Raw genomic sequence first — 121,896 nt, 5'->3', positions numbered from 1 at the left:
AAGTGGGTCCCACCAATGGTATGTACATATGGGGCCCACATTGAAAGAATATTTATGGACTCCATAATGAAGGATATAAATTGCATGTGGGGCCCACATTAATGCATTATGCATATGTCAGATGTACATGGGACCCACCTTGAAAAATATTTATAGGTTTCAAAATGAATGACATGCATAAGTGGACTTACATGTGGGGCCCACATTAATGCCTTATGCATATGTTGAAATGTATGTGGGGACCCCATTGAAAAAATATTTATAAACTCCATAACGAAGGGTATACATAGCTGGAATTGCATGTGGGGCCCACAATATGTATTATTTATATGCTGAAATGTTTGTGGAGTCCACATTATGTATTATATATATGTTGAAATGTATGTGGGGCCCACTTTGAAAAAATATTTGCGGACCCTATAGTGATGGATATGCATACGTGGACTTAATGTGGAGCCCATTTATGGTAAGTGCACGAGGGGCCCACAACTATGAAATGAATGTTGACCTATATGTGGGTCCCACATGTATTAAATGAATGGTTTGTTGGCCCACACATGAGACATTCATATATACATAACACATATTTTCATGGAGTTACCAAATGGTCTTCCAGCTTTTATGGTCTTTCTAAAAATCTATTAAAAATGTTTCAACCAAACAGTCTTTAGTCTTCCAAGATCTACTTGCAAAAGCTCACCTAGTCTTTTAAACATCAAATCTTGCAACAGATCTTCTGAAAAAGACTTGCCAAACAGGCACCAAATTTATCCTTAACCAACTTCATTTAGATGTACTATAATACTTCAAAAAGAATAAATTCACCTCCCTTTATATTTCAACCTTTTTTTTACCTTGAAGCATGGTTTTCAAAACCGGACCGGATCGGATCGGATGGTCAAACCGTAAAAACCGGGAACCAATCACCTAACCGGTTTCGTTTTCCCCCAAAACCGTTGATTTTGGTCAGCAAACCGCTGAACCGATTGGTTAATCGTTCGAACAGTTTTGACCATTTTTTTTATTTTTTTATTTTTTTGTCAGAATGGATTGGCCGTTCAAGTCGAACAATCAGACCGTTCAAACCGATAATCTGACCCCTAACCAGTTCGATCACTGGTTCGGTTTTAAAAACCATGCCTTAAATTATTCAAGAAGAATAGAAGAAATTATTCTTCTGAAAATTGTCAGGCATAATAAATTAATATAGGGTGAAGTTGGCATTTTAAATTGTGTATGACAATGCCTTAGGCTATGTTTGATTTGAAGAAAAAGGTAGGGAAAGGCGGGCAAGGTTTAAACAATTGAAACTCTGATCCGTGACTCAACGAATTGAAACAATCGTGCATGACAATGCCTTATAGGTTTTTAATGAAATCAATGAAACTCTGATCCGGACTCAACGAATTTAAACAATTTTGAATAAATTGTGATAGTAATTAACCTTCCGATGATTCACACTACGTATACAACAGAAGCCAAATAAGTTGGAAGTTGATCCTCTTTCTACGTGGTATTAAAGACAAAAGTATCACTTTCGAAAAAGATGGGACAAGTTCAGTAAAAGTTGGTAAGTGGGAATGATTCCTTTGTACTTGATACCGGGTAAAACCTTATCTCTAAACAATTAAAGAGTTTAATTAAACCTTATTCAACAAAAAGAAACTAGGGTAAGCATGTCACTTTTTTTTTTTTTTTTGTCTAATAATTTCACAAATTTTTATATTTACGAAAGTATTTAAGTTTAAAGCGACAAAAACCCCATTCAAATTTCTCCCCATTTGTTGAAGTAGGAGTTAATTTCATTCATCCATTAAATGCCTGGTGGTCGCCAGTTAGAGTTTGACCCATACATTCAGAGAATCCACCGACCAAGTACATGGAGAGTTGGCCATGAGAGAATCGTGCTACGTTATGAGGAGCTTTATTGGCTTCACTGCCCACGTAAACAAAAAGACAATAAAACTCCATCTAAGAGTTGATAAGAGTGCATATGTCAATAAGAGAGAGAGAGAGTTTGATTGATCAACAATTGATGCTGAACCCCCAACTCCAATCCAAACCTAAAACCTTAGGTGGGTTGGACTAGGATTGTTAAACCCCCAATCTTTTGACTCTAAGGGTTTGCGACATGGGTATCATGTTTCAGAAAAAAAAATTTGCCTTTAAACTTAAAGTTTTAATATATAATATACATAGATATATAAATAATTATATACATAAATATTGTCAGTCAATAAATAAATAAATATACACAATTATTTACATGCATAAAAGTTGATCTTGCCAAGGCTTATGATCGTATTGAATGGCCTTTCCTTTTTCATTTTATGGAATTATTGTACTTCTCTAATGATTTTGTAAAATTATTCATTGTTGTCTTTCCTCTTCTATGAAAATTCTTATAAATGGAACTCTAAGCAGTTCTTTTAGGCCTCATTCGCTTTTTAATAAGTTATTTATCCGAGTAAATGTAGTTACCTAGGTAAGTTTTTCCCGGGAAACACTTATCCAGGTAAGGGCATTTACTCATGTTCTTTTATTTCTCATGTAAATAACGAAATGACCATTTTAGCCATAAAAATCCATTATCAAAAAGGGCATTTTTGTCCCATTCAACTATTGGCAATTTTCCCTCTTAGATGGGAAAGTTATTTACCCACCTAGGAGATCGGTATCACCTACCCGGGTAAGTGATACCTAGGAAAATAAAATTTCCCTGATCTCCACATAAATCTTAAAAAAGAACATGGGACTCTTGGTCAATGGGAACCAAAATCCCATTGACCAACTTTCCCCCCTTTCAAAATCCGAAAAAAGAACGCCCCCTTAAGACTAATAGCGATCTTAGACAGGGATGCCCACTCTCGCCCTATTTATTTATTATTTAATAGGAGCTACTTTCCAGAATGCTCACTAAGGCTACCAATATTGGAGATTTCAAAGGCTTTTGATTTGGGAGATCTCATATATGTCTCAACCACTTGCTTTTGGGTCCAAATGTAGTAGGCGTGTTAGGTAAGCACAATGAGTGAGCACGTAATAGCTATGTGGCACATTTCCCAGATAATGTGCCTTTCATCCAAACGTTTTTGTTACGCTAGATAGAAATTATCCATTATTTTATTATCTTTATCAAAATAATTAAAAATAAAAAATAATAAAAAAGCAAAACCTAAATGTGTTGGAAGTGGGGGCTCATTTACATTTTTTTTTCATTGTCTTTAATTTTTAATTATTTTGACAAAGATAATAAAATAATGGATAACTTATGTCTAATGGAATAAAAATGTTTGGATGAAAGGCACATTTACTAGGAAATGTGCCATACGGTTATTACGTATTCACTCATTGTGCTTACCTAACGTGCTTACTACATCCGGACCCCTTGCTTTTTGTAGATGACTTCCTCTTATTTGGTAAGGCAAATATGTTGGAGAAGAACAAAATTTGAAAGGAATTCTAGATTTATTTTGTTCATGATCGGGACAACAAGTGAACTTCAACAAATCTTCAATTCACTTCAGTGTGAAAGAAATGCTTCCAACTGATGTTTACTTGGGTGGTAGATTGTTAAATATATGTCTCAAGAAAGGAATCTTCATGGACATTTATCATTGATAAAGTCAAAATGAAACTGAAGGGTTGGAAGTCGGCAATACTGTCACATGCAGGGAAAGCAACTCTCATTAAGTCCACACTAACAGCTCTACCCCTTTATCATATGGCCTCATTCAAAATTCCATCCAAAATTACTAAAGAATTATCTGCAATTTGTAGGGATTTTCTGTGGGGTAAATCTAATTGGAGAAAGGGGATTTATTTTAAGAGCTGGAATTCCTTTCATCACCCTTCAGAGAAGGGGGGACTTGGCTTCCGTAAACCAAACTCGGTAAATAAGGCTATTGTTGCTGCCTTGGATGGGCCGATGGTAATAAGGTAATTATGCTTCCGAGGCGATGGCTGGCTGATAAGTCCGAGGCCTACTGTTGCCGAGGGCCTTAGGTCAGCCCTACAGAGGAAGAGAAAACGTCAGAAGCCCCGGGTGCTAACCCAAGGTGGAGACTTCGACAGTCAAATTAGCAAGTGTGTGATGGGGGGGGGGGGGGGGTGGACGAGGCCTGAGTTGGGATAGCTCAGACAATGTCACAATGGAACTAATTAAACTCCAACTAGCAGTGTGTCTAGATCCCTCACTTTAGGGGGGTCACCCCCTATTTATACTTGAAACCGTCTGGAAGTAGGTGCATGCAGACGGGCAGAATGCAGTTTGGCCTTGCATGCGCAACCACCCGAGGTCGCCGCATGCAGCCGTGCCATTGGACCCGTGTCGCATGCCGACTTCTGCTCCATGCGACGTCCCTGTTGGGTCCACGTTGTACACCGCCCTTTGCCGCATGCGGGCATTCTACTGGTCAGCCACGTTGTACACGTTGTAATCTTGGTGATCTAGTTGAATGAATTTGCCTTTGGGCTTCAAATATATGAAATCAGGTTCGGCCATTAAGATTTGGTCAGATTGGTCAAGGCTTCAACCCATAGTTAAATTGGGTTTATACTTTTTAACCCTAATCTTAACTTGACCTTCAACCCAACCCTACTCTTTCAGGCTGGGTTCGGGCTGAACTAGCCCAAGTTGCAGGTCCAAGCATCATGCCCTCGTAAAAAGGCTCCCACTTCAGCCTCCTTGGGAGAGCAGCCCAAAATAGGAATCGAACGATTGCAAAGATTATTGGTCGTCGTGGTCTCAAACAACAATCACAAGCCCCGCTGAATTCTTGGATTTCTAATCTCTCTAGCAATCAAACTTTGAAACCTACTCAAAACCACAACCCATAAGTAGAGATTCAATCCCTAAAAGCAAAGAAGAACCTTTCTAACAATAACTATAGCTTCAAGCCTTCAATCAATCTCATAAAAGAGAAGGATTTATATAATACTACTTTTCAAATAAGGTTTTTAAAATTGAACCTGACAACGAACCAGTCAAGGGTCCAGTTCCTAGGTCGAACGGTTCAAACAGTTCAATCACCCAGATCAGCAGTTTGCTGACCAGATCAACAGTTTTTGGTGAAATAATGACTCGAATAAAATGGAAACTGGTTCCCAATTTTTCCAGTCTGACCATTCGGTCCAATTTGATTTTGAAAACCATGTTCCCAAAAGTCTTGGCAACTTAAATTAAGCTTTAAACTCTAACAAAGTTGAACAAATTGCATGGAAAAACTAGAAATGTAAGTTTTTCAAAGACAATGATAAGTTGAAATGATCACAACAGGAGCTACTGCTAGAAAAAAGCATGTTAACACGCTTAGCAGTTAGCACTGCATCCAGCCGCACATAGATGTTTTGGATGTAACGAATCATAAGTTTAGGTTTGACTATGATACCAAAAAAACTTGTAACCAATCAACCAATATCACATGATAACCAATCAAGTGGTTATTTATCAAATTCACATCGGCTTTTAATTTGATTGGTCGAATGTCTTGCCTTTCACATCTTTACAACAGTATAGGTTTTTCTTATAGACTTTTTATACTACTAGTAATTAAGCACATGCATTGCACGTGAGAAAAATTTTTTCATATTAATTACTTGAATTTTAGATATATCATAGTTAAGATAGAAATTGAACATTAACAAAAGTAATAATATGATTAAAAATAAAATTAAATATTTGTTATTCAATTATGACATCATGGGTTTCTTGGAAAAGTGGATCATTTACCCACCATCTAGATAAGAAAATAGCATTGCTTTTGGATTAGTTTTAAATTAGGAAAAATTATAATCAAAGTTGGCTATACATTTAAAATTAGGCTATAAGTTGTTCCATAAACCAACATAACTTTGACAACCGGTTCTACATTTCAAATTATAAAAACCATCACGGTGTCATCGGAGGCTTATGTGGTTGTTGCCAACATGTGACTCTTAATCTATGTTGAATACAACAAAAAACTTATACTGAAATTGCCATTTAATGTTGGGTGATTGGAAAATGAAAAAAATGGTTTTTACTCTCTCTCTCTCTCTCCCCATCTCACTCACAGTCATCTTTATCTGCTCAACGACTATGTGATTTGAAAATAAACAAAAAATGGTTTTTGGTTTCGGTATTTACGTTCTCTATATCAATTTCTCTCATTCTCTCTCTACCTATAGTTCTCCCTCAGTCTCTCTCATTCTCTTTCTTGGTCGATCTCTCCTTCTCCCTTAATTTCTATCATTCTCCTTCATTTTCTCTCCCGCTCCCTCTCTCATTTGTTTTATTTTCTTACACACTTATATGGTATTAATCATATCATATAAAAGAACATGAGACCAACTTGGTATGGTTCAAAAATTATTACAGAAACTTGATAAAAATTCTCAAGAAACTCTTGGCTATGAAATTTATACCAACAGGAGAATGATAGAGGTTGAGGGAGAAGGTGATATTGAACGAGAGGGAGAGTGGGGGAGAAGAATGAGAAAGATTGAGAGAGAACAATAGAGAGAGATGAAGAGAAAGAGAAAGAGATGTTTTGATTTGGCTACAGACCGAAGCTAAGAGAGTGGGAGATTGAGAGATGATTATGAGAGTGAGAGAGAAGGGAGGGAGATCGAGAGACAAAGGGAGTGGGAGAGAAATTGAAAACATACATTAGGTATAGGTTTTTTGTTGTGTCCAACATGGACTAAAAGTCCCATGTTGGCAACAGCCACATAAGCCTCTGATAACATGGTGAGGTTTTTATAATTTGAAATGTAGAGCAGGTTGTCAGAGTTTTGTTGGCTTCTGAACCAACCTGCAACCTAATTTTAAATGTACAATAGACTTTGACTATAATTTTCCCTTTAAATTATATATTTCATTTGCATTATATAAAATATTTTTTACTTTTTATACTTAATTTTTGTCTATTTATGGTATCATTTGACTCAAAACACTAACCCACCATCTAAAAATAAAAATTGTTGGATTTCTAGGTTAACATTAAATTTGGTACTACATTTGATAAAATTATTTCTTATGTATAAAACTTTTTTTTGTTTAATATAATGAATGCACAATATTAGAGATGTACCCAATATTTTATTTTATTTTTGTGATTTTTTATATTTTCTATTATTAAAAATTTTATTAATTGACTATGACATCATTTAATTTCTAGGTAGATTTTGAATTTGGCACTCAATTTTTACCATTAATAAAAATACTTCATACATTTCATAGTTATTTATTTTAATTTTTTTATTATTTAATTATGGCATTATTTATTAATCCATTTTACCCCAAATGGTCGAATTGCTTGCCCACCACCGGGAGGGAAGAAAATAGTTTTGTTTTCAAAATATTTATTTTTATACTATTAAAATTAATATCGTGGATTTAATTACAGGAATTTAATGATGAGAAAAAATATATCTTAAATATAGGATTTAATGAGAGAGAATAAGAAAATATTTTTATTTCCAATTGGTTTTAAATTTTATATCCATTTCCATCATTAATAAAAACATTCTTATTTATCATACTTAGTGTTGTTTAATATGTATGTTAAAAATGTTCCCAATTTTTTAAATTTCTATTATTTTACCTATTTTTTTAAATTTATTATCTAGCCATGGCAACAAGGATTAACCCATTTGACTCAAAATTATTTAAGTTACTGGAATTATTAATTTATTAAGTATGGATGTAAATAATAGAACTTAATGATGAGAAGAAACAAAAATGACTTAAATATATGATTCAATGAACATGAACGCAAGTTAATAACTTAAATGTTGGATTTAATGAGAGAGAATTGAATGAATTGAATATCTTTAAATTATCTCTTTTCAACTCATTTAATATCAAGAACCAATTACCCTATTTGCCCTCATTTTTTATTAATAAATTTAAATATAGAGGGGTAAATTTTGTCCTTAGAAAATTCCAAAAATATTCTTGGGGTCATTCGTGCTTTTTAAAGTAGTATAGATATAGATATAGATATAGATTAATATTATTGTCTATGAATTTAATTAGTAAAATTTAATGATAAGAAACAAAAGTACACCAAATGTAGGATTAAATGAGAAAGAATAAGAGCTAATACCTTAAATATAAGACTTAGTGAGAAGAACAGAATAAACTGAAAAAAGAAAAAAAAAGTACAGTTTAAAGTTAAAAAGCCTTAGGGAGCTATTCCCACTTTTTATAAATGCTAGGTAAGTTGTAATAATAATAACAATAATAAGATTTTAGAAATGTTGTGTAATTGTTTGACACATAAAAGAAGTCCATTTCTATTCGCTAAATCTCTAGCCAAGTAAATGGATTTTTGAGTAAAAGGGTAGGGGTGCAATTTGGGCAGGCCCAACCTAAGTCTGACCTGACCCAATCCAAGTTTTTGCACAAGTTGAGCTTGAATTAATGAGAGAGGTGGTCATGGCTAGGCTGAGTTGGGCCGAACTTTGTACTTGTGATAAGGGATGTAGCCTAGGCCAGCCTGGCTTAGGTTCTGGGCCTGCAACATAAGTCTAGGTATGATTCAAGGGCTATTACTTCTATATTTAAAATGTTGTCATATAATGTGTTTGAAATATGTTTTATACATTATATAATATAAAATAGAGTAAATTGCTGAAAACTCCCCCTAAAGTTTAGTAATTGCAATCATCTCCCCTGTGTTTTTTAACATAATTGCAAGGAGACCCCCTCTAGTAGAATCTTCTAAAAAGAGGCATGAAAATATCTAAATACCCATGCAGTCATTTTTCATAAATACCCATGAAAATATCTAAAGTTTCGTATTTGTCATTTATGTTAATCACTCAAAGGTAAAGGTACAATTTTAAATTCTCTTTTTTTGTTGTTAGTACTTTTATGGGTATTTTGGACAATTTCATGGCTATTGTTAGAATAAACTCGATATTACACGTACCATATCATAGCATACATACATACATACATACATACATACATACATACATAACTCAGTTAAACATAAAAAACTAAGACCAAGCCTCGAATTTTCTGGCCAAGCCAAACTGAAAATGATGAACTCTAGTTTTCAAGTTGCAAGTTGGGCGTGGACCAGGAAATTCAAGCATAACCTAAACTTGGGTTGAGGTTTTTAGGTAGCTCGAGCATGGCCAAATCCAACCCAAGCCCACCCAAAGAAATAAATAAATAGTCCTGTTTGTTTATATAAAAATATATTTTTACTAACTATATATACATGTCTGTATGTATATGAATATTTGTAAATAAAATTTGTATATATTTTTAGGAATAGCAATGGGGCGGGGTTGGGTTGGGTTTTGCCTGCCCCATATCCAACCCCGAATTCAAATTCCCCGCCCCGAACCCTGATGAAATCTTAACCCCATCCTTGTCCCCACAAGGAATGGGGATCCCCAACTTTGACCCACCTCACCCCACTCATTCTTACTTGTATATTATTATTATTATTATTTTTTAAACCTACCTAGAACAATTTTATATAGAACTATTAAAATATTAGCATATATTAATAACTATATATGTGTGTGTGTGTTTGTCTTATAATATAGTTGGGGTGGGTGGACAAATATCGTCCCCGACCCTAGAGTTTTGGGTTTTTCCCGAACTTGCCCCAATTGGAGCAGGATGGGGCGTGCCCCACCAAAATGGGTGAAATTGTCATCTCTATATATTTTCAATCAAATATACTCCTAGATTGGCCCATAATGACCAATGAAAAATGGCTACACAAAAATATATTCATAATTTTTTTTTAAACCCAACCAACTCGACTAAGCTGGCCCAACCCAGAAACCCAAGACCAATTTGAATTGTGTTGGGTTAAGCTCATGTTGGACCTGGGTTGATAAACTCGGGTAACTCGGGTTGGGCCAAGCCCAAACCCGAGGTTTGCACATGTAGGGTTGGGACTGTGGGTTGACCCTCAACCCAACCCAACCCGCCCGAGTTGCACCCTAAAAAGGAGGTTAGGGGTTAACTCAAACCGGTATGACTGGGTGACAGGTTGAACCGTCTGACATGACCAGATAAAGATGGTTTGAAAACAATGGTCCAAAGTCCAACCCCGTTCCAAATTTTGAACTGTGCATAAACGTTGGACATGGAGTATAAAATTATTAAAACACCCTCACTCTATGAAGTATCAATAACAAGAAAATAAAGACATTCTCGTCACGAGAAATTGTAATTATCTCCAAATGTAAGGGGCTTTTTGTAATTCTATGCAGATCTTTTGTCCATAAAAGATGATTTTAGTTAGCTGGAGAAATTAGAAACCTGAGCTGAGATGGATCAGCTGCACGCTTTTGCATCTGCCACCGTCACCTACCTCTCCCAACTCCCTCGCCCAGCTGCTCTCTCCCTCGCCGCCTTCTTCCTTCTCCTCCCTCTCATCCTCCGCCGCCGGACTTGGTACAACGCACCACCTGGCCCTATCGGATGGCCTATACTCGGTTACCTCCCTTACCTCTCCGATCGTCTCCACGAAGATTTCTTCCACCTAGCCAAGATCTATGGCCCACTCTTCAGCCTCCGCATGGGACAGAGGCCTGCCGTCGTTGTTTCCTCGCCGGAGATGGCGAGAGAGGTCCTCAAGCACAAGGAAGCGTCGTTCTCTAGCCGTACGATTACGGAGGCTGTACGATGCATCGCGTATGACGGCACGTCTCTTGTCTTTGTCCCCTACGGTTCCCGGTGGAGGCTTCTGCGTAAGATCATTACTTCCGAATTCTTCTCCTCTCGCGCCATTGAGCTCTTCCAACCAGTCCGGAGACAGCAGGTTTAGCCGGAAAACTTGAGCTTTTCCGTTTTGATCAGTTCACTGTTATTCTGAGTTAAAGAGCTTCAAAGCTTGTGAGTTTTTTATTTTTCATTCATTATTGCTTGCATAAAAGGCATCTACTGCAGATTCGGTATCTTTCTCCTTGGCATTTGATCATCAGCTTAATAAACATGGGCCCACTATGAGCTGCCAACTGACTAGTTGGTAACGTTTCCGGCTAATTGCAGCGGAGACTTTCGGATCGAATCGCGCCGGTGTCAGGGTTGGAGGTTATGGTTAAGGGCTCCATGGAGCCCAGAAAATAATAAACATGGGCCCACTATTGGTAAATCCAATGGGTCTAGCATTCTATTGATGAATCAACATGTAACAGTGGATGGGCCCTAATGTTGTTGAAAATTGGGCTTAAACTCACCATAGCCCAGCTTGACCAGGCCTCAAATTGACTGACAGCTTATTCTTGATCACAAAGTCTTAGCATGGCTTAAACGTCTTAGGCAGGAACATTTAGGAGTACATTTTTTGTAATCCAAATGGTGCAAAAATATGGGAATGGAAATGAATTGAATGCAAATTCTGGAGTATTTTTATTTCAATCTTTACTCTGGTTTATTTATAGTCCGGCCCAAAAATTTTTAGACTTGGACCTAGGTTTTGTGTCCTTGACCGGCCCACACATGTCATCTTATAAACATATTTTTAGGCTTAATTTTATGCAAATTTTTTTATGTATATGCCACTAGTAATTACTAGGGTGCAAGTCAGATTGCCCAACTTGAATTTTTTCAAGTCCATCAGGCTCGGGTTTGGTTTTGGGCTCATTGAGAATTTGACAAATCCCCAACCCAAGTTACACCCTTAGTAGTGATTTCATTCAAGGACATCTCCCCATTTGAAGAAATAGGGGTGCAATTTAGGTGGACTCAAGTCGGGCCTTTTGTCCAAATTTGAATGGGCCCAAGTACGAAGCAGTGCAAAATGTTTACTCAGGCCAAGTTAGGTTTCTTCAATCCAGAATATAAAATCCAATCTATACCACGGTTTTCCCATCTCAAGTTAAAACTTAAAACGGATCATTGCCTGAGAATCTCCGGCCTTTGGGCCTGTCCCATTCAAATATTGAAAAAGCCTAACCTGAGCCCACCCAAGTTGCATCCCTAACTGGTACAAATCCTTGTTGACAGCCCAGGCTGTCGAGTGTAGACAGCTAAAGTTTTCTCATTTTCATTCTTGTTTTTTGTTGATGTAACATTGCAAAATATTTTCTCAGGTCGAAGGCCTACTTAGAACTCTATACACAAGCTCGAAGTCCAAGACTCCGGTGAACGTTGCCGACTCCATGTTTGTGGTCTCGTCCAACCTCACAAGTAACATTGCATTTTCAAAGAGCCTATTCGACACCACAAAGAAGGAAGGAAGAGAGCTCAAAGACATGGTGTGGGAGGTCCTAGAGACTGTAGCTGTGCCCAATCTGGCTGACATGCTCCCTTTTTTAAAGGTGTTCGACCCACAAGGTTTGAAGAGAAGATTGTCTAAGGTGGGCATGAGGTTTGACAAGTTCCTTGAGCAATTGATCGATGAGAGATTGAAGGAGAGGGAGAAAGGATTCAAGAAGAATGGGAAGATGGACATGTTGGATGTGTTCTTAGACTACAGGAGTGAGAAAGAAGATGAGTTGAAGCAGTTCTCTAGGGTTGATATCAAAGGGATACTTTTGGTATGTATTAATCTTACTTTACTCCTAAAGTTTAGTGTGTGTTTGGCTAAGCTTTAGGGTTTGTGATTTCTAAGCCCAGTAGCACAAAGCCCCGACACCTAATTCTAGGCTTTGGGCTTTGGGGCTTAAAAGTGTTTAGATTTTGGATTACAATATTCTTAAAGGCAACTCTTACCAAACACTCAAAACACTTTTTGGTTCAACTTTATTTTTCACAATCCAAAGCCCGAAAGCAAAAGATTATCCAAACAAAGCTTCAAGTGTCTATTTGGATAAGCTATTTTTCTGAACTTTGCATTTTACAAAATAAAACTGAGCCCAAAGAAAAAACATATTAAGCATTTGGTAAGAGTTGCTTTAAAAACATTTTAGTCTAACGCCAGAATAGTTATAAAACGGGTCCCCACCTTGACAGCCCTAAAAACAATATTTAGTGAAAACCCCATAAAGACCAAATTTGGCTGCAGTTATTTCATTTAGTGAGCTGTTTTGGAGACCCACAAATGAAGCTTAGCTAGTTAAGCTGAACGGAATAGCTAAGTTTCTGCTTAGCTAGTTAAACTGCTGAGGCACTCTGGATAAGCTATATATTGAGGCTGAAGTGGACATCCTTTAAGGCTTAGTTTGGGAAGAGCTAATTGACAAGTGATTTGGGCTCTCCAGATTTTTTTCACCAAACATTTATAGGCTGTCTGTGCAGACCCATCTTGGAAAGTCAGAAGTTGATTTGCTTTGAAAAACTTCCAATAAGGTATTTAAATGGGGATTTATTGGGAATCTGCAGCCAAAATAGGCCTGGTTTCTTTAAATGTTTAGGTGGTCAAATTTATGTCAAAAACAATTATGTATTAAAATGTTTTATAACTATTACTATATATAACATTATATAATATATATATATATGCTATTATAAGTTTATTTTGTAGGTCTGCAAATAGATTGAATCAAACTGCATATAGGTAGATCCAAATTTGAGTTGTTTAAATACCAAAAAGAATTAAGTTGTTTATATTCAAATCTAATTTGAATTATAACCAGACATTGAATAATGTAAGTAAATAAACTGAAAAGTATTAAAATATTATACATTATTAATAAAAAAAGAACTAAAATGACTTTGATATTGTATTTGATGAAAATAAAAGAACTAAAAGTTATTTGTATGAGTTTTCAATCTATGACATGATTTGGCGTTGTAGGACATGTTCATGGCGGGTGGAGACACTACATCAAGCACAATCGAGTGGGGGATGACTGAGATCCTCAAGAAACAGGAAAGCCACAAGAAGATATTAGCAGAGCTTGATCAAGTGGTCGGAAAACATCGATTCGTGGAAGAATCCGACATCCCTAAGCTCACCTATTTCCAGGCCGCCGTGAAGGAAGTCTTCCGGCTCCACCCAGCAGTTCCCCTTCTCGTCCCTCGCCGGACCAACGAAGCATGCGAGGTCAGCGGTTACAGCGTGCCCAAACATGCAATTCTCTTTCTCAACGTCTGGGGAATGGGCAGAGACCCCAAGATATGGCCGGAGCCTTGTGAGTTCAAGCCGGAGAGGTTTCTGGGCTCCAGTGTTGATGTCAAGGGCCAAGACTTTGAGATTCTGCCTTTCGGAACTGGACGAAGATCATGCGTTGGCATGCCTCTTGGTCACCGGATGGTGCACTATTCTCTGGCCTCGTTGCTTCATGCTTTTGAGTGGGACTTCCCTTCAGATGTCTTAGAAGATACAACCGAGAAGGTTGGGATTACTCTGCAGAAGGCCAAGGTCTTGATAGGTGTTCCTAAACCTCGCTTGCAGGATTCTGTGTACCAACTGCAGTAATCAGTAATGACAACTCTCCGAAGAGATTCACGACTCTTTCTATGTGTCATTGAGAAATAAACTAGGCGTTTTTTTCCTTGGAAACTTGAATTGTAAACCAAAACTTACGTAATAACTCCTGTTCTGGTTTTGTTTCCTTCTTCTATCAATGGACTGAATATCGGTTCAGTCTAACCCAATTCCATATAAATCCATTACAGTTGAACTGGGTCCAATCTAATCTAATAGATACTTTAGACCATTAAGTCTATGCTGGTCCAATTCAATATCTATTATTGGCCCATCCAAATCGATCTTGATTTGGATGGGGTCCAACCCAAAACCAGTGTCCATTGGCAACCTTATTTAGGATCCATCCATTTGCTTATTTGCATTAGTGTGAATGTATACGAGTGTAAATGGTCAAAGTGTACGTCTTGTTTTATTTTTATTTTAGGGTCCATTTGGTTTGTGAGAATAGGGATCCAGAATAGGAATTGGAATGGACCATTTCAATTTTAACGGTTTGATTGGATGGAATTGAAATCCCATCCCCATTTCTCCCATTTGAGGGAATGGCCATTCCCTCCTCCTCCCCCGGGAATGAGAGTTCATTCATAGCCAATTTTGATTCCAATTCCAATTATAGTCTAAACCAAGCAGGTGAGGGGAATAGACCATTTTGATTCTTATTCAGAGGAATTCCAATTCCAACACTGATTGACTATGAATCAAAAATATACCCTTAGATTTGATTTTTTTAGCAAGTACAATGGGAATTAAGGTGATGTAGCCCCCTACTTATGTATAAGAAAATTAAGGCTGGCATAAGGTGCATAAGGTTATATGTTTGGGAGGAGAAAGGTAGCAAGCAAATTGATGTTGTCCCCACCTTATGTAGGCGAGAATTAAGAAGGAAATGGTGGAAATTTTGCATCAGTTTCTAGATGCAAAATCTGCACTGCCAGTTGACAATAGGTGCAAATTTTGCATCATGTATAAGTGTAGATTATAGTTAAAAAAAAAAAAATCTTTAAGAGCTTGGTGATTGTGAATCATTGACTTAGTATAACTAAATGCATCAGTTTTTTAGACTCAAAATCTGCACTGCCAATTGATAATAGGTGCAAATTTTGCATCATATAAAGTGTAGATTATAATTACACAAAAAAAAGGGATACTTTGGTGATTGTGAATCATTGACTTATATAGACACCTAAACCATGTAGTATAACTAAATGCATTTCTACTTCATATATGAATTTAAGTTTTATATAGACACCTAAACCAATGCAAATATCCACTCTTTATATAATATAGGTCTGAGGGATGAACAAATTGTACATTTATTTGAAAGGTAAGGGAAGGTTTCTGGAAAGGTCAAAGTTCATAAGGGATTAAAGCAGTTATCAAAAACTTTCCAATGCTTAAAAATTAATTAGTAAATTTTTTAAATTACCTGACTAAGTGTAATTAATTGACTAAGTGTACATTTAGTGTACATTTATTTGAAAGGTAAGGGAATGTTTAATTAAATGACTAAGTGTACATTTAGTGTTTAAAAATTGACTAATACTATCTGTTAATATAAAAGCAAAAAAAGACTATTTTACCCTTTATTCTTCTCAAATTAATAAAACAAAGAAAAGGAAAAGAGACACTGAACCGCCGCTGTGAGACTCCTGTTGTCCTTTTTCAAGTATTCCCTTCCAAGATTAGGTAAAATCCAATCGTCATTAGTTTTCTCCTGTTATTTTCTTTTTTTTCGTTTCTTTTTTATTTTTTCTTCCGATCATTTTGGTATGAGGTAATTGGTATTGAGTAGTCACCGGAACCGGTGATGAAGCTTTCATCGAGCCATTTTTGGTTGATATTCTTAAAGCCACCCCAAATCACCAAACTGTATTGTGAATTTGATTAAAATCTTGTTTTTTCGGTGATTTCTTCAGCACTTCTGATGACAAAATCATCGTCGCTGCTTCATTCTCGAAACGAAGGGCCGTTTGGCCCAAAGAATCGCCGGGAGGGCTGCCACCGCCACTGTTTTTCATTTGAAGGAAGTAGGGGATGAATGAGAGAGAATGACTGCGGCCACTGCTGTTTTGCCCGAAGACTGCTCGGCGAGGCGACGAGCCCTTCATTCTCTCTCCCTCTCGGCACAGCCATCGTAGGTGACGACAGCCACCGACGAAGGGCTCCCTCCTTCTCTTTCTCTCTTCATCCCTCCGTTCTCTCTCCCCCCATTCACCCTCGTCCCTGTTTCATCACCGGTAGCAGCGACGGACCCTTCCATGCACTCGGATACAGATACAGATGACGAGTGTTATTAGAGCTCTTCAGGCAATCCACCGGACAAGGAGGGAGGAGGGAAACTAAACTGATCCCATCTGCCACTGCAACAACTCGTTGCAGCGGCGGTGACCAGGCAAGGAAGTGGAAGCAGGAAGAAGAAAGAGGAGGAAAGAAAGAAGAAAGGGAGGAAGAGAGAGAGAGAGAGAGGCTTGGTCGGAAATCGATGACTTATTTGATGCTGAGTTCATTTGATGATGATTGATAATCTGCAAGCCCCTGTGAAGGCTGGCGGCTGCACACAGCGGCGAACCAGCAGCACCCCTCTTGGAATACTAAAGAGTGAACACATAGCTGCACACAGCGGTGAACCAGCGGCACCCCTTCTTGCTCCGACGGCGGTGATAAGCCCTCTTCGAACGAAAACAGAAGGGCGGAGAGGTTGAGAATGGAGAGAGACCAAAGAGAGACAGAGGCGGAGGGGGAGGTCAGAGAGTGGGGGCTCAGGATACGAGAGCAATATTGGGTTTTAAAAAAATCGTATAAGTCACGTGGGATCACATTTGCATAAATTGTGACAGAGCATTAGCAGATACTAACGATACGGATAGAGTTAGTCAATTGTTAAAAATAATAAGGACAGTATTAATCAATTTTAATACGTTTAATTAATTAGCTAAACCAATTTAAAAAAATTATCCAAAATTAATTTACTCTAAAAATATACGTTTTACAGTTTTAGCAACAACAACAACAGTGACAGTTTTGTAAAAATACACATTCCATCTTTGATTCTGTCTCCCCCATCCTTTTTTGGCGAGTCAACAACACCCAAAGTCGCCTTTTGCGTTTTGCCGGTGAAAATTAGGCATATTTCCAATTTTCCGTCGTTGAATTACACGAAGCAAATTATACGCCGTAAATCCCTCCGTCCGTTCCTTCTCGCTAAACACGGAAGTGTTTGCCACGTCATCTTGGCTCAACGTCTCGAAATGACGATGTCGAACGGAACAACGACCACGAACTGCAACTCTACATCATCATCCTCATCCTCATTATCTTACGTATGTAGGACGCACCTAAAGTAAACTTTGCAACATGATCAGATGGTGGCAAAGTGAATGCAAATTAAATCAGACGGTCAAAACTCTACGGGACCCACCTGATGGTATGCCCCTAGTCTCATGGCACTTGAACGTTGAACCCGGGTATGATGTCTTCGGACTTCAAAATTGGGAGAATTGAGGGGGGAAATCGGGTCACCTTCGAAACTCATTGTTTCACCAAACAACCAGATAACAGCCATTGAAGTGTTCTGTGCTCGGCAGTTCGGATTGGACTAAATCCAGGGGCTTAAAAAACAAACCTTGAACGGAACCGTTCAAAGTCAAACCGACTTGTTGAACGGGCTTTCACTTGGCCCGTTCTTACACTAACAGTCTCGCAAGTCACAAGTTTGTATCTCCCTAAACCCACTCCGGAGAAGTCACATGCTTCCTTGGGGGCTTTCTTTCCTTCCTTGTTTTGGATTCTGAGGGCAGATGATCCCTCTCTAGTGTTTGCCTCTGCTTTGTTATCCGTTAGTTAAAATGTTTAAAATGTTTTGTGCTGAAAAAACATGATACCAAAAAGGATTTAACCAGTCAACCCCACCCCCCCTAAAATTTGATGAAAACCCACTTGATTGGTCACCCATTTTATGATGCTTCTTAGTTATAGTATTTTCTGGTATCATGCCATTCCAGCATCATAATTGAATCTATAAAATGATTAATAAGGCTTAGTTTGGAAGGAGTGTAAATGCAAATATGTAAAGTGTAAAACTTTATATTTTATATTATTTTCTATGTACTTGCATTCTACATATTTGTATTTGTACTCTTTCCAAATTGAGTCAAAGAGAAAATTTATCTAAGGTTAGGGCAGATCTGTCAATGGATTTGATCTACCTGAGTGAATCGTTTACGTTGGTTCTAGTTATATGGTTTTGTTCGAATTAATAATTGGATTGGGGCCGGTTCTTGTTATTACAAACCAATTGTAATCTACTAATACATAAAGGTCATTTTTTTTTTTTTTACTTTTGATTATATTTTATATCTAAAAGGGTAAATTTCATACATAATATATAAGACACTTTTGGTTCAAAATACTTGTTTTATCAACACATGTACACTTTATTGTTTTACTTAAATTTTTATTAAGGTTATATTATTGAAAAGAGAAATTGTCTAAAACTCACCATGAGTTTTCAACATTTTTCTTAAAATCACAACTTTTCAAAATGTCTAAAACTTACAATGTCAGTAAGTTATTATTTTCCAAAACTCACATTCCGTTAGTACACCGTTAATGCTTCTTAAAAGAAGTGTCCATGTCAGCATAAATAACAATTTTCAAGACCAAATTACCCTTGAATGGTGAGTTAGAGGGAAAATGGTCTTTTTAAGCTTTTTAATTTTCTTGTTTTCTTGCATTTTTTTTTGTGTTTTGTTATAACTTCCAATGTTTTTTTTATAATTTCTATTTTTTTACATTTTCTATTTTCTACGATCTATAAATTTTCCTGTATTTTTGTTTTTTTTTTACATTGGAAAAATGTATTTTTTCCAATGTTTTTTCTATTCTCTATAATTTTTGGGTTTTTTTTCTACAATTTTTATTTTCTGTTTTTGTTTTTCAAATTCTATAGTTTCTATAATTTGAAAATATTTTTTTATTTTGTTTGAAATTTCTATCATTTTTTATATTTTTTTGTAATTTCTATGTATTTTTGTATTTTGTATTTAAAAATATTTTTTTGAACCTTTTCCTTTTTTCATGTCTAAATATTAAAATGGTAATATATTAACACCTGTTAATTTATTTTGTATATATTTTATATTTTTCTATGAAGATTAAAATGATAATATATTAACACCTGCTAATTTGTTTAATGTCAAATTAGTGACATGGTGGGTTTCAGACATTTTGAAAAGTTGTAGTGAGTTTAGGAGAAATGCTGAAAACTCATGGTGAGTTTTAGACAAATTTTCTGTTGAAAATAAAGTACTGAGTTGCTATTATAGATCTCAAATATAATTGCGTCAGATCCGACTGTCGTATGGAATTGATCCGACCATTCCGAACCACATCCAACCCGTTGAGAGCTCTATGTGAGGAGATGCTTCATAATTTTTTTTTTTTTAATTTTAGTTTCTGTCGTGGAGATTTGCTTAAGTGAAAGAAGTTCCTTATGAGATCTCATGGAACAGAAAAATATTATTATTTAGTATGTAAAATTGGAAATACAATCTAGACTTTTATTTAATATGGCAAGACCTATCTAATTTAGTAATGCTAATGATCAGTAATTACAGTAATTGTTAATTCATTAATTTCGTAATTAGCATACATAGAGACTGTAACGTAACTCTTTTCCGAGATTCTTGATATTAATAATTAATTATTTAAATGGCATCTTTTTAGCAACAAGTATTAATTTGGCAAACCGAACCAATATCAATGATCAAATGACTCGGTCCTTCGTTGAAAAAAAACTCGGTCCAACTCGCCAAAACGGAAACGAGTTAATTATTTAAATAACATCTTTTTAGCAACTAGTATTAATTTGGCAAACCGAACCAATATCAATGATCAAATGACTCGGTCCTTCGTTGAAAAAAAAAACTCGGTCCAACTCGCCAAAACGGAAACGAGTCAGTGTCGTCACCCGAATAAAAAAATCCAGATTCCAGAACCCAACCGAGTCAAATTCATGGCCAGTGGCACTGACTCGTTCCAACTTCCAAAAAAAGGACAATTAAACGTTATTGGTTAACAACGGTTACTCCGCAAGTCGGAGAAAGAAATTTTTGCGGGGCACTATCGTTTATCTAATATTATTTCGCCCTACAAAAAGCGGGAAAGTAGAGGCTGAGATAAATTTCGCCGGCGAAAAGATGTGTCAGTTTTCGGGTAGATTTGACTGAGCAAAGTATGGGAGTTCATTCCATGGGAACAAGCCAACAACGTATTTGACCTGTTCTCCTTCATTTTCCTTCCTTCTCTTCCCCTCCTAATAAACCCATCCCCGATTTCTCCGTTCTCTTAAACACACTCTCCCTCTTTCTGCCTCTGCTTTCCATAACTTTCTTCTTCTTCTTCTTCTCTCTCTTTGATGGCTTCCTGCGCCTAGTATCTTGAGCCTCTCTTGGATTCTCTAGGACTCTTGTTTTTCTTTCTTCAGTCTTCTCTAATGGAAATGGAGCGACCGAATGAAGAACAGAGAATTATCGAATCCTCAACCCCAGAACAAACTAAAATCGAAAACAAGGTCCTCACTGAAGAAAACGAAGGAAACGGATCGAAAAATTGCACTTCCGGCGGAGGAACTGAAGAAATTGCCGGAAAGGGTAACGAGAATACGTCTCGAAACGAGAATCCGGGAGTTGATCGCGGTTCCGATAATAACGGTGACGACAATATCTCCGGAAGCAAGGTTCATGGAGGATATGAAGATTTAGATGGTATAGAAAACATGAAGAGTTCCTCAGATAAATTGGGGGAAAGAACAGAGAATAATCAAAATTCATCCGTAATTGAGATCGAAAAGAGACAAATATACATTGAAGACGGCAGAAGCGGTTCCTCTGCCGGTCAAGATAAAGCTGCGGAAGAAGAGATTGCGTACGGGAATGAAGATTCCTCCGACTTGAACCCCTCGCCAAGTCCTCGCAGGATCAACTGTGACGTGAGGGTTGTCCAGCCTCATTCACAACTTCCGAAACCAGAAACTCCACCGGGGTTACGGAAATCCCCATCCACCGGCGAGGATGATTACCACCCAAAAGAACAGTCAGTTTCCTCAGGGGACAATTTCTCCGTCGACATGCCGGCTATAGGGAAGTACATCCGAGAGCAGAGCAACAACTTCTCTGCTGCAATCGCGAAGCGCATCATGTCTTTCAAGGAGGGCGACGACCGGACGGCGAACGGCAGTAACGTGAACCAGAGCATCCCGTCTGTGAGTGAGGGCAATCTTTCGGGATTGAAGGTAATCGTGCAGCTCAATAAAGAGGAAAACAGAGAGTTGAACTTCAAGGGTCGGATCAGTTTCTTCTCGAGGTCGAATTGCAGAGACTGCACGGCAGTCCGAACGTTCTTCAGAGAGCAAGGGTTGAAGTTCGTGGAGATCAACATCGACGTATATCCGCTCCGAGAGAAGGAGCTGATCGATAGGACGGGGAGCTCGACGGTGCCGCAGATTTTCTTCAACGAGAATCACATCGGAGGATTGGTGGCGCTAAACTCGCTCAGGAACAGCGGGCAGTTCGAGCAGAAGCTGAAGGAGATCATGACGAGGAGGTGCCCCGAGAACGCGCCGTCTGCGCCGCTTTACGGATTTGATGATCCTGATGAGGATCAGACGGACGAGATGCTTAGTATCATTAAGGTTTTGAGGCAGAAGCTGCCGATCCGGGACCGATTGATGAAGATGAAAATCGTGAAGAATTGTTTCTCGGCGAGCGAGATGGTGGATCTCATCATCCAGCAGCTCGGTTGCGGCAGGACGGAGGTATGTTCCGTTAGCCCTATCCAATGTCTGACAACCTATCATAGTAGCATGTGTAATATGTTTTCACCCGCGTGATATATAATTGATTGGCTGATCTACGGTTGGGAGATCACTACACCAATTAATGATCAATCAGCTCTAGATCAGAATTTTATAACCCCAAATTACAGGGGAAATGCATCTGACCGTGAATTGATGCTAAATTTGCTGAAATTCAGAATTAAATTAACCCCCTGCTGTATGTTGCTAAGATCATTACCTTGTTGGGTGGTCCCACTCCCACGACACAATGATCATAGCCATGAGATCTCTGACATTGGTTGAAGTGGGGAAAAGGGTCAACCAAAAGGACGGTAATAACTAATAATGTGTGCAAATGGTGGGACCCATTTGTGATTATTTTAGTCAATGTCGAACTTTGGTTGAAGATCTTCTCTCACGCTGACTTTTGTTTGGATAATCTAACCTTAACACGAGGTTGGGGGGTATTGACTCCTGAGTCTTGACATCCTTCTGTGGGCCCACACGGCTTTGGATTTGGGTAGGCGGCAAATGGAATGGAATTTGATGGATGATTCGGTAGTTTATGTCCCACTGACACCGAGGATATTCTCCTCGATACCACGTTGATTGTTGAGTGGGTCCTATAAGAAAGATTCAGGAGTTGAGAGCTGGGTATGGTTAAGTGGTTAACAAAGAATAGTGGAGATTTACTGTGTTGTGAAATGGGATTCAGTGAGTGCAAAGCTAGTTCAAACTATCATCATAGCTTTGTATTGGGATATTTCCCCCATAAAATCAAGCATAAAAGTATGGAGATGTTACCGATGCAAGGCTGTACAGACTGTTCCAACAATATTCCAACGGGCCTTATACTGATTGAAGTGCTGCTGTAGCCTTAGATTTCAGCATTGGGATATACGTAGATATAAATTCGATCCGTTAATATTAATATCTTATTATTTTGAATATAATTATAGAATGTTATCTGTGAGAGACTGGATTGGAATTTGGTGTTATATATTAGAAATTATCAGACTAATTAGTATTATTTATAACCAAACTAGAGATATATCTTTCATATTATATTTTTAAATGAACAAAATGACTTAAAAATAATATTTTAGAAACTTAGAAATTTGAACCTTTGACCCTCTTACCCAAAAAAACAAAAAAAAAAAAAAAGCCCTACCCTTATTCAAATCAACTCTGCTAATAAATGCTAGAACCTAGAAGGGATTAGAGGAAGATGTGATAGAGGGAGTTAATTTGAGGGCTTGAGGGTTGTTTTAGAAGATGAATCATGATTTTTTTTCTTTATTTCAAAAAAAAAAAAACAAGATAGTTTGTGAGGAAGATATTTGACAAAAGCAAAAAAATCATGTTTTTGATTTGGAGTTTTGTTTTGAGAAGTAAAAATAAGATAGTTTTGCCTTGAAAGAGAATTTATGTTTTGACAATTGCATTAGAAATAATAGTAAAATAAGTAGAATTAAGATGGAATATGGATCTTTTTACTGTATTTTTGTGAGGAAGATATTTGAATATTAGGTTTGACTTCCAAGGAGTCTCATACGCGTTGGATTAGAGAAATAAATATTTAAATTGGAAAGGGCAAAGAGGTAATTATGGTTAGGAATATTGTGTATTTAATAGAGATATAATTGTGAAAGTGGAAAGTTTTCTAACGTAACTATGGTCCATAAACGTCAAAGTACTATTGTTTACAATCCCATGCGTGTGTAGGGAGTCACATTCGTTATAGAGATAGCTTTTAAATTAATTAAAAGGTTATGTGGCCTTTAAAAGCACAAAATAATAATAATAATAATAATAATAATAATAATAATAATAATAATAATAATAGGCCTGGACCATGGATTAGTATTTATAAAAAAAAAAAAAAATCTATTTTTGTAGAGGAGAATAGAAGAAGAAGAAGAAGAAGAAAGAGATTGAAAATAACTTAGTATAAAAGACTGTTGGCTGTGTGTCCAAATTGATGAAAAAGAATTCTACTGGGTGGCTTGTGCACTGTTTGCCGATGACATTGTTATCGGTGGTACTCTCAAGTCTCCACCTGTTTGAAATGGTAACTTGGTGTTCTTTGGGAAATGGAGACGTGGGATCAAAGATAAGGTCAGTGGGCCTTATATTTGCTAATTTCTGTTATAGTGCAGCTCTTAAAAGCTCAAAACTGACTTGAAGTCAATCCCATCTTAGGATGCATGGTGTTATAGAGTCAGGCCCAGGCCCATATGGGCTTTCTATTGTCCCAGATTCAGGGATTAGGGCTTTGAGTTGGGGCCTGGTCAGGTTCCAAATTGTTGAATTTGGGTTTGGATGGGTGGCCCAACATCCTTGTTTCCTTTTCTTGTCATTTCCCAAGCTTAATTATAGCAAAATATGAATATAAATGTGGGATTTCGGGGTCTTTCCTTCAAACCAAACACAGCCTAATATTGCAACTGCTATTACTTGCTTATTACATAGAAGGGGGCTCCTACTAAAATTTATATCGTCTACAGCGATTTGGTTTCTTAATTTTTTTCCCATTTCAGTTTAGATATATAAATAGTTGATACAAGAATTACGTGTATTGTAGGCTGTTGAAATTGGGAAGGAGCTGGCTAAAAGGCACTTCATCCATCACGTATTCGGGTAAGAATGTAGAAGGATTAGAATTTAGTGATTGTTTTTACTTTTACCATGCAATTTTGATACGTATAGCAGTTGGTGGATGACTGCATTCTCTTTGTTTGTTTGTTTGTTTGTTTACTTGTTTTCTGTTTATAATGTGTAGTGAACATGATTTCGAGGATGGAAAGAACTTCTATCGCTTACTTGAGCATGAAGCTTTCACTCCCAAATGCTTCAACTTCCGAGGATCCACCAACGACAGTGAACCGAAGCCAGCAGCTGTTGTCGGTGAAAGACTTACAAAGCTAATGTTCGCCATACTCGAGTCCTATGCTTCTGAGGACAGGCTTCATGTTGATTACCTCGCTATCAGTACCAGTGAGGAATTCCGGAGGTATTTTTCTCATTAATGCAAAGCTATAAACCTACTATTTAGCTTCCGCTTAAATCTTACCCATCTCACCCGTTAGTTTCAATTTATTAAAGGAAACCACTCTGAATTTTTTTTTTTACAATAACAAAAGAAAATTGATATTAAACGTATCACACTTGCTGCAGATATGTGAATATGACTCCAGATCTACAACGTATTAATGTGCTTGAGCTATCAGAAGATGAAAAGCTGGCTTTCTTCTTGAACCTGTACAATGCCATGGTCATTCATGCCGTGATTAGGGTGGGTTGTCCACAGGGGGTAATTGACAGGAGATCTTTCTTCGCTAACTCCCAATATATAATAGGAGGCCACCCCTACTCCCTCAACACAATCCAGAATGGGATTCTTAGATCCAACCGGCGACAACCTTACTCCTGGATGAGACCTTTTGGTGCTGGAGATAAGCGATTAGAGGTAAATAATATTTGTATCCATCCAAATTTCAAATTTGATCAACTCCTGAACAGGTAAGCAAATTCTTCTCCATGAACGTTTGGTGTAGAGGAGGATTTTGGCATTTCTTAATCGCTTAATTAAAAGGCATGCACCTATACTGATTCCTATTTAACAAAGCTTTTTCTTAATCTGAAATCCAGGTGGTTCTTGCCAATGTTAACCCATTAATCCATTTTTCCATTTGCAACGGCACAAAGTCAAGCCCAAAAGTGCGGTTTTTCTCAAGCCAAGGGATTGAAGCAGAATTGAGATCCGCCACGAGGGAATTCTTCCATGAAGATGGGATGGATGTGAACCTGGAAAAAAGAACTGTACACCTGAGCCGAATTCTTAAATGGTAAAGCCAGCAATTAGTCCATCGATCGGGGCATTCCTTTATTCTTTTCCTTTTGACCTACTGCTTGTATGTGATTATTTTCAAAAAGGAAGGGAAAGATAATTGGGGCGTTCTACAACTGAATTGCTTTCCTTATTGCCAGCTCTAAAAATTAAATCAAAATCATGTGGATTGAAAATAGATTGCTTTTCTCCGTTGTGTTTGTTTTATGTTTTCAAAACTAAAACAAAAAGCATGTACTTTAATCTTAATCTGGTTTCAAAACAAACACACCCAAAATCAACTGAAAAACTACTTTTCTCAGCATTATATTTTCCCTTTGATTTTTCCTGATATTCTCCCATTTTTTGTCCATGTAGGTATAGCGTGGATTTTGGAGAAGAGAAAGAGATTTTGAAGTGGATCGTCAATTTCCTGGATTCAACCAAAGCTGGCCTTCTGACACACCTGTTAAGCGATGGAGGCGCTGTTAATGTTGTTTATCAAGACTATGATTGGTCCTTGAATAGTTAACTATTCAAATCTTCGTCCGCACGAGATAATATAGAATTTATTTTTTTTAGCAAATTGAAAATTTTATCCAATTTCACAAGTTCATGAAAAAGGTGGAAATATTCTGAGGAAAAAACACGTGAAATAATATTAAAATACAATTTTGAGAGATGTATATAGCACTATAAATTTTTTTATTATTTTTATGCTTGTTTTTTTCAGTCTCTGTTTGGAGTGGGGAAGTATGTACTTATTTGTAAACTGTTGATTAGAGAGCTTTCTTTGCAATGGAACTGCTCGGAAATGGAAGTATGTACGTATTTTTTTCAGTCTCTGTTTGGAAATCGAACTGTTCTATTCATCGGTTTTTGGATTGATGGTCTAATCATCTGGTTTAAACAGATAATTTGTTTTAATAAAAAAGATAAAAAATTGTCAAAACAATTTAACTATCTGGATCAACAAGTTATTGACTTTTTCAATAGTTTTTTACTAAAGACTGGACAGTTTCTGAGCCGAATGGTTCAACCGTCCAGGTCAATGAAAGTTTGAAAATCATGCTCTTGTGCAACAAGGAATTTGAGACGAAAATTTATAATTTCCCTGATCATATAATAGAGTAGATAATGTTTGGTAATTTACTTATAAGAAAAATCTGGATTTAGGCTCAAAAACCTAATACAAAGTTATAATGTGACGATGATCCCTCCAACTGACAAATGACCGAGAGATCATCGGCAAATTTGCTACCATAGTTAATTTGGGTTATTATCTGAAACACCACTTCACTTTTCAAATATGCATATCTTTCTTCAACAGTCGAGTCAGTGAACATAATTAAAATAAATGGTCTACATGTACCAATTTTATTATTTAATGACCAACACTAACCTCGACCAACTAATCTATCTTATAAACTGATTTTCATATTATAAGAAACTCCTTTGATGTATTTGTATCTCCTGTTTCATTGCCTTTCTTGTGTTCATTCATCCCACAACCTCACCACAGTTCTATTTGAGTAAATGAAAGCACCAATTTTTTGGATTTTGTTTCACGGAGTTGAATGAAGGGGCATCATTGTAATTTTGTAAATACCATTGGTTTTTAATTGCAAATGTCTGACATGGGGTTTCTATATTAAAGGTATCAAAAAGCTTGAATAATTGCCCTTAATTTAGGAGAAAGTGATAAAAGAGGAGGGGTGTTTCAAATATTTGCCCTTAATTTTTCAACATTATCTATCACTTCTTGATCCGTTACTAAGTTGTTGAAACGCTTTCTTTAAAAGTTCAAAAATGCCCTGAAAAAAAAAAAAAAACCAACCACCCATTGGTGGGATAGAAAAGGAAAATGGGTGGAAAATTTTTATGTTCCACTGTTTGCTTGCAAAAGGGAAAAATTGTAGAAAAATCAGCCCCAATAACAATTATTAATTAATTATGTTTTTTATTATTTTATTATTAATAATTAAATATTTATTTAATCATTGTTAATTATTTAATATTTTGCTTTTAATTATTAAATGATAAATATTAATAAAATAATATTTTAATTCTTATTAGTTTATGTTTTATTATCCACATGTTAATTAAATTAATTAATTGATAATTCTATTTGATTAATCGGTTATTAATAAATAACCATTATATAAATTAATTAAGAATAACAATTATTATATTTTATTAAATAACTTAATAATTAAATAGTTATTAACTAATTAATAATTTTGTTATTTAATATCTTATCATTAGTTATTAATTGTTAATAAATTATTATTAATAATTATTTAACTAATTAATAACATCAATTAGTGTTTTAGTTTTTATTAGTTTCCGATTTTAATATTAATACTTAATTATTAATTAAAAAATCATTTAATTAAATTATTTTATTAAATAAATATTAATTTATAAACAAACCATGTGTCTAATGTTTACTCTTAAAAATACTAAAAAGATGTGTTTTTTAATGTTAAACAGGTTTCCCCCTCCTTTCTTGCTTGTTTCACATTGATGTGATTCAGTTCCCAAGATTTGGGAATTATGATCCCATGTTTTGCCCATCCTATTTCATGACATCCCACAAATCAAACATGGGGAGGGATGAATATTTGAGAATATTCCTTCTTTTTTCCCTTTGCATCCTACAAACCAAATAGAGCCTCATGCTTCTACAATTTGGCCAGATCATAAATGTGATAGATTTTTCTCCTTTTGTTCTAAGAAGAAGAAGCACTGATTTTGGGATCTCATTTTCTTGTTTTAGTATTAGATTTGAAGCTGTTGTTTGGAAAATATCGAATGACTACAATAAGAATTCTAGCTCACAACACTTAGGTTATTTTGTTACTTTTGTCGGATCTTTTTATTTATTTGATTTTCCATTCTTATATTGTTTCAAAATTGGATATTTGAAATGATATAAGGTGAATGTAATGTCACATGCAAATAGAACATGACGAATGACTAACAAAGGACTGGATGCTATTTATAGGGCTGAATTCGAGCCGATTGAGCCGATTCGAGCTTAATACCTCACTATTCGAGCTTAGGCTCAAGCTCGATTCAAGCTAGAGACTTGAGCTTGATCTTGGCTCAGTTCAAAGCTCGCAAGTTCGAGCTCAGCTCGGCTCAAGCTCGACTATAAGCCAAGTTTTTTCTAAAAAATAAAAAGTATATATATAAAAATATATTCTTATTTTACATACAACAAAATAAGAATTATAACAATTATTTATTATTATACATATAAAAAGTAAAAAATATACATATAAAAAAGTGTTTTTATTTTACATACAAAAAATAAGAATTATAAAATTTATTTAATATTATACATAAAAAATAAAATGTTATATTAAAAAATATTATTTTATATAATAAAAACCATTTATTATATATTTATATATTTATATGTATATGTATGTATGCATGCATGCATGCATGTATTTATGTATGTATGTATGTATGTATGTATGTATTTATGTATGTATGTGCGTGTGTGTGTATGTATGTATATAATAAAAAATTATTTATTTATTATACTAGGATTGTGAGCCTAATGGGCTGAGCTTCACTGGCTCGAGCTCGGCTCGATTAGAAAATGAGCCTATGTATCAGGCTCGAGCTCGTAAGAAACTCGGTTCATGGCCACCCCTAGCTATTAGCTTATGACATTAGCTAATAACAGAGGTCTGAGTGATCATTTTAAAAATTGGAGGATATGGTTTTAGAATTTTTCATGTACCTTAAAAGAGGTTTAAGTATTTTTCTCAAATAAGATTGGATTAATTGAACAAAATAGTTGTTTAATAAGATGTGGAACCAATAATAATGCCCCACACCAACTACAAAGTACATGGGATTCATGTCATTCAATTTCTTACTTAGGGTCCCAAGTATCTTGTTGTGTTGATGCCTTCATAGTCCAATCCTTGAGAAAACAAGTTGATAAAAATTTGAAAAGAAAATTTTCATAATGATCTCATGTGGAAATAACAGGCCTGGCCATTAGGTTTTTTCTCATTCATAGGTAGGGTTTGATGAGGGAGGTTGTATACGCTATAATTGTAGTCTACTATTTTTATAGTACACGTCTTTTCTACTGAGGTTTGTGGATGTAGGCCCCATGTAAATATTTGTGTGCATTCTTGAATTTCTTGTTTTGTATTTTTCTTTTTGTTTTTTTTTTCTCATTTTCCAATCAATTTTAGGTCTTGTGTTTGTTCTTTCCTAGTATATTTTTTTGACCGGTGTAAATGTATTATTATTGGTTCTATAACCTATTAAAAGTTTATTCTTACAAGTTCCAATTTAGTTTCAAAAAAGTATAAATACAAATATGTACAATACAAATGCATACAAAATGATGCAAAATACAATGTTTTACACTCTACATACATATGTGTATTTACACTCCGTCCAAATTGAGCCTCAACAGCATAGTTTAGACTTTAGAGGTCACTTTGGCACTACCAAAAGAATATTGTGTTTGATACCATTGCCATTCCAAGCTCAAACATGTCATTTTCATGTCAGGTGTTGTGACATGAAACTTTCTGTTTGGTACTTATGTTGATAAAGTTGGTTGAAAGTAATATTTTAAAAACCAATCGGAAGTGGAACTGCTTTGGCCACCGGGTTTGGGTTAATAGTTCAATTGTCCAAGTTGAATGGATCGACCCATGGTGTCAAATATTTGAGAAATAGGCTTCCTATTAGATGTATATTCTAATTTATAATATTGGGTCATACAAGTCGTATTAGAATTGATGTTTAAAAGCCCAACTAGATTACATGTTCTCTGATTCTCTCTCGTCGACCTCAGTGTTTGCTCGTTCCCCTTAGCGCCGGCTCACCTTCCATTCTTCAATTATCAATCTTGTGCTGGTTTGTATTCTCAGGTACGTTATCCTCTAACCATTGTCAATTCATCTCCCTCCTTACACAACCTTCTTCTAACTAATACCTAACCTCCATCCATAATCTTCCTCCTAACCAATAACTAACCTCCATCCAGAGTTGCATGCTAGTTTATCTCTAACCTTCACATCAGATTGCCCCATTTCTGCATGCCCCACCCCTGCACGCAGCAGCCTCTCAAGCTAGCAAGCTTATCAACCTTGCATGTCGGTAACTTCTTCTCTATAACCTCCTCCTTCTCCGTAACTTCTTCTTGTTAATCTTTTGCTAGCCTAGTGCCTTCTCCTCCTCTGTAACTTCTCCTTCTCTCTCCAACCTATCATCCACATAACCCCTGAAATTATCACCCCACATTCCATTACAGTCATATCGGGTGGATAGATTGTGCTACAGCATAGATTCTTCCACCTTTCTTTATAGATAGATTCTCTCCCCCGTACCACCCTACATTCTGCGGCCCCCATAGGGCCTCATCGGGAAGTTACTGCCTCTCATCCTCTCTCGTGAAAACCGAATATCCCTCATACCAGTATGTCCTCGAAGGGAAAAGAAATAATATCCACCACAGATTCCATGCATGCAACTGCAAACTTCGAATCCCTCTTCTCACATGCAGTAAATGTAATTTGTGACTTTCAAACTCCTTCCTTCAAACCTATAGAGGAAGCTATTAATGTTATAACCCTTACATTAAAGGGGCACATTTTCTCGTGCCAACAAGTAATTGAAGACACCTTGGCTAACCATGTTAGCATTCAATGGAAAGCTACAACTCCTATTACGGTTCAATTTATTAAAGGGCGAAGTCTTGAGTTCTTGTTTTCTGATCAGAATGATAGACGAATTGCATTAGAGGAAGGCCCATGGTTTTATCGATCCAGCTGGATACTTCTTGAAGAGTGGAGTGATTCATGCACTGGCATAGTTGAGAAGGTATGGAGTCAGCGGCTACGGTTGCAAATACGCATGCTACCCAAAGGGACAGTCGAGGATAGCAGGGTTTGCTCTTGCACAAGTAGCAGGAGCAATCGTCCCCAACCAGGAAAAATTCCAACATGCCACTTAATCCGGGGTTTGTATGTTAGGAAGAAAATTATTATTGATCTTCGCAAACCCCACTGCGAAGGGCACTTCATATTCTATCAGGGTAAGCCGATTTGGCTTCGTTTTTGCTACGAGCAACTCCCTCGTGTCTATGCAAACTGTGGCCTCATCGACCATGTTTGGACGAACTGCAAGCGATTAATCTCCACAACTGTGGATTACAAATAGCTACTTGAAGAGAGAACCATCAACAACCCCAGTGAATGGTTGAGAGCAGAGTTCCGCCCAGAGAAACCCTTCAATCTCCTAGTCTTCAACCTGAACAAAGCCAAACCAGACTCTTGTAGAGTCCGCCATAGTGAACATGGCTCGGACGAGGATTCTGAAGACGGATCAGGTGGTCGGAAAAGACATTGTATCAACAACTCCAGTGAACATCTCGCACTCATCTCCGATAACTCGCACATGCATGAGAATCCCACCGAGTCCCCTCCAGCCAGCACTCCTTCCAAGTCAACACGTGGCCGTCATGCAAGTATTTCGAACCTGCATGCTAATCATAACCAAACCAAGTGGCCTAATGACCAGAAATTGGATTTGACAGCCCACTATCTTACCAAAACAGGGAGCTTAGGCACAATCAATTTACTTACCGGGAAGAGAAAACATAGCTGCCCACGTAGCTACTATATGGACCCTTCCTCCAACACTTTATTAGTAGTAAATGATGGACAAGTGGATAACTTCTTTACCGGACAGCTAGTTCCCCCAGAATACATACTATCCAAAACCACTCTCCTTCCACCTATACCCTCATCTGAACCAGACCCAACATCCCCTCCCATCCCTTACACCATCAATCCAGAGGCAATCACTTACCCGATGGGGTGCTGTTTGGAGGATTGCTACCACACCATTGACTTCACCAACCTGATTCTCAAACACTTTGAACCTACCCAGGTATGCTCCACCTTGCATTTTCTTTTTAATTTCTTCTATTTATCTATAATTATGCATTCATCATTCATCATTTTCTTTACATACATTATGAAAATACTTGCCTGGAACATAACGGGAGTTAATGACTCCAAGAAAATTAGAGAACTCTACAATCTGTGTTGCAAAGAGAAACCTGACATACTGTTCCTTTCTGAGACCAAACTCAGTTCGTCCAAACTCCACCACTAGTTAAAAAATTAGGTTTTTCACACCATGCACTTTGGGAAGCAGTTGGTTTATCCGGAGGTATATTATGTTGCTGGTCGAATCCCCCAAATATAGAAATTCTCCAAACACACCCTCATATAATCCAACTGCAAATAAAAAAATTGGCCCCCAAATCAATCCTAGCAACTTCTCCTTTTTTATGGCCACCCGGTCAGGCACCAAAGGAAAAAACTGTTGAGTTATTTAACTCAACTGCAGTCATCCACAAGTTAGCCTTGGCTGTTAATGGGAAACTTAAATGATATATACAAACCGGAAGACCACAAGTCTTTCAGCCCCATCCTATTTAAAGCTCTATCACACTTCATCAACACCTTCAACCTAATATACCTGAATTTCATTGGCCCATCTTTAACTTGGACTAATGGCCAGCAAGGCTACACAAAAAGCCTGGAGAGACTAGATAGAGCTTTAGCCACTTCCTCATGGTGTTCTCTCTTCCCCCACTTCTTCACAACCTCCACATCACCTCATCGGATCATGGTCCCATTTGTATAAATATCAACCCATTCCCACCACTTAGAAGACCTCAATTCTATTTCTTACCTTTTTGGACTAAATACCCACAATGCAGAGAAATTATCACCCAAATTTGGGACCAAAACATTACAAGTTCAGCAGCTCATCAAGTCACAAAAAAATTGAAAGAATGTAAATCCCAACTTCAGGCTTGGAACAAATCCCACTTTGGTTTGATTCAGGACCACATTCAAACACTCTCTACTAAAGTTTCCAGCATCCAAATGTCCCATGCTAATGAGGAGCAACACTAGCTACTAAATTCACTCAAAAAGTAATACCATTACTGGCTGCTCAAAGAAGAGCAATTATGGAGACTCAAATCTAGAGAACTCTGGCTTAGAGAAGGGGACAAAAACACTAAATTTTTTCACCGAATGATTAATCTCAAAAACACCAAAAATATTGTGGAATGGTTAAAAGCTGCAAATGGTCACTGGACATCTAATCGGGGAACCATAGCTCTCACTTTTAAAAATGTCATCTTGAACACAGGAGACCAGCCGAAAAGCTTTAACCAAAATCTTCTAGAGAACATTAACATGCCTATGCTATCTACCTAACAAATTGAAGCTTTACTCCTCCCCCCAAACCTTGAAGAACTGGCTTCAGTAATAAAAGAAATGAGTCCTCATAAATCACCAGGTCCAGATGGCTTCACAGCATACTTTTATCAACATTTCTAGGAAGTGCTCAAACATGACATCCTCTCCATGGTTCAAAACTTCTTTAATTGTGAACACTTACCCAAGGAAATAAATAACACATAGTCTTCATCCCAAAAAATAATAAGCCAGTGGACACCTCCAGTTACCGGCCAATCAGCTTATGCAATGTTCTTTACAAAACCATTTCCAAATGGATGGTGCTTTGTTTGCAACCTATTATGCAACAGGTGATATCGCCCTTCCAATCAAGATTTCTTAAGGGCAGACAGATCACAAACAGCATTCTCACAGCGAAGGAGATCCTACATAAAATGCAAACTCAGAAAAGAGGGAAAGGTTTCATTGCTCTCAAACTTGATATGTCTAAGGCTTTTGATAGGATGGGTTGGTGCTTTCTATATCATGTCTTACAAAAAATGGGCTTCCTAGCAAAATGGTGCAACATGATTCATCAGTGCATCTCCACAGCCACCTTCTCAATCCAAATTGTAGGAGAAGCATATGAACGTTTTCATTTGAACTGGGGTTTAAGACAAGGTGACCCACTATCCCCATATTTATTTATCATTGGTATGGAGGTCTTCTCACAGCTCCTACTTCGGGCTTCCAACTCAGGCAACATTGAAGGAGTCACCTTTTGTCCTTAATGGCACTCTCACCACGCACCTGCTCTTTGTTGATGATTGCATCATCTTCTGTAAAGCGGACATGTCACAAGTTAGAGCTCTGATCAACATCATCAAAATGTTCGAATCCTTATCTTTCCAGCAGATAAATTATGCCAAATCTAGCATATTTTTTAGCAAAAATGTCCCAAGGCAACACAGGAAATTCTTCTCTCACTCACTAAAGGTGAAGTCATCTATGGAAGGATCTAAGTACTTGTGTTCTCCTATATTATGGTGAATAACAGATTGCAAACTTCTCATAAAAAAGTAATTGACTGAGTCTCTTCAAAGATCGATGCGTGGAGTACCAAGCTATTATCACAAGCTAGAAGAACGACTCTCATCAAATTAGTCCTACAGTCAATCCCTACCTACACCATGTCAACCATCACCCTTCCAAGAGTTGTGACAGCCACATTCAAACGGGATAAATCAAGTAGAACATTCTGGTGGTCCAACTCCAAAGAACCCACACATCACGCTATAGCCTGGCGAAAACTGTGTCGCCCTAAAACTCAAGGAGGGTTGGGTTTTCGAACAAGTGCCGAAATGAATAAAGCCATGTTTGGAAAGCAAATTTGGAGGTTGCTCATAGATAAGCATGGGTTATGGAGTAAACTAATAAAAAATAAATACTTTCGGTAATACTTCTCTTTTTGCGGCCAAGAAAGGACAAAGAAGAAGCTCATGTTGGTGGAAGCATGCCCATCGGGTCTCTAATACCATGAATTCCAATCTACTATGGATTGTCAAGGATGGTTCCAATATTTCCGTTGTAGCTGACCCTTGGATCCCATCCATTGGACACATTCCCAATCTTGTCACATCAGCCAATAAAAGTCCAAATGCAAATATCAAAGTAGCAGAAGTGCTAAATACATATCACAGCTGGAACCGCACAAAGCTCCAAGAACTTTTTGACGAGGATGTCATTGCCCACATTCAAAAGATTACACTCCAGCCCAATCAATCTGATGATCTACTTATATGGAAGAACAACAATTTTGGAGTCTTCACAGTTAAATCTGCATACCACCTATATAACTATGCAGAAAGTTCAACCTCAGCCACTCATTTCGATTGGAAAATCTTATGGAAACTCAGGGTTCCCTATCGCTTCCAATTATTTCTTTGGAAATTATTATGAGATGGACTACTCACGAAGGATAAATGCTCTAAGTGGCTGAGAAGCCCAGACTTGCTCTGTAGTTTCTGTAAGGAAAGAGAAGAGACAGTCTTTCATCTTTTCTTTCAATGTCACTATACTAGAGCAGTCTGGTAGAGCTCCCAGATTGGATTCGACCCCGACTCACTTACAATCCAACTGGCTCACATCATCATATCATATTGGTATAATGCAATGAAAAACCAGTTTGGTAAAGAACAAGCCTCATCATGTCTAAGTAAGTTTAGTTTGATCACCTACCACATTTGGAAGGCTCGCAACAAGCTACTCTACGAGAACACCACTACCAACCCACTAATGGTAGTGCAAAAGGTTCTACAACATTATTTACAAGATGAATCATCTTGCATCCGATCACAAGCTCACCTCTCCCCTCATCATGCGCCATCACTCAACTCACCCACCAACTCCATGTTTATTGATGGCTCTTTTAATCCAATTACAGGAAGTGCAAGACGAAGACTCATCATAAAAAATACCACTGAAGGATTCCAAATTGCAGAAGGAGGCCTTTGCCGGTCCATCAACAGTTATAATGCCGAAATACGAGCCCTTTTAATGGGCCTCAAAGCTGCAAGCTCGAACAACATCAAGCATCTCCTAGTCTTTTCTGATATTGTAGATCTTATAGATCTTGTAAATACAGATCGACCAGCGAAGCATTGGGTGGATCAACTACATCGTTGCAATCTAAGACATGCTAGATCTCTCTTTTTGTCTATAAATTTTGTACATATTAATAGACAACACAATCAAGCTGCTCATCTCTTTGCTTACATATCATGCGTGGCACAACTATGTATCCAATATGACTCTAGACGATCTTCTCATGTAACTATTTCTATGATCAGTTAAATGAAGATCTCTTTCTTTTGTCAGAAAAAAGCCCAACTAGATTATAGGCTGATAGATTAATTATATATTAGGAGACTGGGGGGTGGGGGGAGAGAAAGAGAGATCAATTTTTCAAATTTTGAATTTTACAAATCTAAACTGCAAATCGCTACCTAAGTCGAACGTTTTAGCAATTCGACCATTATAGTTAATTGGCTCTTTTTTTGACAAATTCAACTTTTTTTTTCATAAAAAAATAGAATAATCCAAAACCGGACTCGAAGTTATGACCAGTTCCCAGGTCAAATAGTCCGACTGTCCAATCTAATTTTTAAAACAATGGTTAAAACTTTTTGCTAAAGGAATGGCAATGACACTGTTCAGCGTCTTCCTCTTCCTCTCCTTCTCTCTCTTTTCTCTCTTGCTCTTCTTAGTGAGACTGAAGCTCTGGTGTAACTGTGACGTCTGTCGTAGTTATCTCACCGCGAGCTGGTTGATTGAATTCGACCCTGTCTTATAACCTCTTTTGTGAGGACGTTGATTAATCGGATAGCCTTCTTCATCTTTTTCTCCGACCCCAAATTCAACAGCCACTTTATCTTCCAGATAAGCGGAGATAGCGACAACGCTCACTGAGCTGATAATCTGGACACCATATCAAATCAAAGGCCATTGCGAACTCTGAGATGGGAAGCGATAGCTCTAGGCAACCGGGGTCTAGTCCGAACGAGAATCGACAAATGTTATCGAACGTGAATCTTTGAAACACATCCTGTAAATCTAGCACGTGTCCGAGAACATGGACATGGATGGTCTTGCTAGGAGACTTCTTGAGGAGATGGGTATACCAATCGACCAGCTCGCGGTGAGATAACTACGACAGACGTCAGAGTTACACCATAGCTGCAGTCTCAGTAAGAAGAGCAAGAGAGAGAAGAGAGAGAAAGAGAGGGCGAAGGAGAAGAAGAGGAAGACGATGAATAGTGTCTTGCCCTTTCTTCATATTTTTCAGAAAAATATTACCTTATATTTGTTATTTTATAAAAATATTATATTTTATTGATATTTAGGGCAAAAAGTTGCCCTTGTCCAACCAAAGAAAAAGATGTAATATTCCATCGAAGGAAAACAATGATCTAATGAGTAGGTTTATAAGTATTTAATGGTGTATAACCATTTCTGCGAGCATGTGATGGCAATGATGCACCATAATACTGGTCAGTTCCTTGTTTCTTCAAACGGGAAGTTAAACATTCATGATTCATGGTTATAGCAAGAAACAAAGTGTTATGACTGTTCTATTATTAATTCAAAGCAGTCTCAACCGGACAGAAAATTGACGTTTAAACTCAAAAATCAAAATGCCTAGGTGGCCATCATGTGGTAGCGTTTCAAGGAGAAACATCGACACCCCCACTGTTGATGTTTTTAGCAACGTTTTCGAACTTTCGTTGATCCGGACAGTCAGACTGTTTGGCCTGAGAATCATTCAGGCAATCGATTCTGTTTTACTCCAAATCTGGTATCTAATAAAAAATCGTTGGAAAAGTTAATAAACCATTGATCCAGGCAATCGAGCCATTGATCCGTTGACTCGTTCAATGGTTTTGACATTTTTTTTATTTTGCTATCAGAACAGGCCGTTCGTTCAAATCAAATGATTTGATCGTCAATCTAAAAACTGATGGCCAGAACAATTCCATTTTCAGGTTGTATTTTAAAACTTGGTTTTTAGTAAAATTGTTTAATGACCTTTTAACTCAAAACAAATTTCAATGGAACATAGAATTGACGTTTTAACTCAAAACGCCTAGGTTGAGGTGGTGGTGATGACCCAACAGCATTTTAAGAAAAAAACAATAGAATTCCAATCACTTGCCAGTAAAAGATGTTTCTAACGCCCTATTAACATCATCTCACACCATATATCTCATATATGGTGGGTCCCACTTTTATGATGGTCCTTGTTTTAAAATAAGATGTGTGATGTCAAATGACATTGGTAGGTGTTGGAACAGAATTGGGATCTATTCCTCATAAAGCACGCCTCACATGAACACATCTCACCCCTGTCGGAAACATTTACTCATCAATAATAAATACAAATGTGGAAAATATTCCCAATGTGCGATCAAAACATACTATGAGGTCGGTGTGAGGTGCATTCTGTAAGGAGTAGATCAAGACTCATTGGAACTTGTTTTATTGGCAAGAGGTCTAACTTAGGGATGGCATCATGATAATTTTCCCCATCCCTGGCGAGGACTTGACTTCCCGACCCCTGGGGATTGTTTTGGCGAGGCGGGAATGGAGACGTGGATTAATAGGAATCCCCGATCGAGGTTGGGGTCGGGGATGGAGATTGAGGTTCCTGCCCTGCCCCGACCCCGATTATGTATATATATATATATATCAAAACATATTTAAAAAATAATTATAATTTAAAATTTTTATTTAGTTTAATTACATTTATTTTTCAAATTAATACTGTTATCTACAAAAATTTTGAAGATTTGGGTCCTCGTGGAGAACCCATCCTCATCGAGAATCGTGGGGAATCAGGGAAATATGATCCCCGTCCCGAACCCACGCCGTTGCCATTCCTAAATACCAACTCGAAACAGCATCGGCACCAAACACCTCCTGACAGGAATAACGAGAGGTCAGTCCTTGCTTTGCAACCAATCACTCCGATAATACCCAACTCATTTTTCCCTCCCTCCTAGTTTTTTCTTCCCGCCAAAACGACATCCATAACCACCACTGGAGTTGAGAGGGAGAGAGAGAGAGAGAGAGAGAGAGAGGCGGAAGATGGAGAATGGAGGATCGGCGCCGACGGGCTGCTACAAGTGCGGCCGGCCAGGCCATTGGTCCCGAGATTGTCCATCAGCAAGTACGAACCCTAGCTCCAATTCTAATCCTAATTCCAGCTCTAATTTCTCCCGGCCATCATTCAAGAACAGTGGGATTCCAAAACCAACTGATAAGGCTCCCGAGAAGCCCAAAAAGGTTCCAAGAACGAGGCCGAAACTCACTCCAGGGCTTCTCCTCTCCAACGATGGCCTTGGTTACGTTCTTCGCCACTTCCCTCGCTCTTTCAAATTTCGAGGCCGTGGGCACGAAGTACTTCTGCTATCTCCGATATAACTAGGTTTTGATGTATAGTTTGCATTTTTCTGTTTTCTGAAGGATTAACTTGCAACTGGGTCTTTTGTAGGTTAGCGATATTAGGAACCTAATTGGATTATATGCTGAATGGCACTCACATTTGCTTCCTTACTACTCGTTCGATCAGTTTGTGCACAAGGTGGAAAAAGTTGGTGCTACGAATCGTGTCAGGGTAGGCCATTAATTATGCAATTATAATAATGCTGTTAATTTATTTTACGTGAAGTATATCGGCGTTACGGAACTTAGTATATGAAGATAGATAATAGAGCTTTGGAGTTAAAATTGTCAAAAAGGAGAAGTCTTGGGATGTGTTCGGATCAAGAGTGTTAAAATAGAATTAACTTCTTGTTCTGCCTCAGTTGTGCCGAATTTTAAAGACCAACCCAGTGGGGAGATAAGGTTCAGGAAAAAAATATGGAATTGGAGGACTGAAATCTGCTAGTTTCTGAGTTATGTTTCATAATTGGGCCCAAACCAGAATCATGAAACCTACAGAGTTGGTATTTCATTCTGGGCTCATCCAGACACAACATCAGTAATTGTTATCAAAATCTGTACTTATTGATGGCTTTTGAAACTTTTTTTTTTATCCTTGTAATCCTGACTAATAAATAATCAGAATGCTAAATATGCCATTCATCATCATAACAGTTTCTTTAAATTATTTTAATTTATTTTATTTTCCGGAACTATTACATTCTTAACAATTTGTAAATGACACATAGAGGGCTGTCTAGCAAACTGGACAATGTTCTTTGATTGATACACAAGAGTTCAAGTCCACCAGTGGCCAGTGGAAAACATCGTCTTAACCCATGTGATGATTCCATGGAATGAAGGTCTTTTTTTTTTCTTTTATGTTTTTATTTTTCTTGCTACACAGCACCCTAAATATTGGTCTTTTGATATCCATTATTTTTCTTGGTTACCTTAACATCCAAATCTATCTGGTTCTGAAATTGTTTCTTCTGACATGTTTACCATTCCAAAGGTTTAAGATACTTTTGTAATCCAGAAAGAAATAATATTGCTAAAACATTATTATAGGAATTCCTTACTTTCAAAGTTACAGGTAATTTTAGGACATAGGAGTTAATGCATTCTAAAATCTTTTAGATTGACCTAGACTGATTCTAGAATAGAAGATGAGGAATGTGTTCTAGATTAAGCATTAAGTGAGTCTTGAGTTGATGCATGTATGGATGTAAGATGGTCATTAGAGGTCCATTCTTTAATAGCAAAGAAATGAATGTAAGGTTGAGTGCTAGGCAATTAAAGGTGGCCTATAAATATGCGATGATGTACAGATTCACTTCAAGAATTCATGTATTCAAGGAATCAAGAATTGAGTTGATTTTCTTTTCTTTTCCACATATATTCTTTGCCCTAGTCTTGTAGCAAGTGTGGTTTTGCTCTCCAGAAATTGGTATTGAAGGAAGATGCTGATGAATGGGGTAGTCTAAGTATTTCTCAACCTGTTATACTGATCTTTGGAGGAAAAACTCATGACTATTGTATTGATAAAAAATTATGACTATTGGAGCGTCAAGATAAAACACTCTTTATGTCTCAAGAACTTGGACTTAGTTGAAAATGACTATAATGAGTTGCCAAAGGGGGCAAATTTGAGCACTTCTCAAAAGGAGTAACTAAAGGGGAATTGGAATAAGGATACAAAGGCATTGCTCTTCATTCAACAAGGAGTAACAGAGACTGTCTTTCTGAGAACTATTGGAGTTAAAAGAGAAAAAGAAACACATGCCATTCTTAAAAGTGAGTTTCAAGGTAATAAGAAGACAACTTGAATATTTACGTATGAAAGAATTTGAAAGCATGAAAGTTGTGGATACAATTAATCAAATGAGATCACTTGGTTTTGATATCTTAGAACAAAGTTACAAAGAATTGTTGAAAAAAATTTGATTAGTCTTCTAGCAAATCTGACCCAATTGTTGTAGAAATTGAATATTCAAAAGATATTTCTACTTTGACTATTACTGAATTCGTGGCTTCTTTGGAAGCCCATGAACAAAAGGGTTAATTGGCATGCTGGAAAATCTGTTAAATATTTCTTCACTCAAAACTGACTCTTGGTTCTCAAGATTCTACTGAGAAAATGTCTGTAAATGAAAGGAGAAGAGATTCAGGCATAGGCGAAAAATCTGAAAGGAGCAAAGCCTAAAAAGGATATCATGACTAGACCTGTTCACAGGCCAGGTTTCAGGCCCGGCTTTACATTGTTTCAGGCTGGGCTTATTCAAATTTTGATAAAAGCTAAGCTTATGTCTGGCCATGAACAGGTCTAATTGTGATAAAGGAAAAAGTCAATATTTCAAAGGAAGATATTACAAGGGAAAGGGAAAAGGTAATTATGAAAAAGTTAATGATCGTTCTCAAAAGTTGTGATCATTACAGAACTTCTGGCCATATTGAAAATGATTATTGGTATCATGGAAAGCCCTAGTGTTAAAATTGCAAAATGCTTTGGCATATTAAAAAGTTTTTTCTAGAAGGGAAAAACCAAGCCAATTACTGTGAGGAGAAGAAACCATGTTCTTTGCATGACAAGTTGCTTCTAAGAAAAATAGTGAAATTGGTATCCGGATGGTGTTTGTAGTAATCACATGACTTGATGGGAAAATTTTCTTGACCTTGATAGCAGTGTAAAGTCTAAAATTTGCATGGGAAATATAGTTGTGGTGCAAGTGAAAAGAAAAGGTACTATTGCAATTGATACTAAGCAAGGAACTATGGTTGCTCAATTGGTAGGATCTCTGACTCATTCTATCAGAGACCTGGGGTCTGCTGCCACTAGGGTTGGGGGGTTAAGAGATAGGGGATGGCACACACTTATTTTCCTGGATGCTTCAATAGTTCAAGTGCTGAAATTGAGGGAAATTTTGAAATGTTTTGAGGTGTTGGCAGGGCAAAAAATTAACTTAAACAAGAGTGTGATGACTGGAGTGCGTAACATATCTTGTGTTTGGAGGAGAGTGTTGCGACATTGGGGTGTATGATGGGGGGTTTCCATTCACCTATTTGGGGCTTCTGATAGGTGCAAGGGCTTTGGTTCCTCTTACTTGGCAGTTGGTATTGGATAGAATAGACCAAAGATTGGCAGGATGGAAAGGAAAGTATTTATCTTTAGGGTGGGAATAAATTTGTTTAAGAACATACTATCTAATTTACTAGTTTATTACTTGTCTCTTCTTAAAATTCCTTTATCTGTGGCAAAGTCAATTAAAAGGATGCAAAGTGAGTTTTTATGGGGAATAAAAGGTCTTGAAAGGAAGTACAATTTAGAGAATTGGGATTGGGTGTGCAGGGAGATAAAAGAATGGGGTTTGGGGATTAGGAGAGTGAAAATTTCAACATGGCACTTTTGGGGTAATGGTTGTGAGGATTAGGTTTGGAAAGGGAAGCTCTATTGAGAAGGGTTGTGGCCTGTAAGTATGGTTTGGTTAGGTTGGCACTCAAAGGAAGTGAAATCATCTTATGGGGTGTGCATGTGGAAAGGAATTATGAGTTTTCAATCATCTTTCTTAAATCTTGTGATCTTTGCCCTTGATTGTACAACTTAAGCAGGAAGAACATCTCAATTGCAGAAAACATTGAGATGATTCAAGGGAGAGTAGTTTGGTGCCTAAAGTTCAGAAGGCCTCTCTTTGACTAGGAGATAGGGGAATGTGTGGAGTTGTTATCAAAATTGTAATTTGTTGAGGTGCAAGTGGAGAGAATAGATGCAAGATGGTGGAAGGATTCTAAAAATGGTAATTTCTTTATTAAGTCATTTTACAACGCTCTCGTAAGGAAAGTGACCGGAGGTAAAAGGAATATGGAGAATTCCTGTTCCACCTAGGGTTTAAGCATTTACTTGTCTGGTGGCTTTGGAAAGTATCCTTACATTGGATCATATTCAGCATAGAGGCCTCCGGCTGGACAGTTGATGCTATTTATGCAAAGCTGCTGAGGAGAATGTATTTCTTCTTTACATTGGTTGTTGTTAATTGGAATTCATTTGGGAATTCTTCTTTGGTTTATTCAAATTGGAACTCTTTGAATCTAGAACCCCGAGAGAGATTTTTGCTTGTTGGCCTACACTACATGGAAATTCAAAAGCAAAGATTGCATGGAGCTGTCATTCTTTTGCTATCTGTTGGGAAATTTGGAAGGAGAGGAATAGAAGGATATTTAAAGACAAAGCCTGAGGAAGATATCAGGTTGCAATGCTTTGTGGAAGAAGCATTTTGGACTGGATTCTTATTTTGCCAGAGTTTGAAGGAGTGTCAAAAGAGGATCTTGGGGATGAATTCTGGTATCTTCTTGATTTAATCCAAAGAATTGTTTTTTTTTTTTTTGGTTTTGGTTTTGTTTTGATGTTTTTGCTCATCTTGTTTGTGCTTGAAAAGGTATGGTGATAGCTCATCAACTATTTATTATGCTTCCCTTTTTCCTATTATTAATAAAATTTTATTTTCTATTTATTGTAGAGGTTCAATTCAATAAATCAATAAATCAAGAATTGGGTTGATTTCTTATCTTCTCCAAGTGTGTTGTTTGCCCAAGTCTTTTAGCAAGTGTGATTTTCTCTTAACATGTAATTCTTTTGTATCAGAAATTTCCTCAACATTTGAATTTTATATTACTTCATAAGTTTGAATAGTTCAAGTAACATTTGAGTTGCAGATAAGAAGGTAGATCACATTATGTAGCATTAGGAAAATAGCTTGTTTTATGAACTACAACAGTTTTTTCATCTAAGATAGTATATAGAATTGTTTTTTATGGGTAATCAAATAATTTGATTTACCAAAAATGATTACAATCTGTTATTTACAGTTATAACAATTTGGTTCTTTTCTCTGTATAATCTTATCTAGATCAGGGGAGATGGCAAGGATGAAGCGGCACTTTTTCATTTCCCTCACTATTGGAAAGCTGAAACATCCAGAATTCAGTGCTTTGCTACTCAAAATTACAAATAAATTTGCATACCCATTGAAAAAGTTTGTCCTGAACTAATAAGCTGGAGTCCTTTAGATGTTGAGAAAATCAATTAGCATTTATTTGATGATTTGGTCAGTAAGAAGGTCGTAGCAACCTACATTCCTAATGTAAGAGAGTAAGAAGGTTGTAACAACTACATTCCTAATATAAGAGAGTAGGTTTTAAGTATTTTTTACCAAAAAATACCTTATAATCTCCCATATTGTCCAATACAAACTTTTTTTTTCAAAAGTAGTACAGAACTAGTTGACTGATTAAACTGGCTAATTTGTGGTTTCTGTCTGCAGTAGTAAAGGAATCTGGGTAAATGTTCCTTGGGCTCAGTTTGGGAAAGTGCAAATACAAATGTGTTCAGTACAAAACCTTGTATATGGTATTTATAAACCCTGTATTTGTACTGTACACATTTGTAATTTGTACTCTTCCCAAACTGGACCTTGATCACATAATTTCTAGGACATATCTCTCTAGGATACATTCAAATTGTTATAATTTTCTCATTTACTTTTCTATTGGATGGTAATTTTGAACAGACATGCATTAAAGAATTAAGAGAGAGAGTTGCCAATGGAGGGGACCCTTCAAAATTGCATGAACCACCAGTTGAACAAGATGGCAGAGATTGTGAACCAGGTATCCCTGCTTCTAGCTTTCCCTAAACTTTTGGTCATTTTGCTAGTGGGAAGAACTGATTGTATATGTGTCAACATCCTATGATGCAAGCATGGAAGCAGGAAAAGAATCAATGGAGAAAGAAGAAATCAATTTTCTCACGATTTCTTAGAGTGTCAATTCTATGTTTTCTTTTTTTTAATTTGAATTTGGTTACTTCTAAGGGTCTATTGCTTTGAACAATGGTAGAGTCTTAGGCTAACAAGTGTGAGAACGTAAGTCCTATACTTAGAATGGCTATTTTGAGCAAAGGTGCTAACAGTTAGGTCCATATCCAGTCCACTTCTCCTAACACCCTTGATGGTGAGGACCAATATTGGGTAATGTCCCTTATTTGAACTTTATCAGTTGAGTGTTGGCATTTCTCCCAACACACAAAACTTCTGATCTTTTGCTTGATTGGAGCCTTGGAAATTGTTTTCAAAGATGATGAATTAACAAAATGGATATCTTGTCTTAGATTGTGACCTTGAAGGCTTTTTTTTCCAAAGTTTATGCGAAAATTCTAATTGGCTACTTTATAGATCATGACGGGTGCTTCTATTTTTTAAGTGCCATAGGATTCTAATCTAGTTCTTTCAGGTGCAGAAGGAGCTATGACATTGGAGAAGCCAGATCTTGAAATGGGAGAGCAATCAACTAGGAACAATGATGCTGATGATGTACAGGGACACATGTTTGATGAGATTTATCAGAAGATTACTGAAGTAAGTTGTGATCAATTTTTGTTTTCTAATTTTTAATGATATTGTAGTTCACTACCAATAGAAGGCTACTGAAGCAAGTATTTTTTCTTATGCTTCATCAAACTATGTGCTTATATTGTGCAGTTCTAGTTCTTGTTTTCAAAATTCTAAAATTTTGAGATGGTGCACCTTTTTCCTTTTTAAAATAAACAGCCAAACACCTTTAGCAAGTATCGGTAACAGATTTCCTTGTGAAAAAAATGATTTCTTTTCTTTTCCATGGGAAAACACAATTCTTCACCATGTGGTACTTGGAAGTGAATGGATTTGTTGATGTCAACTCCTAAATGTATGTCTCCTACAGTTCCTAATGTTCAAATTATTTTATATTTCTTGAACATCTGTCTTTGCTGTTTGAGAAAGACTTAGTGACTAGTTGCTTAGATTTTTTGTGGGGGATGAATGGACTGAAGAATGGAAGTGTAGCATAGAATTTTACTTCTGCATTTTCTGGATAGATTATCAACTATGGATGGATAATGATGTGCATTTTCTTATGATGATTTGGATTGTACTTGAAAGATCTTTTTCCCAAGGTAGGAGAGGACAGGGGTTCAAACTTCAAAGATAGGAATAGTATTGGGAAAAACCTAGTCCTGGTCATACCTGAATGTGTCTGAATGACCAACCATTAGAATCATAGTTCCAGGTTCTGCAATAAGTTTGGTAAAGACTTGCTTTCAGAGGAATGGGATAGCTCAGTGGAATTCAACTTGATCTTTCTTCTTCTTTCCCTCTTTCTTACCTTGGTGAAAATCAGCCCAAAGATTTGGGGTACTATGGTCAGGAACTTATTATTATTATTTTTTATATTGGATCTTTCTTTTTTCTTTGTTTCTTTTCTTTCAGTTTGTGCACAAATCACCTTGATGGTTTCTCAAATGTAAACGTCATTGAAGTGCAGTCCTTTCATTTTCTTTTGGGCCTCAAGTTGGGGCCTAGGCTTTTACAAGTCTTTGAAAGATGCCATAAGTTGTATTTGAACTTGGTTCTGCACGTGGGCTTCTTTAGGCCCACTAATTTAGTAACCGGTTCCACACCTTTCAATGTATCAAATTTCGTAAATAAGATTTGAATCAAGCAGCATTACATTATTATTTTTGCCAAGAATTACCAGGTGTTATTTCTATTTGATTAGTTGTTTAAAGGTGCATATGCAATGTGAAACAAGTAGAGCTTTTCTTTGTTTTTTCCTTTTTTTGATTTTCTTCCTGAAGTTATGTGATTGTATATGCATGAAGTATGAATTTGCCCAACTAGAAATTCTTGACTTGCATTTTAGGCCCCATTCGCTTTTCATGAAGTTACTTACCTGGGCAAGTATTTCTTGGAAAATACTTACCCAGATAAGTGCATTTACCCATGTTCTTTTATTTCCCAGGTAAATAACACGACTGTTTTAGCCATAAAAAGCTATTATTAAAATGGGAAATTTTGTCAAGTGTTGGCAATCCCCCCCCAAGGTGGGAAAGTTATTTGCCCACTTAGGAGATGGGTATCACTTACCCATATAGGGAAAATAATTTTTTGTGGACCCCACATAAATCTGAAAAAGAACTAGGGTTGTAAACACATATGAGCATCTATATTTAAATCGAATCGGATTATATCAGATCGGATAGGGGTAGATCCATTATCCATATTTGATCCAATTATAAACGGATCAGATTTGGATCACCCTTAATGGGGTCGAATTCGAATTTGAATTCGGATAATTCAATACTGTTTGCAGGTATCTTGGTCAATGAGAACCAAAATTGCATTGACCAACTTCCCCCCCTCTCAAAATCCAAAAATCAAATATGTGATCTATTGAAATAGCCAACCTCATATAACAAAGCTTAGATGATGATGTGATCTATTGAAAAGATAAACCTCTGGGTCATCGAACTATGGTTATTAACTTATTATTACCAAAAAAGGATTATGCATATTATATATTCCAATGATTGCATGTTGGCTTAACTGAAGAATAGATCAGTAAGAATGTAAAGGAAAGAGATATAGTGCTTACCCTACATTGCATAACTTTCCTTATCATTTCTCCCTACTTTTTCAGAAATGTAGATTCAGTTAGTTCCTGGCATCAACTGAAAAGAATTTGTGTCATCTTTAACTGCAGGAATCTCCACAATCTTTGCCAAGCCAAATGGTTAGCTCTGGAGTAACTTCAGTTCATAATTTGATTAAAGAATCATTAAATCAAGTGCTAGATACTGGAGGAAATGGTTCTAGTGAAATCCATATCACAGAGGAGCAGAGAACTCGTATGGAAGCTAACCGACTAAAGGCATTAGAGAGAGCTGCTGCTCGCGCCAAATCTGTGCAAGAAGCTTGATCTTATTCTCCTTGTCATTCATTGCCATTTTCAATACTTGTGTATGCTTTTTTCTTTGCCAGTCCTAACCAAAACTTGCTTACTGCAAAACAGTGGAACACTTTATCTATGTTTCATCTTCTGTGATTTAAATGTTAGATCTTGTTGGATTAATGTATTTCAACAGATCGTGGTCATGGGAGTATAAAAAATTTGGATTGCGTTTACCCAAGGATCAAAGTATCAGAAAAACAGAAGGCAATTTTAAGAGAAGAATGGAAATGCTTTGGGTATGCATTGGATATGGTCAAAAAATTGAAATGAGAATGGGCATGCTAGGAAAACTCAAATGAATGCTCAAACATATATGGATAACACTAAATTTAAGTATCAAATGGGTAAATGACTATACATAAGGTATATAGATGTAAAAAACGCATAATAACATATGCAATTATGTGTAGTGTGAATTATTCTTATTCTTATGAACTATGATATCAATATAATTACTGTTAACATTCAAAAGTACATAAATTATAATAATTGTTAATATTCTTATGACCAGTAATTGAAGTGTGGTGATGGTGGATTTGTTCTCTTTCAACCAAACTACTCAAGTTTGATATTTTTTTTCTATACAGTTGCAGTTTTAGATAAAAAAACTGATGAGAATGAGAAGAAAGAAGAGAGATTAGAAAAAAAAAATACGGTTAGAAGAGGGTATGTTTCTTAATCGATCTCACGTGGTCACCAATGTTGGTCCCAACTATATGGGTTTCAGGAAAAGATTTCCCTATGCATATGATAATTACAAATATGCCTCATTGTTTTTAACAATGTTTTCAAAATTGGACCAAACTGGACCGGAAAAACTGGTCAGTCACCTAACCAGTTCCGTTTCACCCCAGAATCGTCTTTTTGGCTAAAAGTTGTTGATTTGGTCAGCGAACTGTTGACCCAAGTAGTCGAACCATTTGAACCGTTGACCTGGACAATGGTTTTAGCCATTTTTTTATTATTTTTTGTCAGAATTGGCTGTCCGTTTGGTTTGAATGGTCAAACCAATTGACCCAAGAATCAGACTCTTGAAAGGTTCGTTGTCTAGTTCGATTATAAAAATATCGATTTTTAACCTATCATTGACTCAACGGGTTGGATTGTTTGACCCATAATTCAGTTAGGATACTAGATTGAGTTAGCCCTAACCCTGCCTCTAGTTAAAAACTTGTTAACTTGGTCAAAGGCTCCGTGACTTGGGATGTTGAATTGTCAACTTGTATAGCAGGTGGGGCATCCATATATCTATCTATCTACCTATGTATGTATGTTTGTATTTATGTATCTATGTATCCATCTATGTATGTATGTATGTATATGTATGTATATGTATATATATATATATATTATTTTACTGTTTTTTAATTTAATTATATGATGACATAGGCTGATTCTTTGACTTTGATAGATGAACTGGTGATGTGCCACTTGGAGGAAAAAGCAGGTTACCTTTAGGTCGGTTCTTAAAATTAGGGGTGCTCATGGTTCGGTTACCGAATCGGTATTACCGGTTTTTCAACCAAAACCGAATTGAAGCCTACCAGTTAATCGATTGACCGGTTCAATTAACTATCGGTTCAGTTTGTCGCTTTTTCGGTTTTTTAACTTTTACAATATATATTATATATAAAATAAAAAATTTATAAATATATATAAAATATTATATTTTAAATAATAAATAATATATCATATATTATAAATACATATTTATTTATAATGCATATTTATTAAATTATAATATATAAAAAATATATAATATAAATAAATATAATATAATATATATATATCGGTTGGTTCGATTAACTACTGGTTTTCTATATTGATTAGCCGAAACCAAACCGGTACCTTTGATTTTTTAAAATACTGAACCGACCGATTTAATTAACCAATTTTTCGGTTTGGTTTCGATTGGTTCAGTTTTTTCGGTTTTTTTGCTCATCCCTTCTTAAAATGCTGATAAGCTCTTAATTAGATACCCCTTATTAGTATAACCAAAATGGTATAGTTACCCTTAATTACAATAAAACAATTTTTATACTCCAAAATTTATTCAAGGTGGAGGGGCGACCTTTTGAAATTTTATTAAATCACCAAAATGGTATGTAACCTGCCTTGCCCTATATCCACATTACTATAAGAACTCACAAACACTCTCATCTCCACCATAAAAAAGATGAATAAAATAAATAATACATTCAATCCAACCAAAAGCTAGGAATCTAGTATAAATCCTTCGATAACAGATTTGTAATCGTCAAAAGAAGATCCCTTCGGTTATCAAATAGAGAGCTACACTGCAATTCACAAGTTAAAGGGGGAGTTATACAAATGAATGTTTTTGTTTTCATTTGTTTTTAAATTGCCACATCAACAAAAGTAAAAAATAAAAATATGTTCTTGAACTCTGTTTTTGTTTTCAAAGATAAAAATAAGTTTGTTTTGTTTCAAAAAATAATACATGCTTTTAGAACCAACAAAGTATTATATTTTAAAACAATAAACAAACTTTCTAGTATAGAAATTATATGATTTATGGAACATGATGTTGAATAATCAGATGAAAACGTGTTTTTGAAACCGGATTCATGAACATGTTTTTTGTTTCAGTTTTGAAAACCAAAAACACACACAATTATGTACATGTTTCTTGCATTTTATTTTAATATACAATTTGTTTTCAAATCAAATGATCTTGATTTGTTTTTGGAACTGACAACAACAACAAAAATAAAAAAAAAAAAAAAAAAAAACACAATTTTACGTTGTACAACGTCCCCTAAATTTTCCAATGAATCAACTGTCATTTTATGTAAAAAAACAAATAAACTCAATTATGTTGTTCTTGGGCTTTGAGGCTATTATTCAGAACATTCACCACTTGGTAGTCATTTTCAATTATGAACTTAGAGAGACCAAAATGGGCCTTGATGCAATGGTTGGATTGCTCCATTTTAACCTGGGTGACGAGGATTCAAGTCTTGGAAACCGTTTCCCAGTAGGTATAGGGTAAAGCTGTGTACATATGTCCCTCTCTAAACCCTGAATTGGTTTTACCGGAAACGTTTTAGGTTGATCAATATAAAGTGCCATACAATTGTTATTCAAGTCTATTTAAACATCTTGCTCGAGGGGAGGGGGTTCGACCTAAAGCAATTCTTACATGTAATGTAACAATACATCTCTCATCAATTTGTATTGATCAACGAAAACATTTCAAATAAAGCAGTGCCGAGCACAACCATCGACCTAATGTTCTTCAGTAGGGAAGGAACAATATCCAAATTTATCGATCTGATAGAGAGTTCTTAAAGAAGGTTCACTGGACAAGATGGAGACTTCCATCGTAATTCATGTGTCCATTCTTCTCCTGCATCTTTCCTTCCAAAGTTTTCATGTGTCCTTTTTTTGTTTTTTCTAATATTTTCGGTTTAATAAGCAAGTTATAATCTAATGTTACTGGCTGACTCTCTAGCAAAGTTGGGTTGCAGCACTCTCTAGGACCAATCTATTCAGCAAAGTTCTAAATATCGATATGTCCGATACGCCAGTAGGGGTGTATTGGGTGGTATTGGTACTGTTTTTTTTGTTTTTGTTTTTTTTTTCAAAATCGGTTCAGGGGGGCTGGTTTAAGGCTCTTCCACTCCCTGAACAGGTCAGAACCCCGACACACCCTCTGTAGGGACATATCAGGGTGCTCCCGATATGATACGTATAGGCCAATACGAACCGATATGTATCGATACTCTAAACCTTGCTATTCAGGCCTCACACAAGTCTATATATTTCTTCGTGTTTTTTTTTTTTTTGATTAATGCCATTTAGACTTTTTTGGATATTAATCAAGTTTCATAGTGGCTGCCCCTCCTAGGAGAGAAAGAAATCTTTTCCATTTAAATATTATTTTCCTTTCATTATTAACCTATCTTTCAATTATGATAGCTTTTCTTCCCTAAATCTTTTCCATTTCCTAATATACATATCTTCCGTCACTAATTATATTGTGTGGTTAAACTTTTCTTTATGTAATAACTTTGCAATCTTTATATATTATTCATTCTATTTTTAGTAATAAAGAAATATATATATATATATTTGACTTATTTTTAGGGCTGGGAGCAGCTAGAACCAGAACCAACCCAATAGGAAATATTGAGGACCTAGAACCGAACCAGACCCGATAGGGTCTGTAATTTTTAGACCCTGAACTGACCAATCGGTTCTGACCTGAGGGACCTGGTTATAATAAATAAATAAATATGTTTAATATATATTAAATATTATATATGTATATATTATATGTATATTATGTATATTATATATAATATGTATTATATGAATATAGCTTAGGTTGGGTCTGAATAGGTTTGGGACTCGATAGAACCAATTTTGGACCGATAATAATCGAAACATTATATCAAGACCCGAAACGACCTATCGATTCTAGTTCCTAGAATGAGAACTGACCCAATCGGTTCAGGTCCAACCCATTTACAACCCTACTTATATTTGATCCACTTTTAAATGCTAATAAGTATTCATCATTCTTTTTGAAAAATGTATTTAATCACAATCATCTAGATTGAAGGCCAAACTTTAAAAGGTAGGGAAATTTTCTAAAACTCACCATGAGTTTTCAGCATTTCTCTTAAACTCACCAAAACTTTTCAAAATGTCTAAAACTCACCATGTCACTAACTTGACGTTAAACAAACTAACATGTGTTAATATATTACCATTTTAACCTTCATAGAAAAATATAAAATATATACAAAATAAATTAACAAGTGTTAATATATTACCATTTTAATATTTAGACATGAAAAAAGGAAAAAGTTCAAAAAATAATTTCAAATATAAAATACATAAAAACATGGAAATTTCAAAAAATATAAAAAAATATAAAAATTGCAAACAAAATAAAAGATTATTTTAAAATTATAGAAACTATAGAAATTGAAAAAAAAATCAGAAAATAAAAATTGTAGAAAACACCAAAAATTATAGAAAAACACAAAAATTGTAAATAAATGTATATAATTGGGCCAGACTCGGGCTGGGTTCGGGCTACCTAAGGGTTAGGCTTGGACCCGGCCCAAAAAATAGAAAAGCCCGACTTCTTGTGCCCAAGCCCAGCCCGAGGACTGAAAATCCAAGCCCAACCCATATGCAATTTAATTCTGACACTGGGCCGAGCCATAGAAAAAAGGATTATATATAATTTATAAAATTATATATAAAAGGATTATATAATTTATATAGGGCCGGGCTTGGGCCTGGTCTTTTCTTTTTTTTTTTTTTTTTTTTAAAGAGGCAAAGCCCGACCCGGCCCGTGAACAGGTGTAGTAGGGACTAGGGACTAGGGAGAAGCTTTTCTGAGAATATGATAATTGGATAAGGCCATTAGCGTAAGAAGAGAAAATGTCGGAAGTAACGAGAGTCGACAGATGATGACGGTCTCTCTTGGTCTCTCCTAGTCCTATATATAGTATTGCTGGGAGTGACTAAAGCGAAACCAATTTGTTCAGTCCTTCTGGTTTTCTCTCTCCTTTTGTTCTTCCGCCGGTTTGGTTAAATCTTGGGTTCGTTTTCGGATTTTCCTCTTAATTTTCGTTGGTTGGTCGAAGCGACTCCATTGATTGAGCTCGTTGTAATGTTCATTGCAGCAGAGAAAGAATGATTTGATCCTGGTTTTCTGTCTGATACTGTGCTCGGAGATCGACTTATGTTTCAGATTTTCAGCTCAGTTGAAGCATCGATCCTGTTTAAAACTGGTCTCGGAAAGTGAAAATATATTATTGGATCTAATGCAGTTTATGCTCCCTAAAAGCTCAGAATTTTGACAACAACAAGGGAAATAAGATATATTTTTACCTTTGCTGCATTAAATACCTCACGAAGAGGAAAAAAAAGAAGGGCATTGCTGTCTGTAACTGAAAGTTAAGAGAAGTAGAGTTCACGTGAAGTTTAACTCTTTTGGTCCGTGAATCCAGCGAGGAAGAAATTGGGGGAAAAACAATGCGGAATCAGTGTCTGTTGATGAATCAATGGAGCTCATCAATGGCGCCCTTTTTTGCTCTACAGTTTTCAAATCGTTCGAAGAACAGAGTAGGTGATGGACATCTTTTCCTCTACATCTGTTTGTTTTGAGTTGTATCGTTGAGATAAAAAGCGCTGAATGGGAGGTGTTCGTGGGATTTATTTATTTGTTCTTTCTTTTGTATCCATGTCTTAATGATTTTCTCGATTAGGTGATGCAGATGTTTTACTGTTTTGATGGATTAAAGAAAGCAAAGGTAAAAGTAGAAGCAGAAGCAGAAAAGATCGTCTATGCAGAAAGGTAGATCTGATGGTTTTCGATGAGAGATTTGGAGATTCTGAAAATTTGAAGATTTTAAGGGTTTAAAGCTTTGAAGATTCTTCATTGGGTCTCACTTATGGAAACCCCAGTTCAAAAGATTCATTTAACATGAACGAGATCTGGGGAAGCCATTAAAAGTGGTTTGCTTTGTAAAAGTTTCTGGATTTATTATTGCATCTTAAAATGAGACTTCCCTCTTCAAGGTGCCTTTTGGTTTTCTCCTTTCTTTTGTTGGTTTCTGATCTTACCCTAGCGGAATCAAGCGACCGGGAAGCGCTTCTATCTCTGAAATCGGCGGTTGATCCTTCAAACTCGCTTCCATGGGAAGGATACGACTTCTGCAACTGGCAAGGTATCAGAGAATGCTTGAGGGGAAGGGTTACAAAGATGGTTGTCGAGTACTTAAACTTGACGGGAACCCTGGACGCGGCCAGCTTAAACCGGCTCGATCAGCTCCGAGTACTGAGCTTCAAAGGGAACTCGATTTCCGGCGAAATCCCCGACCTCTCCGGCCTCACCAATCTCAAGTCACTCTTCCTGAACGATAATCAGTTCTCCGGCTACTTCCCCAGCTCCATTTCTGACCTACACCGTCTAAAGGTCGTAGTCCTCTCGGGGAACAAAATCTCCGGCAACATTCCATCGTCCCTTCTCAAGCTCCGGCGATTGTACGTTCTTTACTTGCAAGACAATCGGCTAACCGGAGAACTCCCACCTTTGAACCAAACCAGTCTCAGATTCTTCAATGTATCAAACAATAAACTCTCCGGCGAGATTCCGATAACCCCTGCTCTCATTCGGTTCAACTTTTCATCGTTCTCAGGTAACCTAGACCTCTGTGGTGATCAGATTGACAGGCCATGTAGTAATGGAACTCAAACTCAAAGCCTCCCTCCGATTAGTCCCGCTTCTCCGATTAATACACCTTTGGGCTCTTCGAGTCACCGGCGACGGAGAAAGCTGGTTGCCATTATCGTCGGAAGCATCGGAGGGTTCCTTCTGTTGCTAATCTGCTTGGCTCTGGCATGGAGGGCTTGCAGAAGAAGGAATGCAGTCGAAGGGAGGAGCAAAGCAATGGAGGGGGCGGCCGAACGGGGAGCGGGAGAGGGGTCTGGTGGCACAGGAGGTAATAATGGAGGAAAACGTGGGGGGTTTTCGTGGGAAGGAGAGGGACTAGGGAGTTTGGTGTTTTGTGGAGCAGGGGATCAGCAAATGACGTACAGTTTAGAGGATCTGCTGAAGGCATCGGCGGAGACTCTGGGGCGAGGGACCATGGGGAGCACGTACAAGGCTGTGATGGAATCTGGGTTCATCGTGACCGTTAAAAGGTTGAAAGATTCAAGGTATCCGAGGCTGGACGAGTTCAGGAGACAGATGGAGGTGCTTGGACGGCTCAGACATCCCAACCTGGTTCCACTCAGAGCTTATTTTCAGGCCAAGGAGGAGCGCCTCCTCGTCTACGATTACTTCCCCAACGGCAGCTTGTTCTCCCTCATCCACGGTAACTACCACTACCTATCCCCTTTGATATCTTGATTTTCCAAACTCAATCTAGACGGTTAATTCGGTGGGCCATGCCATACACAGCCTAAATTAATTGTGTCACTAAAGTTTGGTGGGGCTAGGGCTATAGATAACATGGTGAGTTGTAGTTTGTAGTCTCTAGACTCTAGGTATCAGAGTGGGAGCCACTTGCATGCGTAGGGTTTGTCCCAGGTGGGCCAGGTTTACGAGACACTAATTGAGATGTTTCGGATGGGCCCACCTGTTTGGAAGGTTGGGATTTGATTTGAGTGGTGGTGACAGACGGTTAGCATGTCGCTCTTATTATTAATGCATAATAAAATAAAAGTAATCCAGCAGAGATTTCTACATGAGTTGGAATCTCCCACGTGGTAGCTCAGGTGACAGCTTAGATGGGCTCCACGTGTTTGCCAAGTCATCCTATCTTATAATGGTAAACAATAATGAAGGTCATGGGTTTTCGGGAGCAAGAGGAGCCTGCCAGGGACTTACCTTTTGCATTACATGGGGGCCCATGTAGGGCCCATGTTGGTGTAGGTCAACATGTCTTTGCACCTCTCCATGTCGTGTTTTGGAATGTGATGGTGCCATCACACCAGATAGTCTTCTGCCACGTGGAAAGAAGGCCTTATTTATATTCAATAAAAAACAGAAAGAAAAGTACCACCTGGGTACGGTAGTGGGCTGCATTAGCCAATCAGTATGACGTGACAAAACGAATGGACCCAATGGCCCATAGTGCCAGTCAAGCCTCTGCTGGGCTTTTTGACCTGTCTGATCCTGAGCCATTTCGTTTTTCCGAAGATATTCCAATTCCATCCTTCTTCCTATATATTTTTCATAAAATTCTTACATGAATAATAACTTAATGTGAAATTAATTTTGTTTAAGAAAATGTACGTGAAGCCAGTCCATAATGTTTGCCAGCATGTTAAACTGGACGGATGGATCCAGATATCCCTAATGTTGGGCCAGTCCTCTGTTGTGTTTTGGGCTTATTATAGGCCATGGCTCACCTTGGTCAACTGAAATTTGTGGCCCTTGTGAACATGGGGCTACAGAGCAACAGTGAACTGAATTTATTATTGGCAAGCTGGAGTTAACATCCATCTACCAGCACCACCATCAAACAATTCATGCATGTCCTGTGTTTGTACTGCCGTACTTTCACCATCAACCCAGCTGAGTGAGTGGCTTTTCTTTCTCTTGCCACCTGGCAAGTTGTCAGCCTCAAACTCTTAAGAATACTAAAACCTGTAAATTAAATGGTTTACTGACCCTTGCATTCCTCTTCTACTTATAGTCTGGCCTTGATATACTTGCCACATGGCAAGATGTCAGCCATGAAGGATGAAGCAATAATAAACTGTGGCTTTTCTTTTTCTCTTGCCGTCTGCTAGCAAGTTGTCTGCCTCAAGCTCTTAAGAATTCTAAAACCTGTTAAAGTTTCATCTTCTTCTTATACCCTTGCATGTGGCATGCCTCTTCTACTCAGTCTGGCTTTGATGTACTTGCCACCTGGGAACATGTCAGCCATGAAGCACTCCATAAAAGTAAAAAAAAAAGAAAAAGAAAAAAAAAAGTATAGAAAATCATTCAGTGCACGTGAAACCCTTATTTTCGTCTATACCAATAATACCCTTGGATCCAACTTAAATTCTTAATACTCTTTATCTTTTGTTCACTTCCAACCCAAACGCATCCCAGATCTCAGCGGATGTGGAAAACCAGTTTAAAATCTCGATAGTTCCATGTTTGTCTGCAACAAGCGAAAGAGTAAAACGATTCCTTGCTTGTCTTCATCTCTTCCCTCTGTTTCTTATGTTTCATCTGTGAGTATTTTTAACTTTTTCAGAGATAGTGAGTGAGGTCGTAAATCACGCACGCATTAAATTAAACTAGTCTGGGACTCTCAGCCCAGTTGATCTCAGTCTTGTCTTCTTTCGTTTTCTTACAATTTCCGATACGTTTGCATGTCTACCAACACGAGTTTGTCACGGGAGAATGCTCCTTTTCTCTCAGACGAAAACAATGAGAAGAACAGAGGAAGTTGGATTATGTCTTGATAAATATTTGGTTAGAGTTTAGAATTAATAGATCCCCGCGCTGCTGGGTAGCTGAGCCTGAAATCGACTGATCATCTGTCTGTTTCTCTCACCAACCATTTTGCTTTCTCCAACCATCGCCTTCCCACCGATATTGTTGAACATTGAAAGAAAGAGGGAAGGGACCACTTAATCATTTGTCTTTTGCTCAAATTTCCCAATTATCTATTATTTTTTTCTATAAATCTTGATCTCGATAATGTTGCGCGCCCTCTCTGCCAAACTGAACCGTGAACCCCAGAAACAGTGTAATTGTTTTGTTTCATTTGATATAATTTTTTTCTAAAGGCCTCAGCAGTCTGCACCTTTTGATAACCATGTGTATTTGTAATTTGTATATACACTAACAATTCTAAAGCTCTAACAGTATTCTGAAAAGTGAGAATAGCTTTTTGAAAGTCAAAAAGAAGTTCAGAATATGAAACTATGGCCAACATGAGACCAATCCAGGGTGATGGATTAGGTTCGTTGAGGGGTGAAGGTCTGTAGGGTTTAGGGTTAGGGTTGTGAATGGGCAAATGGGGTGCATCGTGCATGTTTCTTGGTTCTACATATTGAAGGAATTATATATTATGATCTCTGGTTAAGGTTTTAAGTTGTAACGGCAAATGTGGGTTATGGTTTGACAGGATCAAGAACGTCTGGTAGTGGGAAGCCTCTTCACTGGACGTCCTGCCTGAAGATAGCAGAAGACTTGGCAACAGGGCTGGTTTACTTGCACCAGAACCCCGGCATGACCCACGGGAACTTGAAGTCGTCCAACGTGCTGCTGGGGTCGGACTTTGAATCCTGCCTTACAGATTACGGGTTTAGCAGTTTTAGAGACCCAGACTCGCTTGAGGAGCCCAGTGCTTCTTCCCTGTTCTACAGAGCCCCTGAATGCCGGGACACGCGAAAGCCCATTACACAAGCATCGGATGTCTATAGCTTCGGAGTACTCCTCTTGGAGCTCCTAACCGGAAAAACACCCTTCCAGGACCTAGTCCAAGAACATGGGGAGGATATCCCACGGTGGGTTCGGTCAGTTCGAGAAGAGGAGACGGAATCCGGTGACGACCCTACGTCGGGAAATGAAACTTCCGAGGAGAAACTTGGAGCCCTTTTGAACATTGCGATGGGGTGCGTAGTGATTGCACCGGAGAGTAGGCCGGCGATGAAGGAGGTGTTGAGGATGATCAGGGAAGCAAGAGCAGAGGCTCAAGTTTCATCCAATAGTAGCGATCATTCACCTGGAAGGTGGTCGGACACCGTTCAAAGTTTACCAAGGGAAGAGCATTTGAGCATTTGAGGGTGGTTAACCATTAATAGGGTATGGGTCTTTTGCATTTGAGGGCGGTGTGGTCAATCTGAAATTTAACTCTTCAACCAGCCTTGTAGAGTGTTGTGGTACGGTGTAAAGCATTTGGTAGCTTAATTTCCATTTTATCATAGTTGTAGTGTTGTAGCATGTGAGTGGTGATAAGATCTCTCTCTCTCTCTGGATGAGATCATTTGGTGGGTTTGGAGGCTTTTGAATTGTATTCTAACGATGAGATCAATTGGTGTCTCTTTCTTGTCTCCAAAAGGGGAGGTATCAATTACCTAGAAAACAAACACCTTCTCAATTGGCTGATACGTCTTTGTTTAGTGTTATTCTAATGGATTATTTTGGTTTTTCTTTATGACCGATATTTTTTGTAAGGCGATGTTTCGAAGAAAGAGAAAAAAAAAAAAAAAGGACGAGGGGCTATACGGGACCCCGATCTTGACGTTTGCCTGGTGGTTGGTTGGATCATCCTTCTTTCATCACCTCTGTCATGTTAATTCGTTTTGCAATCCATCAATCCATCAATTTTCGTTTCAAGGATAGATTTGAATAGAGGACTATGATTGTGTAATCTTGCACATGCCATCTATTTTTAAGGCTATTGATGGTAGGCTTAGTTATGCTTACGTTTGTTTGTAATGGTTTGCACTTCTTTTGTGATGCAAAATTTGTGCCTTTTGTCTCCTTTGCATTTATTAGCAATGCAAATTTTGCTTTTTGAAAACCAATGCATAATTTGTATCACCTTCCTTCAATTCTTTCTCATATAAAGAGGGGATCACAACATCTCACATCCTATCTTATTCCTAGACAGATAATTATCTTTTACCTTCTTTCTCTTTCATTTAAGGTATTGTTCTTTTTTTTGTCCAATTTTGAAAGAGGAAAGTTGGTTAATGAGATTATGGTTCCCGACCATTTTCCCATGTTTGTTTTCCAAATTCATTTGGATTTATAAAAAAATTGCTTTTCATGTGGATAATTAACTTTTCCACCTAGGGGGAAATTGACAAAATATGTTGAGACAATCTTATCCATTCTAACAATGAGTCATTGTATAATTTACTTGGGAATCAAAAAAATATATGTAACTTTATTCGGTTTACTTGGGAATCAAAAGAATGGTAAAGCTCACTACCCTAAAGGCATAAACATTTTTTACATGTATCATTGTCGAGGACTCAAGGGTGTTAGGGATGCAAATAGATCAGATTATATTCGAATTGAGGTATATTCAAATTTAATACAATAATTAGATAATATAAATCTTGAATCCAATCCAATCCGATCTCACAAGAGGCCAACCTGAATCCTAATCCATTAAGGATGTTGGAAATCTGAATCTGATCGGATCCAATTTAACTTTTATAAAACTTAATAAATTATTAAAAAGAAAAAACATAACATTTATATAACAAAAAAATACAAGCATTTTTTCAACTATTCCCATCATATATATACATGCCTTTTTTATAAAAAATAAATAGTATAAAAATTAAAAAATGCAATATATACATTTTTATGAATAAATAAATAAATAAAATGATCGGATTCTTTCAAATTGGATAGGGGTGATTCAAATTCATTCTGATCTTTAATTGGATCCTATTATCTGATCCCATCCAAAAATCAAATAGGGGGATATTCGAATACGACAAAATAGGATCAGATTCAAATTCAAATTGGATCATGATTTAGTCCATTTGTACCCGTAAAGGGTGTATGCGTTTTCATTAATATTAGGTCAAAGATTTTGTCTAGAGTAAAAGAAGTCACTTTTTGTTGTTTTGGCTTGAGATAAAGCTAGACAAGTGTTCAAAATATATATGAGAATTTTGATAATTTTATCGCACACCATAATTTGGATTAACCAATCTGGATCGAGATGTCTATTTCTAGAAGTTTAGGTATTCAAGCATTGCATTAGAAAGTTCAGGGTATCCATTTGTCAGTACCCTCAAAGTAAAGTGCCTATCTGTAACTTATCCTTCATTTACGATATAATGAATGTTACTTCATTTTACTTTTCACAAACAAAAAAGACAGTCAAATATGAAGCAATTGTACGTGACAATTTATGGTCTTCTTGCACTTCCATACATTTACACCAGTGCAAATAATGAAATTTGTAATGCAACTAAAAGCAGCTTAATCACAATTGTCTAACAAAGGGCCTCATAGTCATAGTCATAGTCATAGGTACGTATCAAAAAATTATGATAAATGCTAATTCCACCCTAGCAATTTCGAGAAAGAGAATTACTCGGACCATTCTTTTTAAAAATGTTCCCTGTATAACTAGTACGGTGTAATTATCCAATCACCCTGATTCGGTCCACGTTTATTTCTCCTCATCCTTGGTGCCTCAAAATCCTTTCAAATTTTTGATAAATTTTTAGTTTTTGAAAGAATAACAACCCATTAAAGATGAGCACTATTCAGTTTCGAAAGAGTACAAGTACTAGTTTTAGAAATACCATAAACAAGGTTTTGCAATCAATATATTTGTATTTGCACTCTTTCCAAACTGAGCCCAATGCTGCATTTTGATTGCAGTACTGTAAATAAAAATTTGCACTGATGCAAAATTATGGTAATACAAATGATTTGGGTTTAAATTTAGATTTTTTTTTAAAGTGTACCTTATTTTGTTTAGACTCGGTTTGGAAGGAGCACAAATACAAATATGTACAGTGCAGATATATACAAAATAATATAAAATATAAGATTTTGTACTCTGCATATTTGTATTTTTACTACTTCCAAACTGAGCCTTAGAAATATAAATATGTAGAATGCAAAACCTTATACTTTATATTATTTTGTAGGTATTTATACTATATATATTTGCATTTATACTCCTTCCAAACTGAGTCTTAATTGCAATACAAATGATGGAAAATAACACTGAAGCATTTATAAAGTAAAACCCAAAACGAAATCTTGCATTCTTTCCAATTGCACTCTCATGCATTTATACTGATAAATAAAGTTTTTTTTAGTTAATCACCCATAACATTTCCTTTTACCCTCTTTTTTTCCCCAAAGTGCTGGGTTGTGGCATTGTGGGACTTGACAAAACAACCCAGCAATTACACCAACGAGCCAGCCCTCGATTGGTATGAATAAAGCTTACCTTATTAGTGTCTCATCCACCTTGGAAATTGAAATGCTGATAGGCATTTCAACCAATGTTCAGCGCAAAAATGGGGCTTGCCTTTATAATCAGGTGGCAAGTTAGTAGTTTATTGTTGAGGTCCAATAGCTCCATTTGTGATGTCATAAATTAGATAATAGAAATATAAAATAGACAAAATTATGAATATAACAGACTTTTACAAAAAAGAATTCGGCATCTATATAATATTATACACTCATTATTTTAAACAAAAAGTAAATTAATAAATGAGAACTATTGTTATTATTCATTAATGTTGAAAATGGCTGAGAATACAAAAAAAAAAAAAAAAAGAAGAAAAAAAACAGAATTAATGTTTGATTTATGGTGTACAAACCTGCTGGCCACATCCATGTGCATCTAAAACCACAGCTGCATATTGGGAATATCTCCCCAAGAACGACAGTAAATAGTAGAAGAGATGTTCCCAATATGCGGTTGTAGATGTGTGTGCATATATAACATTGTGTGACAGCAGATTCAGGCTTTGATTTACTGGGTCAAATAGTTCACCAGCTCAATTAATTAGTTTACTATACCATTGACCAAGTCAAAATTATTTTACAAGTAAGCTCTTCAGGGGGAAATGGATTACAAATTTGTTCAAGTGAGGATGATGATTAATAGGAATATCCGATCAGGGTCGGGGTTGAGGATGTGGATTGAGGTCCCTGCCCCACCCCAAACCTGATTATGTATACATACACACACACACACGTGTATATATATATATATATATATATATATATATATATATATATATATATATATATATATATATATATATATATATATATATATATTTAAAACTTTTATTTATTTTAAATAAATTTAATTTTCAAAAAATACTGTTTTCTAAAAAATTTTGGAGATTCGGATTTCTGCGGTTAACCCATTCGCATCAGGGTTCAGAATGGAAGACAAATTTTATCTCCAACGGGGATGAAAAATGAGAATGAGGTTAATTTCAGAATTAAAAACCGAGAACGAAAAATATGATCCTCATCCCAAACCCGTGCATTGCCATTCCTAAGATTGGCCAATTCAATGGTTGAGTTCAATTATCAGTTGAAAACATTGAATTTAACTTGGGCACTGAATCAAATGGACAAACTCAAGGTCCAACCCGATACAATATCCATATATATATATATATAAAATTAACAAATTGAATAATTTATATTTATATAAATTTATACATATGCTTTAAGTTAAAAAAATAATTATTTTCAAGACCCATATATCTAATAATATGACTGGATTCAGATGTGGTTAGGTGGTCTAACCTGAATATGACCTAATTACAGCCTTATGTGAGCCCACATATCGATAAACCCAGATCATAGATAAAAAAGGTAGTACTATTAATAGTAATGCATGCCACCAATTTGGGAACATTATCTTTTTTATAACTAAGTAAAAAGATTTTTAACTACTTAAAACAAAAATGTACAATATGTTCCAATCAGGCAGGTGGACCATTCCTCCATCTCACAATAATAAACCAACAAAATTGAAATTGGGTCGTTGGGCTATCAAAATGAGCTACATGTATATAGTTCCCATTTCTCAACCCTTGGAATATTAAACCAAACAAACAACATCAAATCAAGTTCAGTTGAGGGCCACTAAACCATGGTATCACATGTTTTTCACCACTAAGAGCCAATACATATTCAAGCAGTCCCACTGCACTACTAAAACATTTATCATTCATCTTTAGCAAAAAATAATATTATGGTTGACAACGACATTTGATATTTGAATATGATATGAAGTTAGTGATTTTGGATTTATCTTAATTGCTTTTGTATTAAAATCATATCGACTCATTTAACTCACTTAATTCGAAAATGACTTATTTATAACCCAAAATTTCTATATTATGCACACATATATTTGATTGAGATATCATTATGGTAAATAAGGATGATATTGAATGGTTTTTATGAATTTATTTAGGTAATAATATATATATATATATATATATATATATATATATATATTGTTTAATTTAAACTGGTTAATCGTGTCATCAATTTCATATTAATTTGGGTTACACAAGTCATATCATACTACCTTTGTAATAAACAATTCATGTTTGTATTTAAAATTTTGGTATGATTAATTAATCATGTTGTATTTCTATCAATTTATATATCTGAATTATCCCACCTTAATATAATACAAACACAAATATCAACCCTAAATAACAAATAAATTGCTCCTAGCTCCACCTTAATGGTCAATGCTATCTGATGAAGGAGAATTTGGCCCGACCTCATGATAGGGAGACACGTGGACGTGACCCCGCATAAGTGAAAACTCGACGTGATCAGATCGGCACATGGATGTGATTCAACATGAGTGACAGTTCAGCATAAATCGGTTCGCTACAAAGCGAGCTTGGGTAAGCTGGTAACCCGAACTAAAGTCACTTCGAGCTAAGATCATCTCGGTACCAGATCGTGACAAACAAAACGAAGTTCGTTACAGATCGTGCTCGGTCCAAGGGCACTTCGGCATTCGTTGTCAGGGCAGACCTAAGGAGCACAAGCTCGAGGAGTTCGCTACCAATCAGCTCACCATCGAACAACTCGATATCCTACAGGCGACTCACCTACCGTTCAGACCTTTGAATGGCAACCTCGATGAGCACACCACAGTACTCTGTATCCTACAGGGTCGTACCTCGTAATGGTCACATTAGTTCACCAACTCCCTGGTCCTGACAGGAAGGGACAATATTACCGTTTGACGGCATGTGACAGTATTACCGTTTGACGACGTGTGACAGTATTACCGTTTGACGAAATGGGGCAGTATTACCATTTGACGGCGTTTCGCCCACCTAACACGCAAGCAAGTCCCATCACAGCTGGGATCTGGTAACTATTCCACCAACCCGCATGGACCCCAATATATAAAGACCCCCCCCCCTTAAGGGCAAGGTACGTTCTATTATTATTGTTGTGTGTGTAATTTTCACTCTCTAGCTCTCTCACTGTTATCATCTTTAAGTTCTCTACTATCACTGTGCTCTAACTTAGTCATCGAAGTATCCCCGCTGGGTAATTCACCTCGGGATCTCTAACTCATTTCTTTCAAGAACCCAGTTCTCATCATTGGTGGCAGCAAATCATATCTAGCAGGGAACATCCGGATTACGCAACATCACTATCCTTAACCTACCATCACTAAAATATTTATTAGGACAAGGGACCTTCCTTGTTGGGTGATGTGATCCCACAAAGCCCTCCCCTCCGTCGGCAATTTGTCAAAATCTATTTGCATGCAGAGCTGAAACTCGGAAATTAGACACCCAAACAGAATTGATTCATTGAATCGAAGTGAGATACCACGAAATGCATCTTCTGACTGTTCCGGGTGGTTAGGCCACACCCTCACCGCCCAGACCAGGATTTACCTACTCAAAGATCAATTTCAGGGTTTATTTACCTACCCAAAGTCGGTTACCATTTAAAGCCCCCGTTTGGGCGTGCTTTTATTTATAAGCACTTATCAGAAAAAAAAAGCGCTTAAGTATAAACGGTCCAACTGTCTGGTCCAAACTCGGGTCAGACAGCTTTAAGGTCCAAACTCATGACCGGTTCCCGGATCAATCAATCCAACCTTCCAGTCTGGTCTGGTTTTCAAAACCATATTGAATAAGGTTAAAATTTTTCGCTTTTTTGTAAAAAGAAAAAGAAAAGCTTATGCATTTCTGGCCCATCTTCACCCGCGATGTAATTTTCAAAATACTTATACTACCTTATTTGAAAAAAAGTAATTTTTCACCAAATACACATAAACACTTATTAAGATAAACTTGGTTAATAAGCACTCCCAAACAACCAGAAAGTTGAAAAAAAGTATGGACAATTAGCCACTACATTCATATTTCTTGGAGTATGACAGAAGGTGATCCTTGTGAAGTGCGATCACAATTCACAAACCTTCAATTGTCCTCTTAGAATGTTTTAGACAGGGGCATAACATCTTTCTTTTGTCTCCAATGTCCAAATAGTGTCCAACTGTCTTAGGATACTAGTTTTGCATCAGACTCTACTCTGAACTTCTCCATACTCTTCTCCTAGGTTTCTATTGTTTTCATGAACACAGCTCATATCTCCGCTTTAGCAGCTGAGCCACAATATTGTAAATTACTCTTGGATGACATAGTGTCACAAGTAACCACTTCACCGCACCTACAAGTGTTATCACCATGCTTGCAATATGCCATCAAAGTGCCAGCACGTGTGTTTCGGGTGGGGCAATGCATGCATTTTACATAGGGGGAATGCTAATGGCAAGATTGTAGTTATATAGTATGATTTTTCACTATATTAATGTTTCCTTATGTCACTCCCTTAAAAGCTTAACTTACTCTTTGAGGGGAGGTAGATAGTTGAGTGAGGTAAGAACATGTAAAAATTAAGCACGAGGTCCCCTCAAAACTAAACCGTGTGCTTGTGCTTGCCACCAATTTATGCAATACAAAGAACCTTTTGACTAATTTGTGTGTCAATTTTGTTGCCTTTGTTGCTTATTGCTTTATTCTGCAGTTTTTTCCAACACAGTCGAGCGCCACAAGGGGCCTCATCAACTAGCCTCATGACAGTTGGTATCAGAGCAAGAGCTCACTGCACATCGCGAAGCAAACACGTGACCCTTGATGGGAGCGATACCATGAAGAATACTCGGGACCTTGAGGAAGAGATACGATAGGGGTTCTTCCCCACCCACGAGGTCGATGATGCACCTGAAGATGACCCTAGCAAGGACAAGGCCCCAAAGGGCCGAGCATCAAAATCTAATAAGCGTGAGAAATCCATAGATATGCTCGCCAACATTGACACCTATGTGCTACGCTGTGAAGTAACAATGGGGGAGACATGTGATCGAGTGGAGGAGCTTCACTTCACCATGGAGACGGACGAGTTCGTAGTGGTGGAATTGGAGGGGCACTTGAATGGTGCCCTAGAGGAAGTCCACGATGTGACGAATGGAACCCTCAAGGAGGTCATGAACACCCCGCGTCAGCTAGAACCATGTCCGCATCTTTGATTGTTCAGGTCCAACTCGATGCAATGAAAGAAGAATGGGCAGCCATTGAAGTCAGCCATGTGCACCTCAGTCAACATGTAAGCCCAACTAGATGAGATTATGGGGGAGTGTAGCTAAGGAGAGCAGTTGCCAATTCAGCAATCCTTTCACTCCTATCCACATCAAGATTTGGGAGTCAACTCCCAACCTAGGCACACACATTGCACATGAGCTTGATAACTTCTTGTGGCAGATAGATTAATACTTCTTGGCAACAAATCTCAATGATGAAAGGACTAAAATTCACACTGCATTAATGCATTTAGCTGATATTGATAGGTTGTGGTGGCGCAAGAGATGTAGAGATATTGAGCGTGGCACATGCACCATTGACACTTGGGCTAAGTTCAGAAAAGAACTAAAGATATAACTCTACCCAAAGAATGTAGAATACCTGGCCCATAGGAAGCTGAAAGCACTGTGACATAAGAATTCACTCCATGAGTACGTCAAGGAGTTTTCAACTATCACACTTGAGATCATTGACATGTAAGGGAAGGACTTACTCTTCAACTTCATGGACGGAAGTAGAACTTCAACGACGAAATGTTCAAGACCTTGCATCAATCATGGCCATAGCCGAACAACTCACTGACATGAGAATATCAAATGATGAAAAGCCTCCAAGCCTGCATGCCACAAATTTGAGTGGGAGAGAACGACTATCAAACCTTTCATGGACTTGAGTGGGGAAGAACACAAATTTTGCGCTAAATTTGGTGCACAAAAATTAAGGGAAAGTTCCCCATAGGTACCCTATACTTTAGGTCGAATGCCAATTTAGTACCCAAACTTTAAAATGCGATAGTCTAGTACCAAAGCTTTCATTTTGCAATGATTTAGTACCTGACATTAACTCACCGTTAAGTGTCATGGGAGACAAATGCCCTTTAAGTGTCATCTAATTTTCTTTATCAACCTTCTGCTAATAAAGCACATCGATCCCAATTTCCCACTAACCAAACCAAACACAAAGCATAAGAATTCAAATATATGAAAGCAAAAGAACAGGATGAAGTAGAAGCCTTGTCGCTCTCTAATGTACCGATTATGGAAATCAAGAGAGAGAAGAATTAAGTGAGGAAATTAAAGCTCTTGAAGCGGAAGAGGACTTCGAGTTTGGTTCATGGGGTGCCTCTCTTTTGACAGAATCAGAAATGTGTTTAGCCTATGACTTGTTCTTTCACGGCCAGATCCGACGTTTATGACCCTCGGTTAGCTCTGATATTGGATTGGTCGGATTCCATTAAGATAGTCACAATTTAGTCATTGCAGTTCGAGGTCAGAGTCCTTGGAGCATAGTTCATCTTGTGGTTTCACCAGCGTAAACAGCAGAAGCAATAGTTCCAGAAGCCACAACTCGTCAAGTAACAGCTCCATCAATGCCACCAGATACAAGCCAAGAGTGAAGAACCATTTCCATATCCACCCTAGCCCAAAACCCCAGTTGTGGTATTGAGTTGGACGACATAAAGGGTCGAAACAAAAACAAGAGTTGTAACAGTAGTAGCAGCCATAATACCATGAATGGTACCTGTGGTGGCAGAAATAGTCCTGATGAGGCCAAAATAGAGAAGAAAAGCATGCCCCTTGTAAAATCAAGGAATGGTACCTGTCGCTCTACGATTTTCCCTTTGATTTATAGAGGAAACTGTAGAGTTTGGTGTCATATACGTTCTACTGTTGGGAAACTTTGGCTTGTTGGCCTTGTTTGTAGTTCTTTTCGTGCTACAGTCAAGGATTTTTAATGGAGAAAAGTTCATTCATTTTTTGTACTTCTTTGCTGAAATTCAGTTCCGAAATCAAAGAGTAAAGATGGTTATACTTGAATTTTGGAATGGAAATTCGTTATTGCGAGTCCGATAAACTATTTGGTCTCCTATTACCGTTTTAATTATATAACTAGAACTATCGAATTTCTGAAGATATTGATGAAGATGGAGGTCTCTGGTGAGCATTCTTGTAAAATTGACTCAGAGTTGTTGAATGATGGAAGCTCTGAAGTATCACATTTGCAGTGCATTGAGCTGGAATCAACAGATACTGGTGTCTGTAGGAGCCTTGGCTCAGATCAACAGTTTCATTCCACAGGTGCATTCCAAATCTGCCATTTTGTACTCCGTGGAGTGGATTGAATAGTTGTAAGTGTTGAGTTAGTGTAGTTGAAACGGTTTCTTCGAGGGTACTTGTTACTAAGGCCAAAAGTAATAGAAAAAACTCAAACGTGAGTGAAAGTGATAATCATGAAACATCTCTCATGAAACATCTCTCATGAAACAACAACAACAACAGCAGGATGAGAGAAAGGAAGCCATGTCTCACTGTCGCGTGTTTGAGTGGTTAAAGGAGCTCTCGATTATAGATGTGCCATGGGAAGTTCAATAACAAGTCTCTTTCGTGTTTATTCGAACGAGCACCCTTTTTTTCTCTCTCCTCTTCCACAGTTCCTATTCCGCCTCTGTCATAGTTCTCTTTCTCCCTCTTGATCAAGAGTGTCAAGCGTGGGCCATGGTGGCAGCTATGGTGGCGAACTGAGAACACCATCCTTCCTGTTGGCCATGGTGGTGGCCAGCGGCGAGCCCTGGCTCTTGTGTTTTCATCATATGGTCTTAACTGGACTGTTGAGAACTTGGCTTAGGCTCTGTTCAAAAAATGATGAACACTGTGTTTTATTTTCAAGGGTAATTTTGACATTTTTAACACTCTTAAATCGCACATGAGGTCATGTGATATACATAACTGACGGTCCATTAAAGGTAGGTACTAGATTGTCGCATTTCAAAAGTTCGGGTACTAGATTGTCACGTTTTAAAGTTTGGGTACCTATAAGGAATTTTCCCAAAAATTGATGAAGACAAATTCAAAGAAGTTGATTTTTTTTTTTTTTTTTTTTTTTGAGAAATGTAAGTGGACACATACTCTTTTAGCAAAGAAAGCCCTCTGATTCTCTTGTGTTAGATGAAATTTGATGCCACTACTACAACTTGCAATTTTGAGAAGCAAGCAACAACTGAAAAAATTTCCCTCATAGTCAATCAATGATTAAAATACAAATGGACAAAAAGAATGTCTTCAGTTGTAAAAGCTCTTTGGATGTGGCAGATTGGTGGAGGTCTTCTTGACTTCAAGGGTAAAGGGTTTAACGAAAACCCTCTTTGATTGTAATAATTTGGCAAAAACCTTTTGTGGTTCTAACCGTTGTAGAACTAGAATCCTTGCTCTTTCTTCCTGCAACAAGAAAAGCCAAAAGGAAAAAAAAAAATGGGGAGGTGTTGAAGGGAGCCGAAGGAGAGGAGATGTATCTTCGATTGTTGAAGGACTTCAGTTGCAATAGTTTTGAGGGCTGCAACCTTGGTTTTGGTGTAGCTGTCCCTTTTATTTTCTTGTCAAAAGAAAGGGAGCCAGGGGAGAAGATTTGAGGAGCTGAAGGAGGGCGAGAGCTTCCAAGAGGGTTTTGCTTTTCTACCTTTATCTATTTATAATGCATCTCCTTAGATGAATCGGCCTCTGAATTTGAATTTGGCCAGCTGTTATAATTAATATGAGCCTACTAGATTTGCAATTCGGTGGTCAATCTTTGATTCCATTTAAATGTAATTAAATTCATAGATTGGATTCAACATGCCACTTGGCAAAGGGGTTGAGCCCATGCATCATTTAGCTCATTGACCAACCATTATTTTCTTTTTTTGTTTAATCAATTAAGCCTTAAAACCAACCGGATGCCTTTTAAATGGGATTCACTAAATCCTAAATCAAGGTTTAGTCAATCTGTCCACCAAATAGAATTTGATTTATAGTGAGCCCCACTCGAATTCTTTTTTGGGGGAATACAAGAGAGGTCAGTTTTCTAATTAGACTTCACAACATGGTCTCATCCAACATCTTTATTATTGGGCCCAATTTTGTTATTTTTCTTAGTGGACCCAATAGCACCTTTTTATTCAATATCATATTGGGCCCTATTTATTTTAGTTCTTGGGCCCAAAATTTATATATCGACATATCTACAAAAAAAAAATGGATTTAATCAAGTCAAACCCGTTATCTAATACATGTTCCAAACCAGACCCAACCCATTGACAGCCCTTACAATCCTAACACACTTTTATATTAATGCACGTAGTAAAATGTACGTGATAGGATTTGTTCCTCACAGAGTGCTTCTCAAATCAATCTCACAGCAACATCGATCCCACCATGCATTAGAAACATCTCCCCATGAATAATAAATACAAGTACGGAAAATATTTCCGATGTATAGTTAGGCAATTGGTGTGAAGATTAGATCCTGATCAAGGTTTAAAATTTCAATACAATACACCTGATACGGGGCATATCGTATCGTATCTTTTAAAAACAAATATGGGATACACACGGAATCGTGCATATCATCTTTTTTCATGCGTATCGAACCCGTATCGGGGTGTATCAGGGTGTATCGATAGCATATCAACGAAAAAGATACGACCAAAAACCAAAAAAAAAAAAATAAAGGGGAAAAGTAAGATTCTTTCACCTCCCAAATAACTCTAAAACTCCAAATCTTATTCCTAGAATGCTAGATTTGCAAAATTTTGCAAGAAATAAGTGTGAATCGCTATTTTTTTTTAAGATTTTTCAAATTTTGAAAAAATATGGTAAAAAATAGGTAATTTTTTTATAATATCTTATGATTTCTTTTTTCTTGAATGTATAAATTTATGTTAACATACATTTCTTACATCTAAAATCACATTTTTTTGTGTTATCTATAGATTTATGGAAATTTCATGAGATATTTGAGGAAAATATAAATTAACAAAAAATTTGAAAATATAATTTTTCTCTCTACATATAAAGACTAAATATGTTTTAGATCTATAGGTTTATCTATCATATCCATAGAGCAATTGAAATTTCTTCTTTAATATATTTTTTTTATTTTTTATATTTTTAGAATAAAAATAAATAATAATTAATTATATTTTATCGTTTGATCACACCAATTGAAATTTCTTCTTTAATATATATATATATATATATATATATATATTATATTTATAGAATTAAAAAATAAATAATTAACTAATTATATTTTATCATTTGATCACAATGATTGAATATATTATAATTCTATGGATCATCTATCATATATTCCACAAGGTAATTGAAATTTCTTCTTTAATAAATATTTTTTTGAATATTTTATATAATATTTATTTATTTTTTATATTTTTTGAAAATAAATAATAAATAATTATTAAGTATATTTTCACTTAGAAGTTGTGCTAATGCATATTTTATGGTTGGATAAGAGAGTTGGTTTTTTCCCATCCCATTAAACATTAAAACTTAAGAATTTTAATTTATAAATTATAGTTAAGTATATGATTTTTAATAAAATTATAATTAATTACAATATATTTCTTCGTAAAACCATCAAAAATATATTAATTTAATGTATATATACCTCATTTATGTCTTATATTTAGTGTTGTTACGTATTTTTATGATTTATTAAAGTATTTATATTGTTTCAAAGCGTATCTATGCGTATCTTAGTTTTTCTCTGATACACATACGTATTTAAAGCGTATCTCGATACGTTTCTTAAAATTACCTTTCCAATACATTTGATGTTTTCGATACTTTAAACCTTGATCCAGACTCAAAATGCATAATAAGAAACAACGAGGAATGTAAATAATACCATTCTATTTTTCAAAAGTAGCAATGCTTTGGTCCTGAAAATAACATGACTTAACGTGATGAATTCCCACATGAGATGGATTGGTGATGTGATGATTCATATAACTGCGCGCTACTATTCAGAAAAAAGAAAAGAAATCATATGGTTCCAACAAGCAACATTAATAACTTCACTAGCAACGTTAGTGCCTCTTCTAGCATTTGCGATGCTCACAAGACAGACTTTAAAGCCATTCATTGGAATATTCCAAATGAAAGGCTGCAAGGGAGTGTGTGAACGGTGTGAATACGGTCTTGTGAGTATGGAAGTCGATTTCATTTAAAAGGTGTTATTGCATGTACTTTCTGCTTTCTTCGATATTAATTTTTTAATAACGGTAAATCGGTAAGATTCATTACTTGATCAAGAAAAATATTACAAAGGAGGGGAGCTAAAATATCTTAACTCCCCTCAATTACCAACATACACCCAAAATACAGGAACAATTACAATTAAACCCAAAAAACAGAACTATCCTAAACATTTTTACAAGCACATGGAGGTTTTTTTTTTCAGTTATTAATTATACTAAATTAAACCTGGAGGAAGAGAGAGCTGGTAACATGTATGCCCTCTATCAAATGGAAATAATAGGAGATAGATGATCAGGCTGCAAATCGAATCAAAAGGGATATTGGTATTATTAAAATTTGATTTGTTTAATATTTCAATTTGAATTGAATTGGACCTTGTTAGTCAGATTTATATTGGATTCAAATCCAATTTAGATTGCAATCAGATATTGAATAGCATTGGTTATTATTAATTTCAAAAGTGCAAGAATATTATATATTATTAATAAAATGGACTAACAATAGCTCTGCTTTTGTATAAAAGATGATACCAAAATAGATTAGAAGGATGTTTTATAGCAGAGAGATAGTTTAGGAGAAATTTTAGGGGGAGATGGTTTAGGTGATTGGGAATTTCATATACATGAGAGAGAGAGAGAGAGAGAGAGAGAGAGAGAGGAGTTGGAGTGAGACTCTAGTGAAGGGGGTGTCACATGGCTACATGGGAGGGCTGGGAAGGGGGAATGAAGGAGAGAGAGAGAGGAAGCAGAAAAGAGGGAAGTGAGAAAGGAGGTGAAGGGTAATGCGGACAACCTTGCTTTATATGCATAGTATAGATTGTTGTGTTTTTCATATAATTTATGTGTGATTTAAAAGTTGTCAAGGGTATTTTTTTGTATTTTTGTCACTTGTTTGCATAATATGTCCACACTTGTACTCTCTTTCTTAGATAAAATTTGAATGAAAATTTAGTTTCCCTTAAAAGTTTTTACACAGAAGTACAGACAGGCCCAATGTAAATTTATGATTTCCACTGCAGAGTTTTAAGCATTCAAAATGTCAACAACCTACACTCTATGCACCAACGCCCCCTCATGAATTGACACCAATTCCGAGCTAGCATCTACCCGAACAGTACTTTGGGCCTACAAATTCTGACTGTGGACAGCATCGTCATTCTCCCAAGTTTTTAAAGCTCATTTGGTTTTTATACTTTACTACATTGGATGACTACAAAAAGTCTCGAGTTTATCCATAGGAGACTAGGAGTTGGTTTTCTTTATAGGGACCCAACCGAGTCGAACCCGAGTCAGGGCTTGTATGAGGGTGAGGGTTGTGCACATTTCTTTTTGTAACTTCTCCTTTTCGAATTTAAATTACTTATGCTTTTCATTTAAATACAACTGACTTATCATTTTTGTTTTAAATTTAATTAAAATCTTCTTATTTAAATTCTACCTTTTTGACTCTTTCTTAGTGTTTCCTCTCACAACATTTGTTTGACATGTCATACTAATACAAAATTTAGAAAAACACTTTGCATTAATTATCATTGTTTGCATCATATTGTCTGCATATTATTGATTTGGGAGATTGATGTAAGTCGTATTGTCTCAGCATTTTCAGTGCATGGTTATAAGTGCTTTCATGGTTGTTGAATCTTGGATTTGAGTGTGTATATACTTGTCTTGCATCAGATTTGATCTAAACGAGACAAAATTCTATTTATGCTGTGTTTGGAAACGATGTAAATAAGTGTGAATGCAAATATATAGAGTGTAAAATGGTTCATACAAATTGTAAAGTTGGGTTAGTTTTGCACTAGAAAATTTATCTTCTTACCCAAGGTTCAAAGTATCGGAAACACAAAGTGTATCAGAAAGATAATTTTAAGACGTATCAGGATACGTTTTGGATATGCATGAATATTGACAAAAAAAACAAGATACGCATAAATATGTTAAAAAATTCAAATAAATCATAAAAAAATATATTATTAACAATACTTACAACTTTTATATGATTGTAAATAAGTTATTTAAATTTTAAAACCACAATTTAATTTTTATATAAAATGTGACATATCGAGATATAATTGGTAGTCATTGAAAAATGATGGAATTACTAAAATGTAAAAAAAACAAAAAAAAAACTAAAATATGAATGTATATCCATCAATTTTCAAATAACCAATATAATTATTTTAATATTTATTAATATATAATTTTTAATAATTAATTTCAGCATTTATTAATAAGCAGCACTAAGAAAAGAAAATATTGACTTAAAACTAAAAACGCATATAACTACAACAAACAAATTGGAGTGGTCTAGTGGTGAAATTATGTGCATTAAAATTTGGTGACTAGGGTTTAAGTCTTTCTATTGTTAATATTTGTAATTTTTACATTAACAAAACGAAATTAATGAGAGAGAGTGTGTGTGTGTATGTGTGTGTGTGTGTGTGTGTGCGTCATTAATTAATAGAATTAATGAGAGAACCGTAATTAGGCGTTAAAAATCAAATTTAAATTTAAATTTGTCTTAAATATAAGAGTAATAACTAATTGATGAAGAAGTTAGACTTAAATAGAGAAGTAATAAACGACATTAATGATTCAGATTCGGTATTAAACAAAATTAATGAGAGAGTGAGTCATTAATTAATAGAATTAATGAAAGAATTGTAATTAGGTGCTAAAATTCAAATTTAAATTTAAATATGTCTTAAATATAAGAGTAATTAACTAATTAATGAAGAAGTTAGGCTTAAATAGAGAAGTAATAAACTACATTAATGAGAGAGATTCGATATTAAATATAAATTAATGGAACAAGGGGAACTGAAACGATTCAGTTTGTATTCGGGCTTGTACCAAAACAGCCAGATACGGGCCCGTATTGGTCGATACATACGAAAAGAAACGGAGTACTCGATTTTTACATGTCTTGTGGATCGATTTCTTGCCAAATAGACTTTTAGCTATAGTGGATGCAAACACGAATTCCAATAAAGCATATGCCTTCTTTTAACAAAAGCCCACTTGAATGCAAATTTACTTCTTTTTTATTGATGTACCTTTACATCGTATTATCAATGTAAATATGCATTGGAAAATGTTTGTCAATGCATAAAAGTAATGTTGCTAAACACAAGCAAAAATGAACCAGAGTACAATTTTACACTCCATTTGCATCGTTTCCAAATGCAGCCTTAAGGAAAATATCACCAACACGCCTTAATTTATAAGTCGTTTACCTTTACTATATTGAAACTTCACATTTTCATAGAACTATCCTTCTACACTTACTACATGCATGTTTTTTGGGGCTTATGCTACCAAAAAAAAAAAGAAACTCAAGGTTATGGGCACAAGCTTAACCCAAGGACCAAAAACCTAAGCCCAACTCATAAAATGTTGGGTTGGGTTAGCCTGGGCTTGGACTAGGTCACCCAAGCTACTACCAAATGGGGGCATGTAAACCACTATGGCTGAACCGCCACATGGACAATTACGTGGACAATACTTGCAAGGAGCATGGAACCAACACTATCTCATAGGTATTTATGTGGTAACACCAACAAAAATATTTTCTTCTTCCATTCTCTCTATCATTCTAGTGCTCCTACTTTAGCTCTCGCTCTCTAGTTTTTCTCGACTATGACCAGTTCGTCTACACTATCTTAGCCTATCCGATCTCTTTAGATTCCTTACTAGTTTGAGCGCCAGAGTGCTCCTCTCCAAGGAACCACCTCGGGGACTTTGACTTTTGTCTTTGCAAATCATCGAATCCACCTCAACTCGCCCAACTCATCATGGCACTTATCTGCTATTCATCCACCTTAGCTCGAACAACATCATATTGGCACCATTTGTGGGAAGTGACACAAAAAGCTTTTATTTCCTTCTCTATACATCCCAATGACAATGTCTCCAAGAAAATATTTGACTGATCTAGCAATCACTCTCCCTCCATGGGCTCCCATACAAGGTGCATCTCACCACATCAAGACCTCCGGCACCAACCAGTGAAGTAGGAGGAGTTCAATTTTCTTCATCAACAAGTTGAAGAGCTCCAACTAATCCTTCAAGGTAGGACTACAAAGGGCATGGTGATAGACAAACCCAGACGCAAGACTAGAATGAATTTTCCATTACGAAGACTCAAAAGAAAACACACAACTTGGTCAAGGACCGACACACTCACTCCCTTAGGTCTATCCAACATGCGGACATCAGCTATGAGATCCAAGACATGTGTGAGCACCTAAACAAGCCCGAAAGGAATCACTTAAATCGCCACACACACGCCAGAGGAGCTTGCATTAGCATGGAGTCGGTCTTCGCCCAGGATATTATCAATACGCTAACATTGCCATGCACCAACGGGCCATTGAATGCATTGATATGCAAGGCATTCATCTCCACCCTCAAGGACCAGCTCCATGGTGGTTTCTACACTACCACCTTATTCTATTATATCTTAGAGCATGTTCGAGGACTTTTCTTAGCACAATTCATGAACAACCTGTGACACTACAAAACGGTTGCCAACCTCATGCAGTTGAGTCTGTGGGGCAAGATTCGAGTCTATCCAAGTCCAAACGCTACATTTAATCCATAGTAAAGGCCACCCTAATGCATGGCCTCTGAGCCTCATGGTTCAATTCATCCTTTGAAAAGAGGGCAAAGAAGAAAGATGTGACCAGAAGCACAAAGAGTGTGATGACCACCACTTCAACCGAGACAAGAAGACGTTGGACCGACATCAGGAGCACAGACCGAGGATTCCCCCACCAATATTCCGGAACTTCACACCCCTTAATACACCTCATGCTGGGATCCTCATGCAAGTTCAAGACTAGCGCTTCATCAAATGGCCTAAGAAGATGAAGCCCCAGGTAAACAAGAGGACCTATGACAAGTATTCTAAGTTCGACAAGGACCACGACTATGACATGGAAGATTGCAAGGACCTCTAGAACCATATAAAAGGGTACATCATTGACCATCATGGCTGTTGTAGGAACAACCAAGGCTGCACTAACGTGTCTGATGACCTAGATCCCCTCTTGTTGGAGTCATTATAATGATATCTGAAGGCCAACAATAGGGGGAGAACTCTTTGTCTCAGAAGGTCTATGCTCAAATGAACCAGATGGAAGGCCAACCTCAAAAGAAGTCAAAGGTAAACACCCACATCGCATTCACCAAGGATGACTTGGAAGGAGTTCAGGCATCGCACAAAGACGTATAGGTGATCTCTATAAACATCAACAACTTCGAAGTGCGTAAAAACCTCATCAACATAGGAAGCTCAAATGACATCAGCTTTGATGAGGCCTTCCAGAGGATAAAAATTAAAAAAAAAAAGTGTTTATAGATAGTGAATACTCCCTGGTCGACTTCTTTAGTGACACCACAAAGCCGAAAGGGAAGATCAATTTACCACTTCATGATTGTGAAAGGAAAGCAGAAGGCCACACTACTCATGTACTTCCTAATAGTGAAGGATCCATCACCGTACAACATCATCATCAACCCCTCAACATTGAACAAATTGAAAGCTTCAATGCCCATGTAACACCTTGCACTGAAGTTCTCCAATAAGGACGACATAGGAAAAGCCTAAGGAGACCAACGCACCACTTGACAATGCTATGTTACAATGTTAAAGAAGAGGCGCAACCTCTCAAAAAGCTCTTGCCGTTAACAACCTAGAATTTCTAGAAAAGCTTTAAACATAACACGGTGGGCGTATTGAGGGTTTGATTCAAATAGGCCCAGGACCGACCCCAAAATGATGGCCCATCATCTTAATGTCGATTCGTGCCACTAACCTATACAATAGAAGAAGAGGATCTATACCTTAAAGAGGTGGTAGTTGATGAGAGAGGTCAACAAACTGTTCACTCTAGACTTCATCCAAGAAGTGAAATACTCAAGCTAGTTGGAGAACGCCGTGATGGTAACGAAGGCCATTGGGAAGTGGAGGATATGCAACAACTTCACCAACCTCAATAAGGTCTATCCAAAAGGATATATAAGCTTGTCGTTGCCACCTTAAGCCACAAGATGCTTAACTTTAGGGATGCATTCATGGGATACAACTAGATCTAGATGCATCCATCAAACCAAGAGAAAACCACCATCATTATTGACCGAGGGCTCTATTGCTACAAGGTGATGCCCCTTGGCTAGAAAAATGCTAATGCAACATACCAACAGTAGGTAAATAGGATGTTCAATGACTAGATTGGTAGGAACATTGAGGCCTATGTAGGCGACATGTTGGTTAAAAGCCTTAAAGAAAAGCAACACCAAGCTAACTTGGAAAAAGTCTCAAGCAACTTTTGCCACAATAGATGAAGTTAAATCTAACCAAAAATGCTTTCGGCATGAATTTAGATAAATTCTTGGGATTCATGGTGACTCAATGGGGGATTGAGGCCAACCCAGAAATAATCCAAGCCATCCCGGATATGCCTTCTCCCAATACCATAAAGGATGTTCATCACTTCATTTGATTCAATACTCACAAGATAGTGCTCACAACATACTCATAGCCACTTGCAACCATTTTTTGGAATATCTCCATACTCGAATATTTTTATTGACGGGAGATATTCCCAATGCACAGCTAGTTGTGAGTACGATCTAAGCACTGTTTTGTGAATACTGAATCCAATCTCAACACCAACCTCAAAATCCAAGCTCCTTTTGACAATTAGATTTTTCATCGCAATATGAAAAACTAGGAATGAATTATGAAAGCCTTTCCCTCTAAGATTGTAAATATTCCCTACTTTCTTTTTGATATTTGCTTATAGTATCATCCAATCCACTCAAATTGCAAATGGGATTGATTTAAGGAATTCTTAGGTTTTGGAAAGAAAAAGGAATTTAATGAAGATTAAAAAACTTCAACTCTAGTGGACTCTAAGTTTGGCACAATTTCTAGGTTTGGCACACGGACAAACTATAAGTTGTGTTTGGTGAAATATCCAAATGGCCCAAATCAACAAATGCATGAATCGTTTTATTATTTTGAGGGTACATTACAAGGACCCCCTATACTATGGGGTCAATGATAAAGACCCCCATATAATTTAATTTGTGACAAACACCCCTTAAACTTTAGCCATTAGACAAAGAACCCCCCTCTATTAGCATTCCGTCAATAATCTTCAGAAAAGATTCTCTCATTCAACTATTTAAAATTTTTAAACCCTTAAACTATCCAATTCTTATTTATTTGAATGATGAGAAGACATCTATGACCAAATCGCCATGGATACTGGTGACCAAAACAACGATTGATTCTTGTAAATGATGGATGTTGGTGGACTTCTATATCTATAAATCAAGGTTTTAAAAGGCTAAAGGCGGGAGATGAGGCAATTATGTCTCATAGGAGCAAGGCATAAGCCTCACGGCGTTTTGAGGCATAGGCCTTGAGCATAAAAAGAAAAATATATAATCCATAAACAATAAAGACATCAAAACATAAAATTAGGATCTTATATGACTTGTATGATATACTAGACATGGATTCATGGTTCAAAGTATCCATACACCCCAATATGTTGAAAGGAATGTATTGAGTATCAACACTTTAAACCATGCATACCTTTTTATTCAGTTTTTTTAATTGTACAATGTTAGTTTTATATTATTTAATTATTACAAAGAGTTTTTTAAATACCTTAAAAAGGGGTAAGAATAAAGCATGAATAATAAAGCAAGCTATTTTATTACAGATTTTATATGCATTTTTTTTGTTATATATATATATATATATATATATATATTGCTCATTATACCAATATATACAAAACAAGGCTTTTTTTGTCTAAATTTATGTTTGCCCCTATGTAAACCTTCATATTCCACATTAGCATGCTGAATAGTTAAGGCCTAAGCCTTGAACATTTTGAGGCTAAAGGCCTAAAGCCGTAAGCCTCAAACAACTCAAGGCTGACATTGTTGGTGGGGTTTAAGTCTGCTGAGGCGAGGCCTTTTTATCTTAGCCTTGCCTCAAGGCTTAGGCCTTTGGCCCCACCTCATGAGCCTTTTAAAACTATGCTGTAAATGCCATACTTTAATATTTGGTTTGGAACTAAAATCAATAGTTCAATTATTGATGGTTTTTTCTCTTTCTTTTTCGTTTTGTTTTGCTATCTCTAATACTAGAATAGACATTTGGAATTCAATTTGTTTGATTGACTTCCCACATAATATTATAGAAGCACTTGAAAATTTTAATCATTAGTTGAATTCATGAAAGCTTATTCAAAAAATCAATGTTTAAGGCTTCATAGCATGTAATAATTTCAAATTAATTAAAGAAATAATTCAAAAATTTTTTCTTTGCTACCTCTCATTTATTTTGTGGTTGCTTGAGTTACACTTCTTTCAAAGTAACTTTGAGATTAGGTTAAATCAGGGTTTAAGAAAAAAGGGAAATGAAAAGAAAATAAATAAAGTTCATATGAGTACTTTGATAATTTAATGCATTTGTTCATCTGGCTTAGCAACTCGGAGCCATTTGTTGCACAGTGAAAGCTTAGGGGTCTTTGCCACAAATTAAAGTACAGAGATATTGGTTGCATGGTAAAAGTACAGGGGTCTTTATCACTGGCCCCATTGTACAAGGGGGTCTTTGTAATTTTTCCTTATTTTAAATTGTTTAAGCATCTTTAAATAGCTTATCCGGAGCTCTTCAAAGCAGCTAATTGAATGCTCAGCTCTGCACTCATAAAAGGGCCCTCAATTGAAGCATCTAGCTATCACATTAAAGAATAAATCAAGTAACCAGAGCAAGCTTCTGATAGTAAACAAAAATTTGTGGTGGGGCAAATGCATGTATGTAATATCAAAGATTTAATAGTGACAAATACTTGCATTATCATGAGGCCACTGGTTTCTTTAAGTTCTTACCATCCTAAGATTTACACAGCCATCAAATCTAGCAATTCCAGACAAGGGTCATAAGCAAGAAATGTGAATGAGCGGTTTGAGTTCAATGTCAAGACTCATGAGCCTGTAACAGTGGTTCTTATGCATCACTAATGTGGGATGTGAATACCTGTGCGCCACTACCTAATCTTGTTGTGTAATGAATGACACTTGTGTAAATTAAAATGTTTTAGATAAGAGGGGTATCTGGAGGCATCTAAAAAGTGGATGAAAAATTATCACCTTCTCAGAGGGAAGTTTTGGATTATTTCCTTTTATCCTCGGTAGCTCTTTTTGGCAACACTGTTTTTTCTTCCGGTTTCCCTGATTGACGGTTTCCTATTTCTAATTCTACTTCTATTTACAATCAAGCACCAGTTTCCAACAACCATTTATTTGTAAGGACATATTTTGGTCCTCAAACAATCAAACACCAATAAGAGAAACATCTCACAAAGCTAATAAGACATGACCGGTAAATGGAAACAACCCAAACAGGGTTGCACAATACAAAAGAGAGATCTAAAGGGAGCATAACACTCATAAATTCATTATTAATCCTCTCCTTTCTAAATCTTCCTACTTTCCTACGGATTCCAGAGAATGGTAGTTTCTGCGATCATGGAGGTGACAACATAAGGATCCATGTTCGATGCTGGCCTTCTGTCTTCGAAGTATCCTGTTCGTGCATTACACCAATGAAACTCAGATCAGTACCATTATAGCCAAAACAAAACAAGCCTTTCACTTATTATGAAGAAACTCTTTGTAATGGATTTCTATCAGTAATGATAATGATTCATAGTAGTCATGATTCCCAAAAAGATGCAAATCTTTTCAAGCTAATTAATTGCATTGATCCTCAATTGAAAAGCAGTAGGGCTGTTCACAAAGAATGCCAAACCGAATAAACCAGCCCAACCCAATCCAATTTGGTCAGTTTTTCATCACCACTGGTCAGCTTCGAGTTTTGTAGAGAAATAAGCCGATAATTCGATTCAATTTCGGTTTTCATGTGTGAACCGAAACCAAACTGAACCAAACTGAGTTGATTTACTTTTTAATTTCCTAGTCTTTCCCTAATCAAGTAATACCTATTCTAGTTTCTTCTTTCTAGTTATCTACTTATTTTTAACATTAAAAAATAATAAAGCATTAGCTAAATGGGAATTACTTTCGTCTTTAGGATTGTTTTCCTTTTTTTGAGTTGAAAATTTTACACTAAATAGGAAACATTGAATATGGGGGGAAAATACATAATTTGAGTCAAATTTTCAAAAACCATTTTAGGATTAGCAAGCATTGCAAGCAAAATCCCTACACCTTTAAACTTGCCAAACTTGGAAAATTTCTCATTTGATGGGAGTCTTTGAGATTGGAGACTTAGAGTCTTAGCTTCTTGCATTTTTGGAACGAGTAAAAGAGAGTTCTACTCTCTAATGTATGCTTTATACCAAATAGGAAAATAGGAGTCCTAAAGTTTTGAATCCAATGTTAAACCGACCAATTAAGCCAATAAACTGACCCAAACCGACCCTTCATGTTTGGGTTAATTTGTTTAATGGCAGGTCAGTTTCAGTTTACTCATTTAATAACCCGACCAGGTTGGGTCGATTGAACAAAATGTGTTAAACCGACCCAACCCAACCCATGGACAGCCCTACAAAGCAGAGTAGAAAGGTTCACCAGTGTAGGCATAAGGATTTACCCCATATTCACGGAGTAACAGGTACCCAAGAACAGAGACCGCTCCACACCACCCCAAAGAAAAAGAGGATGACAGAACTAATTTGAAGCATGGTAGTAGAAATTTATTCATTCTCACCTTTGCCGGCTTTTTCAGTATCCCGGCCAACACGGATAGAGGCACCCCTATTTGCAACACCCTGCAATTTCAAGGAAGAGTTAGACTGAATAAAAATTTGACCAAGCAACCTAAACAATTTGAGGGTGATCAGCTGAAAATATCACAAACATAACCTAAATAAGTCTTTTGCAATACAAACATAACATTAGCATGAAATTTATCCCAAGTGTACTCACTAGACATGAAATTTGTGCCACTTAACAATTTACAAGATAAAACCTGTGGCACCGTATGTATCCTAGTGCTAATGCAAAAATCAGAAGTGATGTCAATCCCTGAATTATTCAAAGTTGTTCTGCTTAAACCACGTGTCATGTTTTTATGGCCATGCTCACAGGAAGATGCATTTTTTCTTATTCATATAATCTAAAGAAATAAAAAACAAGAAACCCATTTTCAGACATACCCAAGAGAATGTGTTGATGTCAGCAGTCTCATGGCGACCTGTCAACCTTCTCTCATTACCCTCTCCATAAGCTGCAATATGTTCTTTGTGCCTTAAACCGAGCTTCTCAATTGCCTTCTTGATCACATCAATCCCGCCATCATTCCTCATGGACTTGGTGCTGATTAAAGTGAATACAACAACAAAAACCATACAAATGGTTTCGGAATCTTCTAATCCTGATGATGAAAAAAAAAAAAAAAAAAAACAGAACTGCAATGTCCTATGAAAAAAAAGAATGAAATGATATATACCTATAGTTTGTGTGAGCACCAGCACCATTCCAGTCACCCTGTTTTCCATTCAAAGTTGGATTAAGTAAGAACAAGCAAACCACAAATTAATTTGTGATTTAAATCCTACTTGGAAGGGAAAAAACACTCAATTAATATCCAGAAATTAACAGCATCGATGTGCATCTACCCGTAAATACCGTGAAACAACGCATTATTTGGTCTACTTGTAAGCATGATGATTAGATATCCCAGAATAAGATAAACTAAAAGCCACAAATTAGCATCATGCAATATGAAATTTAATTAAATTAGAAAACAAAGGATGGTAATTGATATATTAAAAAGGACATTTATTATGTAAGGGTTTATCCTTATTGAACAATAACAATAAAATGCCATGTCTGCTTGTAAAAAATCAAAACCCTAAGCTTTCAGAAATAGGAAATTAAACTAAATTTTAGAATGAACATTGAACGATGTAGTATAAATGGCAACAAGTTCGAAAATTTGCAGACAGAAAACAATCTTTTTTTTTTTTTGATAAATGATAGAACACAGTCTATTGAAAGTTATCGAGCTTTTACACACTAGAAGTTCAGTCGAAATTTACTTTGATTAATTTAATGATTAAAGGGTTTTAGTTATAAGATAGCACCACATGAAAAAAAGGTGTATTCAAAGCATACCTTAATTGGTTTGGGGTCAAATGAAAGAACAACTCCTGCTATCTCCGTAATCCTCTGTTTTACCAAGCAACCAACAAGCATTAGAGAAAATAATAGGTGAGGTATACCAACAATCACAATACCATTTAGTATTAAAGAGAAGAAATATTTCACCAAATTTTCAAGATACCTCGAGAATATAACGAGCCACCCATAATTCATCACCAGCAGAAATACCAACAGCAGGGCCTACTTGGAATTCCCACTGTTGCAACCAACAATAGCAGTATTAATCAATTTAAAACATATAGCTCTTACTAATCCATCTTCTGTAATCTGTATTCAATATAGCTCTGGATGTGGATATGACTATTTTATCCAGTTTACGTCTTAAATGACAGCAGATAATGAATTATTCGAAACGGTAATTTGATGTAGTTTTGTAGCAGAAAAAGGTGAATTAACTGAGCCATTGCCTATAGGCAATGTATATGACATCAATGTGGTAAAATGGTAAAAACATAGCATAATAAACAGCAAAAGAAACCACATTCCTTGAAATATTCTAAGCCAATACAACTACATTCCCATGACCCACAAAAGCTGTATAACATTTTCCTCTCTGAAATCCTTATTCTAGAGAGAGAGAGAGAGATTTTGTTATAAGGCATTTGACAAAACAAAACAAGTCATCCAAACCTGGCCCGGCATAACTTCTCCATTGATCCCACTGATGTTTATTCCAGCATAAAGGCAAGCTTTGTAGTGAGAATCTACAATATCTCGCCCAAATGCCTTGTCAGCTCCCGCACCACAGTAGTATGGTCCCTACATAAGCACAAATGTACAAACCATATGAATTGCTTATTCAATTAGATTGCTATGAATACCGAGCTATGTCACAAGCTTTGAATGTCAAAAAATTGTTCATGTGATTTGCGTGTAAATAAGAACAATCTAATGGCATTTACATCACTCATAAGCAAATAATTGAGGCTGTTGTGACAATAAATATCTTTTAGAAGACCGATTGCATAAAACTTCTCATTGCAGAGAACTTTTCCTTTAGAAACTTCAAAACATTTTGAATTAAAATCGTAACACTGATTATAAATACACACTAAGGGCCTTTGATTATGGCTGAAGTTGTTGAATTGAACAAATTATTAATGCCTTTTAGTGGACAAAATGATTAAATAATGAAATATTTAATGATATAGTAATCTGAGCCCACAACCACATTAAAAATCTTATTCACAAAAGGACAATGAAATAATCTTTTCAGTTAAGCCACTCCAGCTGTTACCAAAACAGTTACCAAGTCTTGATTGAATGATAAATTATTCAAGAGTATGGTAATCAACCCACAACTTCAACTTCGGCCATTTAAGCCTACAACCTAGTTAAAATACTTATTCACAAAAAGACAAAGCAACAAGTCTTTCAATTCAGTCACTCCAGCTGTTACCAAAAGGTTGCTAAAACATGATTCCCAATTAATCCACAAAATGATAAAATTACTTATTACTTTCTCTTTAGTGTATGGCAATAAACCCAACTTCAGTTTCAACCACTAAGGAGCGCACAACCACCTTGAAAAACTTTATCACTACAGAACAAAGCAATAAGCTTTTCAATTCAGACACTCCAGCTGTTACCAAATGTTTACCAAGACATTATTACCAACTTATTAATAAAAAGACAAAACAACTTGTTGCTTTATCTTTTTAGTAGATAAAATGATTAATAATGAAATATTCATGGGTATGTTTAGCAACCCAACTTCAGCTTCAGCCATCGACGAGCCCACAACCTTCTTAAAACACTTGTTCACAAAAGAGAAAACAATACGATTTTCAGTTCAGCCACTCCAGCTGTTACCAAATGGCCACTAAGACATGATTGCCATGCAAATGCATACACATTAATCATCATGAGATAGCAAGAGCGTGGAGACATTTGATAACAGATGGGAGTGGTAGATCCCAAAAATCAATTTATTGCTGTCTTTTAGTTAGTGAACAAGTTATTAAGTAGGCTGTGAGCCCCTCAATGACTGAATGACACGTTGGGTCGAAAAGTATGACCTTAGATATTTTACTACGACCTTAAAGACTACTCCATCTACTAAAATACAATAATTAAGTCATTCAATTCAGCCACTTAAATCATTATTAAAAGGGAGCAGCCCAAGCCACACATGACACAAGTTTCTACCAGATAACCATATCGTAAGACCGTCACACAGGCATATTCACAAATCACAACAACATTGCTAGAGCAGAATAATGAGATATCCATACCTGTGGGCCAGGGAAGCCACCAACAGGCCATCCAATGGGCCAGTGGACATCCTTTTGAAGAAGAGTATACTCCTGCTCAATTCCATACCTAAGCCCCAAAAGACACAAGCATGAGAAAAGTCCAGGTCTGAAAAAGGATAAGAAAACAACTGTTCACTGGTCAAAGAAAAGACTTGTTAAAGCATTGAATAGCACCACTTTTAAACACTACACAATAGAAGAATATGCTAACAAAGCAAAAGGACGACATTTTTTTGTTAGTAGGGGTGCTCATGAGAGCAACGCTATAGCAATTCCGAGCCACAACCCACAAGCCTTTAAATCATGCAAGTGTCATTCTCAGGAAAAATTTTAAAAAAAAAATTAAAAAAAATAAAAGAAAAAATAAAACCATGTAAGTGCACAAAACTTAGTGACGTCAACCCAAAAAAACGAAGATGCATTCGATGTGTTAGTCCGGATACAGTACATACAGGTGAGCACACCTGGTGCTAAGCACACGGTAATTTTTATAAAGCCTATTCCATAAATACCCTCAACCCACCCATGTGCCCACCGGTAGTGCCTACCACTACCAGATCCAGTTTCACCCTCTAAGCAGATAAAAGTAGAAAAATGTTCCAAGCGAGATTTGTTAAATAATAGAGGGTCAATCCATAGCTTAAATGGGTATCTCTACTTGAAAGGGCATTGTCTATAATTCTGCCTTATCCTGTTCTCTTTTTCAACATACTCCGAATTCTGCCATCACCCCCCATAAATTATTTGCTAATAACTTAGGTCACACCACTCCCCTATTACCCATAAAATAAAAGCCAGCTTAACTGTCAAGTGGTACCACTTGCAAGGATAAACCAAAAACAACTAATTGTGTTTTGTGCCACTGGATAGGCAGTCAAGCCCAAGTGGTACCACTTTCCAAGACTGCTCTGCTGGTTGAGCTTTGGGGATATCATAGCTTCCAATGTGTAAAATATTCATAAGACCACAGGGAGATGGAGGTCCCACAAATTAGTGGGCCTCCACCAAAAATCAGCATGATCAGCAACCACCTGATGAAAATTTGATCGACTATTTGGGACAGATGGGACCCATTAAACTGCAGATCCATCATATGATGCTAAATCTACTCAGGGTCCTCTTTTCCCACTTCTTTTGCGTACTTTTTTTCCACCTTCCCTTCCAAAAGGTTCATGAATAAATAAAATGCAATAAAAAGTATACAAAACACACAAAAAAAAAAAAAAAAAAAACAGTGAAATCGAAACTTGCACTCATTTCCAAGCTGACATTCAGCCAACGTTGGGTCGTATTATCTGGTTGTGGGCAGGTGACACTCTGTATCCCCTTTAGCCCAAAGGACTAATGCCAGCTCACTTAGCAGGTTATAATTGAACTGACCAATCCAAAACCCACCCAGACAATCCAATCCTGTCCTCCCCATCTATTTATTTCTATGCCACAGACCCCAGTGCAACTGCACCATGCGCTTAACAATCCACGTCCGCGCGAGAAAGCCCGGCAACCCAAAACATTCCACCGCCCGCGCCGAGTTGATACGCTTCAGATGCGTCAGCCCAGCCAGCTCCAGACCGGCCTCGATCTGTTCCAGATAGACACGATGCCTCCACCACTAGGAATCTGCCGGCTCACTCGCGAATTTTGGTAATCAATGAAAGATTCAGTCGGTAAATTTAACGAATAATAGGCATACGAGATGAGTCCATGGGCCCAACGGAATAATATCCAATAATTCTCCATTAATGGCATCTTCTATCTCAAGACCGACAGTGTAAAGTGTAAACGAAAAAAAGGCCAGGGACAGAAAAGCCCCTCGGTAATGACTAAAACACCCCTCCAACAAGGTACCTTTATTGAAAAAAGAAAAATAATTAAATAAAATATTACCAGGGCTCCTCAGCAGAAACATCGGGGTGGCTGAAGATCTTGGCCGCATTATATCTCTTGTTTGTAGGGATCGGTTCACCAGCTGGCGTGTAGGCATCGCACATAACCTGAAATTACCAAAACAAGCCCGCTCCCTTCTTTATTACCGAATCCATCCACTAGAATTACACAAACTTTTTAACAGAATCAAGCTATGCGGATGGATCCCTTACCAGAATATTGTTTCCTCTCCTGAATGGATCCCTGAAGATCGCTTGAGGACTAGTTCCATAGAAAACGAAAAAAGTAGAAAAGTAAGTGAGATCGTCACTTGTTTGAAATTTGACTGCTAAGCAAGCTTCACGATGATCACAGTGACGAATCAATTCAAGGGTCTGCGTTGATTAACACTTACTACAGGATCACTTCACTGTCCTCCCCAGGAGCTTGTCCGGTGCTCGATCCGTCGTAGTTCCACTTGGGTAGTTTTTGTGGGTCAGTTACCGGCCCCGACAAAGTCTGACACACAAAAGAAATACCGAAAATGAAAGGAAAACATATGAATAAGAGTATAAAAACCCCATGAATGAAAGAAGAGATCGAGCAGAAGAAAAAAAAAAGCAGAACACCCACTCTGGCTTTGCTTCTCATATCCATTCCGGACCCACCAATCCATATGTACTCTGCTATGATCTTCTCAGTTGTTTCGCTGAGGTTTAGGTTGATCAGATCGTTGAGGAGAGACATGGTGGACGGAGGAGCAAGATACAGAGAGACGGAGGGAGGAGGTGAGTGAGAGATGAAAATAAAAGGGCGCAGAGAAGAGTGGAGGAGTAGGTAATCCTTTTATAAGAAGAGAAGCGTGGAAAAAACGAAAAAGTAGAAATGATAATAAAATTGTCTTGATGGAATTGCTTTTTATTAGCGAGTGAATGAATGAATGATGGTTGCGAACAGGGAAGGGAAGACGGAAGACCGAAGGGAGCTTGTTGACTTGTTAAATGAGATGGGTGCACGTGGAATGATACGGATGGTTGGGATTAGTTCTGGGTCCATTGACTGGTGGGAACTGTGCATCGGGTGTAGTAGCTGAGTATTATCCTAAGAGAAGGTTAGATGGAAAGGAATTCATTAATGGAGTGAGTAAGTACGGGTTACCGGTTCTCATCCGTTTCTGAGATTGTCGGTCTGGGGTCCGGACCCTAGTGACTAGCATGTTGACTGTTATGGTGCATCCGAGTTTTATTAATGTGACGTAGAGTACTATGTTCCAAAGTCATTGGATTGGAATCAATATTGTATACATAAGATAGATGGAGGCGATATAGGAATCTGCCGCATCAGATTCATGTACTAAGGCCCACAACGGTTTGGAATCGGACTTGCGACGGATCATGATGACGGATCACATAAAGTTCGGATAACAGGCTGTGACGTAAGACAAACTCCGTTTCCCAATTTCCCATATACGTTTTTATTTGGGAGAATGACCAATCAGCCCAGATTAACTCCAAAGTATAGGGGGAATGCATCCTGACCGTAAATTAATGTCAAATTCACGGACAGAATGTGATTTATAAGGGGAGAGGGCTACTAATAAGGGACTGAAATTCAGAATTCTGCATCGTGTGTATCCATATTTGTTCGTTTTTCTTTTGATTATTAATTGGTAAACGTTATAAATGAAATATTGACAAAGAAATAAGTTTTTTCTATATTTTTTTTTTGTTGTAAATTTAGTTTTTTATGAACTAAAATGCCCTTATGTTGTTAAATCTAAAAATCAAAGATTCTATTTGGAGAATCTAGAATAAAAGACAAAAACAGTGGAGACTATTTACACAAAAATTGACCAATGTAGAGCTTATTTATTACTTTCTTTAGAAAAAGAGTTTTTTTACGAAAATAGCCTTGTAGTTGGATCTTATTACTGCTGAGCCCCCGTAGATGTGATAATCGGTAAGTGGTAACTGACGTGGATATTTTTTTTCAAAACTTGAATTTTATAAGATTTTATCAAGATCTCGGTTCCCATCGAGATCCTCCAATCTGTGTGGGTGGTTGGCGACTCGGTCCATCATGCAAATTAAAATTTAAGGAAATGAAGGAGGGTATTATTGTCTTATGAAGATTAGTTCCACCTACTTATTTATGAACCCGTGACGAGCTCCCACAGTGACAGTGAGTCGTACGGGTAACGATTCTCGCGCAAAAACACCACGGGTTTCGGGATTCTTTGAATCTAAGGAATTGATGAATCCTATTCAGTTGCCACTTTCGTCGCTGACGCATCGTCCACCGTTGATGACGGTGTCATGGCACTTTAGTCTAGAGAGAGAGGAGATCACGGCGTCAAAGTCTGTTAGTCTTGGGGAGGCTTGACCGACACCAATTTCACGGTAGACTTCTGCCGTATTGTCATTGACGGAATCCCATGTAATGTGGGGCCCGCTTCCCCAGAATCGTTGAAAACTTTTTGCAATATGATGGTGAGCAGCGTCAACGTGCACTTGGCTTGCCACCACCAACCTCAACCACAAAAAAGTGGAGCAGGTCGGGTTCATAATCCGATTTATATTTGGGTCGTGTACGGGTCCGGTTGTGCGAACCAGAATTAGAGCCATGCTGTGTCCAACCATCCTATCCATAAAATTGAAGGGGTTTGCATGGATCTCACTGTAAGGATTCGAGCTTGACCTGAATCCATGACTTGTGAGACCCATTTTATGGTCCTACCCATTTGGCACAGTAGAAGGAATGATCATCGGACAGGCCGCTGTATTCACATTTGTTGACTTCATGGCACAACACAGATGCCAGATTTTCAGTTCTCTCATGCAATGAGTGGGACATCAGAGCTGCAATCCTTGACCCTGCCCGCCTAACAAGCAAAACTGCAAAACACCTAGTAGGTTGTTTGCATGGTTCGGGTTCACGGGATACCCAATGGGTGCCGCTGGATCAGGTTAGCCGGTAGACCCGCATTAACGCAATCTGATATATGAATTCGAATTCGAATTTGTATCCGATTAAAAAATTTGATATCTGAATTCAATTCGGTATTCAATGCACATTGAAAATTATTTTAGGTAATTTATAAATATATAAATAACTATTTTATTTGTTTAAAGTATATAAATATATAATTATTTATAGAATTTAATTATTATATATATAAATATATAAAATATTTAAACATTTTATATTATATATAAGAATTAAATAATTGATCCAATTCAAATATTTTTAAATCAAATTAGATCATATCCGAATTCGACTGATTAAAATTCAAATTATCCGAATTTGATTTTTATTATGTCGAATCTCGAATTAAATCAGAATTTCGAATACCGTTGACACACCTATCTATTAGTTTAGGACTGGATCGATCATAATCGACTTTTTGACCGATTTTCAGGTTGAAGTGGACCTATACCAAACCCGATTTGTTGTTGAAATTGCAGTGCTGCCAAATTTGTGCAAAATAGCATTGGTAAAGTATAAGTATACTACATGTTCAATGGGTCAGGCCGGATTTGTCATTCCATCCTTGTCCAATTGGGTTATGGTCAAAGTTTATTTGAATTGAGCTTGGGTTAAGACAAACTTGTACCAAATCAAACCATTGGCAATCTTAGGCGCTCCTTGCATCATACATGGCGGAGCCTTTTTTTTTTTTTTTTGCTTAAACATGTATCCTAATTTTCATAGTAAAAATGCTAATAATTAAAAATAATATTTAATACATGATTCTAAATATAAAAATTTTAAAATTAATATACAATAATATTTTTTTCTTGTACTTTCAAGATCTCCTTAGCCCCTAGTTCAAAATTGTGTGGTTTGTTGCTTATTAGATTAGTTCAATAGTTGTAATTTGAATATTGTAAGTAAATTCTAGTTTTTTATTATGTTTATACATTTATTTTCGTTAAATGTTTTATGTTGATTTTAAGATGATATATTGAACACAATAAAATTGTTTCACTCATCAAACTGTTAAGTGGGTTTTACGGTTTTGATTAAGTGTTTTCTATTGTCATTGACTACTTGATTAAGAAGAAAAACATTTATTGAATGTTTTCTGTTGTTTTTTAATTGTGGTTTAATCTTTTATATATTTTTCTTTTTTTTAATTGGATTTCCTTGTTTTTTGTCTTTTTAATTACAAAGGAGGCCAAGGGGGTAGGTGGGTAGGTAGGTTGGGCATTGGGGCAGGGGTGCATGTGCAATCATGGCATGTGTTTATGCCAAAGTCCCCTTTCTCCATAATGTCCAAGGTTCAAAGTATAAGAAATGCAAGGCGTATTGGAAAAACAGTTTTAAGAGACGCATTGGGATACACTTTGGATACAGAAGAAAAAACAAGATACGCATAAATATGGTGAAAATTTTAAATAAATCTTAAAAATATATTACTAACTATATTTGCATATTTTATATAATTATAAATAAATCATTTAAATGAAAAAAATCATAATTTAATGGTTTATATAAAGTGTAACATATCGGGGCACAATTAGTAACCGTTGAAAAATAACGGAATAAGTAAAATGTAAAAAAACAAAAAAAAATTAAAATGTGAATGTCAATTTTCAAAAACTAATATAATTAATCTTAATATTTATTAGTATATAAATTTTAATAATTAATTCTAACATTTATTAATAAAAAACTTGTCACTCGTAAAGAAAAGTGAAAATTTACTTAAAATTAAAAATACATATAATCATAACAAACAAATATGCATGGCTCATTAGCAAACTTGTGGTTGTTAAAATCAAGTGACCAAGGTTTAAATCTTGCTATAGCTAAAATTTGAAGTTTTTACACTAACAAAACGAATTTAATGATAAGGGATCATTAGTTATAGGAATTAATGAGAGAATTTGAATTAGGCACTAAAATTTAAATTTAAATTTAAATGTGCAGTAATTCACTAATTAATGAAATGAAAAATAGACTTAAATAAACAACATTAATGAGAGATTCAATATTAAATATGGATTAATGATACAGATCTGAACTGTTTCGGGCCTGTGTCAGTCGATACAGATCCAAAACAGTTCCATATGGGCTCATATTGGCCGAAATGTACGAAAAGAATCGGAACAAATGATTTATACACGTTTCACGTATCAAGTTCTTGTCAAACCAATACATTAAGATGTTTTGAACCTTGATAATGCCCACCAGCATGTCAAAAGCCCCATTTCTGGAAACTTCCTTGGTTCTATATACATCTCGCTCCTGTAACACGATAACCCATCAGCTTTCCAAATATGCTATAACCAAGGTTCAAAATATCGACACTGGTCAATATGCAGTAGAAGCATATTAGCCTATATTAATGCTTGTTTCTCCTTTTTTTTAATTTTCTTTTTTTTTTTTTTTTCAATCTTTTAAAGGAGTCAGTTTAAAGTCCACCTATCCCAAAACACCCACTGTAAGGGCATATCGAAAAATCACCGCTATGACACGTATCGATCATTACGGCTCAATATGTATCAAAATTTTAAACCTTCACTATAACTCACAATCTCCCCATGACTTGGCCTTACTCTCCAACCTTGTTATGAAATTTGCCTTTTGTTTGGTTCTATATACTCTCGTTCTTGTAACAGAATAGCCCATCGGCTTGCCAAATATGCTATAACTCACAATCGCTCCACAATTTATTCTCATACCATAAATCTTCACATACTAGCAATAGCATTTGCCTAGTTTTTTATTGCTTACAGAGAAGACACACAGGAATTTGATGATTCTCGGATTACATTGGGTTTATACCTTGTTTTTAGATAGGTATGAAAAACGTGTCAAGTAGAATCGGGTATTAAGTACCCAAAACAATACAGAACCGGGTATTCTAAAATCCAGATATGATCCATCAATATTGGAATTAAAACCGGAGTTGTCCCCCGAATTCAGATTGGATTCCTGTATACTTACATGGAATATCGTGAGTAAATTAAGCTAAAAGTTGTCAGAATATTTTTATATTATTATTAATAGAATAAAAGCAAAGATAAAACCACTTTATTGATACATACATATCAATTATAAAAATACCATAAGGTCACATTCGATTCGATTGAGGTAGATTTATTCTCAATTCAACTATAAACAGAATGAATCTAGATCAACTTAATTGGGTTCCAATTTAGATAGACGAATACCATTTGCAGCTCCATTTATGGTTAAATGGGCTATGTTACCTACATGAGTTCATTGTTATAAACCCGGTCCTGAGATTGAATCATTTTCCTCTTCAGAGAGACAAGCCACTGGCTTAATTGTCCTGGCCAATGGCTTAACCGGTTGATGTCATGAAAATAAAAAATAAAATAAAATAAACCTAATAACCCAACAAACTAATAAAACAGATAATTCAGACGAATAAATTGTTGATCAAAATCAATGACTTTTTCTATATGGCAAAATAAAGGTAAATCGATATTAGAGTTGTAATTAGTAGGGGGTACCAGTCGGGTTGCCCGAATTAACAAATTACACTGTTTTGGGTTCGAGCTTTGCAATGGATCCATTGAATTTTTAATAAAATGCCAACCCTAACCCGAAAATGTTGTCACTAGTTTGATGGATGGAGTCAAAGATGGGTTGAAAAACATTGGATGAATGGAATATATTGAATGAGTTTGGATATATTACCCCCAGCAACCACCGTAGAAGTTGATAACCTCTTTGCAAAATAATTTTTGACGAGTCTCAATGACTAGCCCATGGAAAGATGTGACTATCACAACTGTACAACACCCATAAGGCTAAGGGATCATCCTATAACTACTGATTTTACTACTACTCCTTTCAAATTAAGTCTTAATTACTACATTGCGACTTAGGTTATCAAGGTTCAAATCTTGGAAATAATTTTTTTGGATGAAAATGTATACATCCGCCCCTCCCTAAACCCTGCATTGGTAGGACCATTAGGGTATTCATGGTTTAGTTAATCAAATTGTAGGCTAATTTTTGAAATCGAACTGAGGTTATTGGATTTTGGAAAAACAGTAATTGAAATCGAACTGAAGCCGATCAGTTAACTGGTTGACCGGTTTAGTTCATCAGTCTTTTGGTTTTTTATTATTTACAATATTTATTATAGACGAATATATAATAAAATACTAGAAGTATATATAATATTATATTTTAAATAATAAATAATATATTATATATTATAAATATATATATATGTTTATATATAATGCATATTTATAAATTTATAATGTATAAAAAAATAAAAAATATATAAATATACATAATATAATATATATATATATATATATATATACCGGTTGGTTCGAATAATCACTGGTTTTCTGTTTTGGTTAACTGAAACCAAACCGATACCTTCGGTTTTTTTAAATATTGAACCAAAACCGAACCGACTAATTTAGTTAACCAAAATTTCAGTTTGGTTTCAATTGGTTCGGTTTTTCAGTTTTATTTTTGCTCACCCATTAGGACCGCAAGAGCCTCATGCATTGAATTGCCCTAAGGGTAAAGTAGTTAACCCTCATGCCATTTAGCAATTATTAGTAAATGTGTGCATGCATTGGATATGGCATTTTCATATGACGATGATGATGATAATTCATTATTTTTATAAGAATGATAAGTGAATGAAGCATGGTTTATTGATGGATTTATTGCCTTTCAACTTAAAGACCAAGCTTGAAAATCTTCTCGCTTGTAAAGATCAGATTGATTATTGAAAAAAACTCAAAAAGAATTGACTCTTACCTAAAAGAAGATTTTGGGCTCGCATCGAGCCAATAAACCTGATTAAAATTTGTTGGTATTTAATAGGTATTAAAATCTAATTGATACTTTCCTTACACTATTAATACTTTGCACTATTTCCTCTAGGGAAGGACATGATCCCTTTTTAAGTATTATTCATGTCTTTAATTATTTTAAATAGGGGAAAATCTATGATGCGGGAAGGATATGATATGGAAAGAGTTTTGACTAATTAAAATCCACCCATGAAGTTTGATAAATAATAGCTTATTTGCTATCACGCTTATGATTCCAGTTTATTAGTCAATTGTTTTTTCGATATCATATCTGATGCTACACAATCTAGGCACTCCTAGCTAGTTGTAACCTGGCTTCTGACTAGAACGAACAACACCTGAGAGTTGGGGTTCTTTTGTGTCGGAGCTCGGTCATACCTGGCATAACCGCCAATGCCCTAGCCGTTACTGCCAGGGCAGGTGTGGCAGGCGCATGTTGCTGCTACGAAGTACTATCGCCAGGTACGGACTTGACTGATGTACCATGCTTTTCAGAGACGACAAACAGAATGCCGCCTGGTAGGCAGAACGCCGCCTTGTAACAAGTGTTCTCTTCGCCGCACCTTCAAGTGTCAATCATCATGCCTACAGCCGCCACTCCAGCGTCCAAGTGTGTGCCATGGGTGGACTATGCGTGTACTTTTGTATGGGGGATTGCCAATGGCACTATTGTAATATTGTAGTATTCTTTTTCACCTTTTTGATGTTTCTTATTGTCACTCCCCCAAAAGCTTAATGTACTCTTTGAGGGGAGGTAGGTAGTCGAGTGAGTTCATAAGCGTGTAAAGGTTAAGCACGAGATCCCCTCGACACTGTATTGTGTGCTTGTGCTTGCCACTGATTATTGCAATACAAATAGCCTTTTGCTAATTCGCGTTCCATCTTGTTGCCTTTTTTGTGTGTGTTTGCTTTGTTGCATAGGCTTACTCGCCCCTTTCGAGTGCCGCACGGGGCCCCAACAATTATCCCCGTGACAGTTGGTATCAGAGCAGGAGCTCCTCTTAAGCCATTCGACCCGCGACGTGAGTGACAGCATGAAGCACAACAAGGACATCGTGGTGGAGATCGAGCATGGACTTTCCACAACCCGTGAGGCCGATGATGTACCCGCCGATGACATCGACAAGGACAAGGAACCGAAGCCCAGCAAACGTGAGAAATCTTCCAACAAGCATGCAGCCGTTGAGTTGCGCATGCTACGTTGTGAAGCCACTGTAGGTGAGATGCGAGACTCGATAGACGAGCTGCATCAAAATATGGAAGCCATGGACAACACACTGGTCGAGATTGAAGGTCGCTTGAGTGGAGTCGTAGACGAGGTCCGAGACATAATCAATGGCACGTTCAAGCAAATTTGTAGCACTGCACGCCAATAAGAAGCAAGCTCCTCCAACTCGCAGGTCCAAGACAGGCTTGATAGTTTTCAAGCCCAGCTCGATGAGATGAAGAACGAGTGGGCAACGTGGAGAAGAAGCACCTCCACATCAATGGCCGTCCAGGCCCAGCTAGATGAAATGAAAGCGGAGTGGGCCTCAATGAAGTCCTCCGCATGTTCCTCCTCCGATACCCTAGCTCAATTAGAGGAGCTCAAAGCAGAATGTGCAATCCTGAAGAGGGCCATCGCTAATCCAACCAGCACTTCCTTTACACGTACTCCCTCTCACATCAAGATTAAGGAGCCAACCCCCTATTCGGGAACCCGCAATGCAAGAGAGCTTGACAACTTCCTGTGGCAAATGGAACAGTACCGTGCTGCCGCCAATGTGATTGATGAAATGACTCAGCTACGTACTACTACTATGTATTTGACTAATGTCGCTATGTTGTGGTGGCGCAGAAGGTGTGTTGATATAGAACATGGTACGTGTGTTATCCGTACCTGAGCTGGCTTTAAAAGAGAGCTGAAGAGACAGTTCTACCCAGAGAATGTGGAATACCTCGCTAGTCGCAAGATGAAGACTCTCAAGCACGACGACTCCCTCCATGACTATGTCAAAGAGATTTCAGCCCTCACATTAGAAGTCACTGATATGTCAGACAAGGACTTATTGTTCAACTTCATGGATAGTCTAAAGCCCTGGGCCGAGCTCGATCTCCAACGACGCAATGTTCAGGACCTTGCCTCCGCCATGGTCGTGGCCGAGCAACTTAGTGAACAAAGATTGTCGGATGACGAAGGAAGCAAACCAGCCAGCCCGCGTACCACACATTTGAGTGGGGGAGATAGACAACCCAGTCCCTAGAAAGAGAAGCCACCCTTCAACCACAAACCAGTCGAGCACCACAAGGGGAAGCAGCCACAAGGAAGTCAAAGCTACTACAACAACAGATATCAAGGGAGACCAAGCCATCCTCCCATTTGCTACATTTGTGGAGAGGAGCACTTCACCAGGAATTGCCCAAAGCAAGCAAAGTTGAATGACCTCATTTTCAAGCTAAGTGATGATGAGCAGAGTGATGGGGAACGGAGTACCCAGGCGCCAAGAGTGGGCGCCCTCCAACTTTTCAATGCCATGAAGAAGAAAGGGGCTACCTCTAAACAGCCCTCCTCAGTCAAAAGAGGACTAAGGTATGTTGATGTAACCATTGGCGGGAGGCCAACCAGGGCCCTAGTTGACACAGGGGCCACTCACAACTTCATATCCATTGCAGTGGCCAAGAGACTAAACTTGGCCATTTCCAAAGAGCCTGGCTGGCTCAAAGCAGTTAACACAAGTGCCAAACCTATTGAAGGCATGGCTTGTCGAGTAAAACTACAACTCGGTACCTGGGATGGAGAGATTGACCTCTCTCTATCGTCCGCATAGATGATTTCAATATTGTCCTTGGAATGGACTTCATGATACAGGCCAAAGCTGCACCGGCGCCTCACCTCGACACCCTGATGATCTTGGACGAGCAGTCACCTTGCATGGTTAACATGATCGGCACCGCCAGCACCAAGAAGAAGCACGTCTCTGCCTTACAACTCCAACACCACCCTCCACCATTGTTGGCAGAGAGATCTACAACTACCACCATTGCAACAGGAAGTGATCGCAGCAACTCTGGGAAGAAGTTAGCGTCAGTGCCAGTGCCGCCACAACAACAACAGTGGAAGCCACCGTTGCAGCAGAAGACGCACACACCCACAACTAGTGGGCCCAACAGAAGACCCAAGGCCGCATCAAATTGTGCCCACACCTACTACCACAACCATCGGGGAGAGCGAGTGCCACCCGAGCCATCTAGGGACTACATTCACATCATCCCTCAAGACAAATTCCGTAGTAGCCTTGCGAGTCACCCTTGGTGAAAAATGCATGGGAACCAATACCCTAACAATCCAAAATACAATTTTGACCCAGCCTTGGCCACCAACTTTCCTACCACCATCAAGAACAAGTCAAAATCCTACCCTGAAGCAGCCAAACATGGACATAACTTAGGGACTGGCCATAGGTTTTCCCACCATCAAGAACATCCACTAGCAATCTACCCAACCTACTATCAGGGCCTTGGAAGAAACCCGGTTCGTAGAGTAGTCGAAGAACCTTCTATCACCAACAACAAGTTCAAGCCTCAAACAGAAGATAGTCTTCAAGGACGAAGACTGAATTGAGTGGGGGAGACTGTAACAAGTGTTCTCTTCGTCGCGCCTTCAAGTGCCAATCACCATGCCTACAGCCGCCACTCCAGCATCCAAGTGTGTGCCATGGGTGGACTATGCGTGTACTTTTGTATGGGGGATTGCCAATGGCACTATCGTAATATTGTAGTATTCTTTTTCACCTTTTTGATGTTTCTTATTGTCACTCCCCCAAAAGCTTAACGTACTCTTTGAGGGGAGGTAGGTAGTCGAGTGAGTTCATAAGCGTGTAAAGGTTAAGCACGAGATCCCCTCGACATTGTATTGTGTGCTTGTGCTTGCCAATGATTATTGCAACACAAATAGCCTTTTGCTAATTCGTGTTCCATCTTGTTGCCTTTTTTGTGTGTGTTTGCTTTGTTGCATAGGCTTACTCGCCCCTTTCGAGTGCCGCACGGGGCCCCAACAATTATCCCCGTGACAGCCTGGTAGGCGGAACGCCGCCTGGTAAGGGATCAGAGCCCTGCCACCGGGTCCGACAGGTATGAATGTCAGGCAGGCCTCCCCATGGCCTGCCGAGCTACTGTGCACCGGACTACCTGGGGCAGGTTTGTCTTGACACCGAGGTGCTGAGGTGCCTACATTGGGGGCGGTGCTATCACGAGGTGCTTCTCCCTCGGAATACTTAGTCGAAAACCGAGGTGCTCCCTTCTTAGGGACGAAGAGCTGAGAGCCCCTTAGAAAGAGCTCGGGTCTCAAGGGGAGCTCGGGACCTCCCACACTTGGTGAAAGTCAAGGTTAGCCAGGAGTTAGTCTTCGGCGAGTCGCTTGACCCGCCGAGTGGATAGCGAAGAACTCGGCGTGTCTCTTCCGCCGAGTCACGGTTGTGTTGTTAGGCTGAGTTGTTCCTTGAGCCAGGCCATGCACACGTGTTCCCGTGCTACAAGGTCGGGCCAAATCACCCTCCATCAATTGCCCCCCACTCCCTCTGCTGGGGGTGGTGACCCAGCGCGAGGTGTTCACGGTGCGTCGGGTGCATTTGGCTCGGTACTCATGCCACCCTGTTAGGAAACCCACTTGGCTAGACTGGTCTGGTGCCTGGTTCGTTCGGAAGGAAAAGCCTGGGTTGCGTACAACATACGCGCGGACGTCATGCGATCAGGACTTTGCGGACACCAAAAAATGAGCTAAATTGATTTCGCATCGAGAGTCTCGCAGATGGTTTTCTTGAGGACCGTTAGATCGCTTCGATCGTGGTCGTTGGTGCCACTAAGTATCTTTCGTTTGCCTTGAGCTCGCGTTTGGAGTCTTCAGCTCGGGTCTTCTAGTTCGGTTGCGTCTTTTTCCCGATGAGTCCCTGAGCTTCCTTTTCTCCTTTTCTTCCAGTTCATTCCCTTCCAAGTCTAGCGAGGACAGTAATTTAGAAGAACCCGAGGTGGGTACATTGGGTCAGGGTGACCCTGTTGTCGCCCGGCCTTCCCACGAGGCCCGAGTGACCTCGAGTAAACTGGCGTCTACCTCTCATCGAGGTCGGGTGCTAGACCAGTTCGGTCCATCTGTTATGACGTTGGAGAGGCTTCAGGACCTCATCCGGCGGTTCAACCTACCTCAAGAGTATTCGTACAGTCTTCCCACCGGCAACTTCCCTTGGGAGCATGGTCCAGATGAGATCGTGATCTTTAGGGAAGAACTTGTTGGCAGGCTTCATCTCCCTCTCCACCACCTTATTCCCGAGGTGTTGAGGTGCTTCAGCATCACGCTGGACCAACTCCACCCCAACTCTATTCGGAACTTGGTCGGGACCATCTCCCTCTGTTCCGAACATAACTTCCCTTTAGACGCGGATATCCATTGTTCCATCTTGTTAATAAAAAAGAGTGCCTCTGGCGCTCCCCCCAAGCATGGGCAGGCCTACTATTTGTCCCCTCGCTTGGGTTTCAAAATGCTGCACAAGTTTCCAAGCAAGGTCCCGGCGTGGAAGCTGAACTACTTTGTAGTTTGGAGCAGCACAGAGTGGCCTTTCCTCAAGCTCCCAGCATTACTCTTAACCGAAAGACGTGGGAAACCTTTCACTCATGGGCTCAGGCCGGGTTCGATCACAGGGACTACGTTGCTGAAGGGAAGCTCATTTAGGCCGGTTTGAGCCCGGGTAGGTCAATTTCTACTTTAGTGTTTAGCTTAATCAGCCTATTGTCTTCGGGCTTACTAACGTCGAGCTCAATCGCAGGTCCCATGGAGGAAGAGAGGATTACCGGTCCAAGGCTCCTCCGTCAGATGAAGAAGAGGAAGAAACGAGCTGCCAAGAAGGCACGCGTGGAATCCCCAAGGACCCCCACCCCAGAACCCGATCTTTCGCAGGTCCCCTCTTCGGGGCCCGAGCCCCCACAGGCTCACATTTTGGGGCCCGAGTTCCCTGATGCCCCTCCAGTGATAGACTTGGAGGGGGATTTACCACCTCGGGGGCCTGACATGGTGGTAGAGTCGATCACTGAGCCAGTCGGGGCTGCCGTTGAAGTCCCAAATCCTGTTGGGGCTACTACCGAGGTTTCTGAAGGTTCGGCTCATTGTGCCATAGATACGGCGGCATCCAGCTCAGGGACTCAGGAGGAGGAAGAGAGCATCATGAATCCCGATATCAGCCTTGAAAGAAGTAAGAGGGTTGTTATCACTGCGGAGGTTGTAGATTGGGTTGAACTCTCCCCTGGTCAGCTCGGGGCCCGAGCTGCAACCCACACCATGGTGGTGAATTCACTCCTTAAGAGCCACCTCTCTCTCTCCTTTCTTTCTTTCTTCTTTCTTTAGTACCGACCAACCTCCTTCTGCCAAGTGAACACTGTTGTGCACGCGCTGAACTTTCAGTTCGACAAACACTTGACGCGTGCTTTGGCTGCTGAGGAGTCATCTCGCGCAGCTCACACTGAGCTAAGGGCAGCTTGGGGCAAGATTCACCAGTTGGAGAGTGACGCTACCGCCCAGAAGAGCTTTATCGAAGCCCTGCTGTTAGAGAAGGACGAGCTGGCCCGCGAGAGAGATAGGCTGAAGGCTGAGGTGAACGAGCTCAGAGCAGGTCAGGAAGCCTTGAAGCTCAAGGTGGAGAGTCTCAAGGTGTTTCAGAGAGCTTCGTAGCTCCAGGTGCAGGGGCTTAAGGAAGCCAAGGAGGCCTTGGAGCACGAGGTGGAGTACCTCAAAGCCGACATCAAGGAGAAGACCAACATCTTTGACGGAGCTATCGGGGAGGCGAAGGCCCAGGCCGATATCGACCATGTCAAGTTGTCTAGGTTTGATGACGTAATGTCGCGGGCCTACCGTAGGGGGTTTAAGCTCGATAGGTGGTGGACAAGGCGTGCATACACTGACCTTGAGATAAGTGCCTTCACCACCTATAACGGTACAGACGAAATGGCCCGTCAAAGCCGTGGATGACCCAGACTCCAACGATGAGGGCGGCAACAACGAGGTCGATACCACCGACTTGGCTGACACCCCCGAGGAGGCCCCCGAAGAGTACCCGAGTAAGGCTGAAAAGCCTTCCAAATAGTTGTGTGCTACTTGTATTTTCTTTTCTTGTTTCTTTGTACTTGGGATTCTGTAATGAAATTTCACTTATGCAATCAGAGTATATATGTATATTTTGTTAAGCGCTTGTGTGATTCACTTCTGCCGGAGTGTTTGCATTATCCGAGCTGTTGAGTTAGTAAATTCAGTTCCTGAGGTGAGCGATCCTTTACCGCTATCACCCCAAACTATCTTTCTGCACTTAGTAGGGGTGATCATTATGTTTTAGCAACGCACGCTGAGGTAGGCATAGTAAGGCGCGTGCCTAACCTGCCTGCTTGGCTATTTAGGTTGGCGTTTACCTCTAGTAGCATATACCGAGGTAGGCTAGGAGTCAGAAAGTCTATTCTCGAGATGCCTTTGGTCTTTGGCATGCTAAGCCTATGCAGGCGAGGCGGTAGAGTCATGCATAGCGCCGAGGTCTTCAATTAACCGAGCGCTTTAACCCTTAGGCCGGAGGGAGTGAATCGTGGTCACTCCAAACTGTTTTCCTAGAGTCTACCCCTGCTAAGGGGGTAACTGGACCTTGTGTTGCCGAGGTTATCTTTAGTTTGACAGATTGGCCCTAAGGCTAGAAGGGAGTGACTCGTGGTTCACTCAGTTCGATGGTTCACGGGTAATATAGTCTTAGGTTTACTCCGAGGTACTTGTTTCCCTTCTAGGGTTTTGAGTTCATATGTTCCTTCCCTGAGTACTCGCTTTACTCGATAGGGTCCTTCCCAGTTCAGACCGAGCTTACCAATGCCGGGCTCAGGCGCCATAACCTTGCGGAGAACCAGGTCGCCAACATGAAGAGTTTGCTTTTTGACCTTGGTGTTATATTACCGAGCTATCATTTGTTGGTAGGTCACGGTCCCGATGTATGCGAGGTCCCGTACTTCATCTAGCAGGTCGAGGTTGGTATGTAGCTCATCTTCGTTTGCTCTGCCTTCATATGCTTCTCGTCTCAGCGAGGAGACTTCAATCGTAGTTGGGATGACTGTTTCAGTGCCGTATGTAAGGTTAAAGGGAGTTTCTCCCATGGCAGTCCTTTCCGTGGTACGGTAGGCCCAAAGTACACTGGGCAGATCATCCGTCCACAGTCCCTTAGCTCGATCCAGGCATGCTTTCAGTCCTCGAAGGATAGCCCTATTCGACTTCCGTTTGGCCATTCGCCTGAGGGTGCACCACTGAGGTGAAGTTCTGCTGAATTCCCATGTCTCAGCACCGGTTTTGGAACTTGATGTCTTTGAACTGCTTGCCATTATCGGAGATCAGTACCCGAGGTAATCCGAAACAACACACTATGTTCTTCCAAAAGAAGTTCTACACGTTCCGAGCTGTGATTGTCGTGAGAGGTTTGGTTTCGACTCACTTTGTGAAATAGTCCACTGCCACCACTAGGAACCTTATTTGCCCTGTTGCTGGCGGAAATGGCCCGAGTAGGTCAATCCCCCATTGTGCAAATGGCCAGGGGCTAGTGAAGTATTTCAGGTCGGCGGCAGGGCGGTAGTGGATGTTAGCATGCTTCTGGCACTTGTCGCATTTTTTGACAAGCTCGGCCGCATCTGCCTTCATGGTTGGCCAATAGTACCCCTGTCGTAGTGCTTTCTGAGCGAGGGCCCTGGCCCCAAGTGTCCACCGCACAGGCCTTCATGAGTGTTGTAGAGGATGAGCTCGACTTCTGAGGGTCACAGGCAGCGCAGGTAGGGAAGCATGTAGGACCTTAGGTACAGCCGTCTGTCTATCATGACATATTTGGCTGCCTAGCGCTCTACCCTCCTGTTGGCATTATGGTTTGGGGGGAGGGCCCCATGTAGCAGAAAGCTCGTGAGTGGATCAATCCAGCTCGGCTATGCTTGAACGACGGGAGCGACCTCCTCTGCCCCCCTGAGAATGCTAGGCCGATGTAAGTTTTCTATATACACAGTCCTCATGGTGTTGTCTCCCGTGCTGGTTAACTGTGAAAGGACATCGGCCTCAGCATTCTCTGTTCTCAGGATTTGCCGAATGAAGTGTGACCGGAAGCTGGGCAGAGTCTCTCTCACTTTGGCTAAGTATGCTACCATAGTTAGTTCGCAAGCTTCGTACTCACCTAGGACTTGATTGACCACGAGCTGGGAGTCACTACACGATGTGCTTGGCTTTCACCTCCTTTGCAAGGTCCATCCCGGCTAGCAGTGCCCCATCTTCTGCTTCGTTGTTGGATGCCACGAACTCAAAGCATAGTGCGTACTCCAATTTCACACAGCTTGGTCCATACAAAACGATTCCAGCTCCGTTGCCCTACAGATTTGACGAGCCATCTACGTGAAGGAACCAGGGTTCATCATTCTAGTTCGGGCTTGGCCTAACTAGGAGAGATGTCGCGCTGGTTGCTACTTCACGGTGCTCGAGTTCAATCGGTCCAGGAACTCCGAGCTATCCCGTACTGGGGGTCTCGTGTTTTACTAGCATGGGGACTCTGGAGCTAAAGGTGCATTCTGCGACGAAATCTGCCAAGGCTTGGGCCTTGATAGTGGTTCACGGTTTGTACTGGAGCTCATACTCGCTGAGCTCGATGGCCCACTTTGTCAACCTTCCTGAGACCTCGGGCTTGAGTAAAACTTGCCTCAGAGGTTTATTGGTAAGGACAATGAGGGTGTGAGCTTGAAAGTATGGGTGAAACTTTCGGGCTATTATAACCAGCACATAGGCTACCTTTTCTATCTCCGGGTACCTCGTCTCTGCTCCCTACAACATTTTACTAACATAATAGATGAGTTGTTAGACTCAATCTACTTCTCTTATTAGTACCGAGCTGGCCACCTCGTCACTCGCCAAGAGGTATAGCTTTAAAACATCACCCACTCCGGGCCGGGTCAAGACTGGGATGCTGGCGAGGTGCCTTTTGAGCTCATCGAACGTGAGCTGGTACTCTGCAGTCCATTCAAAGCCTTTGCCTTTTATGGTTTTAAGGAAAGGTAGACAGCGATCTGCGGACTTGGACAAAAAGTGACTTAGGGCGGCCAACCGGCCATTCAGCTTCTAGACCTCTTTTAACTTTCGAGGTGGTCTCATTCCTAGGATGGCCTTTATTTTGTCCGAATTGGCCTCAATGCCTTACCAGTTAACGATGAACCCCAGGAAATTACCCGAGGTGACACCGAAGACGCACTTATTCGGATTTAACTTCATATTAAATCTACGACAGATTTCAAAGACTAATTGTAAATCTTGTACTAATTCATGTGAAAATTGGGTTTTGACGACCATGTCGTCTACATAACACTCTACTTTTGTGCCAACAAGTGGCTCAAACATCTTATTTACAAGTCTCTAAAAAGTAGCCCCAGCGTTCTTTAGCCCGAAGGGCATGACCTTGTAGCAGTACAGGCCAAATTTGGTTATGAAGGCGGTCTTCTCCTCGTTTGTTGGGTCCATTTTTATTTGGTTATAGCCCAAATAGGCATCCAAGAAGCTCACCAACTCGTGCCCCGAGGTCGCATCCACTAGGCGATCGATCCTGGAAAGTGGGAAGCAATCTTTCAGGCAAGCCCGGTTCAGGTCGGTGTAGTCAACGCACATGCGCCACTTACCATTTGCCTTTTTCACAAGAATGGGGTTGGCTACCCAACTCGAGTAATGGACTTCCCTGATAAAATCGGCTACAAGGAGTTTCCCGACCTCCTCGTCGACTGCCCTCCATCGTTCTGGGGCTAGGTTGCGCTTCTTTTGTCTAACGGGCCTAACTGAATGATCAGTGTTAAGTCTGTGAGTGATAATGCCGGGGTCTATGACGGGCATTTTTGCTGTCAACCATGCGAAAACATCTAAATTTTCGAGTAATAAGCTTAATAGTTGAGACCGTATGGGCTCCTTAACAGAAGCGCCGATCTGAAGTACCCGCGCTGGATCATAAGCCGAGGTCGAGATGGGGATGGTCTCTTCAGTAGGCGTGGCCCGCTCTGTGAACTGCTCTGCGGGTCATCCTAGCTCGAGGTCGTCAGCTACCTTGGTCTTTCCTTTGAGGGCGGCTACGTAACATTTGTGAGATTCGAGCTAATCGCCCCGCACCACTCTAATTGCGAAGCCTATAGGGAACATCGCAAGGTGGTAGGTGGAGACTAATGCTCGCAAGACGTGGGTGATGGGTCGGCCCACTATCGTATTGTACGGAGAGGGGGTTGCAACTACCAGAAACTCGTGATTGAGCCTTACCACACTGGGCCAAGTACCAACCTCCACCGGCATAGTGACTTTCCCTAACGACTTGACCTCCTCGCCTTTGAATCCCACTAGTGGAGTGATTGCGGGCTTCAAGTCACCCTCTAGGATCTGAAGCTGATCGAAGGCTGCCTTGAAAAGGATGTCTGCCGAGTTGCCCGAATCTACCAGGACACGTTTGACTTCGAAGTCGTTGACCTTGATCTTGATGATGAGCGCGTCATCGTGGGGGTAGTGGACTCCTCGTGCGTCGCCTTTAGTGAAGAAGATCGACTCCTCGACCCTTGGCCGTTTCAGGGGATTTAACTCTTCTCTGGCGGTTTCGCGGGCTGATGACCGAGCTGCTACCGAGGTGTAGCCCGTGATAATTGATCCTCCAATGATTAGGTGGATGGTCCCTCGGATTGGCCTCTCGTTTAGAGGCTATCCTTGCGGTTGCTTTGCGGTGCTCCGGCGTTCGGAGTTGCTAGAAGAAGCCATGGGTGTCGGTGGTGAGCAGAGAGGGAAGTTTTGCAGAGATTAAAGGGAGGCTTTTCGAAGCATTTTCCCATAGACGGTGCCAGATGATGCTGCACAATCTGGGCACTCCTAGCTAGCTGTGACCTGGCTTCTGACTGGAATGAACGACACCTAAGAGGAAGGAGAAAGTGAAGGGTTCCCGGTGGGAACACTCCGATGGTTAAGTTAGAACTGGAGAATATCTCAAAGAGAGTAGAGAGTAAGAGTGCTCAAAGTGCTTAAGCTTCAATACCTTTACTTCGTGAGAGTTGGGGTTCTTTTATGTCAGATCTCAATCGTACCTGGCATAACCGCCAATGCCCTAGCCGTTATTGCCAGGGCAAGTGTGACAGGCGTAGGTTGCTGCTACGGAGTACTATCGCTAGGTACAGACTTGACTGACGTGCCATGCTTTTTAAAGATGACAAACAGAACACCGCCTGGCAAGGGATTAGAGCCCTGCCACCGGGTCCGACAGGTACGGATGTCAGGCAGGCCTCCCCACGGCCTGCCAAGCTACTGTGCACCGGACTACCTGGGGCAAGTTTGTCTTGGCACCGAGGTGCCAAGGTGCCTACGTTGGGGGCGGTGCTATCCCGAGGTGCTTCTCCCTCGGGATACTTAGTCGAAAATTGGGGCGCTCCCTTCTTAGGGAGGGAGAGCTCAAAGCCCCTTAGGAAGAGCTCGGGCCTCGAGGGGAGCTCGGGACCTCCCACACTTGGTGAAAGTCAAGGTTAGTCGGGTGTTAGTCTTCGGTGAGTCGCTTAACCCACCGAGTGGATAGCGTAGGACTCGGCGTGTCTCTTCCGCCGAGTCACGGTTGTGCTGTCAGGCTGAGCTATTCCTTGAGCCAGGCCACACACACGTGCCCTCGTGCTACAAGGCCAGGCCAAATCACCCTCCATCAATATCTTTTCCATATCATAGTCGAACCCTTTAAATAGATAAGCTTTAAAACAATTTTATAAATCATTTTAGAAATAGAATATAAAAATATTAAAATGAAAGAACAAAAATCCAATTTTATTAATAACCTACCAGTAGGATTTTATCATAATTCTACTTAAAAGGCACTAGAGGATTGGATCCCATCATAATGATTATTAATCTTCATCCTTTCTTAAATACATACAAAAAACTTATCACAAGCTAGTACATACATGTCAACCTAGTCAATCCTCTTATTTTAGCCATTGGTTGAGAACAATTTAAGTCTATATATACCATACCATTTCTCTAAGGGTCTATTTGGTTTGCAGCCGGAATCAGAATTAGAATCGGAATGATCTATTCCCATGGTCTGTTTGGTTTAGATAGAATTGGGAATGGGAATTGAAATCAGCATGAATGATATTTCATTTCCAAAGAAGGGAAAGGGAATGGTCATTCTCTCAAATAGGGGAATGCCATTCCAGCAGGAATGAAAATGAGATTCTAATTCCACCCAACCAAACAGTTGAAATTGGAATAATCCATTCTGATTCCGATTCTAGATCCCTATTCCTATGAATCAAATGGGGTCTAATTGATATCATCTCACAACTTAATTGGCCTGCATAATACTAAAAATATAGATTTAAAGACATATATAAAAACCAATATTCATGAGGCATGTGATTATACAAGTAACTTGATTTTTTTTCTTTTTTTGATAAAGCATAATACAGGTAATTAACTTCATTTTATCAATAATAGATGTGTACTAATAAAGGCTCTAAGTTCCAATTTGCATGTAACACTTCAACTATAGGACTAATGACCACCATTGTTATAGGCTAATAGCAACACACATCCACTACTTTACACAGATATGCTTTTCTAGTCAAAGCACTTTTGTAATAAAGGAGAATGAATTAGCTGTTTTACGGGCAGTGGAATCAATCATTTTGCTCCACGCCAGTCATAAAGTGTATATGGCTCATAATCACTAAATATTTAGTCCCAAAACCATTAAAACAGTTATCAAATTCAACTAATGCAATCTACGTAGGAAAGAGGGTGTGTACAGTGTACCCATAAAAAGACATGTCTGTGTAAGCGCTTTACCCACACATTGAGTAAGCCTTTTAAGAAGCCTTTACTTGGTGTTTATTCAGGTTGTGTTTGGTACCGTTGATGCATTTTCTTGTAATGTTTAAGGGATCAATATAAATTGGTGAGAAAAATAAGCTATCATATCACATAAGAGAGTTATTTCTAACAACTAAAAAGCATGTGGGGGGACTAAATCATTGTTGTTTTGAGTCGAAGCCTTAATTAGACGTTTTACTTTACCACCAAACAACAAAGACATGCATTTTCTAGTCTTATGTGATATGACAAAACATGTCTCATCATCCCAAATGGTGTCCAAAAGAAATGGCAATGGTACCGACTACAACCTCAATTTGCACGTGTGTGTCTGTGTGGTTGACTGACCAATCTGAGCCCAACCCCAGTGCATCAAATTTGAATTCGAGCTTGACTCTGGGCTAGGATTGGCCCAGCTAACACCCCTACTCAAAACCAAACTTCCAAAGTTGACATGCCCAACCCCAAACCAAAATTCAAAACAATGATCCGAAGCCCAATTCAAGTCAAGATTCAACCAAATTTTCTAAAAAAAGTAGCTTCTCGAATGCCCTACCCAAATTTTCAAAAACCCAAATAAAACCTACACCTATAATCTATCTCTTTCAAATGAACCGAACCAAACATCATAATCCCTTCGGTAAAGCAAGCAGGACCTCATCCTCACAAAACCCAATCAAATTCAAGGCTTCAAACACCACCTAAATCGATCCTAATCATAGTTCAACCCAACCCCAAGTTCAATTAACCTAATCAATCCAATCCCACCCAACTGCCCAAGGCCAATCAACGCAACCCAAACCTGATTCAACCCCAAATACAATTACAAAGTCCAATTTTACCGTAGAATATCAGGAGCCTAATCCACCCAAAAGTCCATGTCCATGAACCATAGATGGAACATTTGGCCCATATAGGCCTATATATGGTTTTCATTCTGGCCCATGGTGGTCTAGTTCAACAGAGGATCTTGTTAGGACCACAGAGTCCATTAACCAACAATTAAATTTCCTTTTAGTCCATCTAAGCCCATGATGAACTGCAGATGGTCTTTTTCTTGGCCAAAGGAGAGCTATCTTCTTGTTGAGGAGGTTTTGATGAAGGCCTATTTCAATGGAGGGCCCAATTGTTCTACCATGAAAATGGGATCTTCTACATGAGAAAAAGAAGAGGGGAGGAGGAAAAAACTGCCTTCTCTTGCATAGATGCATTAAAAACAACCAACAAGCAAACAAAGCCTAGACCAATTAATTGAACCTCGGCATGCTGAAATTTAAAAAAAAAAAAAAAAAAGTTTGGAGAAGCACTAAGCATCAAGCTAGATTTTTATAATACAACAACGGAGATGGTGTTGTATAATAGTAAATGATCTCAGGAATATGTTGGACCCTAGAACGATCTTCACTATCATCCTTGTCCAACCTCCCTACTAGTTCCCTGGGCACACCCATCAGAGTTAACTTGTTCAGGTTGGTAAGATACTCAATGCCTTGAGGCAGCATCCTCAGCTCATTCAGAATACGAAGATCTAATTCTTTGAGACAAGGCATCGCTCCCTTCTCTATCTCTATTGTATACAACTGTGACGAGTTCCACAGACGAAGCATTCGCAGCTTGAGGAACCCTCCTGCACGAAAGCAAAGCCTGTGTCCATCATTTGCATTGACGAGAGTGAGACGCCCCAAGTAGGGCAATGTATCAATATAGGAGAGGAGATCTTCTCTCACTTGAGACCAGTGCAAATGCAAGCTCATCAGGTTGTCCAGGGAACGAAACCAGCGGGGGACCCTCTCCAACTTCCCAGCCAGAATGAGAATTTTCAGAAGAGGAGGAGGAGTCCATAGAGCATCCAACTCAAGCGATTCTTCCTCATTGCTCGCCATTAAAAACAAGTAGTACAGAAGCTGCATGTTCTGTAGCGCGGTGCACAAGTCTCTCCCATCACCCTCACTCAGCTTCGTTAGCCCAATTCTCCTCAACTTCTTCATGTTTCCAAGCTGCCTAATCATGTCTCCCTCTGCTTCAACGCACTCCAGAACCCGCAACTCTTTCAGCTTCCAGATGTTTGAAGGCACTCTCATTCCATCTATAAAATGAAAAGCTGCCCAACTAAGTCTGTGACTGGACGTGATCAAATGGTGCAAGCTCTGTGACTGTACTATCTCATTTGGAAGTTCCTTCACCTGGGAATCCCTGATGTCTAAGGTTTGTAAGTAACGGAGTCTTCCCAATGAGCCAGGGATCTCTGTAACTAGAGTTTCTCTCAAGTTCAAATATCTTAGGTTGGACAAATCAACCACACAATCTGGTATTCTCTTAATGGGGATACCCTGTAGATCCAAAACTCTTAGCAGTTTAAATCCGAATGGTAAGCCACTAATTGGGTAAGATGCAGAGATTCTTTGAGCAGACAACAGAAAGAAAGAACGGAGACTGCTCATGTCAGTGCATGACAGGATCCTTCTGTCAATTTTGTGCAAGGATAATCGGCGTGCAGAAGCAACTTCCTTCGGTTCAAGCCCATCATATATGACACAGAAATTCTCCCTCTCTGATACAGAAACAAGCACGTCACGCACAAGATTATGCAGTCTGCATTCCTTTACCATACCAAACGAGTTCTTGGATGCAACTTCAAGCAAATTCCTGGAAATGAGCTCTGTAAAATAGGCTTCTGCAACCTCCTCCAGATCCTTGCCTCCTGTTTCTCTTACAAAACCTTCGGCTATCCACAGCCTAATCAGCCTCTTCCTTCGAATAAGGTAGTCCTCAGAGAACACACAACAGTACAACAAACAAAGCTTCAAGTAATAAGGCAAATCACTGAAGCAGAGAGAAAGGATACTGTCACTGCTTCTGTTTATGTCAGAGAGGTTGTCGTCCACCTTCCACCATTCTAGTTCTGTCCAACCTTTGAAAGACATGAGACCACCCATTGCCACAATTGCAAGTGGCAGGCCTCCACATTTCCCCACAAGGATCTGAGACACCTCCAGAAGATGCTGGGGGCAGCATCTATGGGGATATCTTGAGAATGAAATTTTACAGAAGAGAGTCCATGCATCTTTCTCCTGTAGGGGTTGCAGATGAAGAACATGGCTCCTAACTCCATAAGAAGAAGAAGCTATGCCCATCTCCCGAGTTGTAATCATGATTCTACTTCTAAGCTTTGCATCTGGAAGTGCAACAACAATTTCTCCCCAGAGATTGAGAGTTCGTACATCATCTAACACAATTAAGTACCTTTTCTGCTTCAAGAAGTCAACCAGCACGTCGACTAGCCGTCTGTAATCCATTGCGCTCAAGTCATCGGGAAACAGTTCCTTCTTTTCATCGAAAAGATAACTCACCATCTTCCTGAACACATTCTCGATAGTGTAAGTCTGAGAGACGGTCACCCAAGCGTAGCAGTCGAAACTTCTCTTCAAAATTAGGTTGTTGAAAACCTGTGAAACCAGGGTAGTCTTACCCAATCCCCCGCTTCCGACCACCGAAATCACCTTTCGTTCTGGTTCTCCGTCCCTCAGCCATGCCAACAACAGAAGTCGATTTTCCTCAATTCCCACGACATGCTCATCCTCAACAACGTACGGAGATGACTGATCTCCATGGCGATTCAATGAATTTCCACGAGAATCACGGACAATTGGGGCTCCTACGCTTTTGATGCCATAGCCCTCGCTTCTTGTAACAAGATCTCTGATCTTGATGTTCATTGCTTCCAGCTTTGTGGCGATTTGAGACCTAACCACAATGCTTCTTGAGAGGTCAACGGCGGTGCGAAAGATATGCCGGAATATCCCATCGTTGGCCTGGTTCTGCATGGAATAGGTGAACTCGTCGATGATGTCCTCGAGCTCGTAAGCTGATTCTCTGACTTGAGTCACCCAGGTTCTTACCCCTTCATCAGACTCGCTCCTTTGATCTGCATCCCGTGCCAAAGATCTCAGCTTCTCTAACTCAAGCTTGATTTCATGGAACTCATCTTGGGCTCCTGATATCAAGGATGCCTCTTTATGAATGATCGAAGCGACCATGCTAAGCAAGAACTCCGCAGCAATCTCCGCCATGTTTTCTTACTCAACAACTCTCTCAGGATAAGCTCCTCCTCTCCCGCTTCAGAATTCAGATACAGTAGTAACACCATTGGGATTAATTCCTTCACAAATCACAACACTTTTATAATTATTAATTAATATTATTAATTGCCAACCAGACAACGGTCCTACAACTCTACTACTCTTACTACAGGTCAATCAATCAGGATACACCATTTCAGCTCCTACACACCGGCCGGGTCCCACGCTTCAGGCTGACGTGGTGTACCATGATTGGTCCAATCTCCTGCAGCTAGAGCCTAGAGGCTTGATGGCCCTAAAGATTCCTCCACCAAAATGAGCGTCAGCACCACCTAATTTGTAGATTAATTTCTTCTAAACCCTCAAGAGCTATTTATAGTATTATTATTTTTATTAGAACCAGCTAGGGTCTCTGGAATCTGGATTAGTGGGATGGTAAGGCAACTTCATTGAAGTTGTTGAAACCCCTTTTTCCCCTTATTCTTTCTGCAACTCTGAACTGGCAAATTAGTGAATCACAATAGATCATGACCTAGAATATTATTTTTTTTCCTAAAATAAATTTCTATTAGAAAGGGTTGACCTTAAAAAAACTATTTAATTTGTCGTTTATGACCTTCCTTTTTTATTTTGTCCCTGAATTGAAATTATTGGATGGGTTATCACTTATCACTTAGGAAATTACCTGGACCAAGAATCAAAATCATCAACATGAAAGTTTCAGCCATCTGACTCAGAAGCATTCATATTTTATGAAATTTGTTGATGCATTGTGGGTCAGCCTAAAAGAAAACTGAATTTATGGCTTCTGGTTAGAATTTCACAATTTTAAAGACAAATGAGAAAATGTCATGGGAGAGTAGCATTTATAATATATATATATATATATATATATATATTATATATTCATATTTATGAGGTAAATTAATTAACTAATACACTAAAATAAGATGGTATTTAATGTATATTATTTACTTAGAGGACAAAAATATTATAAAGAATTAATTATAACAATAAAAGTATTGAATTGGATAGAAAAAAAAATTTGTACGTATAATATAAATTTAAGGACACTATTTATTGGTTGCTCTCATTTTCTAAAATGTAAATAAAAACATTTAAGTCATATAGGGACTTGATACCTAACACTAGATCACTTTCTACAACTATACAAAATAATAAGACGACTTGAGAGGAGTACACTTCTCCGTGAACAACATGACCACGTAACCCATTTTAAGATTATCTCAAACAGTGGTGATTCAAGGAATTCCAAGGTTCACTTTCAGTCCTTGTTCTACATCAGTGAGTAATTTTCTCTGGGTGCTTGATGTTTGGTCTCTTATAAAATAATCAATTTGGAAAGAGTACAAATGCAAGCGTAAATGCATACAAAATATAAGGATTTGCAGTTTACATATTTACATTTTTATTCCTTTTAAACTCAGCATTAGACTCAGTTTGGTCTATATATTTGTATTTGTACCAAGGTTCAAAATATCGATATGTCCGATACGTTGGTAAGGGCAAATCGGGCGAATCAATACTGTGTTTTATTGTTTTTTTCTTTTTTTTCGCAACCGGTTCAGGGGGGTGGTTTAGGGTTCCTCTACCCCCTGAACCAGTCAGACCCCCGATACACCTACTGTAGGGGTGTATCAGAAGAGTCCCGGAATGATACGTATCAACCGATATGTATCGATACTTTGAACCTTGATTTGTACTCCTTCAAAATGGAGCCTTAGTACTTGTTGAGGTTTGTTTTTTTATGGTATTACTATTCTGTTGCGGTGTTTTGTTTTCCTCCTGCAAATTAACTTATGGGATGCTCACTACTAGATTTAATTTTGTTCCCCATGTTGGGTTGCCCTCCCTCTTTTTGGGGTTTTGTCTTTGATTTGATTTGGAGTTCTTATTTGTGTTTCTGGGCTTGTTTTATTTGTATGCTCTGATAGAGCTGATTAGTTGGAACAGCCGAGGGTGTGGCAAATTCATGCTCAAGGAGTTTGTCTCACAGGAGTATATTGATTTCCTATTTCTTTCTGAAACCAACATTCCTTGATTACCTATATCTAATAAGTTGAGTCAAGGATGATTAAAATACGCTAACATTTTGACTTTTCCTCCACAAGGCTTAGCTAGTCGAATTCTTGTTTTTTTGGAAGCATGGTTTTGATGTGGTAGTATGCACTTTCTCAGAAAGGTGTATTTTTTTTTGGTTGTGTTTGGTTGCAGTGCAATTTTATTCGCACTAGTATAAATGTATGGGAGTGAAAATGAAAACAAATGAAAATTCTCATTTAATTTTGTTTGTTGGGTTTTACTTTATTCTGCTTCATGTCTTAACTTACTTCATTTGTAATGCAATAAAACAAAATAAGTTAAAATTAAATTGGTCAGAATTTACACTCAAATCATTTGCACTGCCACAACTTCGCATTAGTGCAAATTTATTTGTATTGCAACCGAACACAGCCTTTATGTCAAATTGTGATCCCTTTAATTTCCATTGGTTCTTATGCTTTATGTAGGAAGAACCATATAAATCAAAAAAGAGAAAAAAAATTGTTGGATTTCAATAACTAGATTATGTCTATCAATCTGATTTTATTGTTTGAAATGTGCCTTGAATTTTCAAGGATAAAATCTTCATGGCTCCTGTTGGACCTTCCAAGACAAAAAAGAGTATGCTAACTTGAGGATCAAGGGTCTGGTGGATTTCAATTTGGGCATTGGGATAGGGGAAAACTTGACTCGACTTTTGGGGAGCAAGTTGTGAGGGATATCTTGAATACCCATGGAAGAAGAGAAGTCTTTCTTTCCCTACTGATAGGTCGACTTTAATAATAATAAAAAAAAAATTAGGAATTTGTCTATTCCCCCAATATTTAAATTATTTTTATGGAAAGTTATTTATAATTTTGTTGGTGTAAAGTCTGTTTTTCGTGGAGTGGGTTTTGTGTTAGAGTTTCAATGTTCATTGTGCAATAATTGTGGGAATCTCTTGTTCATATATTTTTCCAATGTCATTTTGTTAGGGAAGTTTGGTTTGGTGTCCCATGGAATATTAGGATAGAAAATATAGGGAGTGACATGTTTTGGAGAGTTGTTGCAGATTTATCAAGTAAATTATATTTTTCTCTCAAACTTGGAACAGATTAAATTTATGTTTTCGGCGTTCTGTCTTTTGGCTGTTAGATCTTCTATGAACTAAATGAAAATAAACCGAAAGGCGATCTATCCAATTTGTAAACAATCAAAACAATGAGTGAAAAGACGCACTAAATAAACCTAAAAGAATATGAATAAATACACTTACCCAAATAAATCTTTTCTAAGAAATATTTCTCCCAACACCAAGGTGTTATTTCACTATCAATTTATATGGCGCCTAATGACATTTAATTTAGGGAGAAGTACCAATCAGCCCAGATCAAAATTTACTAGGCCAAAAGTACAGGGGGAATGCATCCTGACCATGAATTGATGCCAATTTTAAGGGAGGGGGAGAGGACTACTATTAGGGAGGGCTGGAATTCCCTTCTCCCCATGGTGGATGGCTGTCAAAAAAATATTTTTTAACCATTTTTCTCACTTTTTAAGACGAATGTCTTACAAAACATTTATTAAATAAATGTTTAATCACCCGTTACGCTTGTACTTTTTCTAACTTGCAAGCTTCTACACGTTTTTAACAAGGGGTGTGTTGGAAATTCAGCCTACAAGACAAATATCTTCTCGTCCAAAAATATCAAAGACCCTCTCTCTCTCTCTCTCTCTCTCTCTCTCTCTCTCTCTCTCTTATATTCTCACCTTATCTCTTGTTGGAAAGCTGAAAAGTAGAAAAAAAAAAATGCCTTGTGCAGGTGTCCTTGCATACACACCTTCTGTATCAACAGTCATCGGACCTTCAAATCCCGGAAGGCTCCATGTCTACCCTCCAACAACAAGGACACTGTACAATAATCGTAACACAAGCTCTATTGTATGCAAAGCTTCAACTTCACCATCATCTTCGATCACAGAATTCGATCTCTACGACCTTCTGGGTATCGATAGCACCTCAAATCGATCACAGATAAAAGCTGCCTACCGATCCCTGCAGAAGCAGTGCCACCCAGATATCGCAGGACCAGCTGGGCATGACATGGCTATCATTCTCAACGAGGCTTACTCCATCCTCTCTGATCCCAGTTCACGTTCTGTCTACGACAAGGTTAGCTCTGAGGGAGATAGATTTAACGACGCTGTGCAACTACGTACTTACCCATTTCTGATGAAAAATTTGTAATCAACAGGAACAGGCAAAGATAGAAGAATTCAGAGGCTACACAGGGAAACCAATCTATTCTACGTGGTTTGGGTCGGAGAAGGAGGAGCGTGCAGTGTTTGTTGATGAGGTGAAGTGCATCGGTTGCTTGAAGTGCGCTTTAGTTGCCCAAAACACATTCGCCATTGAATCAGTTTATGGGCGAGCTCGGGCTGTTGGGCAGTGGGCTGATCCTGAGCTCAAAATTCAGGAAGCAATTGAAGCCTGCCCTGTTGACTGCATCTCGTATGTCTCTTCAATTCCCTCGCTCCTGCCTCCTCTAGTTTAATTATATTCATCAAATCCAACTACGATTGAGTTACTCTGTTTGATTTGAAAGATGACTTTGGTCTGGTTTTACAACAAATCTCTTCCCCAAAAATTTAGAACCACGTTAATATAACATTTTGAAAGCTTTTTGTGATTAATATTTTGTTAGTAGTCTAAAAGAAAACTAGAATTAGATTTTATTTGCTATACAACTTTGTGGGTCGAATTCCCTTCTCCCCATGTATTGTCGACATGTGGTGTCAGTGTCACTACAACTAGGGCAGACCCAACTGAAATCCGATTCGACTCAATCCAAGTTTTTGCATGGATATTGTTCCTGAGGTTTTGGGCTCCGGTTTGGTCTAGGTTAAAATGTTGGTCGTTCATTAAGAAGGATCACTAGGCCAGTGGTTGAAACTATTTTTTAGTTTTAGGGGCGAATACCTCTATTAGGAATGGCAATGGGGCCGGCCAGTTTATCCCCGATTCTTGGGGAAGACGGGTTTCCTTGCATGGATCCAAATCTCCGAAGTT

The 121,896-nt window shown here is 38.2% G+C and overlaps 8 protein-coding genes across 13 annotated transcripts in view; 6 read left to right on the top strand and 2 right to left on the bottom strand.

The window, feature by feature from the left end:
* The first annotated feature begins 10,263 nt into the window (after positions 1-10,263).
* Positions 10,264-14,457, top strand: LOC148864195 (geraniol 8-hydroxylase-like). Its single transcript, XM_088974268.1, has 3 exons — positions 10,264-10,778; positions 12,052-12,498; positions 13,698-14,457. Exons 1-3 carry the CDS (start codon positions 10,287-10,289, stop codon positions 14,319-14,321), a joined length of 1,563 nt encoding a protein of 520 aa, XP_088830394.1. The 5' UTR covers positions 10,264-10,286; the 3' UTR covers positions 14,322-14,457.
* Positions 14,458-20,429: 5,972 nt separating this feature from the next.
* Positions 20,430-26,836, top strand: LOC148864194 (glutaredoxin-like protein). The gene is made up of 6 exons (XM_088974375.1): positions 20,430-22,146; positions 24,752-24,807; positions 24,950-25,180; positions 25,345-25,636; positions 25,819-26,015; positions 26,375-26,836. The coding sequence occupies exons 1-6, from the start codon at positions 20,827-20,829 to the stop codon at positions 26,526-26,528; spliced, it is 2,250 nt and encodes a 749-aa protein (XP_088830501.1). The 5' UTR covers positions 20,430-20,826; the 3' UTR covers positions 26,529-26,836.
* Positions 26,837-31,459: 4,623 nt separating this feature from the next.
* Positions 31,460-35,156, top strand: LOC148864193 (uncharacterized). The gene is made up of 3 exons (XM_088976303.1): positions 31,460-31,861; positions 32,201-32,932; positions 34,614-35,156. The coding sequence occupies exons 1-3, from the start codon at positions 31,460-31,462 to the stop codon at positions 35,031-35,033; spliced, it is 1,554 nt and encodes a 517-aa protein (XP_088832429.1). The 3' UTR covers positions 35,034-35,156.
* Positions 35,157-39,354: 4,198 nt separating this feature from the next.
* On the top strand, positions 39,355-49,214 carry LOC148864192 (zinc knuckle (CCHC-type) family protein). Of its 2 annotated transcripts, none has more exons than XM_088974373.1 (5): positions 39,355-40,197; positions 40,292-40,414; positions 45,786-45,885; positions 46,507-46,631; positions 48,793-49,214. In XM_088974373.1, exons 1-5 carry the CDS (start codon positions 39,886-39,888, stop codon positions 49,006-49,008), a joined length of 876 nt encoding a protein of 291 aa, XP_088830499.1. In that variant the 5' UTR covers positions 39,355-39,885; the 3' UTR covers positions 49,009-49,214. The 2 variants fall into 2 exon arrangements, with proteins under 2 accessions (XP_088830499.1, XP_088830500.1); XM_088974374.1 differs by having other exon boundaries at positions 39,429-40,197; positions 46,513-46,631.
* A 5,232-nt stretch (positions 49,215-54,446) lies between these two features.
* On the top strand, positions 54,447-60,692 carry LOC148864191 (inactive leucine-rich repeat receptor-like serine/threonine-protein kinase At1g60630). 5 transcript variants are annotated; one of them, XM_088974368.1, is made up of 3 exons: positions 54,447-55,153; positions 55,302-56,903; positions 59,661-60,692. In XM_088974368.1, exons 2-3 carry the CDS (start codon positions 55,586-55,588, stop codon positions 60,317-60,319), a joined length of 1,977 nt encoding a protein of 658 aa, XP_088830494.1. In that variant the 5' UTR covers positions 54,447-55,153; positions 55,302-55,585; the 3' UTR covers positions 60,320-60,692. The 5 variants fall into 5 exon arrangements, with proteins under 5 accessions (XP_088830494.1, XP_088830498.1, XP_088830497.1 ...); XM_088974372.1 differs by having other exon boundaries at positions 54,553-55,149; XM_088974371.1 differs by having other exon boundaries at positions 54,553-55,149; positions 55,293-56,903.
* Positions 60,693-83,983: 23,291 nt separating this feature from the next.
* LOC148864190 (glutamine synthetase nodule isozyme) lies at positions 83,984-91,818 on the bottom strand. Its single transcript, XM_088974367.1, has 12 exons — positions 91,642-91,818; positions 91,424-91,527; positions 91,242-91,290; positions 91,030-91,136; positions 89,122-89,209; positions 87,518-87,646; positions 87,009-87,083; positions 86,840-86,893; positions 86,172-86,209; positions 85,879-86,038; positions 85,431-85,491; positions 83,984-84,284 (listed from the first exon to the last, which is right to left on the bottom strand). Exons 1-12 carry the CDS (start codon positions 91,753-91,755, stop codon positions 84,193-84,195), a joined length of 1,071 nt encoding a protein of 356 aa, XP_088830493.1. The 5' UTR covers positions 91,756-91,818; the 3' UTR covers positions 83,984-84,192.
* Positions 91,819-114,122: 22,304 nt separating this feature from the next.
* LOC148864189 (disease resistance protein RPM1-like) lies at positions 114,123-116,891 on the bottom strand. Its single transcript, XM_088975932.1, has 2 exons — positions 114,432-116,891; positions 114,123-114,331 (listed from the first exon to the last, which is right to left on the bottom strand). Exons 1-2 carry the CDS (start codon positions 116,772-116,774, stop codon positions 114,272-114,274), a joined length of 2,403 nt encoding a protein of 800 aa, XP_088832058.1. The 5' UTR covers positions 116,775-116,891; the 3' UTR covers positions 114,123-114,271.
* A 3,718-nt stretch (positions 116,892-120,609) lies between these two features.
* Positions 120,610-121,896, top strand: part of LOC148864188 (DNAJ heat shock N-terminal domain-containing protein) — a 5,678-nt gene continuing 4,391 nt past the window's right edge. The window contains exons 1-2 of the mRNA XM_088975446.1: positions 120,610-120,999; positions 121,082-121,338. Coding sequence (XP_088831572.1) covers positions 120,637-120,999; positions 121,082-121,338 — 620 coding nt within the window. The 5' untranslated portion in view covers positions 120,610-120,636. The remainder of the gene's footprint in view (positions 121,000-121,081; positions 121,339-121,896) is intronic.

Source organism: Nelumbo lutea, chromosome 3 (genome assembly GCF_056320005.1).
Source record: "Nelumbo lutea isolate HS-2025 chromosome 3, American lotus-T2T, whole genome shotgun sequence".
Lineage (NCBI taxonomy): Eukaryota > Viridiplantae > Streptophyta > Magnoliopsida > Proteales > Nelumbonaceae > Nelumbo > Nelumbo lutea.
This window is presented reverse-complemented; position numbering and strand designations above follow the sequence as displayed.

Excerpts from the sequence above, each read along its gene's own strand:
- LOC148864195 (XM_088974268.1), top strand. The coding sequence starts at position 10,287 with ATGGATCAGCTGCACGCTTTTGCATCTGCCACCGTCACCTACCTCTCC. Across the intron at positions 10,779-12,051 it reads AACCAGTCCGGAGACAGCAG|GTCGAAGGCCTACTTAGAAC; the intron begins GTTTAGCCGGAA and ends ATATTTTCTCAG. Across the intron at positions 12,499-13,697 it reads ATATCAAAGGGATACTTTTG|GACATGTTCATGGCGGGTGG; the intron begins GTATGTATTAAT and ends TTGGCGTTGTAG.
- LOC148864194 (XM_088974375.1), top strand. The coding sequence starts at position 20,827 with ATGGAAATGGAGCGACCGAATGAAGAACAGAGAATTATCGAATCCTCA. Across the intron at positions 25,181-25,344 it reads ACCAGTGAGGAATTCCGGAG|ATATGTGAATATGACTCCAG; the intron begins GTATTTTTCTCA and ends CACTTGCTGCAG. Across the intron at positions 25,637-25,818 it reads CTGGAGATAAGCGATTAGAG|GTGGTTCTTGCCAATGTTAA; the intron begins GTAAATAATATT and ends TCTGAAATCCAG.
- LOC148864193 (XM_088976303.1), top strand. The coding sequence starts at position 31,460 with ATGTCCTCGAAGGGAAAAGAAATAATATCCACCACAGATTCCATGCAT. Across the intron at positions 31,862-32,200 it reads GCACTGGCATAGTTGAGAAG|CTACTTGAAGAGAGAACCAT; the intron begins GTATGGAGTCAG and ends GATTACAAATAG. Across the intron at positions 32,933-34,613 it reads AACACTTTGAACCTACCCAG|GTGATATCGCCCTTCCAATC; the intron begins GTATGCTCCACC and ends ATTATGCAACAG.
- LOC148864192 (XM_088974373.1), top strand. The coding sequence starts at position 39,886 with ATGGAGAATGGAGGATCGGCGCCGACGGGCTGCTACAAGTGCGGCCGG. Across the intron at positions 40,415-45,785 it reads GTGCTACGAATCGTGTCAGG|ACATGCATTAAAGAATTAAG; the intron begins GTAGGCCATTAA and ends AATTTTGAACAG. Across the intron at positions 46,632-48,792 it reads TTTATCAGAAGATTACTGAA|GAATCTCCACAATCTTTGCC; the intron begins GTAAGTTGTGAT and ends CTTTAACTGCAG.
- LOC148864191 (XM_088974368.1), top strand. The coding sequence starts at position 55,586 with ATGAGACTTCCCTCTTCAAGGTGCCTTTTGGTTTTCTCCTTTCTTTTG. Across the intron at positions 56,904-59,660 it reads CTTGTTCTCCCTCATCCACG|GATCAAGAACGTCTGGTAGT; the intron begins GTAACTACCACT and ends ATGGTTTGACAG.
- LOC148864190 (XM_088974367.1), bottom strand. The coding sequence starts at position 91,755 with ATGTCTCTCCTCAACGATCTGATCAACCTAAACCTCAGCGAAACAACT. Across the intron at positions 91,137-91,241 it reads GGAGAGGAAACAATATTCTG|GTTATGTGCGATGCCTACAC; the intron begins GTAAGGGATCCA and ends TGGTAATTTCAG. Across the intron at positions 86,210-86,839 it reads TTGACCCCAAACCAATTAAG|GGTGACTGGAATGGTGCTGG; the intron begins GTATGCTTTGAA and ends AATGGAAAACAG.
- LOC148864189 (XM_088975932.1), bottom strand. The coding sequence starts at position 116,774 with ATGGCGGAGATTGCTGCGGAGTTCTTGCTTAGCATGGTCGCTTCGATC. Across the intron at positions 114,332-114,431 it reads TGCATTTGCACTGGTCTCAA|GAGGGTTCCTCAAGCTGCGA; the intron begins GTGAGAGAAGAT and ends GCTTTCGTGCAG.